Source organism: Lepidochelys kempii, chromosome 15, assembly GCF_965140265.1.
Source record: "Lepidochelys kempii isolate rLepKem1 chromosome 15, rLepKem1.hap2, whole genome shotgun sequence".
Taxonomy (NCBI): domain Eukaryota; kingdom Metazoa; phylum Chordata; order Testudines; family Cheloniidae; genus Lepidochelys; species Lepidochelys kempii.
Genome location: NC_133270.1, coordinates 19,817,308 through 19,947,736, shown reverse-complemented (window position 1 = coordinate 19,947,736; position 130,429 = coordinate 19,817,308). Strand labels below are relative to the sequence as shown.

The window sequence follows — 130,429 nt, the reverse complement described above, 5'->3', positions numbered from 1 at the left end:
TACAGTCTCAGCCACATTTCTACCCATCACGAAGCTCCACTCTCATTCACGTGATCTTCAGACGTGACCACAGGATTATTGAAGGTTACTGGGGACTGGTAATGGGATACTTCTTGGTCACTGGTTCAAATTCAGACAGGGTCAGTGGGGACTGGAAACGGTTACCAGCTGACAGCTGTTCAGTAGCTGATGTGAAAGGAGCTAGGCCAGTTCTTCGTGAGCAGATGGCCACAGCACAAAAGTACCATAATTAGCACCCTTATTGGCCAGCGGAGGAAAAGCCAAAATTTCACCCCGAGTGAGCAGGGATACGCACTGAGTGGGGAGCCCTTATGGAGCAGAGCTGGGGCATAGCGATGGGAAATCCGTACTGCCACTTTTCCTGTTACATGCATAAATCGAGAACGTCAGGGCCAGATTCGGGTCCCGCACGCATCCCCTGTATATCACGATAGCGGCCATAAGGAGGGGCTGCAACAGTCCATGGAATTACTCCCCCCGTGCAGGTAATGCTGTCCTGTGCTGCTTTCCCTCACTGTCCTGAGTGTACGGCCATGCTGGGAGGATGGTCGTTCTGGGCTGTAGAACGCAGAGCAGAAAGCTCTTAGGTAGAGGAGCTCTGAGGCTGCCCTATTTATGCCAGGGGCATCCGATGAAGTAAGCTGTAGCTCATGAAAGCTTATGCTCAAATAAATTGGTTGGTCTCTAAGGTGCCACAAGTCCTCCTTTTCCTTTTGCAAATACAGACTAACACGGCTGCTACTCTGAAACCCCTTGACAGACCCAAGACGCCTTTAAGGGATGATGATTCAGCGGGCCAACGCTGCCCTTTGAAGCTGGACCATTATTATTTGTGTGCAAAATTGAAGGAATTGCTGGCACGTAAATAGTGCAATGCCACAATGGTGGGGGAAGGATAGCTTAGTGGTTTGAGCATTGGCCTGCTAAGCCCAGGATTGTGAGTTCAATCCTTGAGGGGGCCATTTAGGGATCTGGGGCAAAAATTGGGGATTGGCCCTGCTTTGAGTAGGGAGGGTGGACTAGATGGCCTTCTGAGGTCCCTTCCAACTCTGATATTCTATGATTCCTATCTAGGACTTTCTATCTATAGATATCAGTGTATTTCACAAAAGGGGGGGGGGGGGGCAAGTATTAGTAACTTCATCCTAGAGACAGGGAAACTGAGGCACTGTTGACTTGCCCTAAGTCACCCAGCAGGCCAGTTTCAGAGTTGGGAATAGAGCCTAGGTCTCCTGAGTCCCAGCCGCGTGCCCTGACCGCTGAACGACACCATCACCCATCCATAAGTTCTCACATTTAACGGTGTCATTTTCAAATGGCAAATACTTCACTTGATTTAAAATGCATGTTAAAAAAAACTCATGCCATTCACAAAAGTGCATGGGAGCCTTAATGAACCATCTGCCACCAGCTGAGAATGGGATAATTACATGCTGCAGTTTTGAGAATATTTGCACATTTTCAGTTTGATGCCCAGGAATTCTGATCATTTCCTGTAGTGCCACGTGGGGGCAGCAGAGACAGAGTGATGCAGTTAATGGCTGTTAAATTACTCTGTAGTGGGGGGGAATCTTTTAACAATACAGAAGTAATGAGCTTAAGGAGTGAGGCACCTAAATAACTTTAAGGCTCTGGGCCTGAATGCAGTGAACCAAAGAAATGTGTGTGTTTGCAAGAGGGAGTTAGGATTTCATAAGGCTTTTTAGCAAGAATTTAACACCGGAAGATGGAGAAAGTATTCATAAATTCTAATTCTGCCCCACTGGATGCTCTACTGCCTGGGGCACCGGGTTGATCCCTGCAAATGAAATCTACCAGTTGGACCTGGAATAAGAATCATGGAATACATTTATATTTCTTTTTTGCTACCATGTCAAAATGTTTTTTTTACTATTAAAAAAAAAAAACAGAGAAACCTACTTATAATTTATTTGTCCCCTTAGTAGTTAGCTGGGTCACAGCCTTGAACTTTGTGATGTTGGAAATATCTAGTTTTGGGGGAGTTACATTATTTTAATAATTTAGTGTCACTGTCCTGCGTTCCCAAGTGATCTAGGAGATAGCTTTGTTCATCCAATTCCCATTCATTTTGAGTGGAAGCTGGAAGTCCCAATCCCTTAAGCAGTTTTCAAAACTCCAGCCTACCACACCCCTCCTGAATACAAGAGCTGCTCATAAGCTTTCATTTCCCATTTTCTTATTTTTCATCCCCAAACATTCTCAGTCCCTCCCCCAAACTCTCTTTACTTTTTTTTTTTTTTTTTTTCATTTTTGCCATTGGAAAAGAGGGCACAGAAAAGGGCAATAAAATAAAAAACCGCCTGCACGCCAAGTCATTGTCAGCTCGAGTCGAACATTGAGGAGCCAATGGGTGGAATAAAAGTGGGACACGGAGGGCTGGGAGGAGACTTTTTTTTAATTTGCTGGTTCAAGTCACGTGACGTGGCTCAGCGGTACAAAAGGCTAATGACCCCACCCTTATGGGGCAGTAACTACTGGTCTCTGCTGCAGAGAGCTGGGGGAGGGCTAGTTATCATGGCAATGTGTTTTAAGAACTTTATTTCACTGAAAACAATTTTTTTTTTGGTCATCTAGTTTAAGAGAACATTCCCTTGCATGGTTCTGAGTCTAAATAGCGACTGCCCTGGACTTTAGCTGAAACCTGGAAGGTGAAAGTGACTAGGCATAATAGCCCTTGCTTAATGGTGGAGGCAGCCAGTCTTTGTCATTGGCTGTGCTGAATGAAATGCAACCATGTAAGCAAACAGCATCAACGCTAGAAACAAGTTAGGCAGTTAAATTACTCCTGGCTCTCTAATCAGAGGTGCCAATGCAACCCAGTGTGGGATGCTGTATACCAGAGCCAGCCGGTTTTGGTCTCAGGAGTTCAGTCACTTGGGGTTTTCTCAGATTTTGGTTGTGCTGAAAAGCTCTTGCCCAGCGTTGCAGACCACCCTGCCCTGTTGAGGTCACAGCTTGCTTGGGCCCCCACCCTGTGTTCTCACAGCTGCCCAGGACCCTCTTTAAAGTCCTCTGGAAGGGAGCAGTCCCCCAGGGGCCTGTACTCTCCCTACCCAGCACACAGGAGCATAGAACCCAGCTTCCAGGCCCAGTGCTGCTATAGGCAGCAGGAAAAGCAGGAGACCCCCTGACTGAGGGTGGCGGAAGGGTGGGAGAGGTTTTCCCCCTCCTAGAAGATTCTTTGTAAACTTGACAGGGACAGAGGGTCTCCTATGCAGCTCCCAGGCGGTGAGTGATTACCTGTGACTCCCTGAAGCTCCTAGGATGGGAAGGAGCTGGCTGTCTCTCAAGGAGGCCAGACTGAATAGAAGCGTGGGGGGATGCCAGGCCACTCAGAAGACATCAAAGGTAAGGGGGTGAGGTGTTGTATGGGGGAAGAGGAGTCACTCTTGGGAAAGGTGGGGGAGGGAGTTGAAGCTGGACAATCCTACTGGTGAACCTAGGCCGAGCTTTGGACTCTCATCAGGGTTTGCTTAGAGTAGACTACACTCTTTGGGGCAGAGCTGTCTCTTCGTTGGCAGAGTGCCTAGTATGATGTTTTTGTAGAGTGCCTAGCACCTCCAGGTGCTACTATTAATGGAGCTGAGCAAAAAATCCCTTATGTCAGCTTCTTTCTTGTTTTCAGACCCCCCAAACTCACTGACCACTTTGCCCTTCTCCATGTAAACAATGAACCCCCAGCCTAGGCAATCGGTTCATTGCAAACATTTTGCCTGGCCCTAATTCCAAACAAGAGAGGCACAGCATTTTGAATCTTGATCGTGTCTCTTTCTCAGCAACGTATGCACTCTTATCTAGTTTTATCAGGGCTCGTGCTCACCTCTGCAAAAATAAGGCTCAGACTCTTAGAAGTAACTGGTTAGTGTGGGTTCAGCAAGAGCAAAAGTGCCGCATGATGAGCCAGCTTTGTTGTAGAGAGGGGAAGAGTTTGCAAACTTTGCCCAGAGTTGCATCAGGGTTCAGGGGTACATACTGCACAACAAGTGGCAGCTTGTGAGCAGCCTTTATGTGGTGAAATGCAAACTCTGGGGAAAGTCCTCTCCACTTTGCATCTGACAAACCAAACATGGCACGATCTCCAGAAAATAGGTGTGTCCAGGGAACTCGAAAATGAAAAGGTCTCCCTCACTTTGATGCACCAAAAGCCTGAAAATCATTTATGCCCAATTCAAAACAAGTGATTTTGGAAGGAAAACAAAAGTTTTGGCAAGTTGTTTGCATGCATGATCCACGCAGAAATGAGTAAAAAGGGAAAGTTCCGTGATGAATTTCAGCTAAGGAGCAGAAATATAACAAACATGTAAATAGCTCTTACAGGTGGTGGCCACACTGTGCTTTCATTCACAGGGAGGAAGGGCCGCGTTAGCATCAAGATACAACTCAGGCAGTGACAGTGTATGTTCACCTCCGCTAACACAGCCAATATGCCCTCACCCTGATCTGGAAGAATTAAAAGGAAGTTCAGGCTTCATGATTCTCTCTCTTGGTCTTCTATCAGAAAATATTAAGCTATGCTAGTCGTAGCACTGGGTTTTTCTGATGTGGACACTTGCTCATCAGGACTTGGGCTGAGGCACCAAACTCATTTCATTCACCATAAACAGAGCTCAGCTGCACTGTGCTGAGCTTGGAAGATTTGGCAGCAGTGCTAGACAACGCAGCTGGCTTTTTCTCTTAAGACACCAGTGTTCAAGGGGACGACCTCCCACCCTTTGTACCCTCCTGTCTTATAGTGGGGGTGGTAGCCAGAGAACAAGTGTTGGCCTGTGGTTAGAGCACAGGACTGGGAGTTAGGACACCTGTGTTCCATTCCTAATTTTACCACTGACTTGCTATGTGGCCTCTCTCCTGTCACTTAACTTCTCTTTACCTCAGTGTGCTCGCCTGTAAAATGGGTTGGGTAGGACTTGCCAACCCATAGGGGGTGCTGTATGCTTTAACGTTTCTGTAGGGGATAAAAGACACTGGGGTCACAGATCCATAGGACCTGCACTATGCCCCAGCTTTTAAATTTGGAGGAACCCCTTCAGTCTGTCAGACCCACCAGAGGTCCGACTATTCCCTAAGGGTCGGTCACGCCTCCAAGACTGAGCCTCTGGGCTCAGGGCTCCTGTTTCGCACCGTGAGCTCTGCCCTGCGAGTCCAGCTAAGAGAGATTCCCAGTCAGAGACGTGTATGCTCTTCAGGGACCAGTGCACTTCAGCCAGTATTGGCAGTGACCTCAAGCAGCCTTTTTCCAGACGGAGTAGGGTTTATTAGTCAACTGGCACATGCCAGTTAGCACAGAGAACTAAAGGTTAAAATACAGTCTGTTCTGGCCACACCAGAGTTCCACCCAGTGACGCTGCTGTGGGCTCCATTCCTGGCCCCCTCCCTCTGTCTCTTTGTTGGTCCAAGGTGAGAGCCCCACCTCTCTCCAAAGGGAAGTCCTTATCCCACCACCTGACTCCTCTCCCCTTTGTCCTCAGGCTGGGGCTTTGGCTTCCCTTCCCCACCAAGAGTCGGGGCAAAATTGCCTTCTTCTTGTTAGTTGGTTGCTAGGTGTGAGTGGCATGACTGTTGGGGTTCCTGTTGTTTTTTTGGACTCCCCATTGATATGGGATCGGTTTTAGTCAGTCCTTTAATGACCCATTCATTCCACCCCAAACAGCTACATAACACCCACCTCATGTCCTTGCTCTGCTCCAATAAACCATTTTGCACTGGGAAGCAAATGCAAAGCACAGGGGGAAACTGAGGCACACATAGATTTTTATAAAAATATTACTGAAAATCCCCACTTCCTCACACAACATGCAAACGCAAAGCACTGGACTTTCAAAGGAACCTAAGGGAGTTGGGTGCCCTAATCATAATGAAATCTGGGCACTTAGATTCCTTTATGAAAATCCTAGATGTTTAGAAGCCCATATGTGGCCCTGGCATGCTAGGTACTGTGATCTCTCACTCCAAGCATTGACGTGCAGGGCTAGGGGCTTCTGTGTGAGTGGCCACTGGGGAGAGAGCCATGAGGAATACCTTTCATTCGTCCACCACAGCACTGGAAAATCATTGCCAAAACTTAAAATCTACACCCCTGCCTCTTCCAGGAGAAACAAATGAGATTTTATTTGGTAATCGTGGGGGGAAGGGAGGGCAAGGTGAGTGGAATTTTGCAAGGCTGTTATGCATCATATACTGAAATATGTAAACACCAATCACTGAAACGTATGGATGATGTTCGGTCCCCAGTGGCCACTCTGACTCCAGGAAACAATATCAGCTGCTAGACTTTCCTTCTAGCAGCTCCCCATTTCCTTCTGCCCCCTCTCCCCCAAAACCTCCCCGGGAAGCAGGCTTGTTGCTGCTCTAGGAAGCCTGCCTCAAAATATTTTCATTCTAGCAGCATGAGGCCCCAAGGCTGGCATGTTGTTCTTAACCCTTGGGTCGAGGAAGGTAGCAGTGATGTAATGGAAGAACTTTGTCATGCTGCAAACCCTTACCGTTTGTCATTGCCAGGTTTGAAATATAGCTCATCTGTCAACTTCCCGGGCGTGAACAGCATGGTCACTTTCAAAACTTTGTTTCCACAAAGGCGAGTGCCAGCAAAGTCTCTGGTCAGCTGATTGGTCGCTGGCATGAGCTGGTTTTCCCTGGCAGCAGAAAGCAACCTTTTCCATCAGTTGCAAAGTCCAGGCTGAATATCCCACACGCAGTCCTGCCAGGAGTCAGCACGGGCTTCTGTACTTCCCATATTACTGTAAGCACACCACTGTGTGCTGCGCCATTCTGCCAGCCACTTTGGTCTGGACAAAATGAAGCGATTGTCGCTGCACTGACTGACATGTTTACTGCTCTCTTATGAGGCCATCCAAGGATAACGTATCTCCTTCCAGGAGAATCTGAAGAGTGACTCTTGGGTGGGGACTGCCTTCACAAGTTTCTGCCAGAAGATGTTCAGTGCTCCTAATCCATTAGTGATTCATGCCTCAGCAGGTTCACCAAGCTGAACTGCCCTGACAAATTTGCGAGATGTCATGATTGCAAAGTGCAGAAGATAATTATGGGAGACAGGTAGCTCGCTGCTCCCATGTCAAGCTTTGTTGAGTTTTTATATAACTCCTATTCCTGCCTGGTTTCCAGAGCCACTAAGGACAGTCAAACAAATACTTCCATATGAATGTCGTGGAAACGTATAGTCAGGTGTTTGTCCACTTGTTCTTGTAACAAATGTGTACATGAACTCTAGCTCAAAGCTGGTTTGGATTAGACTGCAGTGACGCTGTACCATGCAGGTATGTTAGGTTAAGCTGGTGTGGGTGTGAGCTTGATATTGACAGTGCAAAGAAAGGGCTAATGTCATTTTTCTTGTCTGGATTCCTGAAGAACCTCATTTGAACCCAATTTATTCAGCCTGCCAGTGTGGGTGGCTGTAAAGTAGTGCTCCACAAAATGCCTGGAGCAACTGAAACATTGAGATCAAACTGACTTTGACTAGCAAAGATAAAGGAAACCTGACAGCTGTGGTTGCTGTCCTTGTCCACACCAGAAGAAGCTCCAGTATAGTAGAATGTCCATCTTATTTAGCTATCGTATTGGTCTAGAGTTTGATACTATACACATCACCATGGGGTAGAATAGAAAACCCCACCGTCTTTGCTGCTTAGCAGAGAATTGACGTTTTCAGCCACAGGGAATAAGTGTGTTAGACCCAGTGTCCTGACACAATTCCCAATCAGGTCATAAGATTCTGCTAACAGGAATCCCCCCTGCAGGTTCAGCTGGATTCTGTAGAGGTCGTTTTCCGCCTTTAATTCTTCTCCCATATTGATGGGTAGTGTTAAGTACCTGCAGAGGGTGAAATGAGCCCTTCCTCGCATTGTGAGCAAAGGTAATCTTCTCCCAGAGTTAGGATCTAAACCTGGATCCAAACCCAAACTAGTAGGGGAAATAGAGAGTTCCAGTCCAGTGCTCTGGTTTGGGCTCATCTCTAGCTGTATGGCATTTTAGCGAGGTTCTGCTTCTACTGAAGATAAGGGACTGTTGCGATTGACTCCAATGGGATAATGATCAATCAAGTGCTTTGAGATCAAATGGTATGGAGGGCCAAGCTGGTAGTATTTATTAAGGAAATAAATTATACATGTTAGGCTCCACCTCAAAGAAAACTCAATGAGCATGTGGCATCTAAGTAAAGGCAGTGAGTTGGACTGGCATCTGTGTGCTGTTAAATAGTTTTTCTTTCCTTCGAAGCAGCATTTATTTAACTAATAATCTGCAGCACAGAATTACTATTTTTTACAAGTACCCAAGCAAGACCCAAAGTTCACCAGTAAATGAAACAGTGCACCCTGGAGCAGCATGAATCGTAGGATAAAGGATTAGAGCCTGACTCTGTAACCTTGTAATTAATGTAAATCACAATTTACGTAAATCTTATGAGTTCAGGATGCTCTCGTTCTGTCTGGAGTAAAAAGTAATTAAGGGCTCAGACGTGAAATAGGGGAACAGCGTCTCCTTTTCATCAGCAGCTAAATTCAGCAACACAAACAGAAGAGCAGAGTGGCAGCTGGCTGAGAGAGAAAACTACACGCTTTAAAGTTCCCCAGCAGAGTCCCGTTTTCCCCTAATGTACATGGGAAAAACCTATGTAGGGGAGAGGGAACTGTGAATTTTAACGCAGGGGATTTCCTTTGAATCCTTCCCTGTGGTGGGGCTTACCGGCTTGTGGAAGAAGCCAGACATTCCCGCTCCTCTACCCTTGGGTGTCCTGCAAGCCACAGTCACATTTTTCATGGGCTTTTTTTATTGCCACAAGCTGCCACTAATGGGACCCAAATAACATGAGATCAGGTCTTATGATGTTATCTTAATTCCTGAGTGGTGGGAAAGGCCAGCTCTCACATTGTGTTTTGTGGACAAGGATTGTCTCCTCCTTGTGTTTGTACAGTGCCTGACACAATGGAGTCCCAGTCCTGACTGCAGCCTTTAGGGGTCATCCTAATGAAACTGTTTGATGATAATGCGTATGTCTATACTGCAATAAAACATCCTGACTGACCCATGTCCTCTGACTTGGGCTTGAGCTGCGGGGCTACAAAACTGCAGTGTAAAGGTTTGGGCTCGGTCTGGAGCCCAAGTTCACGGACTTTACAAGGGGGGAGCACCCCAGAGCCCAGGCTCCAGCCCACACCTCGACACCATTGGTGGGGAACCTTTTTTTCTATCATAGGTCATTGATCCACAGAAAAAATCAGTTGTGGGCCACACACAAGTAAAAAGCAACTTAATTTAGGGTTTTTTTTGTTTTTTTTTCTTAGAGAGAGAAATATAAAATGTTCAATTCACCTGGCCCGAGGAGGCTCGGGGCTCTTCGCCGCAGCGGGGCAAGTCGGCGCTCGCAGCTCCAGCCCTGTCAGGGATGCGCCAAGACTTGCCACAGGCTGGATGAAATTAAGCTATGGATCAGATCCAGTCCATGGGCCATAGATTCCCCACCCCTGCTCTATACTGCAATTTTATAACCCTGCAGCTTGAGTCCTGTGAGTCCAAGTCAGCCAACACAGTCCAGCAGCTGGCATTTTAATGCAGCGTAGACATACCCTATGTCCGCTCCATAGAAGGCTCCCTGAGACACAAGCCTATGAACAAAGACAGTCAAACACACACCCCAAGGACAGAGCTATTGGAATTCAGGTCCAGTGCCAGCAAATCCCACGCTGAGCTCCAGTAAGTCCAGTCACTCAGCACTGGAGAACTCCACCTTGTGTGATTTGTTTTGTTCTGAACCACACAAAAGGAGTCTCTGATGTCAGAATGGTGGTAAGCCTGTACATTCCTGGAGTAAGACCAGGAGGGCAAAGACTTCAGCTCATTTATTCATGCCAGAGCAATCAGTCAGGGAAGTCAATTGCGGCATCTGGTCAAGCTGCCTGTCACGTACTCTAGCCACTTCACACAGGATGCATTCTGAGCATGCAAGTCATTATATTAGGGATGTCATACGTAGTCCATCGTCCCATGCAAGGTGAGTGCTGCCTGATGATTAGCACAAGGGACAGGGAGTCACAGATCCTGGCTACTATTCTTGGCTCTGCCAGTGACTCACTGTGTGACCTTGGGCAAGTTACTTCACCTCTACATGCCCCAATTTCCCTGTGTGTAAAACGGGGATAACAATACGTCCCCACCTAGAGTTTGTTTAATGCAAGTTAGACGCGGCTCACTGGCTTATGACTAACTGCAAAAGTGTCTTTCAGCTGGATGGGATCACAGTGACCCCTGAATTATGTCAATGTCAGGGGCTTGTTTTAGTTGCTTTCAAGGCAGCAAAACACCCACGAGCTGGGAATTTTATTGGCTAGAGCTTTTCTCCCTTGTGCCATTCTCTGTGATAAATGGTCATCCTTCATCCATGCACTGATAAGCATCTGGGAAGCTCCACTAGTCATGAACCCAGCAACCAGCCCTGGCTCTAATCAATAGGATCCAATCAATCCTCCAGCTCTAATGAAAACAAACACAAAGCACTCACATGTGTACCACAGAAATCCTGCCAGCCATAAAGGGGAGTTTCATATTCTCTTTCCATTCAGGCAATAACAGAGGAGCTTAAACAAAGTCTGCTGGTGCTCAGTGCAGGATTTCAATCACGCTGGTTTTCATTGTACAGTCCCTCTAAGGCAGATGGCCTAGGATTAAGTTAGATTTTAATTGGGGGAAAGCAGGGTTGTTGGAAAACACTGATCAAAGATGGCAACGTTCATTTAGTTTTAAACTATCATAAACAACATCAGAGCAAGAGTCTCGGCTTTAAATCATAGCAGTGTCTCCGCACTGTGCTTAATGTGTAGCTGCATCTCCCTCCTACAACTCACTGCTGTGATTTGCATCAGGCTAACATGTGGAATACAAATTGACAGCCTGGATGAAAATATTTCTGCTATAGGGAAACAAATGCGGACTACTACTCTGGGTTTCCATGGCGCCTTTCAACTGACTGCTTCCTTCGAAAATGAGGACTGTGCCAAGTTCGATGGACTTTGGGCAGCTACCTCTCTGAGAGTCCTTTGAAAATTTTGGCTTCAGTGCTTGACATGAATTAATTACACTTCAAATCACGCTGTGATGATAGCAGTTCTCCTCACTTTACAGCCCAGTAAACGGAGGCACAGAGGGGTGAAAGGTCAGATTGTGAATGCCTTACTCGCATTGGCGAGAAGTTACTCACATGCCTATCCCCACTGAAATCAAGGGGGTGACTCTTGTGAGTCACAAGGACCAAAATCTAGCCCTAACTGATTTGCCTCAGGACATTCAGTGAGTCAGTGACAGGGCCTGACATAGAACCCAGGGGTTCTGACTGCCCCGTACCCTGGCCATGTCTCATAAATCATTTGAACTTGTTTTTAATAGAGCAGGACAAGTACAACAGCAGCCTGGGCAGTGATTCCGATTTTCGTGGCTTTCCCTAGTAAAAATAGCCTGTGAGACTGGCAACATTGAGGAGCACAAGGACCTAGCTGGACTTTGCTTGTTGCAGTCCCTGCTCGGCTGAGATTTTCACCCGATTTACGTACGAGAGCAGCTCTGTGATGTAAGTTAGGTAGCTGTCTGGTATTCTGCTGTCACATGTCAATTAAAGCTGACTGTGGGCAATTAGATATCACAGGTTTCAGAGTAACAGCCGTGTTAGTCTGTATTCGCAAAAGAAAAGGAGTACTTGTGGCACCTTAGAGACTAACCAATTTATTTGAGCATAAGCTTTCATGAGCTACAGCTCACTTCATCAGATAGGGCACCTGACAGTCTGTATTGTTTCCCTATAGCCATAGCTAACGCAGCCCACATTCAGATTCTGCTCTATCACACCACTGTCACTGAGAGTGCACTCTGGCCCAGGGATTTCGTACATGAGGAGGGACTTGCTTTTCTTTAAAAGAAAACAAAAAAAATGCTCCAAATTAAATACCAGTAATGGCGAGTGATCTCATCCCCTCCATGATGAGAGGAGATGACTGGGCTTTAGAGGGTCCAGCTTGGGAGCATGGAACCTTCTTGGCACTATTTTCCCTTCCTGACGAGAGAGCACGAAAGGTCTGGGAGTGAGGCCATGTGGTCAGTGGAAGAGGCGCTGCTGAATCCCCATAACACTCCTGGCCTTCTGTCAGCGTTAACATGTCGACTTTTCCCCTACACGGTTAGCCCTTGGGAGGAAATGGCTTGCTGGGCGCTCCTGGCAACATGGCTACTGCAAAAGCCAGGATGATGGGGTGCTAGACAGAGAGGAACCAGGGGAACAAGGAGCCAGGGCAGCAGCAGCTCTAACGGGAATCCATGGGTTGAAGGTCTGTAAACTCTGCCCAGTTCCATAGGGATGGTAGGGAGCAAACCCCCTCTCCAATGGAAGAATCCAAAGTAGGGCTGGCAGGAATGGGATTTGCCATTTTGCGGGAATTTCTGTGATTTACAATAATAATATATCCTGAAACAGAACAAAGCCAGGCGTTTTAGAAATTTCCTGCAAAATAAAATTTTGGGGGGGAAATATAATTGAAACATTTCAGGCTGATTTTGACCTTTCTTTTTTACATTTTAAAAAGGTTTTATGTATATATGTACATTTTTTTAAAAGAAGAATTGCCTTTCAAATAGTCACTTTTTTCAAAAAGAAATTTTATCAGAATGCACATTTTTGAAACACCTAGATTTCAACAAAAACAACATTGTCCAAAAAAAATCCACCTGTTTTGATGAAAAATTTCTGACCAGCTCTAATCCCTAAGAAACACTGAAAATTTGGACGTGGGACGTTTCCTTACCAAGAGACAACAATAATTTGCCTAGGGGAACAATAGGACCTGGTGTTGCTTCATGTGAAGAACCAGATGGCTGTGGGAATTGTTGGCGGCTTTGTCCACTCTCGGTCACTATTCATGCTCAGCCTCGGTCAGCAGTGACTGAAAGGTGTTACTGGCTGAGGGCAGTTCAGTCCGGTTCTGAGTGGATAGGTGTTCGCTTCAGTGTGGCAGATTGGCTGTTGTGGCTGAGAAGCCAACCAAGGAATACACACAAAGACTCGGATAAGTTTAGCAATGATCCCTCTAGGTCAAGACATATTGGTGAGGTGAGGAAGCTTTCACAGTGTGGAGAATGTGTCACAAACAAGCTAGAGTCTTTCACAAGCCCAATCATTTCTTTACAAATAAATAAATCTTAAGGTTAAAGCAAATCCATTATTACACAGGTTAGATTTATTAAGTCTCTTTAAAAAGAGCCAGTCAGTAACAGCTCTTGCAATCAGCATGAGGAGTAGTTAGAAACTTTCTGGAAAACTGTATGTACAAAGCAAACCCATTACAATGAGCTTCCTGATAAGCCGCATTATGCTTTAATTATGTTCGTGTGTAAACATCAAAGAGGGCTCAGTATCATGGATAACAGTAAATATAACCAGGTGCACGACAAGTATGCAAAATAATCCCAGCCCTGGACTTTGCACAGATTCAAAATTAGTATTACATTGTTTAATGTAATCGTTGCAGGTGGTGGACTTTGAGAGTTTGTCTACATTAGCTTTATTCACCTAAAATTCTCTCTCATTGTTGCACCAGTGATCGATCTAGTGTACAACTGGCATTTTAACTATCATGTTGTCTCTTATCTAAATTTGCTACCACCAATGGAGGTGGGAAATTTAAGCAAAAGAAGTTTAGAGCAAACAAAGCCTGAGGCCAAAAGAACTGGCAGGGACCTGATGGAGAAATGTAAGGAGGTAGAAGCCCACCCACCAAATATTGTACAGAACCTTGTGTGTCTTGGCGGGAATTCTAAATAATTGGCAACCACTACAGTGCTTAGTAATGGACTTGCCTGTAAATAGATGATGTCATGCTGGTTACTCGAGAGGCTGATATGTTTCCGGTGTGATGCAGAAAGCATGGGTGCATTTTGTGTCATAGAGGAATATGTACTTGGGATGACTAAATTATATTGTGTTACATAATGTATTGAAATTCCTTTCCCATAAAGTAGATGCAGCTAGGGCCTGATCCAAAGCCCACTGAAGCCAATGGTCACAGAAAATGTGTAAAATCTAGCTTACAACTCTCCCATATACACTATGCTGTGTATGGAAATAGTGACTTAACTGTACTCTGATTCACATAAACATTAGCCAAGACGGTCAGGAATGTAACCCCATGCTTGGGGCAACCCGAAACCTCTGACGGCCAGAAGCCAAGAGAGAAAGATGGGGGTAGATCTCTCAAAAACTGCTCTGTTCTGTTCGCACCCCCTGAAGCTCTGGCATCGGCCACTGTCACAGACAGGATACAGGGCTAGATGGACCATTGGTCTGACCCAGAATGGCAGTTCCTATGCACACTTCCATTATTATCAATCAGTACAATTTGTTCAAGTCTCTGTGTGCACATTCTTCCTAACAAGTTAGTATTAAATCACTTCTACAGGCCCAATCACACTGTTAAATTAGACAAATTTGATTGACGCTTCTGGGGGTGTGCAGCAGCTGTCATTTTTAGTAACATCTGCCTTTAAATTATTATTTTATTATTTGCATTTTGATTGTGTCATGTCAATTATAAATATATTTCCTATGTCTGGGTTTATTTAGAGCCAGGAAGGGAAAATATGCCTCTACTGGATACACGACATTGAGTTATGTAACGTATAGATATTCTATTCCTATGAAATATATGGAGTAATTCTCTGTAAAGACTGAATTAATTAAATAAAAAGTAAATATGTTAAATGTGCAAAGATATAATCATCCTCTCTCTTCGCCATATATAATTATATGCATAAGAGCTACGGGCATGAGAGACTGAGGGAAAATGAGCATGTGTTTTTGAAAGAACATTTGTCCTACTCATGTATAATGACATACTCCATGTAAGTTTCAAAGGAATAAAATTTCTGTCCAGGATGTAACAATATATGTTAACCAGCACATGTAGATTTTTTCCCATCATGGCATTATCAAATCTGTCTGTGAAATATGATGCATGAAATACACATGTAATCACGGTGACATAATCAATTTAAAGTCAGATGTGATACTAAGCACCACAGTGGTCATCACACCGATCCTATTCTGGTGTAAACTGATATCCATTTAGCTGTGGATCTGGCCTAATATTCAAACTAGGCCCAGCATTCCTCACACGCTTTCCCAACCTGATTTCTGGTTTCCTGTACTTTCCACTTATATCTGCCTGTTGTGCAGAAAAAGCAAACGGGGATTGCACAGCAGGGCACCTGAACTCTCCAGCTTTCTAGCACCCTTCCAAAGTGGCAAATACCAGCACACATGAATGCCGCTAGACGCTTCATGTCTAGAGACCGGGGAGGCGGTGAGAGGCGTGGGGGTAGGGGTGGGGCTGGCTAGGGGGAGCACAGCTCAGGAGTGAGAGGGACCAAAATAGTAGCACAGAAGGATACGCTCTCCACAGGGATGTCCCAATATCAATGAGATTGCTGCATAGCTCATATAAGACCCCATCCTTCCTGAAGAGGAGATCAGTTGGAAACTCTTGTAATAATTGGGCCTATGAATTTACCCTAATTGTGAGCTCTATTGCAGGACAGTGAATATAAGTTGTAGACTGGACAGTGGGATGGATCACTTAATAATTGCCCTGTTCTGTTCGTTCCCTCTGACACGTCTGGCACTGGCCACTGTGGGAAGACAGGGTCCTGGGCCAGATGGACCACTGGTGTGACATAGCACAGCCATTCGTATGTTCTTAAAATGTTCCGATCGCTTATACTTATAAATGTTAATGGGGAAACGTGTAAAAGGGAGACAAAAAGACTAAATTAGTCCAAACAAAAAGGCCTACTGATATAACCCAAGGACTCTGTTAAAATCATGTCTCATAAACAAGAGAAACCATGAGACCAGAAATCTCTGATGCAAAATTGTGTCGGAAGTTAGGCCTAACTGGTGGACAAACGAATAAGAGATTGGGCTATTCTGCCCATCGCTCCCTTTGGGGGTCCTTAAAAAAAAAAAGAAACTTGGGGAATAAGGAGGGTATGTTGTTGGCTGACTAAAAGAAGAGAAAGGAACAAGCTTTATGATGATAGCTGCCACCCCCTTTGCCTTTTGGAACCCCAGGATCCACCCTGACATCATTGGGCCTTTGTTGTCATGATCTGAAAAATGTCTTGCCAAGAGAGGGACCCATGATTTGTCACTTCCACTCACTTTGGCTAAATCCCAATTACCAAACAATCACCTGGGATGTGAGACTTTGTCACCCCATCCTCTTCATGTGTCGTTTTCCTTCCCATCTTATTTTTTCTCTTTCCTATCCCTCTCCTTTTTCCTTCTGTCCAATAAAAGTCTGGCTCAGCTGACCAAGACTGCATCTTTTGCAACACTGCGGTGAGCCTGTGACCAGAAAGCCAGTTAAAAGCAATGCCTTAAACAACTGGATGCTGGTACAAGTGTGGCAAGTCTCGCAGTGGCTGACAAGATGCTGTGCTGTGCCTGTTTTTCCCAGCAGTCAGGCTGCCAGTGAAAGTCGGCACCAAAAAACAGAAGCAAGGGCTGCATGTTCTATCTTTGCTGTTCTTTTCTCTCCCCTTTTGCGAGCGTTTCTTGTTCTGTCTTCCAGGCAACAGGACTGGACATTAGCAGCAGCTCCAGCCCATCTCAGCTAACTTTTTCTCTTTCCCCCCAAAAGGATGGTTATTGCCATCTTTAATAAGAGAATGCGGGTGTGGGGAAGGTTTCTTTCTAAAAACTCTCTCCAGCAAAAGGGCACAAGGGATGTTGGTAAAATAAAAGCATTGCTTTATACTTTACATTTCAAAGGCTTTAACCTTCCCTACCCCCTGCCACTTTTCTGTATCTTTAATAAAAGATTAAAAGAATGTTTAATGGTGTGTTTCCCGTGGTACTAAGCAAGCTGAGGTCTGTTGACCAAACCCTGTTTAAAGTGTGGAATGTTGGACAGGGACCTTTAACAATTTGGGCCCATCTATTCCATCTAAAAGAACTCCAGCAAATAAACCTTGCAGAGTTTTCTGGGCTCTCTAGCTCTGTGGGGTTTTTCACAGTACGCTAGGACACCCCTTCCCCTTTCCACCCCCTTTTTTTTTAAATGAAGGAGCAAGTCCATCAGTTAAAGCTGAGGAATGAGAAGCAGGACTCCTAGCTCTTTCTTTGACTTACTGTGTGATCTTAGGCAAATCACCTAACCGAGACCTGAAGAAGTGCTCTGTATAAGCTTGAAAGCTTGTCTCTCACACCAACAGAAGTTGGTCCACCCACCTTTGTGTCTCTAACCCCTGTGTCTCAATTTACCTACCAGCAAAGTAGGGACAATAATGCCTACCTCACAAGGCTGTCGTAATGATTAATTTTAATTTGAGAAGCTGTACAGTCTTGGAGTGTTTAAATCAAGAGTAGATGTCTTTCTAAAAAACAAGCTCTAATTTAATCATGAGTTATTGGGATCATTTAGGTACTACTGGATGAAATTCTCTGGCCTGTGCTATGCAGGAGATCAGACTAGATGATCAGAATTGTCCTGTCTGAGCTTAAAATCTAACAGGTGTCTGTAAAGTCCTTGGAGTTCATTGGATGAAAGATGCTCTATTATTTTTAAACATATTAAGCTTATTAATAAGAATACTTTTCTAACATAAACCATGAGATCTGCAGGAAGTTATACCAGAGAATCCCATTCTTATGAACTACTGATGAATTTTATCGTTTAAAACCAAAAAAACCTCATGAAATAAGCTATTTCAGCTTTTACCCACCAGTTTGTTATAGTTTTAACCATATCCTCCCCCAAACAGCCATCACCCCCCAGCTTCCTGGAACGGAAACTCCCTAATAGTTTGCCATCCGTTTGTGAACAGAGTGTTTGTGATCACTTAACCAGAAATGTCTACAATATTTTAAATGGGAGATGTCTCGTGCATCTGTTGTTTGCACGTAGCTCATTGTCACTTTATGTACAAGAGCATTCAAGCAAGGAGCTGGAACACCTGAAATACTGAGGGCCAGACTGGGGCTGGGTACTACAAGAAAAGAATCAAGGAGCCTCCTTATCCCCCTGAAGTTCCTCCATGGTGTTGGGGGGAAAATTTGCCACAACTGAACTTCTTGTGCTCAACTGATATCAAGGGCTGTTCAGGACTGTCTCCTAGGTGCTTATCTGGCCACCATTTTATCTGAATGTCTCACAATCTTTATTGTATTTATCCTCACCACACCCCTGAGGTAGGGCAGTGCTATTCTCTCCATTTTCGAGATGGAGCACAGAGAGACTAAAGGCTTGTCTACATGGGGAAATTTACTGGCATAATTATACTGCTCTTCTATTCTATTCTCTTCTACATAGGTTTTTATATCACGTTCATCACTGTAGTATCCAGCAGGACAGTGGGGTGGGAGGAGGTATTGTTTCATGATTTCTGTGTGTATATAAAGTCTGCTGCAGTTTCCACGGTAAACATCTGATGAAGTGAGCTGTAGCTCACGAAAGCTCATGCTCAAATAAATTGGTTAGTCTCTAAGGTGCCACAAGTACTCCTTTTCTTTTTGCGAATACAGACTAACACGGCTGTTCCTCTGAAACCTGTAGTATCCGATTGCCTTCCGGTATTGCATTAAGCAATGTTATTATATTCTGCTATCGCTATCCCTGTATAACTCTTCACATGGACACTTGTATTCCACAGGAAGGGTGTCCGTATGAAGAGGTACACCAAAGTTTGTAGGTGATTTTTGGATTCTCTGGCATGAAAAATAGTACTACATTAAAAAACGAAAAAGCTGTTATTGATAGAATTGAGTCTTTGCTCTCATTTTATTTTTCTACTTTTGGTTATATAGATATATATTGCAATTAAGCTTTGAAGTTAGGAAAAAAAGGCTCCAGTATTAATCACATCACCTCAGCAAACGGCGACGGAGTAAGGTAATAGACAAATCAGGCAAAACTCTTCTACGGGAATTCCTCAACAATAAGGATGAGGATGCTTAAATTTTACATAACATACCGTGTTCATTTTAAACAGGTCCCTGTGCTCTGACATCAACCCAGTGGGTTTATTTTCTGGCCTTTGTTAGCTTAATTCATGAGTCACAGACCATCTGGCTAATGTTTAAAAGTGACTCATGGAAAGCATCCACAATCTGCGCCGTTCTGAATGATCTTCCAAACCAGTTTTGCCAGTCCCCACAGTCTTCCAATTGTCGAGAAATACATTAACTTAATTGCATCAAACAACATTTTGCAGTGTCAATTAAAAACAAAGTCCTCTGTTGGGAAACAGGAGGGTTAACTTGCCCAATTAGCAGGGCAAAAAGTGCAGTGTGTACTGCCACTTGGGAGTGTCAGGACTGGCAGTAGCTCTCACAGCACTGTGGGTATGTCTACACTTAAAACGCTACAGTGGCACAGCTGTGCTTCTGTAGCATTGAGTGTAGACACCACCTCTGCAGACAGGAGAGATTCTCACACTGGCGAAGGTAATCCACCTCGCCGGGAGGCAGTAGCTAGGTTGATGGAAGAATTCTTCCGTCAGCCTAGTGCTGTTTACACCAGGGGGTTAGGTCAGTAGCTACATATCTCAGCGGAGTGGATTTTTCACCCTCCCCCCCGAGAGACGTAGCTATAGTGACGTAAATTCCTCATGTAGGCCAGGCCAGAGCGAAGAACTCTTTCCAGATACTGTATTAAATGGATATAGCCTCTCTTTTGGTTTGCAATCAGAAAATGATTTTCTTAAATGTATTAGCGATTGGAAAGTGTTGGCCACATAAATCTCGGTGTGTAGCTTGTTGCATTTGAAACGGAAGCTATTTGGATGGGACATATAGGTCATGTGCTGTTTTTCCAATGCCTGCTTGGATGAATGTGACTCATAGGGCTTGTCTACACTTCCCCGCAGTTTGGACTATGGGGATGTGAATAGCAGTGTGCCCCAAAGTGCTATGCTGTAACTATCCCATGTGGCTGCTGCTTTAAGAGGATTACTAAAATACGAACAAGGAACCTTGTAGTTCGCACCTGCAGCGTCCACAAGGGAGAGTTACAGCAGAGCACTTTGATGCATGCTGCTATTCAGACCCCGTAGTCCAAACTCCAGGGCAGTGTAGTCGAGCCCTTAAAATCAAGTTTATTTATGTTACAGTGACATCTTGAGATCCCAGTCAAGTTCAGAGCCTCACAGCGTGAGGCACTGTCCATACACAAGTGAGAGAGAGTCCCTGCCCTAAGAACTTGCCATCTAAATGGACAGGACAAATGATAGGGAGTATTATTATCTCCATTTTACAGATTAGGAATGGAGGCACAAAGAGATTAATTGACTTGCCCAAGATCACACAGGAAATCAGTAGCAGAGCAGGGCATTGAACCAGATCTCCCGAGTGCCAGGCCAGTGCTTTAGCCAGCTTTCATTTCTGGGCACTGCCACAATAACAAATTCAAACATTCACCTTCCAGGAATATTCTCCAAAAGCCACGTAAAATGTGCAGTTTCTGCCAGCAAACTTGTTAACTAGAATATTCATGGGGGAGTGAACAAATATGGGGAATTCATTCAAAAATTCAAACTGAACCTCATGGGCTTTTTTTTCTACTTGTTCCTTGCATGAGAACGGCGTGTACATGTGACCCCCAGCCTGTGGGGAACACAGTGTTTTAGCTGCCCCGAGTGGACTATCATGAGGTAGGTCTGCAATCTCAGATATGCCAAGTGGCCACTGCTCCCCTTAAGAATCTGTTCTACAACTTAATGGATCCAATAGTCAGCAGACTTTTCATGATATTCAACCTAAATATTCAGTTTCTTAATTGTAGGCGTTATTTCCTTGTTTAATGCTAGAAATTCTCTTCCTCCTTGCTGTTTTATATTCTTCATAGCCATTTACCTATGCAGAAACTAGGGATGGAAAAGATTTATTGGCTCACTGAATGCCCCAGAGGAACATGGTGAGGGATTGCCTTGCGACACTCAAAATACTACAGTATTTTGCAGTAATCATCCAAAACACAGCAATATTGCTATGTAAACAACAGTGTCTGGGACAATTACTAAAGAATGCTGCTGTGCTTTCTTACGTTTAAAAAATAACTTTATATTTAGGCAAAGTTACAATGAATCGTTCACCTACTACATTGTACACTACTTATTCAGGGGTTGGTTAATATTCAGCGAACCTGGCTAAAGATTCTGGCTTGCTGGCTGCGGAGCCCCCCTTCTCTGAGTACAGGAGAAAGGGTGATCACATTTCTAATGACCTATCCTTGTTTTGGTGCTTCTCTTGTGAACATACTTGGTGTGCAAGGTTTTCCATTACATTTCTATGAGGAATCTGGTTCTTTATAGTTGGAAAGATAATTGCTGTGACCAAGTGTCCAGAATGAGATAATGGAGACCTGATTTTCAGAAGTGCTGAACACCTACAGAATCCACTATTTTCAGTGAGAGCTGTGGGGGATCAGTATTTCTTAAAATCAGGCCCTAAGGAGAGATGGGGATCCTCTGACTTCTGTACAGGATCCTGAGGAAACCCTAGGGACCACAAGAACATCAGGACCACTGTGGCTTATTTATTGTCTGATCAATTGGTCTGGTGTTGAAAGGCGGGGCGGAGGGGTTAGCAATAACCCTGCAGCCTAACCACACGAGGGAATCACCAGCCTTTGGACTTGTGAAGTAAGGCTGGACTCCACATGACTGGATTATGAACTCCTTATTCCATTGACTTGAATGGGGTTACTCACTTGAGTAACTCCTCACCAGTGGGGAAGAAGAGGGTCCCAATCCTGTACTTAAATAAATAAGTTTAAGACAAAATGTGGAAGCCTGTGAATAACTTAGCCACAGTGGAGGGGGAAGCGCTTGGATTTACTAGCACTTGTTTTGTATCCCCCCTCTTTCTCTGTTAAACCGAAGGGAGAAGACAAACCCAAAGCCTGCTAAGTAGGTGGATGATCTTGAAAGCTGACAAGAAAGGTAACTGTTACTATGCTCATATGCACTGACAGTCGGCTGTGTGCACAGCTATCCCTGTCTCCTTCCAGGGATGGAACAGAAGTACTGCATTCATAACGTTCAGAGTGAGCTTATCTGCTTAGAACATCTGTCACAGGGATGTGATAGTCCCCTCTTTAAAAAACCAGGTGTCTTGGCACTGAGTCTCCCAGCAGAAAGGAAGAGGTGGGGGTTGTTTTTAAAAGTTTGGTCCCTCCTGTGGCTTTCTTCTGAAAGTGGGTTGGTGGAAATTAGAGAGATGAGGTGGGTGAGGTAATACATTTTATTGGCCCAACTTCTGGAGGTGAGAGAGGCAAGCCTTCCTACACAGAGCTCTTCCTCAGGTCTGGGAAATGACACACTTCTCGCTGTTGATTTATAGCAGCAGGTGTCTGATTGAAAGCAAAGCCAGTGCAGACTGCCCTCAGCAGCCTCTCCTGTTTAGAATATCTTCCAGCCTCCATGCAATGTTTTGCGGTCACAAGGCCCCATTTCAGCAGACATTGGACATGGAAGGAGATAGTTGTGGTTTCAAGGCCCTCCCAAGCTCCTCTGCAGAACATTCTCGTGGGCTGACAAACTGTTTGTCCCCATGTTCTGCAACCATCTCATGAGGAAGGAGACAACCACTAGTCATAGAAGCTTTGTTTAAATGAGTCACCCCACCTCCCACTAGGCAGCCAGGTCTGACATTATCTGGAGCGAAAGAGAAGCCCAGGTCAAACATTGACTAGCCCTCCTATGAGCTCAAATACATGACCTGAAGAGCTGAAGCATGACGGTCACTATGGCACTTGCCACCCTGCCATGAGGCAATCAGTTTTATTTTTAAGCTGGCTGCAGCCTGTAACAACACAGGTCAGCGATGGGGATAGAGCCTGGGACCTTCAGCACAAAAGGGCCTGATCTAAAGCTCCCTGAAGTCAACAGAAAGACTCCAACTGACTTCGATGGGCTTTGGATCAGGCCTCCAAAACCCAGGCCTCAATCACTTGGGCTTAAGGAGTGCCATTAGCTCTTCCTCACATCTCTGAGATCCCCCATGGGCTTTGCATGGGGATGGGAGGAGATAGTGATTGGCCCCTAAGGATGAAATGGACTCTACTGTATTTATTACCAAGCAGTTCTGAGCAGCCCTGTAATGAAGACAGGCTGGTGACAGACAGGTCTGTTCTCCTCAGAAACATATACTGCACCCTTCCATCAGGAACCTCACAACAAGAACCTCAGAGCAGAGGAGAAACGGTGTTTATTTCTGCAACATTTAGTCCCAAATTAGCCAGAAAGTTCACTGCTTAAAGTCAAAGCTTTTCACTGTCTCTCTTATTTATCTGCAGACCTTATGGTAACAATTGGCTGTTTGAGGACAGGTTAGATAATGTGCATGTTAAGAGTTTTGAACACCAAGCAAAGCCTAGTGCCTGGAGCCCTTAGACAGCAGTTGAAAAGCATCTGACACTGAAATGCAAAAGGAACACAGGAAACCCTCTGCTGGGACACCTCACTGACTACATAAAAACACTGCCTTCAATAATTCATAAAGCCTAATTGTGTTCCCTGAAGGGGAGGGGGAAATTATACAGCTCAGACCTACCCGAGCCGGCTCATTGATTCGCTATTTAAATCTGTCCACAGAATTGATCAATAAAGGGGTCCACGTCATAAGTAAATCCAGGGTGTATGATATGACGGTGCTGTGGAGGAATACAGGGAGCATAAGCCTCTCTTTTATGTGTAAATAACACTTCGTACCATAACCCTCTAACCACTGTTAAAGTAATCAGTACCTGAGAGTAATCAATACCCAAGTTGCTGCAGGCGTAAGTTCACATACTCTGTTCTCTGCTACTGTTATCCCACATTTAAATCAAGATATTTCAGGAAAAAAACAAAACCTCATTTAGCTGTAGTATAGGGGCCTAATTCTCTACTCGGTTATGCCATTGAAGGCCCTCAAGTTTAGGGGCCAAAAACTGGTGTACCAGAGTCTCGACTCAGGCCCTGTGTGTTTAAGATAATGGCATTTTGCAGGTGTTATGAAATGTTATTTTTTCAAGTCTCAAGAAGGCCATGAACAAACACTGTAGAGACAGCATGCACCACTAAAGCAAGCATACAATGGTACCCTGTTCCCAAAGTTCCAGATGAGTTTGCTAATTCAAAACTCTCCAGGAATAACATATGAGATCAGAGAGCTGTGATACGATCTTGTGTACTCTGGTGTGCAATTCTACTGAAGTCTGGGCTTCAGCCTGATGTATGAGGGGGAGGGATAGCTCAATGGTTTGAGCATTGGCCTGCTAAACCCAGGGTTGTGAGTTCAGCCCTTGAGGGGGCCATTTAGGGATCTGGGGCAGAAATTGGGGATTGGTCCTGCTTTGAGCAGGGGATTGGACTAGATGACCTCCTGAGGTCCCTTCCAACCCTGATATTCTATGATCCTAACTAGGATCAGAATCTAGCTTTATCATTGACACCTGAGATAGACAAAACTCATAAATTTCACTTTCAGGAAGTTATTAATGAAATTCAACATAAAATTGGCTTTCATTCCATTAGTTTTAGCTACCCTCCCTTCTACCATTCATTCCTCTTCCTCTTTGGTGTTTACAGACTCCAGATATTGTAGGCTTATCTCCCTTCCCTCTGCTAAATTGATGCTCAGCCAAGCTCTGCATATTCAGCTTTTTTACTCCTTTCTTCTAAATCTGGCAAATGTTGCAGCCTTCAGACTTAATACTGGCTTTGTTAAAATTTAAATTAGGATTAAAATGAAAATTTGTATTAGGAAGAGACAATAATTTGAGTTCCGATAGTTTCAGGGATGGTAAATCCCCCTGACAGTTCGCTTACTACTGTTCCTAAGGTCAGCCTTCAATTTCTTAAGTTTTGAAGACATGCTGGTCATTTAATTTTGATAGATGTTAAGCTCTTAGGGTAGGGTCTGTGGCTTGATTTGTGTGCATACAGTGGTTGAGTGCTAACACAATTTAAATAATAATACACTGAAACTGTTATCAGGTAGGAAACAACTTAATGATTCCCAAAGCTTGTTTTAAAATTAAATCCCCTGTTGCTGAGAATCTACAAAAAAAATCAATGTTGTTGGTTTCTCTCTCTGGGCTGCATTAAGAAAGCTTGTTCTTAAAGGATTTATCAAACCCAGAGTGAGAACAGAGGCCAATTAAAGTTTAAACCTATTTCAAGAGCACCAGCAAAGAAAGATACAAGCGGACACACACAGTACAGATTTACTCTAGCTATTATAACATTTCTTGTCTCCTTTTATGTAGCAATTGTATTAGGTTCTTAATTTTCTTTGTAGTGTAACTGTATGAGTCTTTTCAATGTGCCATAAAACTAAAGACCTAACCACCTGTGGTAATTAGAGATCCTACCATATTTTTTTTGCACCAGCAGACATGTTAATTGTGATGTGATGTGCTGACTAATTTCCAGTTTGGGTAATGTAAAAATTCTCTATGTAGTTTCAGAGTAACAGCCATGTTAGTCTGTATTCGCAAAAAGAAAAGGAGTACTTGTGGCACCTTAGAGACTAACCAATTTATTTGAGCATAAGCTTTTGTGAGCTACAGCTCACTTCATCGGATGCTCACGAAAGCTTATGCTCAAATAAATTGGTTAGTCTCTAAGGTGCCACAAGTACTCCTTTTCTTTCTATGTAGTTTCAAATTGATAAAGAATTCTCCACTTCCTGACTGAAACTTTTGCATAGTGCTTCTGTGCATTGTTAAACTGCTGTTATGTTCTACAACAGAGATGGTTTCATTTTAGTGGTGAATGAAGAAATTCCTATCTATACTGTCTGTAAATCACATTGTTGCCAACTCCCATAATTTTATTGGGCATCTTATGATATATGTTTTCTCTTAAAGCCTTAGCTGCTGGAATCAAGCAATTGGATAAGAATCTCAGTGTGCTTGGTTGCTTGCTTGCTTTCAAGTAAGTTTCTCATGGTGGCAGAGGAGAGCTTAAAAATGTGAACCCAGTGCACTCTCCAGATTCAGAAACTAGAAAGCAAATAAAAAGATTCCCAAATGTATTATTATTAAGTAGGGCTGTCAGGCGATTAAAAAAATTAATCGCAATTAATCTCACTGTTAATAATAAAATACCATTGATTTAAATATTTTTGGATGTTTTCTACATTTTCAAATATATTGATTTCAATTACAACACAGAATACAAAGCGTACAGGGCTCACTTTATATTTATTTTTGATTACAGGTATTTGCACTGTAAGAAAACAAAAGAAACAGTTCACTGTTTCAATTCACCTGATACGAGTACTATAGTGCAATCTCTTTATCATTAAAGTTGAACTTACAAATGTAGAATTATGTACAAAAAACTGCATTCAAAAATAAAACAATGTAAAATGTTAGAGCCTGCAAGTCCACTCAGTCCTACTTCTTGTTCAGCCAATCACTCAGACAAACAAGTTTGTTTACATTTGCAGGAGATAATGCTGCCCACTTCTTGTGTACGTCACCTGAAAGTGAGAACAGGCGTTCTCATGGCACTGTTGTAGCTGGCGTCGCAAGATATTTACGTGCCAGATGTGCTAAAGATTTATATGTCCCTTCATGCTTCAATCACCATTCCAGGGGACATGTGTCCATGCTGATGGACTGGTTCTGCTCGATAACAGTCCAAAGCCATGCGGCTCGACGCATGTTCATTTTCATTATCTGAGTCAAATGCCACCAGCAGAAGGTTGATTTTTTCTTTTGGTGGTTTGGGTTCTGTGGTTTTCGCATCGGAGTGTTGCTCTTTTAAGACTTTTGAAAGCACACTCCACACCTCGTCCCCCTAAGATTTTGGAAAACACTTCAGATTCTTAAACCTTGGGTCAAGTGCTGAAGCTATCTTTAGAAATCTCACATTGGTACCTTCTTTGTGTTTTGTCAAATCTGCAGTGAAAGTGTTCTTAAAATGAACAACATGCTGGGTCATCATCCAAGACATGCTATAACATGAAATATATGGCAGAATGCAGGTAAAACAGAGCAGGGTACATATAATTCTCTCCCAAGGACTTAAGTTACAAATTTAATTAACGCATTATTTTTTTAACGAGTGTCATCAGGATGGAAGCATGTCCTCTCGAATGGTGGCCGAAGCATGAAAGGGCATACGAATGTTTAGCATATCTGGCATGTAAATAACGTGCAATGCCAGCTACAAAAGTGCCATGCAAGTGCCTGTTCTCACTTTCTGGTGACATCGTAAATAAGAAGAGGGCAGCATTATCACCTGCAAATGTAAACAAACTTGTTTGTCTTAGCGATTGGCTGAACAAGAAGTAGGACTGAGTGGACTTGTAGGCTCTGAAGTTTAACATTGTTTTGTTTTTGAGTGAAGTTATGTAACAAAAAAAATCTACATTTCTAAATTGCACTTTCATGATAAAGTGATTGCACTAGTGATTGTATGAGGTGAACTTAAAAATACTATTTTTTTGTTTATCATTTTTACAGTGCAAATATTTATAATGAAAAAAATATACACTTTGATTTCAGTTACAACACAGAATATGGTATATACGAAAATGTAGAAAAACATCCAAATATTTAATTAATTTCAATTGGTATTCTATTGTTTAACAGTGCAGTTAAAACTGTGATTAATCGCGATTAATTTTTTTGAGTTAATCGCGTGAGTTAACTGCGATAAATCGACAGCCCTATTATTAAGCCAATTTCCTGATTTTGGGGCCTGACTCATGATTTTGAATGCTTGGGTTTGGCAAATCACTATGTAACACACATTCTGGCTTAAAGACTGTATCAGTGCAAATAATTACCGAGATTACACTTTAAAAGAATATTATTATTCTTGTAATCCTCATTAAACATTTAATAACATTCATGGATGTCCAGAAACACAAGTTATAAACTATAACCTGGGCTTAGCATATGCTTTCATTTTCCCTGTGATTTATATACAACAAAACACCTGAACTGTTTAGCAGCAGTCGAATTCAGTAGAAAGAATGCCTTTGAATCATATATAGGGCCTGGTGCGCCAGGGTACTGAGTGTTCTCAACTTCCACTGACTACATTGGCAGTTGAAGGTGCTCAAGGACATGACTGCATGTTGACACAGGATTCTGAGAGCAGTGTTTACATAATATCACAAATCTACCCTCAGGAGCAATGAAACCATCATGTTATCAGCTTGTGTCGTGACAGAATGAAATACCAACAGGACCAATGACCTTTTCATGCACCATCCTTAAAACAGTTACGTATGGTACATTTCTGCATCCCTGAAAGGCCTTGGAACAACACTGCATCCCCTTTCACAATCAAAATTGAAAGAAGTGTTTGTGGGGTATAATCATGGGATATTATTATTGTGTTTGGAATATGTGCATGATTGTTATTGAGGTTCCGATTATTATTATATAGCACCCTAAGTGTGCTGAGTGTTTTATAGACAACTAAGAGCTGATATCCTGTAACTGATACTGTAGAGAGAGACCCATATGCCTTGCCACAGTGAGTAGACACAGCTGGCTGAAACTTTTAGGAGGGGGTGTGAATTTTCAAAACTTTTCTGCAGTTAATCCATTTTGAATGATTGGTTAAAATAGCAAAAAATCACTGGGGGGGGAGGGGGGGAGATCTCATCTGTGTTTTGACCGTTGCAAGCAGTAAAACTTGGAGCCGCTGATGGAATATCCTGTGACAAGGGGATCACTGTAGTGTACAGCCTGTAACCAGGCGAAGGTGTGCTCTAGTAGGGGCTTTATTGTCTGGTTCCAGGGAATCGCTGTTCACATGTCTCCTCAGGTGATGAGCTGCTAACTCCCAGAACCGAGTGGGCCAGCGTGTGCCTTGCCTGGGCAGGGTGACTCACGGGTGGCGGCGGCTGCTGCAGGCTGTGGCTTTAAATGTGTCAGCTCAGCCCCTCCGCCTTAGGTTGCTGCCGCCGTCTCCGGTCTATCTGCCTCTACCTCCCCCACCGTGCTCACCGCGCCTGCGCCGCGGCTGCCGGAGCCAGGACTCTCCTCTCCTGCGCTCCGGAGTCCGCAGATCTTTTGTCTGAGGCTGGGCAGCGGCGGCTGCGGCCCGGATCGCTCCCGGCCCGCGAAGAAGGAGCCGGGGAGCCCGTGCGGAGCATCGGATCCCAGGCGCCGGGCCATTCTAGGGGTGACCCTAGCACCGCTGGCTCCTGTATACAAACAAATGGGGGGAGGAAGGCAACTCTTAAGGTGGACTTGCTCTTAAGGTGGAATTTTTTTTTAAGGTGGACTTGCTCTTAAGGTGGATTTTTTAAAGTGGAATTATTTTTGTTGTTTTTTAAAGCGGACTTGCTCTTGCATCAGCGGCTTTGGGGTGGGAAGGGCTGGGATTTCATCCTGGGTAGAGGTTCTTAGCACAAAGTCGGCGGGACAACTCCTCTTGATATCACTAGGCTGCTAGCAGGGGATGGGAAAGGCCCTGTTGTTAGGGAACAGACGTCTCTCCAGACTCTAACAATGACTAAACCCCAACCCTTCTCCAGGAAAAGGCAGCCCATGGAAGAAGAAGAGGTGGGAGTGAAAAGCCAGATGTTTAGCTGCCGAGAGGTTGATAGAAGAGAGACTTTACTTTTCCAACAAGTCTCCAGCTCCTGATTGTTCTTAAGGAGGGGGGTGGGTGGGTTGTTTTTGTTTGTCGTTAATTTTGGTTTTAAAACTATCAACTATTATTATTATTTACTGCCAACCCCCTCTCTCGGACACATACTGGAAATCCAAAAGGATAAAGACATGGAGACAATAGGAAAGTTTGAGTTCAGCAGGAAAGATCTGATCGGACATGGAGCTTTTGCTGTTGTTTTCAAAGGGAGACACAAAGAGGTAAATAGGTTTTGCTCTTTTGTTTGTCTTTTCCACGACTTAAGTGGGGAGGGTTTACCCCTCTTTGTCTGTGGTTGTCCCTATGGCTCTGTACTGTTGTCTCGAATCTCATAGTCTGTGTTTTGTTTGGTTTATTACAAAGCTCCCCAGTCACGTTTGTAGCTAGGTGCCATATAAATACATATGCATTATTATATGTTGTTGAGGTGCATGTAAATGAGCAGAAGCCTTGAAAAAGTCTTTGTGGTTGGCCAGAATAAATAAAGAGTTTAAAAGTCAACAAGATATACGCAGCAGTGAACTACAGTATCAATATTGGGTCGTGCTCTGGTGTCCCGTAGAAACATAATAGATCAAAATAACCTTCCCTCAAACCAGTTCAGTTTCTGAAGTGTATTTGCATTTATTAAATGTGTGGCTTTTAGAGGAGGGCTGTTGTGGGTTTTGTTGTGGTGGGTTTTTTTTTTTTTTGGATCAGTTAGGGTTAAATAAGAGGATACAATCAATCTGGATTTTTCATCATTAAAGCTCAGGATAAGCCCTGGTTCCTACAATCCATTTATTTGCATTGCTTAAATAAGAGGATAACTGTAGTATAAAGTAATAAGAAAAATCCAAACCTTCAACTTTTCTTTTTTGTGCTGACCAGGCTAATTCAGCAAAGGGCAAGTCTGAACAAGTACAGGGTATGTACTGGGATACTGAATTAGGGCCCTTTACCAATGCTCTGTAACCCCTTTGTCAGATATAATTGTAATCTGGGAGAGACCCTTGTTTCTTAATGTTATTTAATACTGAAATTGACATTTATCTTTTAAACTATACATACACATTTAACTTTCAGAAACCTGGGCTGGAGGTAGCTGTGAAGTGTATTAACAAGAAAAACCTTGCAAAATCTCAAACTCTGCTGGGGAAGGAAATCAAAATACTTAAGGTAAAGGCAGAAATTACTTTTTCTCTCTGAATATCTGTTATATATGCTCTGTTATTCCTAGTTTAGCATTCCTGTCTTGTTTTTTCTAGGAACTGAAACATGAAAATATCGTTGCCTTGTATGACTTCCAGGTAATACGTCTGATTACATTGAAGTATTTGAGGGTGGGGGGAAGTTGGGTAAAAAGTGTAGATCTTAGAATGTTTGGACAGATGGTCCACTTAGAGCCTACTTATATAATGAAAAATCTCCCCTTTGTAAGACAGGGAAATATACTAACATGTCCGAACAGATCACTTCTATTTAATTGTATTCCAGACCATGATTGCTTGAGATGGGGAGGGGGAGAACTATTTTGCTAATGTCCTTAGATGTTGTGCGGTGAAGTTTAATGCATGGTGTATATGTTAATGTCTCATTGTGGCATTATAAACACAAAAATACAGTCATTCTTTTTGGCACAAGTTCCTTTTTTTCTGAGGGTGCACATACATTTCCTGTTATTCAATAATTTGAACTTATCTAGGGTATTGAAGAGGGGTGAGGTTGACTTTGTGGCCTACGTTTTGTTTCCAGGTAGTGGATAGTTTCATTAAAATTTTTCATTTGTCCTTATGGCATTCAGTGGCTCCTATAAATTGCAGTAGACTTATTTTTAGAAGGTTGCTGCTTCCTGTAAAGTTGCTTTTTCCCCTCAGATGTCAGCTCTGAGGATCGCTTCTAACAGGCAAGCCCTGATCCTAAGAGACCATTCTGAGGTACTCTGATTATAAAAACCAACTCTACTAGGCAGCCCTCCCTTCTTACTGTTCTTTGGGACAGGTTTTATTGCACACATGATGATTTTGTTTTTAGTGACTCTAGATTCTCAGTAGACTGGAATCCTGTTGTGTACATATGCAGTCCTAGCATGGGAGAAGTCGGAGGGTGTATTTCCAGCCTAACCTCTCTCGTTTGGGAATGACAGCTTTAGTTGCTGCAATGAGACCATGCAGCACCAGGGTTGCTGTTTTTGTTGCTTATCTGTGGTTCACTGCTCTAAGTGATGTCACGTGGCCTGCAGGCCTCCGTGTTTGTTGACATTCGTCCTGCCCTCCTCCATTGGTGCAGCCAGCCCTTTGCATCACTGTGCAACGAGATCCCCAGCTGGGTGGTAGAGGCTGCCAGCAATGCCTTCTGGGAGCTGTAGTCTGCATTCCTCACTTGGTATTAGAGTAACAGCCGTGTTAGTCTGTATTCGCAAAAAGAAAAGGAGGACTTGTGGCACCTTAGAGACTAACCAATTTATTAGAGCATAAGCTTTCGTGAGCTGTAGCTCACGAAAGCTTATGCTCTAATAAATTGGTTAGTCTCTAAGGTGCCACAAGTCCTCCTTTTCTTTTCACTTGGTATTAGTGTTCTTTTAGATAGGACTACATTACCCACCATGCATCTCTCTCTGCTGGGAGATGGGGTAGATGCTGCCTAGGGGAGGTTATTTTGGGTCAGGTATAGTACTCGGGAAGGGTTTAATGCTTCTTTTTTTTTTTTTAAAGGCAGATGAGGATGGATTTTTCAAACCCTTTTTTTGTGGGGGTGCGGTGGGGGAGTTGGGAATAGGATTAGTTCATGGCAGCATGTCTTGTGCCAAGAGCCCCACTGTTCTGAAAAGAATCATAAAATATCAGGGTTGGAAGGGATCTCAGGAGGTCATCTAGTCCACCCCCCTGCTCAAAGCAGGACCAATCTCCAGTTTTTTCCCCAGATCCCTAAATGGCCCCCTCAAGGATTGAGCTCACAACCCTGGGTTTAGCAGGCCAATGCTCAAACCACTGAGCTATCCCTCCCTCCGCCCTGCCTGTTTCTTAAACCTGTACAGGATGTGGAGACGGTTGCAAAAAAGTCGTGCACAGTCATGGGTTATGTGAGCTCTTTCAGTCTGTAAAGCTGCAGATTTGGAGATGCAGAGATAATAAAGGAGGTAGAATTTGTGGTAGGGGAGAGGTTCCTATGGGGAAGTGGGATCACCGATTTTGTGTGTGTGCAGTTCTCCATTTGCACTCCCTGCACCCCAATTACTGGTCCTGCCTCTAAATGTTCATTGCTGCAGTTCTCATTTCCATAAATTGTTACGTTGCAGGGCTGACCTCTGTCAGCATATTCAAAACTTTTTTGTTTAGCTCCTGCTCCCCCTAACTCCCTGGTGTGATGGAAGGGTGTGTGTGTGGAGGGTTCCCTAAATAAATGTCTTTGAAAGGAGTCATTGGAGTGTGGTGGTTCTATACCCCACCTTGTTTTGTGGAATGGGAACATTTCTGACTGGTTGTATTTCTCTGAAAGCAAACTTGATCGCTTCATTTTTATTTCCCCATGAAAACAGCCAACTGCAATTACTTACACTTTTATTTCCCTGAATCATAAAACTGAAGAGACTTTTCCCTCACTTTAGTGTTTTTGGCCTTCGCAACTGTGAAGCTATGAATAGATTTGCTAATCTTCCTGTTGTTCTGTGGCTTTTGTTTCTGTTGCATTGTTGTAGTATTGGGTTGGTTTTTTTAATTATTCCTCTCCACCACCCCTGTCACCAGTGACTTCTTTAATTCTGACTCCTGTACACTCAAGGAAATGGTTGGGAAAATCACAGAGGGTGTAGGTTAGTGATTGCGGATATTTTTGGTGGTTTTTTTGCATGTGAAAATAAAGCCTGATGTAATACTAGATTTCTTATACAAGAACATTGAGTAACTCCATCAGGCTTGCAGCAGCAGTTCCACTTACCCCTATTTACCCCACCACCACCTTCACCCAGAAACCTGCTGCATTCAGTCCTTTTTGCACAGAGCTTTATGATACTGGATCATGAATAATAATAAAATAAGAGCTTTACTGGCATGACATTTGACATAGGTGAATATTTAATGATGCATAAGGAAACCGTATCTGGCCTTTTAGGAGCTGTGAAGGGGAGTGTTTAACCGTAGCATCATTAAATTGGAATGGGCTCATAAAATGAAAAATATGTTCCAATTATTATATGCTCAACTATCACTGATGTGCTCAGCTTGGTCCAGGGATCCCAATGAGACAGTCTCTGCACAAGGAGGGGGATGGAATCAGGTTTTTTTGAGTTTTGCCTTAAAAATACTCATTTGTGAGCACATGCAGAATAGATCTGAGCTGCAAACCTGTCCTTGGAGCAATAAACAGTTGGAGAAGTTGAATTTTGGGTTTGCCCTATATCAAAGTGTATTACTGCCACTGAATGATCACAGATTCTTAGCCCGTCTTTTGGAGAGAGGTGTTTAGGGCACTAGCTCTTGGGAGACCTGGATTCAAGTCCCAGCCTGTCACAAACTTCCTGTGTGACCTTGGGCAAGTTGCTTAGCATCTCAGTGCTCCAGCTCCCTACATGTAAAATGGGGATAACAGATCTTCCTGTCCTCCCAAGAGTGCTGAGGATAAATGCCTTCAAGGTGTTGAGGCCCTCAGAAAGTACTCTAATGAGTGAAATATAAATACGTGGATGGGGAGAGACAGAGAGAGCTTTTACAGTGGAGAAAGTACTGTAGTTTGTCTCAATGATCTTTCAAGACACACAGATTTTTTTTCCTCCTGTTTAAAACCACTAGGGGTGAGCATCCCTTTCATTATCTTTCCTCTCTTTTCAAAAAAACACTCATTTTATTAACCACCATTTCCAGCTGCTTTCAGAAAACTTAGCTTGTGTCTCTGTGCTTAAGCCATGGATAGACCTTTTGGGTTGTTACCCTTTTACCTTTGTCCAATGCAATTCAAACAGAGAGGCCTACTGGCACAGCTGGTTTATAGTATATGGTGCCAGTCTGCTGATATTTCCTATCTGGTGAGGCTTCTAGGATACATAGAAAATAGAGGACTTCAGGCTCTTTTTAAAGAGGGTGGAACCGGGTGTCTAAAGAGACAAGGATTTGGAGATAATGATGCCGTGGCAGCATAAGGATCAGGGTTGGAAATAACTAGGCTCCTTAGAACCAGGGGTTCGACACCCGTGTGTGGATGAACTCAACTTCATTTTAGAGACTTTAGAAACCGGGGGGATGAATATTCAGCTGTGATGAAGGATCAGTTGAGAGGAGTGGGAATGGTAAGGTGCCTCTGAGTCTGCCTGATGTTGGGAATGCTCTGTTCTGGGCTGCTTACTGCCAGCACTAGTTTAAAGGTGCCTGCAGGCTGTTGTTGGTGGCTCGGGTCACTAGGACATAGGGAAGCATGGGTTGTGCCTTGTTTCTCACGGTTGTGTCCCCTGTGCCAGCTGCTCGGAGCGGTGGTGATGTAGGTGTTGTACCACCTGAAGATTTCACAGCGCTGGGGTGATTTCCTGGTGAGCACCTCTGCTGGCTTCAGGGCAGCTTATGCCGGTAACACAGTGCAAAGTTGCCCTAACACAGCTACCCCAATGTCCTTTTCCCGTCCGGTCTGTGTAGATGCTAATGATCACGTTAAGTATCAGAGAGGTAGCCGTGTTAGTCTGTATCCACAAAAACAACAAGGAGTCCGGTGACACCTTAAAGACGAACAGATTTATTTGGGCATAAACTTTCCTGGGTAAAAAACCCACTTCTTCAGATGATCTTGTCCTTTTTTGCAAAAAGAAGGGTTTGCTATATAGATGCTATATAGAATGTAATTCAGGACATACACCTAATCGTGCTGTTACTCCCACAGGGGACCTACTTAAGTAAGGGGGTTATTAATATTGTCAGTAATTCGGTATGTCCATCACTGCAGCATCAGGCATATCACAGGGAAAGCAAATGTAACCCACACACCTCCTGGGTGTGGTGTTCTGTCCTATCCAGTGGCACTGGGACCACTTAGAGAGAGAGATTAATGAGTTTGCTCTACAGCCTTATCTAACAGCTGGTTGGCTTTTAGCTCATGCGGTACAGGCTCATGTACTAAGCTCCAGAGGTCCCAGGTTTGATCCCACTCGCCGATGACTGGGGTCTCTCAGTCGTCGGCGTTAAACAGACATCACTCACTAACTAGGAACCGGAAAAGAGACCCCACCTTAGTTCCCCCCATGCTACCGCAAAGGCTTGGCTGAAAAATTGCACCTCGCTTTCGTTTCTGGAAAAGCCAGGAGATTCCACCCCCTGGATTGAATGAAAAGGAGACGAAGAGCAGAGCGGCATCAGCCATACTGATGGCCATCCAGGACCAATCCTCCTTGCAGGACTCATGCACATTGAACAGATCACAGGACAACCGGAAGAAAGGCTGCATGAGAGAAGGCCGTTGGGCTTGATGATCAGCTATCCAATGCCAGTCTCGGAAAGGAACAAAGCCAGCAAAGAATGACCTCGTTCTCTCCTGGGGCCTGCTTGTCAGGCAGCAGTGCCTCATAGTCAGTGGGATCAAAGGCTAAAATTAGCATGGGTGCCTGAATGATGGCCTTTGCTGGAAGGAGATTGGCCAAATGTGCGGTTTTCCCACGTCTTGTACGTGTTTCCCCCGTGCCCCCATATAGGCTCTATCCTTTGACTTGAAATTGGTTTTGTGTGATCTTGTTATCCTGGGGCTTATCCTCATGCACTGCAGGTACCTGCTGCATTGCTCTGGCATCCTTTGTGGTGTTGGCCGATTCCTGTATCACCGGCGGCAAAGCCACTGCTGTGCCTGGCAGCCTCAGATGCCAGCTAATACTGGGTCTCTTGCTCTTGAGGAATGACTTTTTGACGTTTGTGTCTCAGGACACAGGACTCCCGTATGCCATTTGAAATCCCTAAGAAAACATGCTTTGTCTGAGAGGTTGCACTTCTGAGGTCATTCAGGCCCATCTAAAGCCTTCTCTTGTTCTGTCCCGAAGTGAAGTTGGCAAATCGCCTTGAGAGTTGGGTGTCACATGCAGGCATATCAGGATGGCCAATCTTCTCTGTGCCTCAGTTGTGGATGGTAATGGTGGGAATCCCTGCTATGCATGGTCACCCTCAACTTCCACACATGGGAAATACCCTGTAGACTGAAGATGGGGTTGGGCTTCATTGCGAAAACCTGGTGAAGATTCCATAGTCTTCCGGAGGAAGGTCTGAGAGTCTAGTGAATCATCATTTCTGTGTTCAGAGGGGCTTAACTGGTACGCAGGTAACTGTTTTTTATAATCTTGTGGAACCAACAAAAAATAAATGAATTAAAAGGTCTCCTAAATGTCCACACTCTTCTAAAGGCCAAGGAAACCGCTGGCAAATGTTTAGTTTCCACTAATTATAACCCTCTGAATAGTGAGGTGATATTTTTAGAGGGAGTGGCCTTGTTGCAATTTTGAAATCATGATCACTGTTTTACTCACCATGTTCTTATATGGCTGGGCCTTCTACCTGTGTTTTCCTCTCATGATGCCATGTCCCACACGAGCTGGTGATAGGGAGAGTTAATAGTCTCTGTAGCTTCCTTCTAGAAAAGGCAGCATTACTCAGCCTGTAACGAGAGAGGTTAAGGGATGTCTCCAAAGAGTAATTGGAAACTGGAGTGTGGTTGTGTTTTGAATTGAACAGTGACGCTCCAGTTACTGTTACTGTTGAGGTGCCGTTTGTGCTGCTGATGTTTAGGCTGTGTCAGCATTTCCATGATGACAACTTTCACTATGAAATCTTTGTGATTGGACTGTAAAAACATTTAGTCTGAATAGGAAGAGCAGGGCGATTTGGAGTTTGGAGGGCAGCCAGTAGCCTATATAGTATTAGGGTCCCAGGGGTGGAGACATGAGGGGAGGGAAGAGACACCCTCCCCCTCCCCCTCCCCCCGGCTTGTCTACGGTGCCACCTAATGGTGGTGGGGTAAACTCCCCGCACCCAAGAGGAAGGGTTTGGAAAAGGAAGCTGTGGTCTGTGGAGAGGAAAGTGCTTGTTACTCCCTGGAGAAGGGAGAAGACGGACAGCCCTTGAGGGAGAAATGGGACCCTGTAAAAAGGCTGGGTAGAGACAGATTTTGTGTCTCATTTATCTTTGTTTGGGTCTTCTGAGGAGATTTTGCCAGAAGGCCAAGTGTCCAGCTCACAGATTAACCAAGCAAGTCAAAACATTATCCTTATTTTACAGATGGGAGAAACTGAGTCACAGAGTGGGGAGGTCACATGCCCACAGTCACCCAGCAGGCTAGTGTTGGAGCTGGAAAAAGAACCCAGGTCTCCTGAATCCCAGTCCATGCATTATCCTCTAGGGCACTCATGCTTGAAATGTTGTGTCTGGACAGTTTGAGCATCTAGCTGCCTTGTAGCCAGTAAAGAAGTTAACATCAGGACAACAGGAGGGATTACGTCATCTGAGCTAGCATCTTAGTAATCAGCTAGACATTAAGTATCACTTGTAGGGAATGAAAGATGCTGAAGTTAAAGCCTTTATTGATCCTATTTAGCGAAGCATCTTACATCTAAAGAAAGGAAAACCTTCCTGCCTGTTCCAGTCCATCTTTGTATTCCCAGATGGTGGTGAGTGGGAGCTGCTGGTGAGATGAGAAATCACACTGCAGGTGTTGAGAGGTGAAGCGGCACGTACACAGAGACAAAAAGAGAGAGTGCCAATTTGTAGTTGTGTAACCAATAGAGTCTCTAATCCCTTCTTAATGTACACGTCGCCAACAAGTGGGGAATCGTACTGGCTGGAGGATTTTTCAGGCTGGTCCAAATGTGTTTTCCTGTGAAAATCTAGTCGGCACATGGTGTATCTTGTAATGCAGCAGCCAGCAAAGGAACATTGAGATGAGTTATTTCTTCTCTCCCGTTCCTTGCTGTTAAACTACTGGACATTTAAGGCTCTGGTACTCTCTATCTTCTGACTCTGTCAGTTTTCTCGTATACAAAGGCCCAGACTTGTTCTAAGGGAGAATCTTGTTTTTCTGTTATCAGTATTTCACAGTGACGTGAAGTACATTTGATTTCCAGAAACAGACACTTGAAAACTAGGGATATAGTAAAGAGTCATAAAAAGGGAAATTTACAAAGGCCAGGTAGTCATTGATAGTCTCTCATCAACTCTCATTGATAGTCCGGTAGGAGTTGGGTGGTTGGACTCAGGTCTGCACAGTGCAGTGTAGTTGCTGGAGCCCCAGCTTGGGAGCAGGGTTGCAAATGAGTGTAGACTCTCAAGTCCTATGTTAACAAATCCAGGGTTTGGGTTTGTTGGGTTAACTTGGGTTCTAGTAACCCTGGGCCTACATTGCAGGGTCGATGTACTCTTACAGGCTACTAGGGCCTGGAGAAGGAGAGACTCTTGTTTGAAGGGAAGGCTACATTTTGGAAGACTTGTCAGTCAGAAGGTGATGGATGGTCTCCTTCAGGTGAGCTGAGGTTTCACCTGGTTGGGGGCCACCAGGAAAGCAGAAAGGTGTTGCTTTCATTTGGCTAAACTGGTCATTATGTCGTCTTGCAAATAATAATTAAATGGACATTAGACTATTTATCTTGAAGGGTTTTCAACCAACATGCAACCAGACACTGAGGACAGCTGCCTAGGGAATTATTTATATGTGGAGCACTTTCCTTCTTTTCATGAAATCCACTTAGAAACTTGAGAATTGTTTTTCCTATTGACTTCGGGTCACGTTGTCCCATCCATTTCATAAGCAGAAGGTACATGGTATGTGGAAGGGACACTGCTACTTTATACTTCTGCTGATCCCACAGAAGCCCATCTACAAGGGTTCCCTGAGATCTGTAGGGGCAAAGGGAGGTGGCACTGTTCCTTTTTCTGATCACCTCCATGTGTCAGCACCTTCCTTCCCCCAAGAGGTGTTCTGGATCCAGCTGTCACTGAGGGAGATGGGAGTGTGTGGACAAAGTGTGACCAAGAGTCAGAGAGGAAGTATAACGCCGACAGACCCTGGTCATCGTCGGGTGGGATCGAACCAGGGACCTCTGGAGCTTAGCGCCCAAGCCTCTAGTGCATGACATAAAAGTCAGCTGGTTATTAGCTAAGGCTGTAGAGCAGACTCATTTAACTCTCTCTAAGTGGTCTTGGTGCCCCTCGATGGGACAGAACACCACACCCAGAAGGTGTGTGGGTTACAGACGCACAAACCCTCTGTGTGGGTGGTTGCAGGTCTCTCACAACCCAGTAAGATCTGGCACTGAGGTATCTGAACTCTTGTGCCTTCGTCGGGAGAAGGTTTTTCTAGTTGGCTAGTGTAGGTCTTAATTAGGGCTGAATTTGAAGTATGCTGGGCCTGGATCCACCAAAATCTTGGAAAATGTGCCCCAGGAGGGTGAGTGGAATCTATGATGTGACCCCCAGCTGCTCTCTGCTTTCCACCCCCCCCACATAAGCTCTTTTGTTTCCTGGAGTATATGAGGTGATATGGGTGTGTCTCCTCTTCCCGGTGTAGGACTTCTGCCAGAAGCAGGTGGCAGCCATACTGCCTGTTGCCCGCTTGGTGGTGCCTTGCTGGTCCACTCCAGCTGCAGGGCCTGGATCACAAAGGTCCTTCCTGAAACTTGGCCCTGTTGATATGTCTTTAAAGCTGTGTGCGGGGGCCAGTGGCATTGCCGTGTTACCATGTATCCATGCAGAGAGAGTGTTATGTTCTAGTAAACCAGCTAATATTAACTTAGTGATTTCTCCACTTCATCTCTCTTCCCCCCCCCCCGCCTCCCACGTTTGTTTCTTTTGCGTCTAAATGAATGTTTGCCTTTCCAATAGCTTGTCTAAAAATATTCCTCAATTCTTTACTGCCAGGGAAAGGAAGGAGGTGAACGGTAGGAGCAAGGTGCCGGTGGCAGCCATGTGGATGAACAGGGTAGCATGGGGACACGCTCCAGGGTGTTGCTGCATGTTAGGCCAAAAGTCATGTGAATGTTTTCCAGCCATGTTTATTTAGAGAAAGGTGGTTATTGATAAGTGCTCCTGCTATTCAGATCAAAGTGGCTATTGTCTCTTTTCTTGCTTCAGTCCTAATGCTTGCATCAAGACAGAGCACTCCTTCCATAACACCAACCTTCCCTCCTCTTTTTAGAGAGTAGCCTATTCAGTCCGAGCTCAGAGGGTGGGAGGAGCGAGGTTTAACCGTTCCCTCCTGTCTAAGGATGTAGGTTCCATCACCCCAGTCCATCCAGCTAGTAACAGGGACCTACACAGTAGCTGCAGGCTTTTCAGGCAGCAAAAGGACAGGACCTGCTAAGTGGAGTTCCTTGCTCTATCCACAGATGATCTAGAATTCACTCCCACAATCTTTCTAACACTGAGCCAGCGGATGAGTAGGAGAGAGATGAAAAGGCTATGGGTTTGTCTACGCTACAGTTAAACCCCTGCGGCTGGCCCATGTCAGCTGACTGGGCTCGTGGGGCTGCGGGGCTATAATGCTGGAGCCTGAGCTCTGGGACCCTGTCCCCTTTGCATCTGCACTGCACTTCCATGGCCTGACACGCCAGCCGTGGGTGTTTATCTGCGGTGTAGACATACCCACCGTGTTCCAGAGGCAGCCAGGGCACCAGAGTCCACTGATTACACCAACAAAAGAAAAGGGTGCGGTATGATGCAGGGCCTGTCCATAGGGTCCCTGCAGAGAGTCGAGGAGGTAAGGTTAGGTCGGGTGGCCAGCCTGAGCCTGAGAAGGGGCCAGAATTTACCAGTGTACATTGCCAAAGAGCCACAGCAATACGTCAGCAGCCCCCCATCAGCTCCAGACCCCCAGCACCTCCCGCCCCCCAGCAGCCCTGCCAGTCAGCGCTTCCCACCTGCTGCAGTCAGCTGTTTCACATGTGCAGGAAGCTTTGGTGGGGAGGAGTGAGGGCATGGCAGACTCGGGGGAAGGGAGCACGGGCCTTGGGGGAAGGTATGGAGGGGGGGCAGGGCTCGGTCAGAGATGGGGGTTGAGCAGTGGGCACCACCCGGCCCACTGGAAAGTTGGCCCCTGTAGCTCCAGCCCCGGAGTCAGCGCCTATGCAAGGAGCTGCGTATTAACCCCTGAAGAGCTGCACGCGGCTCCGGAGCCACAGGTTGGCCACCCCTGCGTTAGGTGGTGATATTTTGTTTTTAAGTTCAGCTTGTATCAAACGTTCTTTCCCCGCACCCATTTAGTAACCCTTAGGCTGTGCTCTGAACTATACTGTAGGCTTCTCCTTTTGTTGGTGCAATCAGTGGGCCCTCATGAGAATCTCATTCACAACAGATGGCCTCTGTATCCCTGGCTATCTTTCCTCAGCAGCTGTCTCCAGATAGTTTGGGAGGCTGTAGACCGCAGTGCATTCTGCATCTGTCGTAAGAAGCAGGAGCCTTCGCAGCCAGAGGAAAAGCTCCCAAGCCAGGAGATCCTTTGCATTTGCGTTTGTCTGTGGGAGCTGATGGGGTGTTGACTGCATGATCTATCTCCATAAGATTCCTTTGCACACATGAGTGGAAGTATTCCTATTAGCAAGGCTATCTTCAGCCCTCTGGGGTGACTACGGAACTGTATTTGTCCTGTAAAAGAAACTTTACCAGCAAGAAAAGTTTTCAGAAACTATACTTCATGGCCAATAAAGTGACAACCTCTCAGTGATGTTTTATTAGCTAGAAGGTTTTTGGTGTGGACAGTGCTTTTTCATTCATTGATTTCTAGGCCTGGCCTATGGGAACTGCTTTGTTGAACGTTTGGTTATGTACAGTAATTGTAGCTGTTCTGCCTGTGTGATCTTTTCTAGACAGAAGTGCGTGGTTCAGGTAATTTCCAGGATAGGTTGTGTCTCCATTTGTTACTGATTCCATCCCGAATAGACTATCTCTGTAAATGTAGATCCCGATTCAAGCCCATTGAAGTCAATGGAAAGCCACTCTTTGACTTACTTCAGTGGCAGTTGGATTAGGTACTTACTGCTTTTGTGAGGTACCTGATTGACAGCTCTGGAGGCTGAAGTCTTCTAGGTTATCTCCACCAGCCTACATAAATGACTTGCCTAGAGGCTTTGTTGTTTTGTAGTGTGAAGTTAGTTTACACTGGAGTCATGTCATATAAGGTTGTTTTGAACGTGAGGGCCTTTGTAGTCCACATTTAGTGACACCATTCATCTGTGAATTTTACATATTGGGGTTGGTTATGAGATTTGGTCACTACTAGTCTGGGCCAGACTGGTGTAGAGTTCTGTAAGTTGTTACTATTTTGGTGGTCTCAGTGGAATGATTTTAGAGTCTGTGCACATCTGAGTTGACTGTTGTCCACATTGTCAAACCATCCTCACAATGGGCCACTCGTGCGTGTGTGTTACCGGTCCCTGCTCTGTGCCTGATCCACAGAGGATGCGAGTCTCTTATGGCTCCAGCTGCCAGCCGGGACACCTTGGCTGTCTAGCTCAAACTGTAGCATCTCCTGCTATTAGCTCTGGAGGTCCTGAGTTCAGTCCCTGCTGTGTGAACCAAGATGGCGGCCATCATGCTGGGCATCTCTGAGGAGAGACCAAGGATATCCTTGGCATCAGTCTGGCCTAACCCTTCCTTTCCCCGGAGTGGTCTGTTCAGGTCAGTGCTGAGACCCGTTAATGGCAGATTTTTCTCTCCCTTGATGTCTAGTTTGTGTCTGAGAATGAGGAATTTTAAGGATAGGCCCCATACAGCAATCCCTGGTGACTTTCAAGTTCTGGATTTTGTAGCTGTCAAATGTTTTAAATTCCTGATGGCAAACTTTTAATACAGGATTAAAAAGCCATTTACACAAAGGCAGTGTGAGAGTGAACTTCCTTGTCCATGCTGCTGCTATGTATTTCTTTTCTACTCTGTTCAAACTTACTAGGAAAGGTGGGCTGTATATTTTTTTTCTGGTCTCCTGTTGTCCCCAGTCCCATACAGACCAGTGTAAATAGTGCATTTATTGAATGGGGTTGTCATAGTTGCAAGAAAAATGACACCTCTACCTTTTGTCTCCTAACCATTGTGTTAAATTTGGCTGTAGGCCAGGCTCCAGGATAGATACAGGAGAATGATGGCATTGTGAGAGCAAACATCCTTGATGGATGTGTTTTTTTAAAGCAGTGGTATGAGGATGACAAACTAGGTCAGGAAAAACTAATTTTGATATGTCTGCTTCACTTTTGATATGCCACCTTCCAATCTGTCTGGAAGGGGAATGTAAAGGGTCACACTATTGTTAGGCCTTAGATGGTGTAACAAACTGAACCATCCTTGATAGCTTTCCACAATTGGACAACATTAAGGAGTCCAGCACAGTGCTGGTCTACAGCAACTTCTGCTGCACTGCTAAATTAAAATCATGTTTCCTTAACTATTGGTTTGTCTCTCCCAGTGCATGCGTGTTGGTTTGTAGATAGTAAATTGTCAGTAACTATTTCCCTCCCCTTTCCTTATTTTTAACACTCAATTAAAGAGAAACTTCACTGCTAGAGTCTCCAATAGCAGAACAACAATCCAGGGTGATTCATAGTCCTGCTGAACGCCTCTGGCGGTGTCCCTGAGACGCTATACCTATATGTGTATTCCATGTAAGCGGATTGCAGTCAGTGGGCTGCTGTTGCCTGAGAAGGGGCCGAAGTGAAGGTGTTGTCTCCATGTATTTTTTCCCTCAACTAGTCGCAAAATTAGCTGCTGCTACAGAAACTGACAAACACGAGCAAGAGGCCCTAAGTAGAGCATTTTGTACACTAACTCTGCAATGGAATAAAGAACTGGAATAGTATTCTCAGGATTAACGTGCAAGTGAATGTTCTGGGCACTTCAGTTTGCCTCAAAGAGCCCAAAGAGGTTGGTAGGCCCAAAGTCTGGCCTGCCGTATTTTTCCTTGTTTTGTTCCTTAATGAACAAAACCCAGCTGCACTGGAGGGATGACAAGTGAAAAGAAACAGGTTTCGGTTCTGAACTTCCAAGGGTTTTTGTAAATGATCTTTAAAAGAGAGAATATTCGGAGTCTTCTTAAACTACTCCATCTATTACAATCCTAGTGACAGTGAGTTTTCCCCAAGCAAAGTGTATGACCGTAGTTTGTCTTTGGGGATCTTCAGCATGATACCCCAGACCCGCCTGATGACGTAAACAATGCTGGCTAAGATGGCTAAAAGTATGGAAAGCCTCCTGGCGTGTACTTGTAAACCCCCTCTAGATAACTACATTTCAAATGCAACCCTGCCTCAAGCCCCATTCAGTTTGTTCCCTGACTCCAGACACAGCCCGGCTACAGAGAAGCTGTGAGCTATGCTCATGTGAAATGTTTGCGTCATAAATGGAAGAGTGACACACACAACACATTTTGGATTATGAATCTGTAGCTTTTTAAAAAATGGAAACGAGGGGAGACCATTGCACTTTCCATTGGAAATGATGGATGATTGTGCACAATCTTAGCATGAATTTGCATCAAACCTGATCTATAGCAGAAATGTCATACTGCTTCCTAGCGAGGTTTGAAACACACCAACAATGCTGTCGCTGGAGGAGGGACACTGTATCTCTTAATTAGAGCAGCTAGAAGCTTGCTGTCTGATGAGTGACTTTCAGGTATTTCTTTGCTTCTTCTGCCTCCTAGGCTGGAATGGTAGAACCTGAAGCACACTCTGTTGCTAGGCAAGTTGAATGGAGTGTCGTGTATGCACACTAACTACCGAACCAAGTCCTCTTCTGTTACATTTCCACTGACTTCAAGACAAATTACGAAGGTGGAAGACCAAATTATACAATAACCTAACAGATCTGTTCCATCCATACTCGCTCTTGTGCCATCAATGATAAGAGGGTTTTGCAAGCATGTATGGTGCTTAACTTGCATAAGCTAGAATATGCCTCCATCAGTAATGAATTAATCCTCCCAACACCCTTGCTAGTTAAGTAAGTAGTGTTGTTTTACAGGCAGAGAGATTAAGGCACAAAGAGGTTAAAGGGCCTTGATTCTTTTTTTCAGATGTTCTGATCTCTCACGGGTTTCAGCTGAAGTTCATGCCTGTTGATGGGTGTTCAGCATTTCTGAAAATTGGGTGCCAAGTGACTGTCTCTGGCTATACATCTGGGAATAATCCGCAGACTCTCCGACTCCTGATCAGTGCTGGAAGCACAGACCGTTTTGAATAGAATGTGAAAGCAGGTTGGGTCGAAGCTTGCATTTCTTTTCAATGCAGGGGCTGGAATCCAGGCCCTGTCTCATGCAGTTGTTGTCCTAGACAGAAATGCAATAGAGACACTCTCGAAAGTATCGCAGTAAATTGCTCATTGGCCGAACGCAAGAGACCTTTTAAAATTCAGCTTGGCCTGGTAACTGGAACAGCTGTGAAAGCTGCAAACTGCCAGCCCTTTGCTCTGGTGAGCACTTTGAACCTGGGGAACCGTTGGAACACACGCTGCCAGGCTGCTGATCATTTGCATCCCCTCTTAAAATGCATTGTTGGGGGAAGGCCGCTTACTTTGCATGTTTCTGTTTCTTGGCTTCTATGCAGGTAGTTAGAGATCAACTAAAATATATTTAACTCTTGCTTGCAACCCTTGAAACTCTAAATGTCATTTCCACCATGCATCTGAAGCTGAACTACTAAGAGGTGGGCGAGGCCCTGACAAAAGGAGCTGTTATGACAGACTTGACAGACTGCAGAATCCTTTGAGCAGGCAGGGATGAAAGGAGCAATGGGGAGGGGTTGGGGGCTGCTTTTAAAGCTCACATTTTTGAGGTGGGGGTGAAGATTGATGCTTTTTGAAGCCCTGCAAAATGAGGAGAACAGTGTGGCAAATGCTGAATGATTTGGTAGCTAAGGCTTTGGACTGGGATAAGGTAGAGAGGGGCTCAGTTCCTTGCTCTGCCCCAGATGTCAAAGCACCTCCACATAAATAAGTTGTTGCAACCTTTGTTTTCCAGTGCCAGGTCTTACTTGAGCTGAGAGTGGCTTTTAGGATGTGGACAGGTATGTCCTCAGATTGATTTAAGAGAGACACAGCAAGACCCATTTAAGGAGTCTGTAAATAGACAGAGGTGGGGACCTTGAGGCAGGGAGGGTGAAGGAGAGCCTCTGGCTGATGATTATTTAGGGTAACATTTTCAGAACTGACTTCGGTGCCTAAGGCTAAATGAAAGTCAATGGGTCTTATGCACCTACGTTAGGTACTTCTGAAAAATGTTATCCTTAAATTAATAACATTTTTGGGTGTGTTCTTGTACAGGTGCCCAGAGCTTAGAATAGGCATGTTTTTAGCAACTGAATGCCACTGACTACTGAGTTTTGCAAATGCTCTCACAGTTAGTTACCTTGTCCTGTCCCCACCCGGTGCTGCGTCTTGTCATAGTCCTAGACTGTGAGCTCTCAGGGGCAGGGACAGTCTGTGTTTTACTTGTTTGTACAGTTTCTAGCACAATGGAGTTCTGAGGGGGGTCCAGAGGCAGTACCTCAATAATAATATGTTAAAGGAGACACAGGAGTGACAAGGAAAAACTAGGGCCATTATTAAAGAATGGATGTCACATTTTCCTTGATAATTGTCCCATTTTTGAAGACCATATTGCTCGTTCCATAGAGGGCCTGAGCAGGATTTGAACTCCTCTGGGAATTTGGAAGAGCTTGTATCATTGGTTAAGTCTAGGTTGCCCTACTCTGATAGAAAATACTAGCATAGCTACTATTATCATGGTTCTACTGAATCTGTTACTTCCTTCATAACGTCTGTCTGGCTTTTGCTGGGGCAAGGAGGTTGAGAATAACCCATTCATCAGGGGGTAGTAAGGATAACACCTCTGGCCTACCTTCTCATGGCAATTCCATGTAGTTAGGAGTGAGAAGCTGCTAGCATTGAACTACTGTGTAAATAGATGCTCCCTTCAATGTATTATTCTAAACAGCCTTCTCCATTCTGAACACTGCTCCATCAGGCCCCATACTTGTATGCAGTGTACAAAGCCAAGACTGGGGACCGATAGAGAGGGCATTTAAGGTGGGAGAGAGCATTCCAAGGCAGTGCACATAACAAACTCTCGAAGAACAACTGTCCATTTGGGATTTGATGCCAGACTTGGCTCTCACAAAGTTCCACATTTGGAGAGAACCTTAGCTGCATGCTGACATCAAGCCCTTTCATGTGTTGGTGTCTTTAAATATTGCTCTATGTTCGTGTTTATTTAGAAATAAGGCAAAAAAGCTACACTGCTCAACCAAGACTTCAATTTGAATTTACAATCTGTGTGAACACAGCATGATGTGATAAGGTGCACAGTTGCACTAGGATTCCCTGGTGCCTTGCTTACATTCTAAGGCCTCAGAGGAAAGGTCAAACGCCACCAGCAGGCTGGGAAGGGCTTGTTTTCTGTATGTCCTTGATTACTGAGTCATGTTATTGTTAGAATGAAATGTGTCCCAGAGTCATGCCTGCATCTTGGCTACTGGTTCAGGGGCTGATTCTTTAGTAGCTCCTGGAATCCTTAATTATTCTTTTTTTTCCCCCTTAACAACTCCTTTAAGATAAATTTTAATTAGAAATGTCTCCAACCAAAAGCCCAAGATTTGAACACTTTGAACTTGATAGGAGTTTAGATCAACATTTGTGTTCTGCCCTCCAACCTCCACAATGGGCAAAACCAAGACTTTTCCTCCAAACAAACCTGAGCTAGAGGGGTTGAAATGCAGATCCCAATTCTGTGTTTCAGCAGCACCTCCAGTTCTGAGCTAAGTTGCACGTTTCCTTTCCCCTTCCCTCACATAGGTGCTCCTTGTATGGAAATAATGCTGGTAATCTCTGGGAGCCCTAAAGGAATACCAAGACCAAAGCCGGAAGAAGAGACTTGCATTGTTAAAGGGATATGCTCTCAGAAATGAATAACTTGCTCAACTCTGTGTGAAAAATGGGTTACCTAGGGAGGTGGTGGAATCTCCAGCCTTAGAGGTTTTTAAGGCCTGGCTTGACAAAGCCTTGGCTGGGATGATTTAGTTGGTGTTGGCCCTGCTTTGAGCAGGGGATTGGACTAGATGACGTCCTGAGGTCTCTTCCAACCCTAATATTCTGTGAAATACTTGGCGCTTATATAGCATTTTAATCGGCACACTTTGTCTTCATTAATTAATCCTCGTAATGCCCATTGCAAGGAAGATCTGTGATAGTTTCCCATCCCCAGTTTGGGGATCATGAGGCAGAGAGGAGGTTTTACCCCCCAAAACTACTAACTTATTTTTTTCCTTCAGGTGCACAATAGCGCTAACTTTTCTGACCTTCAAATGCTTAAATCTTTTGTTTTTTTTCCTTTTCCCCAGGAACTGGCAAACTCTGTCTACTTGGTTATGGAGGTGAGTTATTCTGATACCCTTACAAAGCGGATAGACCTTTTATTTGGATAGGGCTTCTCTGTTGCATGGTCTAGTTGGAGCTCCTCTTGCTATCGAATCTGCAGGTGCACGTCCGTGAAGCTGAAGGGGGTGAAGAGCACTAAGTTCAAGCATAACAGAGCTCAAGCCCTAGGCTGTTTTTAATCTCTCTATTGCCGGAATGCCTGTTTAGCATTTAGGCTTGACTGGGAAGACTTTTTATCTTGAAGGGGAATATACATTACCACCTACTATTCACTAATGAGCAATTTCATAGAAAGAACAACTTCTCCACACGTTATATTTGTAGAGCTGCCAAACCTCATATATACTCTATGTTCTCTTCTGAGATCTCATTGGACGCTTCCTTACTGGCGAGGGAGCATAATTGAGTGAGCTTTGAACACTTACTCGTAGTCACTCCCAGGTTCCTTTCCTGATCCCATGATATAAACATCATTATGGAGTTCCCATTTTACTTAATTTTGCTTCCTCTGTTCTTTAAATCTTTGCCAACCTGCCCAATGCTAACTAAACTTCTGTTGTTCTCTTCTGTTTCCAGTACTGCAATGGTGGTGACCTGGCTGATTACCTGCACAGTAAGTAGACCAAAGGGGAGGACATCCTTTATGTTCCAAAGGAAACATTTTGAATTTTTATTTGTTAGAGTTGTTGGAACATAAGAATGACCATACCGGGTCAGACCAATGGTCCATCTAGTCCAGTATCCTGTCTTCCAATGGTGCCCAATGCAGACACTTCAAAGCAAAGGAACAGAACAGGGCAATCATCAAGTGATCCATCCGCTGTCGTCCAGTCCCAGCATCTGGCACCCAGAGAATGGTTTTGCATCCCTGACCATTTTGGCTAATAGCCATTGATGGACCTATCTTCCATGAACTTATCTAATTCTTTTTTGAATCCAGTTATAGTTTTGGCCTTTACAACATCCCCTGGCAATGAGTTCCACAGGTTGACTGTGCACTGTGTGAAGAAAGACTTCCTTATGTTTTTTGTTTTAAACCTGCTGCATATTAATTTCATTGGGTGACCCCAGGTTCTTGTATGAAGCCTGTGGATCTGATCCTTTCCCCTATGAAACAAATACAGCATCATAGCTCTTCTTTTCCCTTTGCCAAGTGCTTCTTCATTGGTGAACGTACATATGCTTTGCAAATAGTAAGTCCATGGAAGCCAACTAGGATTGCTTGCAAGCTCTGCAATGTAGGTCAATGATGACTATTGGGAATGGGCTGCTGTCCGCAGTTGTCCTGTTTAATCTATAAGGTCATTGTAATTAGACTGTTTGAATTCCACCAGTGGCTACAAGCGGCTTTAGGCACAACTGGCATCTTGCTCATCAGCTGAAAAAAAAAATTGCGAACTTGTTTATACTGATGCCTTGCATTGGCATAGTGTTTCATCTTCAAGGATTCCAAAGAAAGTTGGGTGTTTCTTTTTTAAACAAACGTAGGCGAAATGCAGTCGCCTCTGGGATGTAACACCACGTGTATTTAACAGCACACGGAACTACTGCCCAACAGTACAGGGTCGGACGTTAAGAACAGCATGCGTCCAATTGAAACGCCAGGGGAAATTTAGAGCCTGCACCGTGTAGAGTAGTGATAAGTACAAACATTCAGAAACTGTTGTACAGTGCAATGTAGTTGTCAGATGGTTTTGACCTGTATGTGTTCATTAGCTTCAGGGTATTGGTATTGCCTGTGTGTCCTCTTCTTTCATTAGTTTGAGCTGAAAGTAATCACCTGAAGGTTACTTGTGATGCAGGGACTAAGACGCTGATCCTACAAGCTGCTCTGCCAGTCCAGAGACCCACTGAGCAGCTTGCAGGATCATGGCCTAAATGAACAACACCTAGAACTCAAGGCTTCTATTGAAAGACAGACATTTGCCACCTTAGAATGGAGAAAAGAGAGCCCGTTTCCTGGATGCTTAACTAATAGCTTTGCTGGAGCTACACTGGATTTAAAACTCATTGTTCTTTTTGAAGTATTTTATTTTTGTCTTGCAGGCTGACTAAAATATTAAAGCTGTGTCTTAGTATTTATTAATCTCTCTTTCTGTGTGGCTTTTGGGTCATGTTTAAACAAACAAACAGTGCCAATCCAGGGTGTCTTCTGCATTTGTTGTTAACATTATGAGACAGTATTAAAATAATAGTAATAATGATTTTATTGGATGTTACTTGACACTTTTTATTTAAATTAGATGATGACTGGACACGGTGGAAATTGAAGGATTAAAAGCTAAGTTAAGATTTGCCTTAGAGCTAACGTCAGTGTCTCATGAATGATGAATTCAGGACTCATGCTAATGTGCTCCAACCCGTTCATATGGAATAGTAAATGACATTTAACTGTTGATTTTAGTCTGTGGAAGGGTATTGGTAGCTGAAGAAATGTGAAGAATCAATTTACTCTTCACAGAATTTTTGTAGAGATGAGTCAGGGGACCTAGACTTGCATTTTAATTCCGAGTTTTGCATGCTGGACATTAGTTCTGTTGTGATGCTTTTACATCCATTAGGTAATGGTGTGCAGAAATGGAACACCCTTTCCTGGAGCACGGACAGTTTCATGAGTGCCAAATTAATGTGTTTGTACTCTGGAGCTTTTTTGCTGACTATAATTGGAATTTTTAATAATGGAGCACTTTAAAAATAGCTAAACCTTAGTTGATTTACTATGGCATTAAAATTGTTCAACTAGACTAACTACGATCTGTGATCTGTAGCAATGAAATGGGGGTGCAGCTGGGGAGACAAGAGGTAAGGAATATCATAAAATTTAGGAGTCCATGGTTTCAAGCGGTCTCCTGAGCTATGTGCACAAAGCTTTCCTTGTATGCGCAATTGCAAAGTGCTGTGCACACAGGTGGCTGCTTCTGCCCATTTTGAAAATGTGAGTTGTAGGGTGGGATTTTTGCAGCAACTGGGGTGAGTTAGGAGCACAAGTCCCACTGTAAGCCAGTGGGATTTGTGCTTCTTCATCAGTCGGCAAATTGCACGCATGGTATCTCACTTTTTTCAGCCTAGCTGACCTGAGCTCTAGAGCTCAGGACCCCAGTTGTAAACCTTGATGGCCTGTTGCAACTTAGTAAATGGCTTTAGCACAAAAAACATCTGGCTTATTAAATATTTCTTACCCATGATGCATAATATACACTTGTGCATACCATTGTGTCAGCTTCTGCAGTTCCAATCCCACAAGGCTTCCTGGGCTCGGCTCAGCTCCCTGCACCGAGAATTGCAACCTGGTGTATGGGTTTGCAGTGCCACTCACTCAGATTTGGCCCAGCCATGCTCCTTCCCTTGCCCCTCCGGGCCTGCCACACAACCCTTTGACACGTTCTGGTGACCCAATTTTGGGTCACGACCCATGGATTGAGAAACCCTGCTCTAGAGGGTAAACCACTGAGCTATGCATCTATGACTCAGAACCGCGCACGTGTATACAAACACAGACGCACACGCACACACACCCTATTTGAATGTTAAGCTTCCAGCAGCAGCTCATAGAAAAATGCACCGGCTGGTATTGCCACTCGCACGTGCACGCCTGGCAGCACAAAAGTGGAGCACCCTATGCTATTAGGTTAGGCTGCTAATTAAACTCATTTGCTTGCTATCATGACTTGCATTCTTTGCATCCAAAACTGACTATTATAAGGAGCTTGGTAGTTACTTCTAGAAGGTGACGTTTAATTTTAGTTGCCATCCAACCTCTTTGTTTTTGGAGCTTTAATGTCCAGTGGGCTACTGGTTGCTGCTTTGATCCCTGGGTTATTCAAAGGTGGTTATGTTGGGCTTTTTCCTTCCCTAAACTAATTTACTTTTTACAATGATGAGGCACAGCTACCAGGTAAGAATAAATTGAAGGACATGTGTAGTCTTGCTTCTCTGACTCTTTACATCTAGGGGACAATTATGAATAACAGTGGCTAATAAAACCTAAGTGAGCTATACGCACCAAAGGGCAAACCTCATCAGATGAACTCCATAGATTAAAAAAACCCCACTGATCCTATTTTTAGAGAAATTTTTACCAGCAGATCCCATCTCCAAATCACATAGGAGACATCTTTTAGGGATGTATCCAAGCAATGAGGTGCTCGTATGTCTGGAGTAGCAGCAAACAGGAGTTTCAGATTAGTAACTTTGCTTTTAAGATTATTCAGGCTGCTTTAGCGTTTTGTTTTTTGTTTTTGTTTTTTTTTTGTTTTTTTGGAAAAAGCCTCTCTACCTCCTGCCACCTTCTCCCAAGCTCCTCTGCTTGGTTTGGCATCCAGCCTTCAATGAACTTCCAGAATGAGTTTGCAAACGAGGCATGGAATGTTCATATCTGTTCCTTCAGCAACATCCGTCCTATTTCCTGCTGGTTTGCCTGTTCCCCGCACGGCTGTTTGTGTTTTCGTTTGACTGGGTGTTCTCTTATTGCCCGGGTACGGTCCTTGTCATTGTGTGCAGGCCCTTCGGTGCCCTTCTTAGATTTAGAATTTTTTTTTTAAAGCTCGTCCTCCTGTTAAACATTTCTGAAAGCTCATGTTTCTTCCAGTGCATTTCACTGAAGTGCAAAAACCCAAGCAAACTTTTGCTCTGTAGCCTGAATTCCCTGCTATGAGGAGCTGCTACTTGACTGCTCTGCTTATTTTAATAGCTGCATCATGCTCTTTAATTGTGGCATCTCTTTTTCCCATCCATTCATGGAGTATTTCTGCAGGTAATTCTTGTTAATGCTAATGTGAGCTACACATGCAAATCCCCTTATCATTGGAAGAATAGGCTCTTAAGCCTACTGATCCATTTTGCCCTCTAATTAAAAATGTTAGGCGATATTTTAATTCTTTTTTGCACCCAAAGCAACTCTAATTTTCCATCCCATCATAAAGCAAAAGGGGTGTGTGTGTGTGTGCTTCAGTGTGAAATGCATTGGTTTTGGTTTCCCCCTCATCTTCAGTCCTATCCCTTGGATATGTGGCTTGCTGCGATTGCACTGCTTCCAGGGAACAGGAATTTGATTTCACTGTGCGACGTGTCTTTCCTTTTGGCAGCTCTGTTTACTTTGTCTTCAGTTGTAGCTCATCAGGTGTCATGTATTGAAGTGAGAGAGTACAGTACAGCTCTGCGTTGCCCTGTAGGTTATCGGAGCAGTGGAAAGTGTCACCCAAGTGGTTGATCTCAACACAGGAGTAACACAGGCCATAAAATTTCATCCAGTTATGCGGAACGTCAGACTAGGTGAACTAATGGTCTCTTTTGGCCTCCAGCTCTGGGCATCTATTGGTAGTGAGGCAGATAGATGGAGTAGCCATCTTTGTGAGGAGAATTTCTCACCAGAGCAACATCTGTCTTTTTTTTAAGATAGACCATGAGAACATGTGTTTTGAAAGGGGCGTGTAATAACTACTGTAGGTTGAATTCTAATGAGTTAGGAAAGCTGCAAGAAGGACGCCCTGAGCTCTTGGGCACCCCTTTGCATTTCTCACCCGGGACTGAGAGCGGGGCCCCCACTAACGGCCACCCAGGGCTCCCACTGTCAAAATTGCGGTGGAAGCAATTTCTGCAATATCGCAAGTTAAATCGGGCCTTACTTATAGGGCCTGACCCAAAGCCCGCTCATTGACTTTAATGGCCTTTGGATCAGGCCCGTATTGAGGGCAGACTCAGATGACCCTCGTGGGTAAGATAAGATGTTACTCTTCCCTCCCCTCCCCCAATCCTAAATATCCTGTCCATAAAGTTGTCATGTCTAGTTCAAAAAGAACAGGAGGACTTGTGGCACCTTAGAGACTAACAAATTTATTTGAGCATGAGCTTTCGTGAGCTACAGCTCACTTCATCGGATGCATCCGATGAAGTGAGCTGTAGCTCACGAAAGCTTATGCTCAAATAAATTTGTTAGTCTCTAAGGTACCACAAGTCCTCCTTTTCTTTTTGCGAATACAGACTAACACGGCTGCTACTCTGAAACATGTCAGTATGTCTGTGCTAGAGTCATCTGATACAGGCCCCCTGTGTTTGCTCTAGGTCACTTTGCAGCCTCCTGGCAGGTGAAGCACTCCTTCCCTGTCGACAGAATGCTGACCAGGGTGCTTTCAGGTGATTTCAGCTTTTTTCAGACTCTGAGCTTGGAGCCATGCAGGCCTGTGACTGATCTGCTGTAAATATTTGCTCTGTTCTACTGACCTGTCTCTAGCAGTCCCTGAGACAGTCAGCTGAAAGCCTTATTGCTTGTCGAGCCCACAAAAATAAACGCATGAATATTGTTACTTCTTAGGTATGGCAGAGCAAGGCTCGTGAAACAGTAACATGGCCTTGCAGAGAACGCAGGCTGAGGACGCTCAGGTTGGGGAGTGCCCAATCCCCATTGCATGTTTTAATACCTTGCCAGCTATGCTATGGTTAGGGCCCTACCAAATTCAGGGCCATGAAAAACGGGTCACGGACCATGAAATCTGGTCTCCCACTGGGAAATCTGGCCTCCCACTGGGAAATCTGGCCTTTTGTGTGCTTTTACCCTATGCTATGCGGATTTCACAGAGGAGACCAGCATTTCTCAAATTGGGGGCCCTGACCCAAAAGGGAGTTGCAAGGGGGGGTCACAAGGATATTTTAGGGGAGTTGCAGCATTGCCACCCTTACTTCTGCACTGACTTCAGAGCTGGGCAGCCGGAGAGCGGCAGCCGCTGGCCAGCCGCCCAGCTCTGAAGGCGGCAGCCCACCAGCAGCAGAGAAGTAAAGGTGGCAATACCCTACCATGCCGTCCTTACTTCTGCACTGCTACTGATGGCAGCCCTGGCTTCAGAGCTGGGCTCCTGGCCAGCAGCCGCTGCTCTCCGGCTGCCCAGCTCTGAAGGCAACGCCGCCGCCACCAGCAGCAGCGAAGAAGTAAGGGTAGCAATACCGCGACCCCCCCTCCCTTGTGCCCACCCCACAACTTCTTTTTGGATCAGGACCCCTACAATTACAACACCGTGACATTTCAGATTTAAATAGCTGAAATCATAACATTTATTCTTTTTAAAATCCTGCGGCCGTGAAATTGACCAAAATGGACTGTGAATTTGGTAGGGCCCTAGCAATGGTGAAGATGAGCAAATGCTCCCTCTTTTTATAGGGACATTGGCACAAGTTCCTTGCTCAGGATGAAGCTGTAACAGCAGAGAAATGTTAAATTGGATCATGCTCTACTTTGCTTGAATGGCCCAGGAATTGGACAGGTCTGCTCTGCTGTATCTTCTCTCTCCCTCTCTCTGCTTATGGGATACTGCCCTGGAGATCAGCCACGGGCAAACCTCAGCACATTACTGCCCTTCAGAAACCTTTCTGGTGGAATAGCGACAGTCCCCCTTTCCCCGATCTCTTAGCCCAGTAGGGCAAGAAAATCTTGCTAGACAGCTAGTGTGGGGACTAAACCAGCTAGCCGGAAGGTAAATAGGGAAGTTACAACTGGGAAAGCTACCAATGAGATCCAGGGGCTGTGCGCTTGCATCAAGCATAGCTGCTGGGAGGTGGGAAGGTGCCAGGACTTAGGCCATGTATTGTTTCTGCCTCCGGCTCGTGGGGTTCTGGAGACCCTGGCTGTAAGGGAAAAGGAGCTCTCTCTTCCCCGCTGTCCAGCGACTCCTGAGAGCAGAGTGGAGGAAGCAATGCAGCAAAAAGACCCTTTGCCATTCTACCCCTCCACAGCTTCCCAGCTGCTGTGGGGCAGGATGGGGGTGAGAGGTAAACGAGAGCTAGGAAAACTGTTTTTCTTTTCTCTCATTGTTTTTTGCAGTGAGGAAAGGGGTTTCCTTCCCAGCACTCCCCAGATTGCAACACGTGTCCGTCCGTCCGTCCCCCCGTCCCCGCCCCGCAGAGCAGCAGCATGAAACTGACTTGACCCTTTTATTTTGTTGCTGCCCACAGGCTTCTGAGTAGCAGCGTCTGTGCAACGGACCTCAGTCTTGTATCAGTTTTATTCTGTTGCTGCTTCGTCGCTTCGCAGAGAGGCAGCAGATGTACTGGAGCAGTCTGTCTGCCAGTTCAAGGCCGCAGCCAGGCATTGGTTTGCATACTACTCATGTTTGGGAGCTTATGTCTTCACACGCTTAAGAACGTGGCACTTAACTTTTGTTTAAGTGGAAGCTTAAATTCTCCACTGTTTTCTCCAAAATGAGTGGATTTTTGTAAATCCCCCTATTAATCTATTTTTGCAGTGTAAAGCAGTAGAAGACTAGCTCCAGGTTATGTACTCTTAACATGGGCGGGGAGATGGCTTATCATGCATTTAACTCTCTTAGCTGGTAAATTATATGGAAACGGCTCAGAGAGGGTAATGCCTTGAAAACATTGTGGCTTGCTGGCAGCACTGCAGGTCAGAACAAGACTTTTGCAAGACTGTTTCACTGCTAGAGGCAAAGGGTGTTAAGCTAAAGGAATCTAGAATAGCCTGGTAGCTTGACAGCATACGTACTGCTGAGTTTAGAGTTGTACTTTTTTGTTAGGCAGATAGTGAGACAGTGGGGCCCATTAGATTTGTGGGTCCACAATAAATCTTGAAAGAGATTATTTGTGGAGGGGGAGGGGCTGTCGTACTCTTTTAGTGATGATGGTCCCTGTTCCAAAGGTTCTGTAGCAGATTTTTTGAGTCAGTGTTGCCTGTTCAGAAGACCTGATGCTGTGGTTGTAGACAGGTGAATCATGACTTCTAATCAGCTAAGGTGTTGGGAGGAAGGATGATCCAGCGATTAGGACGCTAACCTGGCACTTGGGAGACCTGGGTTCAACTCTTAGCTCCACCACAGAAGTTCTAGGGCAAGTCACCTAGTTTCTTTGGGTCTCTGTTCCCTCATCTGTTAAACTGAGGTAATAGCACAGGATGTTGAGTACATTAAAGATTGTGAGGTGAGCAGATACTGTGGTGATGGGAGCCATATAAAAGTACCACAGATGGATGGATGGATAGATATCATGAGGAACAGTCTATTCAAGAGAAACTGGCATGGAGGAGAATGTAACCAGTCTTGCTGGACATACTAGACTTGTCTTTTCGCTGGTGTAAATCAACATGGCTCCATTGAAATGAATGGAGTATTCCCTAATGTACACCAGGTGCGGATCTCCCCCTTCATGCTCCTGAGAGTATGTAGTGTTAAAGATGAGACCATGCTTTTCATATAAGATACTGTCAGGATTAGTCGGACTAAAATTTCAAGATGCCTTTGTAACAATTAGTATATTCCATTCACCAAGACTCCACTTGAAGAGTAGGTGTCTTGTAAATTCCAGTAGCGTGCTGGCTCATGAGAACAGAGTCCAGTGGGGGAAGAGAAGCTCTGCATACCTGTACATTGGTGTCACATGTATGAAGCAATGATCAGCTGGTTGACTGAGTGACATTTTAGGTCTGCTAGTCGTGAGTCTCCCTGCGAAGATTTGGAAGTTGGGATGGGAGTTTTTCTATTCTAATGAGGTTCAGTCAGCCCACGTCTCTTGCTGTTTTGCATGCACGTGTTTTAAAGTAAAATATTTAATTTCCTGTGTTGGGCTAAAACTGCTTGTGCCCTGCTCTGTGTTGTCTTAAGGTTTTCTCCACTTTAGCTGAGATGGTAGAATAGTGTTTTGATGCTCTTGCCAGGATGGTTTAAGGCCTTACCAGAGAACAGCTGGTGCCCCCAATTAATGGACCCCCCAATAATTACTGGGGCATTTACGAGAGAGATGGTTTTATTCAAGTGAAATGTATGTCTTTGAACCTTATTTGTTCTTGAATATTAGCATCCATCCAGGAAGGCGTGTCACAGTATTGCTATTGAGGCTTGTTCTGTGTTCAGTGGGCCGGATCCCGTCTCTGGTAGGCGTGTCTTACAGATGTCTTGTAGAGGTGGGGGGAAAGATGATTCATAAAATAGCTGGAGTTAATTTTGGATCAACCTCATTAGATGTGGGATCCTGTTTAGCTTCTTGATCCTTTCTGTATTTCTTTGTTTTTAAAATCAAAAGGTCCTAGAAGGCCTGCCTCCGAGGAGAATGCAGTTAGCTGCGTGCACATTTATAGAACTTTATTAATTTAAAAAAAAAAACGTTGTTTACTAGAGCGATGTATATTCAGTCTTGTCCCTGTTGGTGCGTACCGTTACAGGGCCAGATACACCAATGTACACCAGGGGAGGATCTTCACCATAGTCAATGGAGCTGCCACTGAAGTCAGTGATGCTATGCTGATTTATAGCAGCTGAGGATCTGGCTCACGGTTCTTTGCATCGTTTCAGATCTGGAGGAGAATGCAGTCTAGTCACCAATACTTCAAGGGATGCTCTTCAAGAACCAGTTTAATAAAAGCCACGTGTAGTTACTTTCTCACTGAGTAGCTTGAGGGAGCGTTGGAAGTGCTGGATCCAGAGTTATCCTTGTTCATCTCTGTGGGGAAGCTGCCTTCTGCTTTGCTTCGTGATGGCTGGTGTTACAATCGTTCTGTCTGTTTTTCCTTCCAGCTATGCGGACGCTTAGCGAAGATACCATCAGGCTCTTTCTCCAGCAGATAGCAGGTGCCATGAAAATGCTACACAGCAAAGGTATCATCCATCGGGATTTGAAACCACAGAATATCCTCCTTTCTTACGCTGGAGGCAAGAAGTCAAATCCTAACAACATTCGTATAAAGATTGGTAAGAACCTTTCTTTATATCCTGCTTTAAGAAACACTTTCCCAAGAACCATCAACATGGTTTTGGAAATGGCTAACTAGCCAATCCAGACTGCTGCAACTGGATAAGAAACAAGTGAACTGATCAGAGGGGAATTAGGATTAGTGTTTCACCATTGCAGTGGAATGTCCTGAAAGCTCTCCAGGCCAGATCCTCAGCTGGTGTGCAGCAGTGTAATGCTGGTGAAATCAGTAGAGCTATGCTAGCTCACACCAACTGAATGTCTGTCCCCCCCGGTATCCATTTGTTTTGTTTCTTACACTTGTTCCAAAAGAAGTGGATGCCGATCAGCACTGCTCTGCTGGATAACTATTGTGGTTAAGTCTTAAATTCTAGTGCATCAGCTGTATCCACCCAAGCTCCCCGTGATGTTTAAATGAAATCATGGGTAATCATGTGGATTATATATAGTTTGACTTCCTAGCCTAAGGATGAGTATTCAGATATGGAGCCTTTCATCTCTCGGGCTCTGTCTAGACTAGGAAAATAGCTAGCACATTTTAAACATAACCTAACCTGTTTTAATTAGCAAGTCTTTCGTTTTTAAACATGACCTGTTTTGCTAATCTAGTGATTGTCTGGATCGTTCGTTCCAGACCATCCCTGGTAGTTAGTGAGTGACAGAGTTCTTATGCTCTGGCTGTTCTGTGACATATGCAAAATGAATTGGGTGGACTCAGTCCAGTTACAAGTTGAGAGGTGTCTTTCTCAGAAAAACCAGTCATTCATTTTCCCCTGGGCAACAGTGGTCTAGGCAGTGATATTGATTGATTTGTCCTGGCCTTTTAAATGAGAGGTGGGGCATGCTGGCAGAGTGCAGTAGGAGAATTAGGGAATTTTGGTGTCCCAAGACTGCAATCCCTACATACTTTGTGAATGCTGAGCTCTGATTTAAAAAACAGCACATAATGGCTGCCATCTTGGTTGACACCAGGGATTGACTCAGAAACCTCCAGAGCTAAAAATGTCCGTTTACAGCTCAAGCTTAAGAACCAGGTTGGATGTGATGGACCCACATCCCCTGTGGATCAAGCACAGAGGGGTCCATGTATCATATGCTGATCAACGGGCTACACAAACACACACCAGAAACCCAGTTATTGAACCCAAGGTCTCTTAAAGGAGAGCTGTGTAGTCTCTTCTTGATTCATGGACACTTGTTGGACTATACTGCATGTTGACTGACACCAGTTAAATTACACCACGCTCTGTTTCAACTCTGTCTTGAGGAGAAAGCATGAGTGCCTTTTGGCTGAGAAATCAGGTCTGCCGGAGAAGACTGTGTGAAATTTTGCAGCCGTTCAGCTGTAGCTGAAGCGTTCTCCAGAATTCAAGCATGGATGGAAAGTAGAAGTGTTTAATAACCCACAGGCACATAAAAATGGAGGGCCATCTAAACAGCAGTCCTAGCTAATGTGTGCTGCATTAGTCTCGGTTCGTCGTACCCTTCACGCACATTGCTGTTTAACCATCCCTTTTCCTTAAGAAGGACAGTGTGTGGTCCAGGAGTGGGACTAGTCAGACATAATATCATTCTAATGACAGATGGCAATATAAACAGCAGTGTCAAATACTGCTTCAACCGAGCATGTTCCAAAGATACAGATGGTGGTGGGTCCCTGCTGATGTTTGTTACATTGTGGTCCAACCCTGCTTCCTGCCCTATGTCATGCAGTGTAATGATCAGTTCCCCAAATCTGAAGTAGTAGCAAGTAATGAGGGAAAGCTATCAAGCTATGCTGGACCTTCGCTGCATTCATAAATCTCGGACGAGATGCTCAGCTAGTGTAAAGAGGCATAGCTCCATAGCAGTCAACAGAGGCTTCCCAGTGTCCACCAGCTGAGAATCTGGCCACTGGAGTCCACCTGAAAACAACAAATATTGAACAACAGACACAGGAAAAATAGTGACTGGGGGCACCTTTAAGTGAATTGGGATTCCTTCCTTTTCATATAGAATGCTTTTTATAGCTGCATTGTCTCAACCCTTTCTGTTGTATGGAACGTGTAATAATGAGTGAGAGAAACTTGGGTTAGCTCGGGGGGAGAGTACAAGTTCTGTATTCAAAATGGGGGACGTCCCTTCTATTGAGGGACCATGGAGACACAGGAGGGCCCACGCTGGGGATTGAGGCAACTGAAGAAAGGTTGGGCTTCTCTAGAACAAGTGTATGAACTTTTTTTCTTTGTGTTTGCAGCTGATTTTGGATTTGCCCGGTACCTGCAAAGCAACATGATGGCAGCAACACTGTGTGGTTCACCTATGTACATGGTAAGTGCTCTCTGTTTATGTACCTTTTTGTGGTCAAACTGCGGTATTGTATGGGCTAGCAAAAAGCAGGCCCTACCTGACATGTGGAACCTGCAGTGGTTATTTAGGTTATTCCAGTCAAAGCGCTGTGCAACCGTTAAGCCTAGTTCTTCCTTTCCTCCCCCCAAGACCTGGATTTTGGGTTCTTAAAGCTGTTGCTGTAAAGTGAAACCCTAGTGGGAGACCTGATAAAGATTCTCTGAGCGGCAAGATGGCAAACATCTATGTTGCTGTGCTGGCATCTGCCTTTCAGGCAACCACTGGTAAATAATAATAGACTATTGATTGACCCCATTCAGAAATTGCCTCTTCCAGATAGGAAGCAGGGCCCTTCAGTTAAGGCTTTGGGATCTAAAATCAGTGCTATCCCTTTACTGCAGGCTGAGTAGCAAAGATGCAAACTAGGAATAGGAATGACATTGCAGCCATAAGGCTTTTTCCAAGGTGCTGCCTTGATAAAGGGCCTTCCGGACAAAGCGTCCTCTCTTCCGTTGCTCTCTGTTCCCAGTGTTGAGAGACAGTGGCCCTCTGTTTGTCCTTCAGCCAGCCCGTGGTGTACCTGCTGTATATATTGATTGGGCTAGATGATAGCAAGCTGGATACATTTTTTTTCTGGTGTGATATGTGAGCACAGAATCATAGAAATGCAGGGCTGGAAGGGTCCTTGAGAAATCATCAAGTCCAGCCCTCTGCACTGTGGCAGGACCAAGTAAACCTAGACCTTCCCTGACAGGCGTTCATCCAACCTGTTTTTAAAAACCTCTGATGATGGGGATTCCACAACCTTGGTAGCCTATTCCAGTGGTTAGCTACTCTTACCATTAGAAAGCTTTTCCTCATATCTAACTTAAATCTCCCTTGCTGCAGATTAAGCCCTTTATTTCTTGTCCTACCTTCACTGGACATTGGGAACAATAGATCACAGTCCTCTTTATAACAGCCCTTAACATATTGGAAGACTCTTATCAGGTCCCCCATCAATCTTCTTTTCTGACGATTAAACACACCCAGTTTTTTAACCTTTTCTCAGAAGTCAAGTTTTTTAAACCTTTTATATTTATGTTGCTCTCCTCTGGACTCTCTCCAATTTGTCCAGATCTTTCCTAAAGTCTTGTGCCCAGAACTGGACACAGTTCTTCAGCAGTGAATAGAGCAAGACGACAGTTACCTCCTGTGTCTTACATATGACATTCTTGTTAATACATCCCAGAATTATATTATTACCCATTTTTCTCAGCTGCATCACATTGTTCCATTTGTGATCCTCTATAACCCCCCAATCCTTTTCACCAGTACTACCAGCTAGCCCGTTATTCCCCATTTTGTAGCGGTACATTTGATTTTGAATTCCTAAGTGAAGTACTTTGCACTTGTCTTTATTGAATTTAATCTTATTAAATTCAGACCAATTCTCCAATTTGTCAAGGTCATTTTAAATTCTAATCCTGACCTCCAAAATGCTTGCAACCATCACAGCAGCTTGATCCCATCTGCAGATTTTCTAACCATACTCGCCACTCCATTGTCCAAGTCATTAATGAAAATACTGAATAATACCAGACCTGCGATAGATCTCTGTGATCACTAGATATGTCCCCTGAGTTTGATAATGAACCATTGATAACTAGTCTTTGAGTACATTTTTCCAGACAGTTGTGCACTCACCATATAGTAATTTCATCTAGACCACATTTTCTTACTTTGCAAATGAGAATGTCATGGGGGACTGTGTACATCACTAGGCCAGTAACTGTCAAAGAAAGAATTAGGCTCGCTTGGCGTAATTTGTTCTTGACAAATCCATCCTGGCTACTCTATATAACACTATTACTTTCCAGGTGCTCACAAACTGATTAAATAATCATTTGTTTCAGTATCTTTCCAGGTATCGAAGTTAGGCTGATTGGTCTATAAGTTCATGTGTCCTCTTTGCTCCCCCTTTTTAAAGACAGGTATGTTTGCCCTTCCCCAGTCTTCTGGGACCTCACCAATCCTTCATGAGTTCCCAAAGATAATTGCTAATAGTTCTGAGATTGCTTCAGCTAGGTCCTTAAATACCTTAGGATGAATTTCATCAGGCCCTGCCAACTTGACTATATCTAACTTATCTAAATATTCTTTAACCTGTTCTTTCCCTCTTTTGGCTTGGGTTCCTTCCCCCTTGTTGTTAATATTAATTGTGCTGAGTATCTGTTACCATTAACCTTTTTAGAGACGACTGTAGCAAAATAGGCATTAAACACCTCAGGATTCTTGATGTCATCAGCTATTAGCTCTGCTTCTCCCCCTAAGTAGAGGCCCTACACTTTCCTTCATCTTTCTCTGGCTCCTGATGTATTTGAAGAACCTTTTCTTACTGCCTTTTATGTCCCTTGCTAGTTGTAATTCATTTTGCACCTTAGTCTGTCTGATTTTGTTCCTACATGCTTGTGCTATTCGTTTGTGTCTTCTTAGGAATTTGTCCATGTTTTCACTTTTTTGTAGGATTCCTTTTTGATGTTTCAGGTCATTAAAGATCTACTGATGGAGCCATATTACCTCTTACTATTCTTTCTATCTTTCCTTCGTTACAGGATAGTTTGCAGTTGTGCCTTTAATATTGTCTACTTGAGAAACTGCCAGCGCTCCTGAATTCCTTTTTCTTTCAGATGTTCTTCCCACAGGATGTTTCCCACCAGTTTTCTGAGTTTGTCAAAGTCTGCTTTGTCCTTTATTCTGCCACTCTCACTCCTTCCTTTCCTTAGAATTGTGAAATCTATCATTTCATAATCACTTTCACCCAAATTGCCTTCAACCTGCATACATGTTACCAATTCCTCCCTGTTAGTCAGAATCAAGTCTAAAATGGCTGTTTCCCTGATTACTTCCCTATTTTCCAGAACAACAAATTGAGGCCAATACATTCCAAGAACTTATTGGAAATTTTGTGATTTGTCGTATTACTTTTCCAACAGATGACTAGGTAGTTAAGTCTCCCATTACTACCAGATCTTGTGTTTTGGATATTTGTGGTGTTCTAGAAATGCCTCATCCGTCTCCTTCTCCTGATTTGGTAGTTCATAGCAGATCCATACTGTGACGGCACTACTGTCTTTTACCCTTGTTGTCTTTACCAAGAGACTCTCAAATGGTCTGCCTCTCACCTCTTTCTGGGCCTCAGAACAAGTGTATATATTCTTGATGTATAATGAAACACCGCCTCCCTTTTTATACCCTGCCTGCCCTTCCTGATCAAATATCTCCCCCTATACAAGCATTCCAGTCGTGAGACTTATTCCCACCAAGTCCTGTGATGCCAGTTAAGTCATAACTGGACTTACGTACTAATATTTCCAGTTCTTCCTGTTTATTCCCTATACATTTGTGTATAGACATCTCCTCGCTGTCGGTAAGAGTTGTGCCCCATTAGTAGAGGGATAAAGTGGGACTGATGGAAGAATTGTAGCCTCCAAATCTTGATTAGAAACCTGTCCTGCATCAGGCTGAGCTTCAGAGCAAGCTACTGAGATACAAGGTGACACCTACTTTCAAACAAAGGAGACCATGCTTTTATGTGTTTAAAGCATGCTCCAGAGAAGGTTGTAGGATAGCAGAGAGGATTGTGACTAGTCAAGAATGTAGGGCTATGTTAGGAAGCTGGCATAGTGCCTGCACCTCACTGCTTTCCAAATCACCCTCTCTGTTGTCACAAGCACTAAAATTAAACTCCAAACGAGAGAGATTTCGGGTTATAAATATCTGGGTATCTGCTCTCATGACCCGTCTCTCAAGGAGAGAGGTGAATTCTCAGCTTTCCGTAGGTAACCTGGAGAATCTACCCCTACAGTCTTTAAACCTGCTGCTAAATATTATTTCACAGCCTAACCTAATTCTAAAACAATGACTGTAAGTGAAGTTCGCCTGGCTTCTATTGCGATCCACATCAGCTTTGTGCCTTGGTCGAGCCAGTTGCCTGCAGGATATTTGCTTAGATTGCAAACAGACATACTAAAATAAAAACCACCCCACCCACAACCCTTAGGGATGAAATGTAATGTGATAATTGCTTGTTCGTGTGCATGGAGTCAACTGGTATAAAATAACCTCGGTGTATCACTCACACAAAGGCAGCAAAATTAAAAATGACCAAACCAGGCCTTCGATGTGGTCCGTGCGACTGCTCTGCTTGATTCATTGGAAAGTCGATGCTCTCCCATTAATTCAGGCTGGGGTTTTCAAAGGTGATATGGGGAATTAGACCTGGTCTGCCCTATAAAGGTAGATTAGCTTAACTAAGTCGCTCAGGGCTGTGCAATGTAGTGAAGCTGACCTAAGCCCCATTGTTGACCGTGCTAGGTCGAGGGAAGAATTCTTCTGCTGACCTAGTTACTGCCTCTGGGAGAGGTGGATTTACTACAGGGATAGAAAAGCCCCTTCGGTCACTGTAGTGTCTACGGTGCAGCTGGGCCACTGCTGTGTTTTTATTATAGACATTGCCTGAGATGGCCAACTCTCATTGAATTTCAATGTGGTTTAAATGCCTACTTTCCTTAAGCTCCTTTTAAAACCCCCAGCCTGAGCCTTCATCCTGGCACAGGTCTTGGCTGCATTACACAGTGGCCTATAGCTCCACTGTGTTTAAAACTGTGTCTGTCGGTGCAAACCAAAGCAAGCCTGACTTCCTCTCGCTTTATTGTTGAAGCCAGTTGTTTGTTGACGTGCTGTATATAAGGGTGATGTAACCTCTTGAGAAACTTCCCTGAACTGTCTATTTTTAGTGACGCTTTTTCTTTTACGTTCTCTTGCAAGTAGATCAGATATCTGGTTCACGTTTAAAGTGAGAGAAGACCATTTTTTTTTTTTTGGAAGTACTCTGGGAATTCCTTTTGGGTTTAAAATGTTCTATGTTCTTGGTTCAAAGGTGATTTTTTTGGGGATGTGCGGGGGTGCTAAGTTCTGAGTAAAATGTGTTCTGAGTTCTGGGGGGCATTAAGGGGTTTACTCTGCTGCTGTCATGGGTCCCTGTGTGTGCATGCTGAGCAACAGATGGGTGGGGTGGCCTCTGCATTCCCTATCTGCGTGTCCTCATGCATGCTCATCATCAGCCCTACTTTCTTGCCTGGCCACAGTAAGAGGAATGCTATGTCAGTGTGAGGATGCAGCAAAGGGGGCTGTGTCTGACCCCTACGGAAATCTGGGTCCTCACCCAGAATGGTCCTGAGCATCCACATCTTCCACTGACAACCGTTTCCTTGACTCTGTTCATTTGGTGTTGAGGCAGGCAGGCAGGACTTCCTGTCTGTGCGTTGTTCAGAGTGGGGTGTTTTTGTTTTGTCCCCTCTCCTCCCAACACCACCGCCAGTCCAAAGGGAACAAATCTTTTCTTGTCCTTTGCTTGTGGCAGAGCTAGAAAACTGATCCCCTTCCAGTCCTGTCTTCTGTGAGCGTTAGAGGAAGTCTCTTTTATAAATATAGGTTTTAAGCTAGCCTGTCCTTCTCCCACCTTCACCTCTGCACAGATCAAGAGGCACATTGCATTCTGAGCTATTGATCACTCTGAATCCATGCTATCTTTAGCTTCTGGAGCAAACCTGCCGTGAGGAGTGGTGTGCATTTTGTGGAAGGTTACAGACCACAGAGATTGTGGGGACTGACCTCTTTTGGATAAACACATGGGCCTGCTTTTGAACTCCAGTCACGTCCACTGGCATGACTGCTGCCACACGTCACAGCTGCCTGCTTGGGTTAGCCTCTTAAGAAATCCATGGAGTAGGAAGGGCTGAGTTACCTGTACCAACTTGATCCCTTGTTTGTCATGGCTGTAATTGGTAAAGTTGGGACTTGAACTGGAGTGTGTGTGTGCATTTGCTTTGTTTTAGAAGGGATGCCTGTGCTGTTCTAAAGGGACTCCTTTGTTTGCAAGTTGATTCAATAGAGATTGTCATGCCTGACAAGGGGAAGCACTGTTTTTTGCCTACAGTGCATCAGGCAAAAGTAAAGTGGGCAGTGCCTAAAGTAACACCATGCCTCAAGTAACCAGATTAGTGTTATGAAACTGCCTCCTTGCTAATATGAATGCAGCACTTTAAAGCAGGGGGAAAAGTTTTTAATCTCTTTTCTTTTGTGGAATCTTGGCCCAGTGCTTTTTTTAAAAATTAGGGGCTTCTGTTTCTCTGGCAGCTGCCAAGAAAAGAGCCAAGTCTTTGTAAACAGAACGCTGTGTTCTCTCTCCACGCAGGCCCCAGAAGTCATTATGTCCCAACACTATGATGCTAAAGCTGACCTTTGGAGTATAGGAACCATCATTTACCAGTGTCTGACAGGAAAGGCTCCCTTCCAGGTGAGTGGCTCTATGGCTATTAATGCTTGATGAGTTTCTTGCTGTTTTTCATCTGTTTCACCCACACCAGGGGTCACATACAATACTGAGCATGAGGAACCCAGTCTCCAGGCAAATCAGCCTGTCTGTCTGTCCATCCCACTGAGCGAGATAGGCTCATTAATTCTCAAATCAATGGGATGCTCCATCTTTTTTCAGTGCTGCAAATATTGGTAGAGGCCGATGCTTCTTCTCCAGAGTCTGCCTCAGGGCAGCAGCGGAAATATATCCCCATGTGCGTGTGTTCTTGTGAAAGGCCAGCTTTTCAGAAGATTATCTTGGACCCTTAAAGCAATGGTGTCCCCAGCAGCTTGCTTTAAAATCAGTTTCCCTTTACGACTGTGCACAGGGAATATATATATTCTGTTACGCTTGAGGGTGTAGGGCAGGGGCGGGCAAATGTTTTGGCCTGAGGGCCACATCGGGTTTCTGAAATTGTATGGAGGGACAGTTAGGGGAGGCTGTGCCTCCCAAAACAGCCAGGCATGGCTCAGCCCCTGCCCCCATTCAACCCCCCCGCTTCTCGCCCCCTGACGGTCCCCCCGGGACTCCTGCCTCATCAAACCCCCTTGATCCCTGACAGCCCTGCGGGAACCGCTGCCCCATCCACCTCCCCTGCTCTCGGTCCCCTGACTGCCCCCGGACCGCCCACCCTAACTGCCCCCCGCTGCCCCATCCAACCCCCCCCTTATTTCCTGACTGCCCCCCGGGACCCCTGTCCCATCCAACCACCCTTTCTCCCTGACCACCCCCGGACCCATCGCCCCTAACTGCCCCCCACTACTCTATTCAACTCCCTTCTCCTTCCTGACTGCCGACCCCTGGAACCCTTGCCTCCTCAACCCCCCTGCTCCCTGTCCCCTGACTGCCCCCCGCCGTCCCATCCAACCCCTCCTCTCCTTCCTGACTGTCCGTCCCGTGCCCCCATTCAACCCCCGTTCCCTGCCCTCTGACTGCCCAGACCCCTATCCACGCCCCTGCCCACCCCCTGAAGTCCCCTGTCCTCTATACAACCCCCCCACCCACCCACTCCCTGCCCCCTTACCGCGCTGCCTGGAGCACTGGTGGCTGGCAGTGTGGCTGCACCAGGACAGGCAGCCACGCAGCACAGAGCACTAGGTCGGGCTGTGCTCTGCAGCCCTGCCACCCAGAGCATTTTGCGGCGTGGCTGCGGGGGAGTGGGGACAGCCTCCTGGGCCAGGAGCTCAGGGGCCGGGCAGGACGGTCCCGTGGGCTGGATGTGGCCCACGGGCCGTAGTTTGCCCACCTCTGGTGTAGGAACTATGAGGAAGATCAACTAATCGGAAGGGAAATATTATGGCTGATTGGTATGACTCTGCTTTGAAATGGTGCATTGTAGCTGAAATAGCCTGGCTTCTGGAGTAGATTAGGAAGGTCTTATTGAAGAAGTCTTCTGTGTAAATATTGGTTTTTTTTCAAGACCAGAAAGGGACCATTATGATCATCTAGCATCTAACCCAGGCCTTAGAATTCCACCTAACGTGCCCATAACTTCTGGTTAAACTCAAGCCTGTCTTTAAGAAAGACACCCATACTTGATTTAAAGATGCCAAGCGATGAAGAATCTAGCACATCCCTCGGTGAATTGTTCCAGTAGTGAATTACCCACACTGTTCACCTTGTTTCCATCTAGCTTCAGCTTCCAGTTTTCTCCTCCCAAGCACCAGTTGCTCACATATGGTTATACTCATCTTGCTTTGTTCCTCTTATGCCAAGCAACGGGGGGTCCATGGTTTCCTCCACCTACCTGTTGAACTCCCCAAATCCTCCCATTCCATACCCCTTTCCAGGACATTCATACAGACTTAAAACCTTTCCCTAGCATGATCGCCTCCTTTCTAGCCAGGGGAGCACTATCAAGGGACTTCCTTTTGGAGCCTATCCATCCGCGTCGATGGGTGCATTGCAGAGTGATGTGCAATTTGCTTCCTACTTTTCAGAAGCTATTTCTACACTGCAGCCGCGAGGTGAGATTGCCGTATGTGTAGGCATAGCCCCAGAGTGCACAGGAACCTCAGTCCATACCTCTGTGGTTAGACGGCTATTTTTAGCAAGGTCTGCCTATACGTGCAGAAATGGCACCCCCCAACTGCAGCGTAGACCTACCCAGAGTCTCAGTGTGTGGGCTCCTGTCTCTTGTTTAGCCCAGGAAGCAAGAGACCAAGAATCAAACCAGGGTTTTCTGCGTATCAGTGCAGAGCGACATGGGGACAACGGCCATGAAAACGTCAGTTCTTCTCATCCGATATGAATTGATCTCAGGTCGCTCTTTTTGGGGGGGCTGAATTTTGAAACCCTGATCACTGTTGCAGCGGCCACTGAAACCTGATTTTCCCCGCCATCCCCCAATCCATCCGAATGACTGACTCACTGAAAATGAAGATAACTAAAAGAAAACTCTCCAGTGACATAAGCCCCGTTTTACAAGCTGCTGGATTTTCTCTGCTTTAGATTCAGAACTTTCGTAACTTAAAGTGAGATCTTGAATGTTTATGAAGTTATGTAACCGGGAGGGATAAGGTGATTTACAAGCCTGTTAGAAATCTTACAGGAAGGAATGGTTGAGTGTGGCCGTAAACTGAGGCTTTTATTTTGGTGTGGTCTCAGTGCTGAGGGCATGTTTTCCTTTCTAGATGCCAGGGTTATTTTTTCATCTCCGTTTTGGGATCTTCTCTGACAATGCTTTCTGGTTTGCCCACCTCGCTCTGTAACAAAAGTGAGCCTTCATCTTCCCTGCATGTGTAATTTTTGGTTTTACAGTATCTCCTATGGTTGGCATGGAAATTTTGACCATTTCATAGTGGCTGGTTACATTTTCTTGTTCTCAGTCTCAACAGCTTTGTTTAATGGGGAAGGGGGAAGAAATAACTGTTAGGAGAAAACAAAATAAATATTGTGTTTGCTTAAAATAAAGCTGTGTGTGTATACACACAAAGCTTTGACTCACACATATAAATGAGATCCTTGCCCACTATTAAAGTATCTCAAAGCTCCACACAAACTACTGATGGAAATTTCCCTGACATTGTTGGCCAAAGCTGGCATTGTAGGCATGCTGCACTCACAGGCAACCCTGGGGTGGCTGACTTCTTTGAAAAGCCTTACGTATGTCCATTATTATTATTCAGTGACAAATGCCTTTGTAACTACATGGAAATTTTCCTGTGACAATATTCTTTTTAGAAAATTGTCATAGCAAATATGTTACCCAGCCTGCTGTACTCAACTCTGCCAGCCTGGGGCTGGGGCTGAGGCTCCAGTGAAGGGGAAGGGCAGAGTCCAAGCTCTTTCTATTGTTCTGCCCACTTACTTATGCGGCGATGAGGCAACCCTACAGTGCTGTCAGATCAGCGATCTGGGTAGCTTGCATAGGGAAATAAGGGGTCACCTAACTCCTTGGCATGAGAAGAGTGATGATGCAGCGTGCATGGGTTGGAATGAGTGTTTTTCTTTAGTGGGTACATGTTGCACATCTGTCTTGATTTCCTTGCCTCTATTTTTTGGGGGTTGTGCTTTGGCAACAAAATACTGAGCCCTGTTTTGTTCCTACAGTAACCGTTATGAATCTGTTTGATCAGGGAGAAAGCAAAGCCCAGTCCAGATGGTCCTCTGAGTATGTGTGTGTGTTGAGATCGTGTGTTTACACTTAAGACAGAGGTTACCAACCGCTTTTCCCAGATTGTAAGTTCTAGGCAAATGAAGCCGGCCTGTGGCAGATGTTGCGAGAGCTAGTTAAATGTTAAAGGACTTTATTCCCTCATTTGCACCATTGGAGGCTTTGCAAGAGGTGCTGCAACAGCTGAAGGTCTTGGAGTCGATAATAATCAATTGTGCAAAGAGGTGGGGAGAGCATGGAGTGCAATTGTTGGTAGGTGCGGACTGGATAAAGCAGGGTTCGGTTTTGACATTTCTGAGCGGATTGCAGAGCAGCAAAATTAGCACAGAGTGGGGAGGTGGCTAGGGTGCCCAGACCCGCCTGGACAGATCAGCCAAGGAAAGAAGGTAAAGAGGCAGCTGCATCCCTCCAACACTCATAAAGGTGCCTGTTTTCTACTGTCCAACTGAGACCGCTTGGAGTGTGTCTTGAGCCTGAAATAACCCAAATGCAGAACAAAGAAACTCTGGCTGGACGAGCCTGTTAGTCCAGTGTCCTTCCCCTGGCAATGGCCAGTGCCTGATGTTTCAGAGGAATGCAACCCCCTCTTCCTGTCCCAAACCTGGCTGGGTCTAGCGGGAGATGGTGGCTGCCCCTCAGCAGTGATCTGTTTCCTGTAGATTTTGCTGTCTCAGAGAGCAAGGTCCCCTTGAGTTTCACCCTTCTGGGTGGAAGTTTGTTCGTCGGCCAAGGTAGCTTATTTAGCCCGTGCCTGGGGAGGACACTTGCACGTCTGGTTAAGATTTTGTTAGATTCCTCAAGCCGAGCCAGAGAACGGCTGACTGCCGTTTCCCCTAGTGCAATGGAATATGGGATCCAGCCCCTCCGACATCTGCCTGCGTTTCACCTGTCATGAGCATCCATTGCTACATCTGGAGAGGCTCACAGGTGTGCTGTACATGCAAAAGGTTGTCCTCAGCAAGAAGATGAGTCTTTAAACGTACAATAGACTTCAAGGGACTTGGGTAGATGGATAAGGAGCTAGCACGTGTGGAAAGGCTGGGTCCAACTGTCTTGCTTTTCTACTGGGGAAATGTAACCTCCCAAATCAAGGCAGAAGAGGGTGGGTGGGTTTTCTTCTTCTTTATAGCTGTTTGTAGAAATGAAAATGAACAGCAGCCAGGTCACCCGAGCCAACTTCCCTGACTTCACCATTCCTCTCCTCACCCAACAAACACACCATGTCTGATTGTCAGACCTGGACAGTTGGTAGCGTGACTGTCCAGGCTGTCCAAAGGAGCTTTGTATCTTAAACATGTCCATCAACAAAACAAAGAGCCTGCCAGGGGGGTAAGATTAATAGGATGCATAATCCCTATTGACAGATTTGCTGAGCTTTGTATTAATGTTGAATTGTTAATATGCCTGGCCTAACGAATGAGGTGGTGGTCCAGAGTTGTGGCTTTTCTGCCTTATATGACTGAGGGCTCGCACGGTGTTTTCCCTTCTCTTGCTGTTTTATTTGTTTGTGTTATGGTAACATCTAGAAACTCCAACAGAGATCAGAGCCCTTTTGTGCTGCGCCCTGGACAAATACATAGACACAGTCTCTCCCTAAAGACCTTACCAATAAAATAGGCAAGGCAGACGGGAAGGAGGGGGGAACAGCCACAGAGAGGGGAAGAGATTTGCCTAGGGACACAGCAGGTCACTGGCAGAGCTAAGAATAGAATCCCAAACTCCTGAGTCCCAGTCCAGTGGCCTGTCTCTTAGCCTGGGGACAGAGCTCGAACCAGGCACAAGAGTTAAAAATTAACTTGTTTCAGAGTAGCAGCCGTGTTAGTCTGTATTCACAAAAAGAAAAGGAGTACTTGTGGCACCTTAGAGACTAAACAATTTGATTCCTTATGGTCTTGATTTATTTGTAAGACTTGGCCAGGTTGTACAGTCTTGATTTAATTTTTCAGAGGAGCAAGTACCACTGATGTTCCTGAGAGTTCCCGGTGCAGGGCGCCTCTAAAAATCAGGGTGCAATTTTGTGGGGTGGGGTGGGGTTTAAGGCTTGTGTTGCAACTTTCTATGCCTATGAGAGAGAGAGAGACAAATGAGAATGGCAATAGTTCAAACACTTAAAAGTGCTGGTCTGCCAGCTCTGAAAAAGTTAAGCTGTCTGTGTGTGTTCTCATCCCAGCTAGCTGCTAGATGAAAAATTAATTTCCAAGCCTGATGCACTGAGCCTGCTGCGCTATTCTTTCCCAGTTCATTCTGCCTAGATAAGTACTAGGATTATGTGCCATTTATAACAACCATAAGGAATTTACACTCTGAAATGAGCCTCCAGTGCAACTGATGAAGGAAGGTTTTTATACCTGGAACTTAAACAAACCTTTTGTTTGGAAAGCAGGCTGGTTTTATAGCCCCAAACTGAGTTAACCAGAGCCAGTCCTGTGTTGTTAGGGATGAGAAATTCCGTTTCTAGAATTGCTGCTGGTTTTTGCAGGATTTGGGGAAACTGTGCTGATTTAAACACACACCAGAAGCAGATAGTGGCTAGGTGACAACAAGTTAGTCAGCTAGGGGAAGAGAGTGAGAATGACACTATAGGCTGGTGCTTAGCATGCTCACCTAGGATTTGGGAGATCCAGATTCAAGTACCTGCTCCAGTGACTAATTATTTATACGCAGTAGAACAGGAGAGATTGAGAGAGACCTGCTGAAATGTAGGAGATCCAAGTTCAGATCTCTTCTCCACATTAGGCAGAGATGGGAATTGAACCTGGGTGTGTCTCGTCCCAGAAGAGTACCCTAACCACTGGGCTGAAGGTGATCTGCCTACTTCCCTCCCGCAGTGTTTTGTGAATCTAGTCATCCCTGGTTTTTGTCAAAGCAAACAAAGTGGGTTGGTTGAAATGAAAGGTTCAGATTCTTATTTTTTTAACTTGAGTTCATTGCAACTTTTTGTTTTTGATTTGACCTGAAACAAAATTTATTTTCAATTTTTCAGAATTGCCAGCAAATGGAAACGGCCATTATTTGCCCAGCTGTACCTGTGAATTTCTATTCTGGGGGGGCAGTATATTACCCCCCAAAAGCATGGAATAGTTAGTGCAGTCAATAGATCATTGACGTCTGAGCTCTCCCAACAGTGCGCAGCCTTGAGCAGCACTGCCTGTATAGTGAGATGGTTATTGTAGGTCTAGTCTTAACTTATTCCTAGACGTGGAGCCGGATGGCTCAGCTGATTAGTCACACGGTTACACTATGATGCAGGCTTGTCTGGGCCATTGGTGATCAGAAGTGTCATCTGAGGGGGTTTGGTGGCCAATGTGAACTGGGTTTGGTAGTGTCAGTCCATTTCCCAGCAGACACATGATTACATTGTAGTTACCAATGCTGCAGAAAGGACCCTCTTGGGCAGCGCCAGCTAAGAGACCAAAGTTTAGTTGGGCAGGGATTAAACCACCCTACCACTGCTAGATGTGTTGCCTCCAGAACAGGTGAGAAGCTAATCGCTAAGCCAGTGTGGGGGAAAATTGCAATAAAACCTGTTCAGAAAATAAATGCAAGACTCCCTTCTCCAAACCTGTGCGTCCAAACTTTCCATAGTCCCTAAATTGCCTTTTTATTAAATTTTAAAAGGGGGAGTTTTGTTAAAGGGTTTTATTTGTGCTCAAAAAACATGCTCCCAATTAACTTTCACTTTAAAGACGTGCTCCTTTGATATACTGCAGCTGTTACTTCTAGGAAGCTTCTGACAAAATGTTTGAAATAGATCAGAGATTCATTGCATGTCTAAAACAATTGAGCTGTTGACCCAGGGAGTGAATAAAGAAGACAGACAATCCTTCTGTCTCTTGCTGACATGAATGAATACTTAACCTGATCGTCGTGGAACTGTATTCCCACTTGTAGGGTTCTGTGTGTGTGTGTGTCCATAGCCTTGCTGTCAAGCTCTTCTGTGCCATGTGTGTCCAGGCTTGTTTGAAATTGGACGAACAATGAGATGCGAATCACAGAGCAGGATCCATGTGGGGGAAGGGTACCAAAAAAAAAGGCAGATCTGTACTGAAATAAATCAGGTTAGACTGCCAGGCTTGGAAACGCCGTCCCATGGATTGTCTTCGGTGACGCGGCCACCTCTGCTGCACAGGGGGTCACTTAACATTTTTGTGAATCTGGAAAACGGAGCATATCGCTGTGTCCCAGTTTTGTCCCAGCTCTTTCCATATGATAACGAGGGATCGGTTGCCGCAGAAAGGAAATCTGGGACAGCTTTCTTGTTCCACTGAAAGAGAAGCTCCGCTTCCTTGTAGGAAGGGGTGTGTGTGCGTGCGTGGGGGTGTGCGTGCATGAGCACACGTGCGAGCTTAGAAACAATAGCTTTGTCACAAACTCTGATCAGCCGAAGTTTTGCAGCTCACGAAGGGCCTGATCCAAAACATACAGAAGTCAACTGATCTCCCATTGGCTTCGCTCGGCTTCCGATTTGTCCCAGTAGCTGTCGTTAGCTGAGTTTTCACCTTCAGGCCTGCAGGTGCTGTTGAAGACGGGCAGCATGCTGTGAAGTGCTGGCTAAACACCAATGGCAAAACAACCATGTGACTGCTTGTCCAGCCTCTAAGCATGCTGCAGCCGTGACAGCTCACACCTGTCCACGGCCCAGTTTGTCTGCATGGCCCCTGCTGGCTCCTTAAGCAGGTTAGTTGACCTGAAATGCTTCCAATTCCGAAATGGTCTTTTGAGGTCTTTTGGTAAATCTGCCTGGTTCTCTGCTGATCCCTAGGGTCAGGACAAACTGCCTGTGACCTCCCAGTGCCTCCCACCTTTTGCAAACAGTGCATCCTGCAGCAGTGATCGGGCCAGAGCGTGACTCTTTCCCTTCTCTCTTCCCCATTCCCACTTGCCTCCATGTCTGTGGTTTGCATGCCAGCCAGTCCACACTGCGTTGCATTAGAGACCATTGGTCTAGGCTGAAAGCTTCTGGACACGAAGAACACTCTCGGGGAAATTTACAGGTTCTGTATTATTTAGTTCATAAAAAACAAACAAAAGAGGAACAGCATGAGGAGGCTGTATGGGACTTTGCTTATTTCCTGGAGACTTTATTTTTAACTCTGGAGGCTAACCTCTCATAGTGGGTAGCATTATTTTTTTTAACTCTTGTCTCTCCCAGAATTTGATTTCTTTATGTTCATGACCAAAAACACTTTCTCATCCGTGATAACACCTGTAGCTTGAGAATTGCTGGCAAAAGACGCTAGGGTCTGGTTGTCTTGATTTTTCAGTTTCTCAGGAGAACTGGTGTTCTCAACTGATGCCTTTCACGTCAACAACCTCCCTGCTCCCTTTCTTAAGACCCTGAAGCACTAATCCATGTTCTCTGCAGGAGCTGCCATTCATCATTTGGAACTCCTCACGTCTGCAATTATTTAGCCTCCTGGGAGAAGGTTATTCGGGCAGCTTAGAACTGAGCTGCAGAACTCATGGAAATGAAGCTGAGCCTTCAGAAAAGGAGAGGAAAATAGAATCAGGTCAGGGACAAAAATACAGGAGGCTGAAATACTGTATTTTCAGTTCACACCGCAGTCTGGGTATTGCAGTCTGTAGGGTCTCCTGAAATAGAAGCTGCTCTCCCTGCTAGTCCAGCAGCAGGAAAGCAACCACAGTACACTTCAAAGCAATTGTGAAATAGGTTAAAATAATAATAATTCCTCTCCCTGCGTTATTGCAAGCTGCTCTAGACACGTTTTCTTTCTTCTCCATAGGCCAGCAGCCCTCAAGATCTTCGTCTCTTCTATGAGAAAAACAAGATGCTGATGCCCAAGTAAGCATTCTTCCAGCATTACTATTTTTTCCTACTTGCTTACTCTGTCTGTATTTACACCTGTCCTCTTGTGCCATCAGCTCATCATGTTGGGGATATGACTTAACTATTTGGCCACCTGCCTCTACATTCCTTAAGCAGCAGCAGTGTGGTCCAGAGAGTGTCAAGCTGCTTGTAGATTTCCCGAATTGGCTCTGTCTCCTCCCACAAACACCCATTTCGCTGCTGCATGCACCCTAGAACATGCTTTGTATGGAAGCTGCCCTGCTGAATAGAGACTTTTTGCAAGCGATTTCCAAAGGCCTTGTTCCCCATGTGCAAGTTGGCCTTCCTGTGTCGGGTACTACCTACTGGGTTCAAGAGCAGCCATGATTTTCCCCATTGCAAGCATCCCAAGGTAGCATCCAATACTGCAGGCCTTCCTAGCAGCACCAATCCTGTAGCACTTATTCACTGCATGTAGGTCACATACCCAGTTTCCCATGTGCCAGGAAAGCCACTTCCTGAGCCTGTAACCCTTTCAGAGGGAAATACAGAGCTGAGTGCGTGCCCTTGGCATGTGGAAATTGTTTCAGTTCCCAGGGTGTGTCAGGAGAGCAGCGTTCTCATCCCAGAGTGGTATGAACTCACTGCTGGAATAATGAAATAGCTGACGTAGAGTGCTTTTTTGTTAAATGGGTGGGAGCTTTTATTTTGATGCTATGCTCTTAAATGAGAGCCACGCTGTCTCCTTTAGAAACCTCCCTCTGACTCTCTAGAGATGGACTTAAACCCACACTCCAGATCCTCTGAACCTTGGGAAAAATTGGATCCCAACTTGGGAAGCTCAAACCCAGCATGACATTTACCTGAGGTGGGGGACGAAAGAAAAGTGAACTGCACATAAACTGTCTTGTCGGACCTGACGTCCTATCCCGACCTGCTAGGCGGAATTGGCGTAGAGGGTGTATAGCTTAATAGTGTGTATAACTTTGTAGGGTGTGAGTTCATTGTGTCAGAGGGTATATAGTTAATTTATCCACTAAAGCAGCCACCAAAGGGGAGTCAAGAAATCAAAGCTTTATAAATCCATAACGATGCACAACGTGCGTGAATTTTTTTCTTTTCTTGTGACGAAAATGATGGTTTTGATCAAAGTGTTGAACGTTGTGAGCCCTGCCCCCTCCCTGTGCTTGTAGCCCAAGGGATCATGGGAGTCAGAACAGCCTTATGGTGGGAGGAGCCCGTGGCAGAAAGTGAAGCAGATGCACCTGCCCCGCTCATCCCTAAAAATAAATTCATGTTCCCTTATGAATCTGTACATTTTTAATGCCTGGGAAATATAATCATTTCCAGGAAAAGCCTTTTTCCACCAGTAGGAGCGTTCTGCCCTGTCAGCATTGTGAATTGCTGAGCGCTCGGGAGGAGGCATTCAGTGGTTAAAAATGAAACGGGGCAATGATAAAGTGAGAGACCTCCTTATTTATCAGCGCTGCATCTGAATTAGCAAGGCCCTGCTAAAAAAGCAGACCCCCAGCCTTCCTTGTGTTACCATTTTTCTTCCAACGCCTGGATTTTGGAGAGTGTCTTTATAATGTGTGCAACGCTCTGTGCCATTTCTTGAGTAAACCTGGATAAAACAGCCTCCTCAGCCTGGCTAGTGAAACCCAAAACCACCCAAGAGCCCTCGCCCTCATCTGCCTGGGCAGTGCCAGGCTCTTGTTACATTCTCCTCGGGGCTAATCAGCAGGGCACACCTGTTTCCCCACCCACTGGTACAGTCACTAGAGAAGAAATGTAGTTTGGTTGGGGGGGAAGGGAGAGAAGGCTCTTTAAACTCTCAGTAGAAATCTCTGTTCCTCGTGAACTGACATGACTGTGGATGGATAAAATGTCACTCTGGGGTGGAAAGCTCGCACTGGGAGCAGCAAGCCAGACGGCCTCATTATTTTATGGTAATTTAGTACCAGTCAAAATAACGAACATTCATCGTCTGGATTTGCACAGCAAGTTAACATGCTCTGGGTGGGGTGTGGAGGAGGAACTGCTTTTATTGTTCATGTTAAATTGCTTGGCCTAGGCCTTGGAAAAACAATGCTGAAGGGTGGCCAAGCTTGTCACTTCTGAGAGGCAGCGTATAAGGTGGCAGAGGGGATATCGACACCTGGAGCTGGGGGGGGAGGGGGTGATTCCCAAGGTGAGGAGACATGCCCACGCTGGCTCTGATCTAGCTAGCATGCTGAGAACGGAGTGTAGCCGCAGCAAGGCAAGTGGGGCACGTACCTAGCATCTCAAACCGGTATGTACTCGGGGCAGCTAGCCCTCCATGGCACTGCAGCGACAGTCTATTTTTAGCCCACTAACTATCAGAGCTAGCGTGGGCATGTCTCCTCCAGCTGGTGGTTATACTTTCAGCTCAAAGTGTGCGCGTCCTCTGCCATGTGACCTTACGCATTGCACTTGACCTGCTTGATTTTTGGCTGTAAAACTGCATAAAAGCTGAACCTTGCTAGGAAAAGGAAGCTGTGTCTTAGATGAGCTATTTAGGTTACCCATCGCCTGTGTGCAATGGATAAATAAATTACCACCACAGGACTCGGGGACTGGAGTCCATAAGCACTGGCATATTGGTCAGGATAGCTTGCAAAGCTGTGGTCTTGGACTACTTCTATAGTGTGTTTCTAGGGGTTCCGCTTTCTGACAACTACCTTGAACTACCTGTCCTCTTGGCTGTGACCACATGTAGCCTCAGTTTAATATTGGGGTCGGTCTACACTGCAGTTGTGGGCTGTGATTGTGGCTCGTGTAGATGTACCTGAGCTAGCTTAATATAGCTACTTTGGGTCAAGGAGCAGTGAAGTCACGGCAGCATGGGCTTTACTGTGGGCTTTGCAAGCCTTCCCAGGGTAACTACTCATGTGGCTAGCCTGTGCTGAAGTTCTCTCTGCTGGAGCTTCGCTGGTCCGGGACCTGTGCTGGCTACCTTAAAATTAGATCAGCTATGCCTACACCTTATGCAATCATACCCCGTGATTGCAACATAAACACATCCTTAGATGCATCCTCTCTGGGGGGGTCTAGATACCCTGCCCTGGGCAGCCATTTGTTAATGTTTTGTGCCTGGGAGAGATTGCAAAACACCTCATTCTGCACAAACAAGGCTGGTGTGATGCTTGCAAAGACTGTTCTAGGAATTGCTGGGTCCGAATTCCTCTGAGAGAGAGGCCCAGGGCTTCGCAGAAAAAATAACTGACTAGTTTCAAAGCCTTCCAATATAGATCGTGCCTAATGGCTTCTGTTTCGCTCGTGACTGAGCAAGACAGTGTTAATGCTCGCCAGCACTCTCCCCTCTGGCCCCAGCCGCTCTCCTTTCGCTTTGTTTTCATTCATATCTCTGCTGGGGAGGGGGAAGGTGGAAGCAGAGCAGAATTGGCAGGCAGGGGTAAATAGGTATCTGCTCCCCTTCTCAAAGTTAAGTTTGTTGCCCGCCTGTCCTGGGGTGGGGTTAACCCGGCTCCGCGGAGGTGGGCCCGAGCAGGCTGTGTGTTCCACAACAACGGTTGGCTGGAGGCTCTGTGTAGTTATAATTCCTGTGCAGATGGTGCAGGGCATTACCTTAGCTGACCCCCAGGATGGGAGGGGAGGCAGGGGAGGCTGTTCGACTGCAGGGATGGTGCTGTGCCCAGCCGTGATAAACGGAGCTAATGCTGACAGAGCCTGGATCTGGCTCCATCTCATTTGAAGAGCTCTGCTGTCTCTGGGGGCAGGTCTCAGACATTATTCCCCGGCGCAGTCCTTCCTAGTTGCCGAGGGAAATCAACAAAGCTCTCTCCACTCATGCAAAAGCTGAATTATCTTTTCCCGTCCCTAACATATACAGTGATTCTCCGCTCCTCGCTGTGTGCCTGTGTATCAAGAACTTGGCCCCAGGACTGGACATAACACACCTTTTTCCCCCAAGGCATATGCCTTTATCCCACTTTTCTTTTTACTTACCGTGGGGAAATATGGCATTCATGTTAACTTCTTGTAGGTGGCAAAGGCCCAGATTTTGGGGCACCTACTGTAAATACTATTGAACACGTCATTTTTTTGAAGGGCGGGTGCTGGTCTTATGTAAACTGTCTGTGTCTTTTAACATAAACATCTAATGAAATCAGTTGTAAATTGGTAAAGCTGATCTTCAGGACCCATTGTGGGGTTTAACAAGAAGCTTCTATTGAATAAAGGGCTCCATCTTGGTGATCTGTTTTATTTACTCTGTGCTATATGTTGTACGTGAAATAGACACTACTGAGAACCCAACCAGATTGCTATAAAATCATTCTCAAAAGCAAGGCTCTGCCGATGTTCGTGGAAGAGGTCTTTACACTTAGAGGAGCCAGAGCTTTAACACTAGCAAAACAGGGATTTGGGTGTGAGCACCACTGGGACAAAAATAAAGTGGTTTCCTCTTTCAGCTCCTCTGCAGTGAGCGTGGATTCTGTTTCTAGCCCAACAGGTGTGAGGTGGGGCTTTTAGTTTGCATTAACTCATATTTAAGAGCTGTTCAAGGTGTCTGTAAGTTTAACTTTTGTTTTCAACGGTCTAAAAATCCTAGCATCCCCAGAGAGACATCCAGCCACCTGAGGCAGCTGCTACTGGGTCTTCTGCAGCGCAATCATAAGGACCGCATGGACTTTGGTAAGAGAGTCACCTGTTCTAATGATTAAGACAAAACGAATGAAAATGGTGTCTGTGTTGGCTCTACCTCTTTAGTGTCATGACACTCCAGGTTTCTGAGGGCTTGCTGATGCTACATCGTGCGGTGGATAGAATTCCAGGCAGTTCCAGCTGCCCAAGGGTCAGCATGATCCTTGAATTTTATTCCAGCTGGATGTGCCAACTGCAATCAGTGTTGACCCCAGTTGGCTTTGAACTTTTGCATCAGAATTTCATTCCCGTTTTTGGTGCTGAATGCCACCTGCCCTCCCTCGTGGACACCCACTCCCGGCAGTCTGGCCTTCAACTTTTGCAACCTGCTTTGTGTGTGCCAAAATGACATGACAGATGAACATCTATCTGTGTCCTTATCACTAGTCTGCATGCACCACCTCACCTCCGGTTCCTCTCCTGTGTCCGTTGCTACTCGCACACCATACACAATATGTATGATAGGTGATCCATTGTACATTCTCCCCTCCACCCGGGAAGCCAGCACAAGAAACCTCAACCTGTTTATCAGTTCCTTCCCTTGCCAGTAGGGTTTTCACAGAACCATCCATGTTCCCTTCCCAGGGCTCATATGGCCCTTCCAGCCCTCACCCTCAGAGGGTCGCCTGGCACTTCTTATTCCCTGCAGATATCTCACCCAGGCTTTGTGCCTGGCTGGCTTGGAGAGCCTGCATCTAGGTCCTTCATCACAGGTGCCACTTCCAGCCAATCCTACTCCTGTGGCCTGTGATGCTTACTCTGGTCAGGGCTCCACACAGGGCTCCTCAATCCCATGTTTCAGGGGAAAACAAGGCACAGGTACCCAAAGTCCCTGAAAGGAGCCAGCTCCCCTTTTGACAGTTCTGTTTGATCTGTTTCCACCCACAGCACAGCCGGCAGCTAAACCCTTTTCGACGGGGTAGAAGACAGAAGAAGACGACCATACATCAGAGAGGGTTTTGGGCATTATAGAATGCATTCATACACAGGGGAGCAAATAATAAAGAAAATTAAAAGCTATGTTTTCATTGTCACAATGCCAGTAGCCAAATAGATCCGTTTCATCTACCAGCCTCTTAGTCCTGGCCCTGTGCAGGGCTCTTTAAGTGGCTTCCCTGAAACTAATCTCCTGGAATAGAAGCCATGTTTCATCTTTGTGCTAAATATTAATGTAGTGTGATGCAAAGTGAATGGCTACATATGCCTTTACCTAGCTAGCAGCAGTTGCCCTCAGAATGAAGTGGAACAGGGGAGGGATAGCTCAGTGGTTTGAGCATTGACCTGCTAAACCCAGGGTTGTGAGTTCAATCCTTGAGGGGGCCATTTAGGGATTTGGGGCAAAAACTGGGGATTGGTCCTGCTTTGAGCAGGGGAGGGGGTTGGACTAGATGACCTCCTGAGGTCCCTTCCAACCCTGATATTCTATGATTCTATGCGTGGCTAGCCACGTGGGTGTGGCTGCGTGTCTGAAATGTTGTTGCTCTTTGTCTAGGCTTCAGATAGAAGTGCTTGATTTTAGAATTGGCTATCTGGGTTTCCCTGATGCTGTCAGTCCTGGTTAATGCAAATTGGTTTGCTCTCTCGGTTGTTCTTTCAGAGTGGAACCTTTTCTTGAATCCCCTAATATCTAGATAAAATGTGTGCATGGATTAACCAGGACTGAACGTAATTACATCACCCTGGTTATGGAAGTTTGGATGTGGAGCAGGACGCATGGATTAGAGGAAATGTGCATTTTCAAAGGAGTGCTAGCCAATTCAACAGATACACAGACAGGCCAGAGCCTGTTCAATGGTTGCGTATAGGTCTTCTGTTGAGAGTGGTATTCACCTAGTGCTGTGGGTTTCAATCTTTTCCAGTGACCTCATGTTACAAAAGAAAATAATTGGGAGGTCCCCTTCCCATCTAGTGATGAGCTGAATGTCCATAGCCGCCTGCCCCGGACTGGTTCATGATCCGCTGGGGGTAGTGACCTTAGATTGCATTGGGAATAACAGTCATGACACTTGCAGTAGATTCTACTGGTTTATGGCTGCTGCCTGGTTCTTATTACTGTGTGTGTTGGGGTGGGGGGGGACGTTCCTTAAGTGACACTCGTATACGATTCACCCCTTTCTGTGGTGGAGTCGCCTATATTCTGTCCATAAACTTCAGCCAAGCCACTCCTTTATCAGATGCTTTGCTGTGATTATAATTCACACATCTTGATGCTACTGGCCATGCCAGAGTGCTGCCAATCAGTCAGGAGAGAGCCAGGCCATGATTTATTGAGAACCGTGTATGCCTCAGCACCCTGGTCTGATTCTTTCTTCCTCTCCTCGCGGGGCTAAGTCTTCCCTCCCGCAGAGAGCGTTTGAGCTCCCTCCCTACTTGTGACGAAACTACCCAACCGTCTTCTCTTTCCAGGCTCTCCTTTCCAATGTCAAGCCTTGGACTATTCTGTGGGTCTGGAGGCTGTTTTCTATTGAACACACACAGGCTGAATGGGTCTATTGGCCCCTCCCTTTGCCTCTCCAATTTTTGGTATTTAAAAAAAAAAATCCCTGTTGCTTTCACAGCAAGTGGATACAAAAGTATATATTTTATAAGGGGAGGACTTACATCTTCTAGTGCTCAGAGAATTATAATATATATATATATATATATATATATATATATATATATATATATAAAATATAATAAATGGGTGACCAGATGTCCTGATTTGATAGAGACAGTCCCAATATTTGGGGATTTTTCTTATATAGGTGCCTATTATCCCCCACACTTTATCCCGATTTTTCATATTTGCTATCTGGTCACCATATATATTCTGTGTATGGCCAGGATTAAGTAGTGAGGAGCTCTTCTGTGAGGACTCAGGTATATTGTTTCCCCTTTCTCCCTGGAGCTCTCAGTGAGGATCAGTTTGCTGACCCTGGTTTCTGTTAATCCCCCTTGAGGTGCGTGGATGGCCTTGTGAGCATATAGCCCCCCTGCGCTACAGCAGGTTCATGTAACAGCATTATGTGATATTCTGAATGTCATTTAATTGGCAAGGAGAACAGCAGCCGGGAGGCTTAGAACCTGGTCTCCATGGTTTGGTGCCTCTCTTAATTCCACCATCATTTAAAGGAAAACCACACGAGTCCCAAGTTTGTACGTTTCCTGTTGTTGATTTGGCAGCTGTTTACATTGCACTTAACATTTATAAAATCGTGGATGTTGCAACAGGAAATCCTCACTGGGAAAACAAGCTGAACCCCCTGGGTTAGCCGGATGATCATTCGTGGGCAGTGACTCACGCTGCTGAACCCTGAAAGACTAATACAGGAGGGTGACAGTGTGGGGGCAGAAGGTGAGAGATGGGGTGAGTCTCGGAGGGAGGGTTGGGAGTGAGGGATGAAAAAGGTTCGGAAAGTCTCTGCAGTGAGCTAGAACAGGAGCACTGTGGGAGGTAAGAAGGGGTTCTACTGCCATCAGTCAAGAGTGGCTGCCTGCAGCTGGCATTTAGGAAAGCCCAGGGCTCTCTGCTTGTGACCCGAGTGCTGGATGGACAGCCTTGGAAAAGGAAGTTCCTGCCTATCGCGGCAGGACTGGTTAGACTTTCCAGGCAGTGGGGCCCCCGAGACTGCAGGTTTGACTGCAAGTCATGGAGGCTCTAGCTCCCTTATGGACGGGTTATAATTTAGTGTGATAAGTATATAGGCTCCTCTGCTGTGTAGTGCAGAGGAGAAAAAGCTCTGAGTTGATTTGTTGCTCCTTAATGATACCCCGATTACCCAGAGATCTCAAGTTATCGCCCTCTTAATTGTTGGGCTACGTTAGGTTTTCTCCTTCTCTTGTGTAACAGAAACCTCCTTCACTTATCCCCTAAATCCTATCTGCACCCACCCCAGTTTTCGACATGTTCCCTATTCTTCTCCGTGGCTTCTTGCAATGGGAGTGATTCCCCATCCCTGGCTGGCATGGCATGGCATAGGAGTTCAGTGCTGGTGGGAAGACCATCTTGAACCTAACATTTGTCAAGCCTCCATCATTTTGGTACCCAGAAAAACCTCTCCTTCCATTTCTAATGCAGTTAATAGACTCTGAACATGTGCTAGAGTGCATGCCAGGGTTGAAGCTTGCAGTGGAATTTGTCTTACTCTTTACTGTCATGTGCAGACAGGAGAAAGAGCGACTAGAACAGGCTGACTGTCTACTCCTTCTCCAGTGCCATGCAGAAAGAGTTGCTCTGTGGTGACCTCTTGAGCCCCCCATAGGAATCAGGATAATTCTCCTTTTATCGTGTTTTGGCAAGGGGCATTTTCTCCCCCTTATCATCTGCAATCTCCCTTACTTCCTTCACAAAAGCATCCAATCCAGACATGTCTAATCGTGCCTTCACCCCTCTGATTCTCCAGCAATGTACACGCTCTTGTGACTTCCAAGGACACAACAGGCTTCCTTGAACTGGCCCTCCGTCCAGTCCCCAGCCTGTCTCCTTAGAACAATGCTAAGTATAACTGCAGTGTATGGATAGTCTAACTGGGACAAGCAGACTGTAGATCACAGAATGGAAAAATACCAAATAACTTTCCCAGCTTTGTAAACTGTTTGGACACACAGCATTTTACTTACATTGAACCGTTATTCCTCTATTTTCAGATGAGTTTTTCCATCACCCTTTCTTGGATGCAAGTGCCTCTATGAAAAAATGTAAGTGTTAATATTTTTCTTAAAACTTTAACAAGCCATGATTTACCTTCCCCTAACCACTAAGCCCCAAAAGAGAGAGCTGTCTCCAAGTCCTTTTGGTTATTTGAGCATTGACTTGGGCTTCACCACTGGGTTGAGTTCAAGATCTCTGGATATTGCAGCTGAAATTTATTTGAATCTGCTGAATTATCTTCAAAAGCTGGATTTCCTTGGTCTGTTTAAGGACCTAAAGTGGAGTAAATCTAGCTTGTGTGTGTGTGTGTGGGGATGGCTTTCTTCTTGGAAATGACTGACCTTACAGTCTTATAGGTACTTGTGGGTAAACAGCATTATGCTGCTTATATCTCCCTCTCACCTGCGTGTATAAGACAATTAATAACAGTGGATGGTGGCCAGGTTGTAAACTAATGATCTAATTGTGAAAATGCCCCAAGCCATGTATCCATTACCCATTTGTTGGGTTGCACTGAATAGCAGATACTGGAGAGCAGTGCAGTCTTTTGGACCAAATCCAGGTTTTAACTCCAGGTTCTTCCAAGTTCTCTTGCTTTAGAGGGGTTTATTTTGGATACTTGTGACTGAAGCCAGTTGAAAAATTGAAAAATGTTTTCCACTGGCAATTCCTCCCCCTCTTCTTTTTTTTTTTTTTTTTTTATCAAAATGTTTTGTATCTGTTGCAATTTTCCAACCAGCTTTATCATCTCCTTTTAAATTAAAAGTGGAATTCAGTGGCCAACCCAGAATCACTATCACAGTACTGGGTAATTTTCCCCCTGACCAAGATGGCCCCCCCCTTATAAGAGCTCTATCGAGAGTGCACGACCATTGCTTTTACAGAAGGACTCTCATTAGACCTCTTCTTAAGCTTCTGTTTAAATACTGGAGCCAAGATTTTCAGCAGTGGCTGGCGATTTTTGGAGGCCAACCTTGAACTATCTCAAAAGGGCCTCATTTTCAGAGGGTGAGTGCCCGGCACTTTCTGAACATCAGGCCTCTTTAATGGGTCTCAAAGTGGATGCCAAAAAAACGAGGTGTTGCTTGTCGCTCTTGACAGTCTTGCTGTAGGAACACATGGCTCCGAGGCAGGAGTTCTGGTTTATCCCTGATACGCATTGTAAACACTCCCCCACCTTAACTGTGTGCTTAGGTGACCATACCACGGGCAGGAAAAGATTCTTCTGGTTTAGGGCCACTTACAAGCCAGCCCGGCCCCTACCGCCAGCTGCACCATCGCCATGTGGGGTGAGCCCTGCAAAGCGGGGTTGTCCTGCAGGCGGGAAAGGACTCTGCTTGCTTAAGGAAACTCCCAAGCCAGCCTGGCCCCCAGCACCAGCCACGCCGCCACTGTGCAGGACAAGCCCTTCAAAGCCTGACCGCCCTGCAGACAAGGAAGGACTCTGCCTGCCTCGGGAAGCTCCAAAGCCAGCTCGCCCCTCATCTCTCGCCACACCACCACTCTGGGGGATGAGACCCTCAGTCTCTGACCTACCTGCAGGCAGGCAACGATTCTCGCAACCCTGGCTTGCTCACCCACCGGCCCAGCTCTCATGTCCAGCTGCACTGTCACCATGGAGGGCCAGCCCTGTACCACAGGGAACCCCAAGCAAGCAGGAAAGGATTCTCCTGACTTGCCCTCCATTTCCAGCATCACCCACACCCTCGGAGTGCGGAAAGCAAGCGCACCACCACAGCCAGGGGAGGGTTCTCCTGTCTCGGCCTTCGCCTCCAAGTGCACCTAGGCTACTGGTGCGGGGCACTGGCCCTGTACAACGGCCACCCCTGCGGGCAGGTAAGGACCTTCCTTATCTGAAGCTGCCCACCAGCCTTCCCCGTCCCCACCACTAGACATATGTGTAAAGCCTGGGACAGGGAAAGACTGATATTTCTTTAAACAAGGAGAGGGAAGAAGTTCCTGTCGTTGACCTCAGAGGTCTTGGACTGTGGTCTTTTGTGGGGAGGCCTGTTGTTTGGGTCGATGGCTCTTGCGGCCTGCCCTGGTCTGTACTCTGACAATTGGCTGTAGTGGATGCACCCAATGGATGGAGGCCTTCAGGAGATTGAGAGAGTTCCTGGGGTGTGTGGCTTGGACTGCTAAGAGGTGAGATGACGGGGGTTAACTTGGGTCCTTTTGATCCCTGCATAGGGGAGATAAGGCAGGAAGAGCCAACTTGAGAGAGGTAAGCCAGGGGCATGGGGTATAATATCGCTGTCACTTGAAGTCTCGTCTGAGGCATGCAGGACATCATCTGACAAGGGTCTCCCTTGTGATTGATGCAGTTTAATGCGAGGTCCATGCCTAGCAGTTACACTTTGACTTGCTCAGGGATGAAGCCCCCTGACTTCGGACGCAGAACATGGACCTGGCTGGGTGCTGCTATAGCCCTCCTGTTAGTCCATCTAGCCATTCCACTCGACATGGGAGTAGGGAGGATGGCGGAGGTGGTGAGGTCTGGGTAGCTGCATCTGACCTTAGATGGAGAGTATGTCACTCCCAGAATGGATTCATTTGTGAGAATCCCCGTGCCAGGATCATAATGGGAATAATTTTAGAGGTTGCCTCATTGCTTCTCTGATATCCTCTTCACACTGGAACTGATAAGAAAACTGCCACTGACTTCATCAGAAGCAGGACTGGGTCTCTAGCATTTCTGTCTAAGAGATTAGGACACCTGTAGCCCATTACCTGCTCTGGCTTCCAGTTTGTTTCCAAGTAACAATTATTATGAAATATTTGTATTTGGGGATCAGGTAGAAGCATCAACTAAGCTCAAGGCCCTATTGTGGGAGGCGCAGCACTTAGAGACATACACTTCAAGACAGTTCCTGCGCTAAAGGGCTCACAGATTACACAGTGAAGACAGACAGAGGGTGGGAGAGGAAACAGGCCTGTGTAGGCGAGGTGATTTGCTCCAGGCCACATGGCAGTCTGCAGCAGAGCTAGGAATGCAACCCAGGCCTCCTGAAGCCATCTAATGGCCTGTTCTGAGGTGTATTTCCCTCCCACATCCATCCTCCTCCATGGTGAGACAAGGGCCTCAAGTCTGTTGGCCTTCAGGGCATGCTGCAAGAGTGATCTGCTTGCCACTGGCTTTAGCCTGAGTGGTGGGTTTGGGGCCTTGGGTTTTGTTAACTTGTGTTGTCTGTCTTTGTTATTTATTTAACTTGTGGGTTTTGTACCTGCGATGAGAGATGTATCTTAGAAGTGTAAAAATATCAATAAAATCCTAAAATACACCCTTCTAGTAAGAATGTCATTTGTCTGTAGATAGATGCTGTAGGACCTTGGATAGGCGCGTGATATTGGTTACAGTGCATTATCGGAACCGAGCACGAGGAAGCATAATTAAGGCTGTTGTGACCAGTAAATACAATTGCATTAGCTGGGGTGTATACTGATCACCATATTGGGGGTTGGGAAGGAATTTTCCCCCAGGTCAGATTAGCAGAGACCCTGGAGGTTTTTTGCCTTCTTCTGCAGCATGGGACATGGGTCACTTGCAGATTTAAACTAACATAAATGGTGAATTCTCTATAACTTGAAGTCTTTAAACCATGATTTCAGGACTTCAGTAACTTGGTCAGAGGTTAAGGGTCTAATCAGGAGTGGGGTGGGTGAGGTTCTGTGGCCTGCAGTGTGATAGAGGTCAAACTAGATGATCATGATGGTCCTTTATGACCTTAAAGTCTATGAGTCTATATTGTCCTCTCTTTTTCCCCCTATTTATGACTAATGTATCACTTGATGTCTCTTTGAACCTGGCTTGCAAGAGAGATGCCAGGTAGCATGAGCAAATATTATGCATTAATGTGATACATAATACTGGTGAGATGGTTCAGTGTCTGGAACAATATGTTCAGTTTGGTGCACTTGACCTATAGCTCTGATGCCAACTTTCTGATCTTACTGTGCGTACTCACAAAGCAAAGACCAGCAAAATCATCTGTAAATCTAACTACCTGCACATGGTACAATAGCTACATTTCAAATATGGTATTTTCTGAAACTCAAAGGTTTAAAGGGGAATTTTTACTTAATTCATCTTTTGCTTCTGTACCTTGCAACCTCCAAAATACTGCCTCATCAGGAATTGATGCTGAGGCTTCAGTGGTTAAACATCAACAAAACAAGAGAGCTACAGAGATTTACCAAATTCTATCCAGCTGGTTTATATGACAAGTGGATGCCAGATGGAGACTTTTTACACCACGTTTCAGCCCCAAATCACTTTTCAAGACAAAAGCCCCTGGCGAAATAAAGTTTCTGCTGGAAATCATGGCACCCTATTGGTTGCAACTGCTTTTGCGTAGGCCTCAGTCCTGCACTAAGAATCGTTCAGGGCTGCGCCTACTTGCTTCTCAGAGCAAAACTGCCCCTTTGGGCAGTGCTCTGTTTTGAATTCTGTTGGCATGAGACTACTGATGTTGCTACCAGCTGGATGATAACTCCATTGTTGGGACAAGCTGGAGAAGATAATTATGAGAGCTAATGCCTTTGTTACCATGATGCCTGGCAATTTTAGGATTTGGGGTGCGGAACATAATTCATGTTACTGTCTCTCTGTCCAGTTTCCAGGTGAAAACATCATGTTCCAAAAAGTTTATTCCTTTAAAATTTTAAACTGAAAGTGAATGCCTTGCGGGCAGAAAACAGGACTGAGTGCATTTCTTTCAAGCGGTTGTGTATTGCTGTCATTACCTGATTGTGCCTTTTTTGGGTAAAGGGGGAATCAAACATATAATTACAGTGGAATCTGACTAATTCACAGAGACTGAAAGCCCCTGCTGTAAATGACCAGATCTTGTGAGCTAGCCTTCTGATCCTGCAATGAAGTCAATGGGGGCCCAGGGAAGAAATAATAAAATAACAATCAAGGAGGCTGCATCCAAAGATGCGTTTAGTTCATTTACTTTAGCAGCTGTCATTTAGTTTGAATTCAGCTACATCGTGGAAAAGTCTTTCTTCCTGCCCTTAGATTTATGGAGCACCTTTCCAGTGCAAATAGACAAAAATAGAAGGAAAAGCTCCAAATTCAGCCGAGTTCCCAAATAGTAAAAATGATCGTCCAAGGGAAAAATAAACATTAAAGCAGATATGGCAGTTAGTGTACAGTACATGGTGCAGTTTATTTTGTAAAAACAATAAAATCTTGGTAGTGGGAGACCTCACTACAGTACTCATCTGTGAGGCCTCCGCTAAGAGTTGAGGAGGGTTCCTAGTTTCTTTGTGCAGATTTGGCAGCTGCAGTTGTTTGTACTTCCTGTCACAGTTTGCAGGCTAAAACTGGGGAGATTCTTTCAGGCTTCTTGTTTTCCAAGACATTGAGAAGGCGGTTGGGACTGACCTGCAAGCTGTCTACATGTAGGAATCCCAGTGATTTCAAAGAAGTGCTGCATGGAATTGGGCTCTCCACCTACATGTGAGTTCACCCAGACTTTCTGGTTTGTTCCTCAAGCATAGGGCGTGAGAGCCGGCCATGCTGTTAGACATGGGAGCTGAAAATGCATTCTGGGTATTTAATATTTAACTGAGCACCCTGAGCCTCTGATCTTCCTTCCAGAATTCCCATTTTGGGGATACTTTTCTTTCTCGGCAGGGCAGCGTGTTATAACAACATGACTTACTGAGATTGCAGTCAAACCCACCCTCGGTATAGGCATGGGAGTTACAGAAAAGGAAGCTTTCCTCTCACAGAGATGTCCTTGTCTATGGGCTTAACCCTTAGAACCCTGAGGATAAATAGACGACATCCTTGGGGTTCCAATACAAGGGACGGGAGACCCATCTCTCTCCTCTTCTCTGGCCCTTGTCAATGATTCTGCTTTCTTTGTAGTATCCTCCCTTTATCTCTGGCTACTGAGGAAGCCCTCCTACCTTCTCTTGGGACACCTCCTTCAGCTCTTGCTCCCTCACTCTGATCCTCACTCCCAGCCTGTGATCATGGAGCCACTTTTTACTGGTATAAGCTGGGGCAGGGGAAGTGTAAGGCAAGGTCCACAGGCAGGCCAGAATAAAAGGAGACTTGTATGATGGGAACAGTTTTAATTTCTGCCCTGTCAAGAGCCCAAAGGATCCCAGCTCTTCTTGCCAGTAGACCATCTCTTCCCCTACCACCCATGCACACACACCATCACTGAACATTGCCCTAAGGGTTAAAGAAATGAATGTATCTCCATGTAGTTACCTGGCTGTTAAAATAAACATAAGCCTTTCATTGTAATATTTTAACATTGTTCACCATGAAGCAGTTTTACATGGAGAAGAAAGCTTTCCTCTTCATAATTACCCTATCGGGATAGTCAATTATTTTTTATCAAGGTCCAGATTTCTTAGTCAAGGTATAGTCAAGGTCCAGACTCCAGAGAAAATAATTTTAAAAAACCATAACAGTAATGATGATAATAAGTAAATAAAAAGATTTTGGGGTCCATTCAAAAGTGTCTGGTGGTATGGATTTGACCCACGGTCTGCCTGTTGACTACCCCTGCTCTATACCGTGTACATGGAGTAAGTATGCCCAATCCTGTGGGTTAATAAAACTAAGGCAAGGCTGTAATTTTCTGACAATGCAGGTAGGAGAGAAGAGAAGTGAAATGACTATCTTCTGGATCCACGTAAACCATTAAAATACCAAAACATCTCCCAGGTTACTGGGAATGGGCTGCCTTAGAGCTGACCAGTAAGCACATTCACAGCTAAGGTGGCCATGTGTCCTGCAGGAGTACCATAATAAAGATAACAGATGTCAAATGGCCGTGTGGGGGAGGCAAGTTTTTTCTCATTTAAACTGGACCAAATGTTGGTTTTCCCTCCATTAAATGGCACCAACTGGTATATGAGATAAACCTGATGGGAAAGAAGACTAGAAAATCCTTTTTAATCATTGCATTGTTGGCCGGTCAGAACGTTTAATGATTTCTTTCTGTTCCCAGCTGCTTCTGTGCCAATGCCTTCTTATCCAAGCTCAGGCTCTGGTAGTTCCTCCAGCAGCTCTTCCACTTCCCACCTGGCCTCACCTCCTGTAAGTACAACCCACAGATATCTGGGGGGGGTTGTTAACATTCCTGATGGTGCCTTGGCTGCTGTCCCTTTCTGCTTCGCCATCTTGTTGGATCATTTGAAATAGGTCCTTTGCTGTCACTGTCTGAAGTTGCTGAAGATTGTAATACCTTAGTAATTCAGGCTGTGCCTGTTGCAAGCTCCTATGCAGTATGATGTGGGTTGGGGTCCTAAAGTGACTTTCTGTCTCCACAAGGAGTGCTTCAGTTTGTCTTTATCTATTATGCAAAGAGCCTGCAGTGAGCGAGGCTTGCATTAATGACACCAGCTGGTGTCAGTAGAGCTGTAAGACTCCTAAGAACCAGAACAAGTCATTAATTCAGCATCTAACGCTGGCTGCCAGCTCTCTGCCCTCGAGCCAAGTTTGACAGCACAATCCACCTTCTTTTGCAAGGTGAACCTGCCCAGACGCACGTTCGCCAAAGCTGTCTGCTCAGGCCCAGACCTGCCACAGTGTGGTAGGCTTAGGAGAGTGGATCTGAACGGACGTCTGTCCCCCTTCATTACTTAACCACTAAAACTTTCCTCTGAAGGGCTGAATGTTAACCTGCCAGCAAAGTGACATCCCCCCAGCTCACCGAGTGGATTTCAGAGACTGTCGGTGAAAGTTGCCTTTTGAACTTCTTTGTGCAGAGGAATATTGATGTGATGGGGATAAGGGAAGAGGGAAATGGTTATGAATTTTCTTGTTCCTCCTTTGCAAGATTGCTTTCCTATTAGGCATTTTGTTCTTCCTAATGTCCCTAGACCAGGGGCTCTGAATTTGCAGGTTACACGCCTCAAGCGGTGTCGTGAGTAGGTGTTACGAGGTTCTGAGGAGAAGAGAGTCTGGGGGTGGGTGGGGTGCGCATTCCTGGTATGGGAAAGGTTGGAACCCCTGCCCTAAGCTAACCCAGGAGCTCTGATGTTCAGGGTGATCTGGAAGAGGGGCTCTTTGCTCTTCATATCCTTTGGACTTCACCGAGTTGGGTCACTGGGGGCAAGAGTTTTGTTCATTTCTCTTCCTCCTGCAATTATCATCTCTCTTCTCTGGAGAGGAGGGGCTGGCCTAGGTCGTGAGATCTCTAGCACTCACGTCACACTTGATTAGAGAACATTGTGGCCGTCTCTCCTGTCCCTGAGCATCAAGAACGCCTAGCCTGCTCTCTGGCTTGAGCAGCACATGAGAGGTACAAACTCCCTGTCAAGCCACTGAGTTAGCAAGAGGTTTCATATACTGACCTTGCTCTAGGGACCCAAATGAAAGTTGCTTTAATTCAACCCCTTGGAGATCTCTCCCAGCCCCAAACAGCACTTGGTTGAGGAATGGCTAAGGCCTATATAGCAGACATGGTCGATATGCTTCCTGCCTAAGGGATGGCAGAAGGGATCCTTCTGAACCACTCACGTTTCCCCATTCCCATCCTTAAAGTGTCGATGTCGTGGCACTCGTCCCTTCTGGCTGAGGGGAAGGTATAATGCAGCTCTCCCTGGAGCCTGTCCTGCCACTGAAAGGACCATTTGGTATTGACTGACCACTCTGAGCTGCTCTTGATTCCCACAAGCCCTGCTCCCCAGGCTTCACTCCCCACTTATTGCGTCCCAGCCCCAGTGAAATATATTTGCACAGGTCAGTGCCTCGCTGATGACCCTACGTTCTGTAAACGTACCCAAAATCCAGCTACTGCCGTGGAGTGAGTGGATAGCAGCCGCGTGCCAGCAACAAAACTAACCCCCCTCCCTTCCCATCTCTTCCTAGTTCTCCTTGTATTCCTTCTGTGGTGAGCTGGTGGTCTATCCATCAGGAAAGTCTAAGCAAAGCGTGGTGCCTACCTCGGAGAAACTATTCTTATCTGGGGTGCATTTGATGTACCAGGGCCATGTTTTGGTGATCAAAAGAGGCATTGTTCTGACTTGGGTTTAGCTTTGAAAGATACGGTTCTTTTGCACTCAGTAAAGGAAGCATCTGTTTGTGGCGAGTTGGCAGCCCCCGTTTATCAGCAGAATTTTGGCTCTGGCTTTGCACAATTTAATTTAGAGAATCTAGCAGAATGATGCATAGCTGTATTAAACTCCGTGTTTGTTTTCTTTGCTTCAAGCAGTCCATAGGAGAGATGCAGCAGCTGCGGGAGAAGGCTCTGGTGTCTCCTGCCCAGGATTCCCCTGGTTTTCTGCATGGGTCTAAGGACTCCGCTGAAAGCAGCAGCAAGAATTCCTCCTGTGACACTGACGACTTTGTTATGGTCCCAGCACAGTTCGCAAGTAAGGCACGCTGTTTGTAGTGTGTTTAGAGACCGTGCAGAAGTGAGGCTGTTTGTACACTGAAGACCGCTTCTGGAAAGCCAAAACACTGATAGATCTGTGCGTTTTGACTGTAAAGTGGGAATGTTTTGGTTTCCCAGACTGAGGAAACATCTGGCACGGTGATTGCATTGTAGTACATTCTGTAACTAAATAGCTTCAAAGAAAGGATTTGAGAATAAGGAATCTTTCAGGACATGGACCTGAATTGAGCATAAGAACTGAAAACCCCAGTGGGGGAGAAGCAATGTAGGCTTACATAGATCATAGAACCTCAGGATTGGAAGACACCTCAGGAGGTCATCTAGTCCAACCCCCTGCTCAAAGCAGGACCAATACCCAATTTTTGCCCCAGATCGCTAAATGGCCCCCTCAGGGTTTGAACTCAGAAGCCTGGGTTTAGTGGGCCAATGCTCAAACCACTGAGCTATGCCTCCCCCCTGTATGTAGCAGTAAGTGTGTTCATATAAACACATGTACACAAAGAAGAGGACCCCCATTCAGCAATGCACCTAGGCATGTGCTTAAGTCTGTGCCTGTTCAGCAGAGCACTGAAGAACATTCTTCCAGTTAAGCATGTGCTTATGGTGCTTTGCTGAACTGGGGATGAGGCCCTCCCTTCCTCATCTCTCTTGCAAACATTTGAACTTTCCTGTAGGCTTGGAAGGGAGAATGGGCTCTGCAGTGTGTGTCGGTGCGTGTAATTAGAGTGTGAGAGAAGAACTCAGCGTTGCTTTTACTCTCCCCAGTAACAGCAGTGGGAGCCGGGTACTAACGTCTGACACTGTTCACATTTCCAGCATTTTGAGCATTTGGCAGGGGTGAGCTCTTCTGTGTATCCAGCTGCCACCTCACGGGGTCAGATTGGAATCTTGCCACATGGGGCATAGATGTGTTTGAGCCCTACGTGCAAAACATGCCACTGCATTTGCAAAGCAGCTAACGGCTTGCAACAAGGGACGCGTGTCTATGCTCCGAAACATCTCTGTCAAGTCTCTGCCCCTTTCCAAAAATACCTCCTTTCAAACCAAATCCGTCAAAGCCTGAGGCCGTGGGGATCAGAATGAAACCAGCTGCTGGCTGCACTGGTTCAGCGAAACAGAGATCTTAAAGGCTGCTTAGGATCCACGTTCCCCCTGGTCTTGGAGAAGCAGGAGATTAAAATCAGTCACTCTGAACATATAAAAGCTTTTAAGGACATGACCCAAACCTAATCCATTTCTTCACTTTCTTGACACACAGGTGATCTAACTGCTGAGGCAGCAGGAGGGAAACCCGTCCAGGACAGCCTGATGTACAGCGAGTAAGAGCGTTAGCCTCTTAAGAATTAGAATGGTTAGCCTCTGGCACGGACACTGCATTAAACGCTGCTGGGCTTGAGGGGATGGAGAAGGGATTTTGCTCACTTAACTCTATATGAGGCCCTCTCTTTGCTTCAGAGATGACTCTCTCAGTGACCTAGTTGCAAATTGCTTCCTGTTTGCACCATAGAGTCTCCTTAAGGTCCTGCCTATACAGCAGCCTGGAGATGTATTGTAATGGGCCCCCCAGACATGGGCTGTATTTTTAGCATAGAGAAACCTTTACAATTTTCTAGGCCTTTGGGATGGGGAAATTTAGTGACTCGTAGAGAGAAAGCAGGGACACCGGGGAACTGCAATGCTCTCTGATTCCATTCCCAGCAGTATGCCAGCATTCACTGGAAGAGATTTGGGTTGGAACCCAGCCCAGCTTGCTGGCTAGCCGCTTTTCCATCTGCCAGGCAAAGTTCCCAAGCCCTTTTCTCCTGCCCGTATGCAGAGCCTTGCTGCAGACTTGCGGCAGGACTAGACTTTACGATGAGGTCAGTAATAGGAAGAACTCCGACTCTTCCCTTCTGTACCCCTCTGCCAGGGAGCATTTTTTTTCTAGAGAAACTGGGGAGGGAGAGAAAAGTCTGTCCTAAGAAAACTGAGGGTGACTTGTCCACAGTCCCTCAGCCTTGTCTTGAGGAGGGGGTGTTGTGTCCTATCCACTCCGCGGGCCTGGGAATCGGGAGACCTGTGTTGGCTTCTAGACTTTGCCACTGACTCACTGCATGACCGTGAGCAAGTCTTTACCTCCTGATGGCTCGGTTATATCAGCTGTAAAATGGTGGGGGGTTGGTAACCGTACACCTTTGCAAAGCCTTTTGAGATCCTTGTATGAAAGGAGCTGCACAAGGGATAAAGGCTGACAATTTATTACTAGACTGATGAATAGTGCAGTGGGTTTGGAGCAGATGCTGCTGTTACTATCTTTCTATTATTGATTTAATCTAACCTCAGCCTACTCTCAGCCAAATTCACAGCCTTCCTGATAATTGAGTTGCCGTTCCATTGGGTTTCTTGGGACAGAGCTGAGGGACAAGGAAGAGTGGTTAAAACTAGCCTCCAATTCCTCTTTAAAAAAAAAACCAAAAAACTCTGAGGACCTGATTCTCATTTACACTGAGGCCCTTTTAAACAGGGCAGAAATTACATGTACACCCCCATTGAGGCCCCCTGGCAAGGGCAAAGGAGAGGAGAGGGGAATGGATTGCTTCCCACAGCGTGTGCCGGGGCACAGTTAACTTACATTCCGACACATGTGAAAAGGACACGAAGCCTTGGGGGGCAAAGCTGGGGGGAGCGGTAAGGAGCGGGGAAGTGCTGTTGCCCCCTGGGCTCTAACAGAACTCTCTCTCTCCCTTTCCAGGAGTTCTCTGGTGACTTCAGCCGGAGTGGAGAGCCAGGCAAGGACCCCATCCCCTTCGCCCCCGTACAGCACTTCTCCCAGCCCGGCAGGGTAAGAGGGAAGCTGGTGAGATTGTTCACCCCAAAAAAACAAGTTTTAGGTCTTGATCTAACTCCTGCTGAAATCAAGGTGTCTTTCCACCAATGTCAATTTGGGGGTGGGGTCAGAACCTCACAGTGAGGCTTGGCCTTGAGTCCTCGAGTCAAAGGGCAGCAGCTACAATAAAAAAAACTAACCAGAAAAACTCAGCAGCTTCAGGCTCAGCCCAGTCCTGGATGTGGAGCCTGAACTCCTCAAAGGCATTCCCTCCCCCCAAGAAAGGCAAAGGGAGAAGGAATCTGAGCTGGAGTTAACCCCCTGTGCTCTGGAGACCAGGGAGCGCCCTCAGCCCCCATCCAGAACTTTACTAATACTACACAGACGTGAGACTGAGCTGAGTGCAACCCATTGGTGGAGTCCCCCTCTGTGCCCAGTCCACGGAGAATACGAGTGTTACAGCTAGAGAACTTGGCTCTTTAGCTCAAGCTGTAGCCACTCTCACTTTTAGCACTGCAGAGTCCAAGTTCAATCCCCAGTGTGCCAGCCACAGTGGCGACCGTCACAGGAGCCCAAAGGCACTGCTTTGGCTGGGGCTTTTCCAATACCACCATGTTTTTCGTAGGGCGGCTCCTCGCTTGCATCACGTGTCTGTGAGGCTTATTTGGGAGCGATTTTTGTTTGTCTTTGTGGAGCAGGAAAGAAAGAACATTGTATTTAACTAGGGGAAAGGACCTCGCTGCTCACTGCAGTGCTGGAACCCACCACAGATATAGCCGCCTTGCTGCGAAGAGGCTGCGAGATGGAGTTTCTTATCTTCTGAGGCCACAATAGTACTGCGGCTGTGAGTGGCTGGTCTGGTGGGTAGGCGGCTGAATCTGTGGGAAGGTTGTCTCCCCATTTGTTCCTGCTGTCGAAGGAGGTGGTTCGGCCAGCTCAGATATTTTGAGTCTGCGTAAGACCCCAAGCAGCTCTCTGCTCCATACCTGAGACGGGTCGGTCCTGCTGCCAGATAGAGCTGTTTGGTTTGTAGTGATGAACTGTCGTGGGTATTGGTATAACTGGCTCGGCTGACGGGAACAGCAGTGGTCAAGAACCTTCCTCCTTTTGGTCACAGGTTCAAATCTAGCTAGGCCAGTGCTGACAACGGCCCATGTGAAATGAGTTTACAGTCCAGCTGGCCACACACCGAAATCCAGCTCCACCAGTGACTCTCCTTGTCTCTATTTGCTCGTAAAGATTGAATGCACATGGAGACTGATTTGATTGACTCCCACCCTTCAAGGTGGTCCATTGGCATAAGAAAGCTTGCACTGCCTCTGCTCTCTGAATAACAGGGAGGACTTGCGTGTCTTAACCTGTCGACCGGGCACCACTTACAAGTGGGGAAATTCACCCTGAAAAAACTTAAAATGCTAAAGAAGTCCCAGCCTTGCGTTGTGAAAACACTCCTCACCCAGAGAGAGCCCATAATTACGTGCCATTGCTTAAACCCATATAAACATAGGGAAGAAATAGAGCTCAAAGCCTTGCTGACATGATCGGACTAATTGGCTGGCACGTACCACGGCTCAGAGTTTAACTGCATGAGGCTTCTCATGCCGTCACCTGCTAAGCTTTTTAACAGCTTGTTCTTTAACTGATTCGTGTACAGCCATGGGATCAGTGTTCATTAGAGGATTCGGGCTTGTCCTAAAGAGCGGTGGGTGGAAACGCACGGAAGGTCATTGCAAATGCTAGCTCGCTTTTCACCATGCCCTCTCTCCACCAAATCAGGATGCCTGCGTCCCATTGGCGTGGAAGGTGGAAAATCACTGCTAGTTACATGAGGGTCTAGCGTGCCACTACCCCACTCCCACTCACTCATTCCCAGTAGCCTGTGTGGAACGGACCTCAAACCCTGCGTCTACAGAGACCCCAAAGAGAAACTATCTACCCTTCCAGGAAGGGGAAGAGACCACGGTAATGTAGGACTGGACCCACCACTCCACCCCAACAAAACGGAGTATGTGGGGACCTCAGCCACCCTGCGGGTGCTTCTGAGCTGGTCCCAGCAAGGTGTCTTCACCGTACTTGAGCATGGGCTCTGCTGCCCTTTGACTGCGTGATGTCGCTCAGGCCTTCAGCGCTTCACTGCATGCCATTGGCAGCAGGAGGCAACACTGGCTTTTCACTCTCCCTTTGGCACCACTTCTTAGCAGGCTGGAGCTCTCCCTTTGTTTGTACCTTTTGTCTTGCAATCAGCATTTTACCTCCCTCTCCCGCCCCTCCCTGCAGCGCTGGAGGCAGCCCAAATGGGACAGATAGCAAAGGCTGTTTGAGATTGGCTGGTAGAGAAGTGTTTGCCTCCAGATGTCAGTGTGCTTTCTGGAACTACGCTCCTGAATGTTAACTAGAATGTCACCTGACCAGGATTAACCCATATTAACTGCTAGGCTTTTTTTCAATCACTTCCCCATTGAAGATGTCTCATAAAATTGTGTCTATGTACTACTTTTGCTGTGTCTCAGATTGATGGGTTTAATGCCACTCTCTCCGAGCACTTTTAGTTACAACTAATTAGCTGAACTCTCTTTCCTTCTTGATCTGTTGGGCTCTGAGAACTTCTGGACCGCTGTGGTTTGAAAGACCTCCAGATATTTCCAATGTCTAATACGTACTAGGTTCAGGTTTAGTTACCAGCTATTTGTTGTCTGAATCAATTGGTAAGTTCCCTGCATGTCATCTAAATTTGACCTCCTCGTTTACAGCATACATGCAGTATGGAAGGTTGGCCCGTAGTGGGACTTGATATACAGTAGCTCTTATATGAGGCCACTCTTTGACTCAGTAACTTCTCTTCTTTGAAAGATGCAGGCCTGGGTTAGAAGTTCAGTCAGTCAGGCAACCTGCAAGGTGAAGAGTCAATCCTTTATCCCTTAAAACTTCAGCTGTTGCCCCCACAGACGGCTCTACGTTAGCTCCCAGATATCTCAGCCAAATCACCGTTCAATTTATATCTTATTGCACCCGTGTATCCATCCGTATGATGTGTCCTGTAAATTCCCCTTACCAAAGTGTCGCTGTTCTGCTGACAAACGCTTCAATAGCCTGGACCTTAAATCTACATCATCATTCCTGGTTTTTCCCCACTCCTTTTGCATGCACACGCACTAGCTTGTTGTTGTGGGGCTGAGCTTATGGGACATTCCTAGCCTGATTATTCTGAGGTGCGAAGCAGCAGTAGTTCACATAGACTTGATTGGGAAGTGTGGGTGCTCAGCATCCTGAAAACCAGGCTCTTGATCCTGTAGTTGCTGTTTCTGGAGCACTTGTGCTGACATCCCTGGGAGTTTGGAGAAAATATGAATATACAGAACAGAAACTAGAACTGCATAGAATTAGCAAACGGTAGATGTTAAGGAGGAAAAGAGGAAAAGTGGGTCACTTCTATGTCTTCCTGCTGTGCGAGAGGGTCTTTTTCAGCCCACTGGTGCTGCTCCAGTGGTGAGTGACTTCTTCATGGGCTATGGACAATGTCCTGGAAATCTGCCAGTAAGCTACAGCATATAGGCATGGCCAAACATTGTCACCAGCAACTGTGGAGGCCTTTGCAAAAACGTGCTTTTTGGTCTTTAACTTCTTTTGGCAGCTGTATAAGACAGCAGTGGTAGTCTCTTTACTTTACTTTACTTTTCTTGTTTCCTCTTCTGCTTGTGTGAAGCATTTCTGGTGTGGGTTATGTACCAGTAGAACTGTTGGCCGTGTAGCCTCTACAAGGTGAACCCAGATTTCCTAAGGGCAGTGATTTCTGTGTCCCAGATTGACCAAGAGAAGATTACAAGAACCTCCATCGCTGATAAGATCTTCCTGTAGCCGTGCAACAGCTACCTATTTGGGGTTGGCTGCCGTGAGTGACACTGCCATGGCAATTAATCCTGGAATTCCCTGAAGACCTAAGGATTTGGGAAAGGATTTTAGGAAGCTACTTAGTTTAATCATACAGGGGTGCGTTTTCTTCGTTTTGTGCAGTATAGTATACAGGCAAAGAATAATGGAGAAAACTGCTAGCTGAAGGGGATAAGTATTGGAGCCTGAACTGAGTACCCTATTCAGACTTAACTGGAGAGCAATCTGTAGTTTGCAGGATGAGTCTAAAACACTCAACTCCTCTTGACCTCAATGGGAATTCTGCACACACTGTATAGCGACTTTCCTCTCCAGTAGGTCGCCCGCCCCACACTTGGTTCACTTGCAGACGTGCTCATGTTCCCAGGGTTGTGTGTCTGCCTAGGAATGCTGAGACTCGTGGAGATGCCGTCTCTTTGGCGATGCTGCTGCATGAGTCGCAAGTAGCTTTGGGCAACAAGTGACTCTTGGCCAGTGTCCTTTGTAAGCAGCTGCGGTTTAGCCTTTGTTCAGTGATGTGCTCCTTGGCTGTGGTTCTGAGGCTGCTGGAAAGTAGGCTGGATGCAGCTTGAAATAGCTGAGGTCTAGTTTTCCTGGCGGGTGTGGTGCATCATGTTTCTAACACAATCAGTGGGCGGGAATCGCCCTGAGGAAGGAGAGGTGAGTGGTTTTTGGAGGTGTGCGGTGGCCCTTCCTTTAATGGCTCTTCTAATACAAACTCGCAACCTGAGGAGAGGAGCGAGGTGGATGCTGCCCTGCAGACAGTCGCTTAAGCAAGTTAATACATTAGATTGTGTCATTAAACACTATCTCCTCACAAGAGTCTTTATTTCTCTTTGAATTCCACAGCCGGCAAGGCCAGTTTTCCAGCAGCAAGTACGAACACTCTGTCCCCATCCCGGTCCCAACGCAAATCCACAACTACCGGCGGATCGAACAGAACCTACAGTCTCCCATTCAACATGCTTTGCCACAGTAAGTGCCAAGGTGCTGGCAGGAGGTAATGCCACCTCCTGCTCCTTGCAGGAGCCTCCAGATCTGCACTGACTATATCATAAGAAGGTTTTACAGTGTGATCCATCTCCATCCCTGTGCACAATTTCCTGTACTGCGGGCCCTCTCCCTGGCAGTAGGTGGGCAGCCCAGCATGCCGTGTGCTAACATTGTTTGTGGCATTTTGACACCAGTAATAGAATCTATTTGTGACTGAGCGCTGTAAGAGTGTGTGTGTGTAAGATTTTCAAAGGCACACTTAGTTACTTAGCTCCCCTCAAGTTTCAATAGGAGTTGGGCACCGTATGTCCCTTCCCCACTGTCAGATCAATCTCTCTGATGGAACATCCAAGGGAAAATGGTCTTTTATTTGGCAAATGGCTAAAACTTAGACATTTTTGGTCAAACTACTGAAAATGATTGAAACTCATTTTTATAAAAATCTGTTCACACGCTTAGTCACACCACAAAACGATGTGTCCTATGTGACACTTCCATGTTAATGTGATGATGCAACACAATTAGTGCATGAGCAATTCATGCCTGCGAGGTAGAGCGCACATTGGGGAACCAATCAGGATGAACCGGATATTAGTCTTGGACCATGGGAGTGACGCTTTGCGTACTGCATAGATGGATCACACCTCTGAGGAGCACTTGACTTCTTTCTATTGAGATTGCCACACACACGCTAGTCTTACAGACTTGTCCTGTGGCTTAACCATGGCACTCCCAGTTAAAAACGAATTGAAAGGAGAGGCATACGAGAAGCACGAGACCTTAAAGAAAGTCCACGTACCAAAGGTGGAATATGTTCAAATTATTGACAAGTTGCGGCGTGTAAGCAGCAAGCAAAGAACCAAGTCTCAGCAGAAGTATGACTTCTTGCCAAGGTGAGTTTCTTTTATGTTTACATTCATTAGGGTTAGCTTTCAGCGGGGGTTTGATATTCCTGTCAGACTGGTCTGCCGAGAGGCCTCAACCCGTTTTGCAAAGGCTGATAACACCTAAGATGTGATGGGTCAGTCTGACCTAACCGGGAGTCAGCAAACAGATCATGGTGTGCCAGTTTTTTTAACACATTCTTACATTCTGGCTAAACGCCTTTCTGCTCTTAGATGCCCCCTATTTCCTGGAGCCGAGCTCGCTGCAGCTGCTGGGAGTTAAGCATGAGAAAAGAATTGACTATCCCCCTTAATAATCCTTGCTGTCTGCAAAGTCAAGGATCTGGAAAATTTGCAGATATAGAGTGTACCTGTGATGTGGATACCAGGGCCTGGAATTGCTGGTTCAGATTCACAAACTATAGCCTACCAGTCGGATTAAAGTATTGTGTTAGGCTGCTTTATTTAGCATGGGTGCAATGATGAGACTAACATAATCTCTGCAATCTAAAGAAAACCCACTGTATCTTCTAAAAATTATCAGGCTCATGCAGAGCAGCATCCTTGTGTCCAGGAGCCTTGTGCTCAGTAAATTGGTTTCTTCCTCCATGCAGCAGGTGCAGTGCACATCCTCCAAGAACAGAGGGAAAACCTTATCAAGCATACTTAGAAGGACAGTGACCATAATGGCTGGTCTTCCTTATCAGTCATTTGACCAAACGTTTTAAAGTTTTAGACCCAAATTTGGCTCTCGGCTACTAGCTCACAGCTCCCACAGAAGTCAGGGAAAGTTGAATGCCAGGTATCTGGGGGGCAAACTTTGACCATTTTACCAAATGACCTAGGACCACGTGATGCAAACAGACTAAAAGTTTTATCAGTTAATGAGATAATTTGGCAGTGTGACTGGAAGGTATGTACCTGGTGGGCGGAGTTTGTCTGTGTCCAGATGTGACATGTGGTAGTGATAACCATGTGGTAATTTGCATTTATCTGTGGCCACCTCACCTGCTCTCTGCTTGCTAATTCCATCTCTCTCACAGGACTGCTTCTAATGTTCCATGTCTCCACGCAGTTTCAAGCCGCTGTCATTTTTAAACTCTTCTCTTTTTATGGTCCAAAGATGGACTAGCCCCTTTAAAGTTATGCTGAAGCAAGTTCAGGGCAGACGGCGTTCAGTCTTGAATCAATGATATTATTGAGATCTGATACCTAGTAAACCATATGGAGTACAAATGCTTTCTGGATCCCATTGAAGGGTCTAAAAATCTTTTCTCTGTGCCAGGCTTCTCTTTCATGTTTGTGTGCCACAAATAATTTTTTTTGGGGGGAGAGTGTAATCCATAATTTTATTTCAAGGCCAGGTCAGTTGGACGATACCAGAGCTATAAATATGGAACATCTTCACTTACAGAAAAGCTTTTTTAGAGTATTTTTATATGCAGTATGACATGCAGGAAAGTACCAGTAAATATTTTAAATCTTGTTCCACTTAAGGCATTGTTCCTGTAAAGCAGGTGGCATAATGAAACATATAATGGTGTTTCTTAAAGAATGTAATGGCATTTATTTGATATGACCTCTTGGCTTCATCATTCACGAGTAAAGTGTATATTCACACCAGTAGAATCTTTATGCCATCAGATTACATATGCCTGCATACCTGCACCTTAATCTTACAAAGGAGAGAAAGTATAGTGTGTATTCATGACGGTATGATGCATTGAGTTGAGTAGTTCTTTCAAATCACTCACCGATCCCTTTCCAAAAAAGCCACCTGTGGCTTGCGACCACCACGTATTTTTGGAAATGATTGAAAATGAATTTTTTTTTTTTTGCAAGAGATGACTGAGAGTGAAAATAGGGATTCCATGTGAGAAAAGGGTTTTTTTGGTTATTCGTGGAGTCTGAGTGCCATGCCCAATGACTGCAGAAGGGAATCTTGGTGAAGGAGGTTACCCTGGTAAAAAGACATTCTGTTCTTTGACGTGCGCGTGTGTGTAATTATTTTTTCCTGTAAAGAAAAAAATAGAGTGAGATACCAAAACCAGTATTCCTGTCTCTTTAAAGGATCAAGGTTTTGATGGATCCACTGTACTCTGTTTCCCCTTCTATTTGTTTGCAGGATCTGGGGAATACTTTAGGAGGATAGATAAGTGTAATTTTTACTCCTTAAGGCTGAGGTTTTTCAAGGGAGCTTAAGGGAGTTAGTAGCTCGGACTCTCTCTTGAAAATCTGAGCCTAAAAAAATTCCTGTGTAGCACTCAGTCATTCCAGTTGTATTGGCCACACACCACTCTGTGTTGCTTTGTACCCATTCCTGACATGACTCAAAGCTCTCTGAGGCAGTAACTCATTTGGCACAGCTCATCTATTGTACAATGCCACGCGTGCCTATGAAGCTATCTAATTAAAAGTCTGCTCTAACCAGCAGCCCAACATTGATAGGCAACAACTAGGATAACTAATCACTGGACGTTTTTGATGGTTATTAAAACAAACTAGTAACATGAAAGATCTGAGTCTCTGGCTTCCAAGAGGGTGCTGTAAATATGTGTGTGTGTGTGTGAGAGAGAGAGAGAGAGAGAGAGACTAAAAACGATGAGAACCCCCTGATTTCCCTTTTATAGCTAAGCTAATTGTATTCTTTTTTTTCAGCTTACATTGTAAGCTCCTTGTTCTGTGTTTTGTATGGCACATAGCACAGTGGGGCCTGGTCCTCGGTACTACTGCAATACAAATCATAAACAATGAAGATTTGGCTTGGTGGAAAGTAGCTGGGTGAGCTCAAATGTGTGGTGATGTTGTTTTCGTTGCCCTTCTTTAGTGGCATCTTGAATAACCTGTGCATTATTGCTGTTTCCAATAAGGTCTGGCACAGTCCGAAGATCAAGCAGTACAAGCCCTCTTGGGTTTGCTAAAATCGGTGCTTCCCCTCCTTTCTCTGGAGAGCATGGAGCTGTGCCATCCCCCAGACGGTTCTCCTTCGGCGGTGCTAAGCCTTACACACCATCCCCGCAAGGTAAGGTGCCAGCCAGGTAAGGGCACCCCATTTCACTAGAAAAAAGGAAGATGGCCTAATGGTTACAGTACGGGTTGGGATTGCTGGGTTGTATCCCTGGTCCTGGCGCTGATTTGCCTGACAAGTGTGTGTACCTCAATTTTCCCATCTGTAATACGCGGATAATAATACCCATCTGCTGCATGAGACATGAGGTTTGCTTAGTGCTTGGGGAAACACCTTGCAGTCCTCTGGTGAAAGGCTCCATGCAAATCAGAATGTTCATGTTACATTTGAAAGCAAGGCAGACGAGTTCGGAATGAAAGGCTTCAACTGCTTCCTTGGGCCCTGCCCATCAGCCTTTCCCATGGTGAAGTAACCAGTGGATCTTCGCTTGGGGCCTGCTGATGAAAGGAACCGATGTTCAGCTGCTGCACTGAGCCCTTGTTTGATCTGTTGTCCTGCAGCAGCCTTGTCCCGAATGAGGGGCAAGGGCAGAGAAACGCAAGAAAGAAGGGCCAGATTTTCAAAAGAACTCATCAGCACCCAGCAGCTCCCATTGCTATCTGTGGAGGGCGAGGGTGGATTCCCCCTTGTTCTCAAAGGGACCTGCTGGCTTTTGAGCTCTTTAGAAAATCTGGCCCCAGTTGTGTGTCTTGGGAATCCAGAATCTTTTCCAGTGCTGATTTCAGTTAAAATGAATTTTACCTCAGAGAGTTGGGTCCACATCCCAATCATTATACATTCGGTCTTATCAGGGTTTGGTGTCGTTACTGATTAACAAACAGGGGGTGACATTCTGGTCTCACTCAAATCAATGGCAAAACTCTTGCTGACTTCAGTGGGGCCAGTATTTTGGCAAGGTCAGTGGAATCCCCAGGGGTAGCCTTCTCGGTATCAGACAATCTGACCCAGACGCTACAGAGCAATTCAAGGGCAGGGCATTTGGGGATAAGATTAGCCCTGTTCTGCATGTGTTGTGATATGGAGAACTAGCTAAAGGGACGGACTTGGATTTTACTAGATCCTTTACATCTCTGAAGTCTCCAATCCCATGTTTACAGGACTCATATAGGTGGGGAGCCAATGTTTTTCCTATTTGATTTCTCTAATTAGACCCCAGTCTGTTATGATGAGCTTCTGATCAAGCTTCCTAAAGCTCTCAAACTCCTTTCTCTGGAGCTTTTCAGTCCTTTATTCCTACACTGAGGGAGGAGAAGGGGAGAGGTAGCTGTGTAAGTGCGTCTTGCGCTCAGATGGGTCTGCGGTGAAACTTATTTATCTAAAGTGGTTGTGGCATCGTCTGGGAAAACCTAATACTGTATAAACCTTTTGATTGTGTCCCTCTTAAAGTTGGAACAATTCCAGAGCAGCCCGGCCAGACTGTTTTCTTCTCCCCACCTGGAGCAGAAATGAGAAGCAGGATCCCCATGCCTGGTATGTCCATATTGTGTTTATCTTCCTCTTCTCTTTCTGCCTGCCTCACATGAATAAGGGGCTAGACACAACAGAAATTTGCTCTCCAAAGGGCCTTGGGTACAGTATTATCCTTCTCTGATGCTTGGCTCAGACAGGAAATGCTTTGTGATGAGAAGAGAATCCTTACCCATTGGCTCCTCCCCCGCCGCTTCCCAGCTGTCCTTATACCACAGGGCCGTGAAATTAACATGTTTTAATGGTGCTTGTGGATTGCACATGATAGAAACTCTGGCTTGTGTCTTGGAAGTTACTGGTTTGTGCGGTGTGGAATCCCAGTGGAAGTCCTGATTCCTCCTCCTCCTCCCTACCCCCATGTTCTCCTAAGCCCTCCTTGCTAATTTGCTGGGCCAGAGAGCTCTGACAATGTGCAGGGTCCCAGCAGATGAACTTGAGCAATGATGCCCCCTCATTTCATGAGCCCCTGGAGTTCATGCACCCACAGGTCAAAGCCTAAATCAGGCCTGAAGTTTGGTGGCATGTTGCTGAGAACAGAGTCTGGACTTGACCATGTATTGAAGGATTTGATCTGTAGGTGCCAAGGACAAACTTGCCTCCTCTGCTTTCTTAAGGCTTCCCTGTAGGTCCTGAGAGCAAACCAGCTCCCATTGTTAGAACCGGAGAATGACTGTGTGTGTGTGGGGTGGGGGGTGTTCGGATTCTCTAGGTGCCTCAGTGCCTGACCACTCTTCCCGAGGGATGGGCTGCCGGCTTCACAGCGCTCCCAACCTGTCAGACTTGCATTCCTGCAGGCAGAAGATTACCAAGCAGCACTCTGACCCTCTAGTTGCTCACTTTGGCCACGCTCCGGTCAGTCAGCCCCTGCAGGTTCATGGCTTGCAGCCCTGCCGACAGCTGAGGTCCTCACCAAAGCTGTCTGAATTCATGCAGAGAAGTCCCTTGCCAACTATCTTGGGCTCCCCTACAAAGGTATTCTGTGGACTGTGTCTTGCAGCTCAGTCTGGTGGGTTATTCTGGAGTAACTAACTGTGTTTAGATAAAACTGGTTTGGATTTGCCGTGGCTGGTTAGTTGTTCCTCAAGGGCTATTTAGTCATCTGTGTGCAATGAGTCAATGCTCCTATTCCTAGTGGACAGATCTCGCTTGGCATCAGCATCTGAGCAGTGAGTTCAAGGGTCTGAGAGGGCCCTGCAAATGAGCTGCCCTATCCCTACAGATTAGGACTGAGGCATAGCAGTGGGCTTCTGTGTGGGGCTGAGTTCCACAGTGCGGCTGGACTTGTAACACAAGGTTTTGCCCTGCAGGCATCCTGAGGGTGGTAGCAGTAGAGATGGGATACCTGATTTCTGCCTGTGAAGCGGATGCTATGGTTACCTTTGGTCTCCACTTATATCCGAGAGCTCACAGAGTTTAAGGCGAGAAGGGATCACCAGATCCTCCAGGCTGCCTTCCTGTCTATCATAGGCCACAACACGTCACCAACATGCTCAGCCCAAGAAGTTGGATTAGGCTAGAGCATTTCAGACTTCAGGAGACTACGTTGGTCCTGAGCCAAAGACAGAGAACAGGAGAGGTTGAATTGCCCCCAGTGTCCGAGGCCCCTGCAGTGGAGAGAACTGAGTCAGTCAGGCACAGCTCTGAAGCGGCACTTAAAATTCAAAAATGTGTGCGACAGCTGCCTTTCCTCTGGGGCGGGGGGAGGGCCGAGATGGTTTCAGTCACAGTTTTGTATAGACAGCTTCATGTAGAAAAACCCAAACCAGCTTGATGAGAATATTTACAAATAACTCAGCGAGAAACCCCAACTCTCTCCTTTCTAGGCTATGTCCCCTTTTGAGTTCCCCAAAACCCCCAGCTCCCAGAACCTGCTCACACTCTTGGCCCAGCAGGGAGTCATGATGACCCCGACACGGAACAAGACTCTGCCAGACCTGAAGGAGATGGGGCACTTCCATTGCCAACAGGCTGGCCTGGGCTTGAGGCCTGTGGAAGAGATTAAGGGCAGGTGAGATATCGGCGTGTTCTGTCATAAAGTACGTCATATCGTGCACACTCACGGCTACAGTGCGTTTTACAGTCATCAGCTAATATTCACAATACGCCTGTGTTGCAGGCTCATACTACCCTGACTTCTATAGGCTTCGCAGGCAGAGGCAGACCATGACCTAAATTAGTGACTTTGGGCATCCTAATTTTTGGCTGTATAAAGGGGCCTGATCTTCAATCGGTGATGAAGACCCACTCTCTGCAAATCAGGCTCCTTTAAGGTGTTTCAGGTTGGGTGCCCCAAAACTGAAGCAACCACAATCACCAGGCACTCCTGAAAATTTAGACCAGGAGAATGGCCCACCCAGCAGATTGGTGGTAGAGCTGGGATTAGGACCCCAGCCCTTCACCCAGCTGGGATCCAGGCTCAGTCAGTTAGACCAGACTGCCATCAGTTGCACGAACACACCGATTGCTCCATTTGGAAATGGTTCCTGCAGTGTCCTACCATTGAGGCCATTTCAGGGCCTAACCCTACTGTGCTGTCATTAGTCTTCTCTAATTATCCTCCTGAAGCAGCATGGCATTTGTGGTGCAAGCTCAGCTCTCTCCTGGGTTCATCCTGAATAGCCCCATATCGAGTGTTGCAGTTCTGCCTGTCTATCGGGGGGAGGCGGCAGGGTTTGTTGCAGAGGACGGAGTGAGGTCTGAAGGAAACCGTTTCTGTGGCAGAGCTCCATTGGTGAATGCTGAGGGAAGGAGAGATCCACGAAAGGAAGGTGTTGATGCAGGTAGCTGCGCTGCTAACTGTTCCCTGTTCCAGCAGGAGATGCCCCTACGGTTCTGATATAGCGGAGTAAAGAGCCTCACAGGCCAACAGCTGCTTCAGCGTTAAGCCCTTTGCCGTGCAATGTGCAGAACGGGCAGGGAGGCAGAATGGTGCAGATTAGGGAGTGGAAGTTCACTGAAACCTCAGCCCCTCCTGAAACTGTCTTTGTCTTCCTGCTTCACCTTTAATTTTCTCTCTAGATCTCTGAGCACCGGCCGCCTCACTGACCTGCTTCTCAAGGCTGCCTTTGGGGCTCAGATCTCAGAAGCTGGCAGCAACGACAGCCTGAACAATGAGAAGCCAATGGAGATCACAGGTATGAGGGGAGGCCATGCGGCCTTGCCTGGTTCTTGCTTTCCAGGGCTTTGTGTGAGTGGGAGGTCTCTGGTCTCCTAGCCTGGGAGCAGGAACTGACTGCTGTATCTGAAATGGGGATAATGCTTCTTCCTTTGTAAAGCACTTGGAGACCTAGGGATGAAAAGCGCTGTGGAAGAGCTGGGTATCCTTATTACTTATTATCTCTGAGGTCTTTTTTATGATGGATATTTTAACGGGGACAATTGAATAAGCATCGGATGCTTTTCAAAGTGCAGCTCAAACGTGCCTTCACCCTCACCGTGTCCCTTTGAGATAGGGGGACATATGATCTCCATTTCCCAACTGGGAAGTAGCGTGTGGAAGGGGTCCTCCTCTGAAGAGCTGCAGGAGTCGGCAATCTAGTTGGCAGTGAGGCCATGTAACGCTGCCGGTGCTCCTTGGTTGCGCCCTGTTTGTATGCAAGCCTGTGTCATTTCCTTTGTCAGCGGGATGCTTGGAAAGGAAGCAGTGGAATCTAAAAAGAACGGGTGGGAACAGCTTGAGGTTGTGGGGAGAGGAATCCTGTCCTCTGAGTAATAATCCTGGTAAAAGCTGCTCCTTTTCACTCTTCCTCTGTAGCTCTGCCTGCTGCTTATGGAGGAAACCTATACTGTGGGGCTAGAGCTGGGGGCTCTGTGAGCCCTTCCCCAGTGATCTTCACGGTTGGATCCCCTCCAAGTGGGACAACACCACCACAAACCACTAGGACCAGGATGTTTTCAGGTAATGGCCCTGCCCTTCTGCTGTGATGGGTCTGTCTGGAAGACGGTGGCCACAGGCCTTCATGCCACAGACTTTGCTTTCTGTTGTGGGAGCACTGGCAGCTCTGAAAGGTTTAGCAGAATGCATTTGTTCCTGGCCTGAACGCCATTGAGATTATAACCCTAGCAAATACTAAAACAAGTTATCACTGAAAGCTCTTTCCGTTGCTTCGAGGAGGATTGTGGATGATCAAGAGAGGTGCAAATATTTGTTACTTGATATCTCTCTCTACTTCAGGAATAGCCCGTTTTTAGTGCTTTCCTATCAGAACAAGTGTCCGTGTCGGTCAGTTCACCCCCTCTAAATAATGCTGTTCAATAGGAAATGACTGTGTGCTTAATAGTTAACTTGGGGAACACTTATGCTCACCATTATGACTCTGCATTGTTCAGTCAAGATGTAGAGTTTAATTAAAGGACTGGCTTTAACACCTGATTAAGGAGACCATGCTGAGAGCCCTCTTTCTTTCTCCCTCAGTCCCTGTCCTAAATGTGGGCTTTTTGGCATTGAGCAGAAAATCCCCAGGATAGCATGAAAATTGATTATAGAGACCAGAGGGTATGAAGATGAATCATTCCCTAACCTGCTGAGAGCGTCCTGTACATCATACGTAGGCTCCATTTTCTTCAGAGTCCTCTGGAAAAGATGCCAAGCCACCCCTAAGCCTTTCCAATGCAAGCCGTGCAGTGTATATTATGACAAGTTCGCTAAATGTTGCAACTGGATAAGAGTTGAGCTTGAAGAGCTGTGACTGGTCCTTATTACCCCTATTCCATTAAGTACTTCATGTTTTCTAGTTCATGTACAGAAATGGGATAGCAGGCTATCATTATTGGGAGGGAGGGGGCTCGGAGGCAGTGTGACGTAAGCTGAAGCTATACACGGCCTCAACGCATGACAAGTTTGGAGTGACCATAAATAGGGTCATTAGACAAGTATAACAACAGAGCAATTGTACAGGCCAGATTAAAGCTTCTGAAAACGGTGGCCTGCAGATTCAGGGACACCCTAAACCTGAGATTCCTACAGCTTTGCCTGTTCCATTCGTCTCTCCTCAAAGAACTGGAAATACTCAGACCTTCTTTGCGGGCTTTGAGGTGTAGTTCTCAAGCAAGGTGGCCTTAAGGGAAAGAAAGCCGCATACAACTCTGTACATGAGTAACTCAGCAGCAAATTATGTGGCTGAGCCTTTTGAAGGCTGTATAAAGCAGCAGATGGAATCCAGAGGGGAAAGGCTGTGTCTTTTCCAACTGCGATGTTCAGTGACCGTAGGGAATCCCATCTTAGCAGAATTTGCATAGCTGGATTAGATAGATATGCATTACAGCCAGGATTGGAATCCTCTGTGTCTCAAAGAGAATGTTCCCCATCGACAACATATGCTTCAATGCGGGTGATGGTGAATATATTTAATTCTCTTATTATAACTGCGTGACTTTGGAGAGTCCTTTTGCTATTGATAAATCTTATAGTAAACAATGTGTCTGTGGTGCTCTCTGGGCTTGAGTATGATTGGCCCAAGGGGACGTGGATGGTGGTGGTCTAGTTGATGGGACACTGGACTAGGACTCAAGAGACCTGGGTTCAGTTTCTGGCCCAGCCACAGTGTGGAACCTTGGACAGCTTAATCTGTTTTGTACCTCACTTCCCCATCTGTAAAATGGGGGAGGAGAACAGTTCCACCCAAATGAACCAGGAGCCCGGGTAGTGACATGCTGTTGTCCATAGGGTCATAACTACTAGAGATGGCAAATAACGGGCTCCAAGATTGTGGCATACACAGTTACGTTGCCTGGGATCTACTGCTTTCTTTGTTAGGCATCTAATCAAGAAACCCAATACTCTATTTCCTAGCAGGGTGTCTATGTGGTGGAGGGGATTGTACATCGTCTAAGCAATGGCTATGCTGCAGTTCTGCCTGGTATTAATGTCTAAGTCATTGCCATGTGTACTTTTCTTCTCAGTGGGTTCTTCAAGTTCTCTGAGTTCAGGAGGCTCATTCAGTGGCAGACCCTTGCTAGTGGGAGCTGGTGGGGATGCCATGGAAGCTCTGTCTAGTCTCCGGTACACTCTTGTGGATCCCATTGCGGCTAATCTGGAAGGGGCAGTTACATTTGAGGCACCAGAACTGCCTGAGGAGACGCTCATGGAGGTGGGTACATCCTATGGACTTAAAACAGAAAAGGAGGGGTGGGGGTGGAGGGGTGAATCACCAAAAGCAAGTCCAAAAAGCTAAAATATTGGATATTTGCAGCTGAGGGGATCAGACCCTCTGCAAGGGAGCAAGGCCAGTTTACACCAGATCTGGCCCATAAAGTTCAATAAGTAAAAAATGCTTTCAGCATATTGGTCCTGCTTGTCTGGGAGGGAACAAAGTTACTGAGCTTTTTAGTCCTTGTGGCTGGTTACTGGTGTGACAGGGGGTATAATTTTGCCATTTCTAAAGCTGAAATTGAAGGTTGGAAACCGCACTCAATATTGCATGTTCTTCTTTGACTGAAAATCAGCTGGTTGTGAAGAAAGTCTGGGTTGTTTCTTTTTAAAAGGAAAAAAAACACAAAAAGTGCTCCTGATGTCTAGCCAGAATGCAGCCAGCGAGCTATTTAATATCTCCCATTATTATCTTCTGCATGCACTGGGGATTCCGTTAGCGTTACAATCTCCGATGAAAGGACCTAAAAGAAAATAAACTTGAGGCTTGTATTGATAGCAGGGGGAGAGAGAGAGACTCTGAACCAACAAAATAGGCTGTTGAACCATCTTTGTCAAGTTGAAAGGCAGCCAGACACCGCCTTTTCCCCAAAGTGAATGGAGCGGAAAACATAGCAAACGCTCCCTCTGCCCAAGTCCATTTGAGATGTAAGTCAGGTTATCCATTTGCAGTGGAGCTGGGGAGAGAGGGGAAGAACTAAGGCATGGTTTCATCTTTATTCATAATCTTGCGGTAGCTCATGTAGGACTATGGAAGGTTCTTTACAACCAAGCCTCGAGTCCAATATCAAAAAATCATCCTCTGGATACATGCAGAGACCTGTGCACTTTGGTTTAAGAATTAAGGTTTGATTGTTCCTTTTAAAAACAAATTTTTTTACAAAATCAGGTTAGGGAAATGAGACTTGAGTTGTCAGGTATGCACTGAGTTGGTTTCATCTGCTACGGTTTCTGCAGAGCCATAGGGCTGAGATTTTAACATGGATGTGATCCATGTTGTGTGGGGGTTAACTAAATTTCCTGCCGCCTTAAGAGTCCCAGAAGCATGGGAATGTGGCAGCCACACCTGCTCTGTGGGCCTGAACAGAATCTTCCGAAGGAAATGTCAGCTTGATCTTGTTAATGCTGTGCAGTTCTGCTTCAGATGTCTGCAATGAGTCATTCTGGTTTGGTCCTCATTTCTGCTGAACGCAGGCTTTAATAATCCATTCACATGTTGCAAAACCTTCCTGGCACCCAGATTTTTTTGGCTTATTTGTAACCCCTTTTGTGCCCTGCGGATCTGTCCGGAATGCCAACCTGACAAATTTTCCACCCAGATGCTTTCTGCTGACGTTTTTACAGCACGCTGAAATGTTGGCATTTTGAAACCTATTATTTATCTCAGGTTCAGTTGTAAAAAGTAAGTAGATGTTTTTTCTTTGAAAAAGTTCCTTTAGGGGAAAACACAACAAATTCAGGACTGTATTTAAAAGTTTGATGTGCAGTGCTAAAACAAAGTACATATTGGGGACTGGGGCAGGAGAGGTTCTGAATGATTACTGATGGCAGGACTGGAAAGTACCATGGGCTCTTTATGGGTAGAGAGAAAGGAAGGTCCACTGAGTTGGGTGCTAACCTGGCAGTTGGGAGACTCGGGTTCAATTCCTGTTCCATCATATGTGACCTTGGGCAAGTCACTTAATCTCTCTGTGCCACAGTTCCCCATCTGTAAAATTGAGATAATACTAATTCCCTATTTCACAGGGGTATTGTGAGGGTAAAGATACTAGAGATTTTGAGGTGCAATGGAGGCCAGGTACATATGAAACCCATGAACCAAGAAGCTGAACTGATGAATGAATGAAGAAACCTATATGATTGGTTGCTCAATGTGAGGGATGTATTTCTCCCATAACTCCTAGACTAAAGGGCATTAACCTGTCGCTTTGAGAGGAGGACTGACCCACTGTATGAATAGAGAGCCAAGGTGGGTGAGGTAATGTCTTTTATAGCCCCCCCTCCTCCCCAATGTCTCTCTAATATCCTGGGATCCACACAACTATGACACTGCATGCATCCATTGAATGCATGATAGACCTGCTAGCTCTTCCGATCATTTTGATAGAAAATACCAAAAAGGGAATTCCACAAGAAGTTCCAGCGATAAGTTCTAACAGGTTTTATAGTCAGCTCAAAGAGCTGATAGTTACTGTAGGTCCTATGAGTAGTTAGCCCGCAGGCTATACTGGGTGGGGTTTATTCAGTAAAACTCCGCGTGAAATGGGGAAGTGCCCCTTTGAGCTGAGCCCACTGCTGAGGGGTTTCTTCCCCCTATTAAATGAAGGTGCTCGTAGCTCAAGGTGCTGGATTGAGAGCCAGGAGGCCAAAGGCCATGGTTCACCCATAGAACAGATGCTCAGGTAGCTGCGGGACAAGCTTGCCCACCACGCCCTGTCAGCGTGCCTCACTCCTGACCTGAAACAGGAAGCAACTCTGGAGAAGTCAGTTCCGTGACCATGTCAACTCAGCTCCTGTGAGGCACTGCTTGTAAACTGGTGGCCTGAAGCTGTGCTCTGTTAATCTGTGAAGGAGGAGGATTGGTGTCTGGGCTTGGGTCCGAGTCCGGGGATTTCATGCCCAGACACAATAACAACTCCTTGTTAGAATTACATCCTCAGCTTCTGCTTTCATAACCCAGGGATGAGTCCTCTATGCACTGGCGCTGTTGCCAGTGTGCCCTGCCTCCCTCACATGCTGCATCCTGCACGTAACCTCTGTGTTGGTGTTTCCTTCTCCAGCAAGAGCACACGGACACCCTGCGCAGCTTGCGCTTCATGCTTGCCTTCGTCCACTACGTGCTGGAAATCGCCACCATCAAAGGGAGCACCAGCGAGATGAGCAGCTCGGTGGCCTCCGAGTACCAGCTTCAGGAGAGTGTGGTGGCTGACCAGATCAGCCTTCTCAGCAGGGAATGGAGGTAAGGCCCAGGGAGAAGCCAGGTTACCTTGGTCTGTTCTGAAAACCACCCTAGCTGCTGTGCATTGCTTCTCTCTGCCATGTGCCTGTGGTGTGCATTTGGAAAGCACTCTGGGACACTTTTATTGTAGCGGTCGTGCTGTAAATACACTGACCAGCCCATTGACCTGCGTGCAGTGAAATGTGCTTCCTTTGCAGCTATGCAGAGCAGCTGGTACTGTACCTGAAAGTAGCAGAGCTGCTGTCCTCGGGCCTGCAGACAGCCATAGAACAGATCAAGGCAGGCAAGCTGTGCCTCTCCTCCACTGTCAAACAAGGTAAGGGCCCCTGAGCGCAAGTACAAGGGATGCGTCTGGAATGCTGGAGCTGTGGAAAGGAGCTTGGAATGAGGCTGCTGTACCCACAAAGGCCACCCACCCCCCACTGCGTTGCCCTGAGACTTCAGCAGTAAGAGCAGAGTGAGAAGCTGAGTTCATCCTGCTAGCTAGTGCTGACCCTCTCTATTATATACTGAGTGCCCTGGATGAACACAGCGCAGGCTGTCTGGGATCATTTGCGTGGATAACCAGCTGCCTCCCTCTTCTCTTTGGAGCTCCTGGAGGAGCAGCTTTTACACATGCGTGCACACGCATGCCCCTTCCCCCATCCACATATATGAGCCATCGCCACTGAACTCGGCTAGTGGCCTCACACTCAATAGTGAGCGCCACTGATGCATGTAGTCAGCCTTCCTCACACTCCTCTGCCCCTCTCCACCCACCTGTGCTGGCAGTTTCCTTACACGCTGCCATCCTCTGCCAGCGCACACACGCACCCCCACTCTGTGCCAGCAGCCTGCCTTGTCTCTCCCCGACCTTCTCCCAAGTATTACGGTCTGTTTGCAAAGTTATCCGCCCTCTGCCCGGTGGCGTGGAAGAGGAGCACATGAACCTCCTGGCATTGCTGGCCTCCTCAGGGATGCTTTTCATACACCTCAAAGGACCTGCTCCTCGCGTGACATTCAGTTTATGCAGGAACCCAGGTTCTTGCTTGTACCACTGTATGAATCCTCACAGCCAGTTAGAAAGAAAGCATCTGATCTGAATATCTCAGCATGTCTCTGTACACAGGTGCTTAATTATACATGATGGGGGTGCAACTTAATTACGTGCTGTGTGTATTCGTAATGTGTGCTTACTTGGCAAGTTGAGTCATTTCTTGGCAGTCATGACTTTCAAGTGAAAGAAACAAAAAAACAGGAAGTAACAATACCCAATGGCAACGCAGGAAGCCATTTATTTATCAGCCTGTTATGCCCTTCCATTGGTTCTGACATGTTATGCGTCTCTGTCATCGCACAAGGTGGCCACGGTTCAGTACCCAGCTAGTGGCTGGGTTTTTGTCTTAGCACTGGGACGCTATTGGGGAGCCTTTCAAAGGCACCAAGGGCAATTAGAGGCCCATCTCCCGCTGGCTGCCGTCTAACTGTGCTTTGTGCCTTTGAAAATCACCTCTCTGCATTAGGGGGATTGGTGTCAATAACTGCACACCCTCTCTTTCTGCAGTGGCCAGTGCAGGGGCTTAGCTACACAATTTCCACTCATGTCAATGGAAAGTCATGACGCTACATCTCCTCCTTGCCACTGAGAAAACCTTCTCCTGTTCAGTGGCTGAAAGGTTAGCCTTTGCAGAGCAGTTTGCCCGCAGAGGCCGTAACGCTCAGCTCTCCCCGCTCAGTGACTCTAGCTGCACTGTGTTTTGTTCAGGCATGAGGCAGTGGCCAAAGGAAATACTGCACCAGTAAATCCCGGTGGCTGGAATTTTACTCCACTCCGTGGGTTTTCTGTAACTGACTCTAACTTCCCCATTGAAAGAGAAGATGGCAGAGGCTGAAACTTTCCAAGTCCCAAATCCGCTGTACGTTACTGTACACTGGCTGGTGCCACTCAGTTTACCCACCGGGCTCTCTAAGAACCGGGATGAGCTTCTGAGACTAGTCTCCGAACTCTGAAGTAGAGCATATTCAGGGAGAATGGGAATGAGTTTGCAGAAGCTGTGGCCAGCCAAAGCTATGGCTGTCCTTTGTAGCCTGAATAACAAATTGTTCTGAGCATTTATAGAGAAGTCTGAACCTCTTTTCCCAGATGCTTGTTGTGTACCTTGTGGATTGTAGCCTCTAGATCTACAGCTGCGCTTTCACCAAAATGCACTGGGGATTAGGCAAGCTATTCCATTCTTCCTTCTCTCCCCATGAAGCACTGCTTAGAATTCAGGGTCTCAAAAGTAAATGAGGAAGTGAGAGCAGTTTGAAAGGCACTGACGGTACTTTGTGATGAACGCTCCCTTTTTAACATGTAAAGTTGAATGCATTAGAGGGAGACCTTCAAAGGCACCAAGTCCCATTAGCTCTGTAGGTTAGACCTGTGTGCCTTCGAAAAATCTCCTGGTTCAGTAGTGTATCCGAGCTACTAAAAGTGGCTCAGTCTCTTGCTTTGTTGAACACCCTTTTGGATTGTTGTTGCTGGCCACGTACAGTAACGTTTACATAAATTCTTCTTGCTCTTCTCCATCACGCAGTCCTGGAGCCTTAAAATCCTAGCTGCCCTGCAGGAAGGGAGGTCAGGTGTCCTCGTACGTTCACCTGGCAGGGCAGCAAAGTGCTGCTCAGCAAATAATTGATCTATCCCTGCTCCGCTCCATTGCTTCGCCCACTCTTGGCATTGTAGGCTCCATCAGCTACCATAGGTGAGGCAAGTTGGCATCACGCCTCCAGCCATCGGATCAGAGAGGCTCCGTTTCTGGAGTGTTTGCTGTTCCCAGTGGTGTGTGTGGCAAAGTGCACACACTGAATTGCCTAAACCTTGTTTCAGCTAAAAGAAACAAAACTAGATCTGGTGGCAGGGGAAGTAGAAGCATCTGTGGGTATCTCCATATCCGAGCCTTAAAGCTACTGCACAAGGCTAAGTCAAAGCCCATGATAGTGACAGGTATGTCACAGTCTGTATGCTACTGAACGGCTGAAGCTTTTCCTTAAACAAAGCACCTTTGAGACACTCCTCCAAGGTCTGGAGCGTGGGGAGTAGGTGAAAGAGGCAAAGCGGGAAGATGAGATGAACATTTTGTTTCTTTTGCTCTAGTTGTGAAGAAGCTGAACGAACTTTATAAATCCAGCGTGTCAGCCTGCCACTCTCTGAACATGAGACTCCAGAGATTCTTCTTGGATAAACAGAAGCTCATGGATCGGATCAACAGCATCACAGCAGAGAAGCTCATTTTCAGCTATGCCGTGCAGATGGTAAAGATCTCACAGCCCTGTAGGAGCAGTGTCCAGCGTGCATCGTGGCTTAGCATGATTGGTCACAGCTCACATACAGGGTGCGGGCAGGTTGTTTTCACGCCTGGCTCGTTGCACGTTGGAGGGCTGGGAAGGGACGTACGTAGCACTGGGTGAATAATGGATTTTTCAGTTGCTGGCAATTCAGAAAAATCTGACAAATGTTTCATTTTGGGGTAAACCAAAAACAAATGTTTAGCGAATTGAAAAGTCAGAAAACATTTAGAGTTGAGTTGACTGAAACATTTCGTTTGACCCTGACTTGAAATTCTTCGTTTTGATCTGGGACATTTTAACAAAAGCAAAGGAGGACTAGGCACAGAGTGGAGATGGTGCCCTGCTTTTAGCCCAGTGGTGAGGACACTCGCCTGGGATGTGGGAAGACCGAGGATCAATTCCCCTCTCTGCCTGATGTGGAGAAGGGATCTGAACTTGCCTCTCCCCCATTCCAGGGGGAGTATCCAAGCCACTGGGCTATGGGGTATTCTGAGGCAGGCATCTCTCTCTCTCCTGGTAAAGCTGTTCCACTTTTTATAAAAAACATTAAATAGTTCTTGCAGCAGGAACTTGAATGTGGGTCTCGCACATCCTAGGTGGGTGCTGTAACCACGGGACTATAGAGTCATTTTTACTCTTCTTTCGCTGGCCCAGTGGCTGTTCATTGTGGCTCTGAATTGCCACCGTGGTCTGTGCTGTCCCCACCATTTCCTCCTCCTCCTTTTCCGGCCGTTTTGTAGCTCCGGCCCGAAATGTGTTGGTAACATTGAAACAAAACGTTGCCTTTCGACGCCATCGAGCCGTTTCGATTTTTCAGTCCCCTCGAAACTATTTGGCAAACTCTGCACAAATTCGTGGATGGTTTTGGATTGACCGAAACGGCGTTTTAGGGCGAATAAACAATTATTAAATGGTGCCCGGCTCTCGGTGGGCGTGCTGCTGAGCGTGGCTTGACGGTGCAGCCTCCATGGCAATAGTACCCCTGTACCTGCTGCATGGAGTAACTGGGCGGGGTTTGCACACAGGTGCAGTCTGCAGCCCTGGACGAGATGTTCCATCACAGGGAGGACTGCGCACAGAGGTACCAGAAGGCTCTGCTGCTGATGGAGGGGCTCTTGAACATCATAACGGAGCAGGGGGACATCGAGAACATCAATAAATGTGAGCAGCTGGGCACGGAGTTTCTTACTAGAGCCTCAAGTATTTTTCCACCTGTGGATCCAGGGTCTGTCTCCAGGGTTCCTTCCACCAGGGCTAAGTTCTTATGGATGCACCAAAGATGTCTTTGTTTGGAATAACTCCTTCAGTGCTCAGCTACCTGCCTCCTGCTTACAGAGCGGCAGGACGCTGCCGTAAGGACCTGCTCCTGTGGGAGCCGCCCCGGCAGAGAGATTGCTAGGGCTGTAATGCAGCCTTGTGCTGCGTGAAGGAGCTGGCTCAGGGCAGTGGGTTTGGCAGAAGTGAAGGTGTGGGTTTGGTTCCCAGCTGGGACTGTTAGTCTGGTCACTCGGGCAAGCAAAGCAGCAGTCGCTGTGGTGTGAAGGGCACTGCATGAGACAATCAGGGCTGCGGCAGCTCTTCCGAATGCACGTCTAAGGGTACGTCCCCCCTGCAGGCAGAGGTGTGATTGCAGCTCATGTAGGTTATACCCAAGCTAGCTTTGATCATGCTAGCGCCGCTAAAAGCATCAGTAATGACGCAGCACTCATCCTGCGATCAGACCTCCGGCTGCAGTGTAGACATACCCTGTGTCAGCTTGCGAACCCTTTACCAAATCCTCCCTCCCCTCCGTTAACCAAAGAGCCCAAAATGGCTGAGACCGTGGCAGGCAGGTTTTGTTCATCAGCAGTCAGTGCTGAAACCTGAACTTCTACCTCCTTGCAACCCCTCCTGATGCACCTCCCCCCCCCCCCGTCTCTTTGTACCCTTCAGAGAACAAACCAGCCCTCTTTTAGTTTTCCCACCCCAAGACAAACAGATCCCTCCCAGTTAGCACCCATCCTCTGTCCTTGTGAGTGGACACTCTGTCCCGCTGCTCCGACCCCATGCTGTCACGAGTGTTGGGTGTCATTCTGAGAGCACTGAGCTAGCGTGGACCCAGAGCCCGTGCTCTCTGCCCTTGGTCAGTATGGCTCAGTTACAGAACCTGCCTGCGCACGCTGGGGCAGCGGGAAAAGTCTAATTAGCATCATGTCAAAAAGCAGGAGAGTGGGTTAAATGCAACTCTGGCTAAGCTAAATCTGGCAACGTAACTGCAATGGCAAAACCATTATTGCTGTCTAACTGGCTGGCTTCCCGGCGGGGGAATTACACGGCCACCAACTACACTCTTCCCCTGGAGGCACAAAAATTGCCAGTTAGATTGCACCTGTTCCTCAGCAGGGGCGGGGCCGTTGTCCTAATCCGCACCTAGGTGTTCAGTGACACTGGGTACCTTATGAAAGAAGAGAATTCCAGCCCGCAATCAGTTAAATAATACAGTATGTATAATACTTATTAATAAGTCAGTTAAATAATACCAAGAATGATCAAACTTTAACAGCTGATCTGAAGTGTTACTAAAGGCGGGGGGTGGGGGGAGCTGCTGCTTTAACAGTGCCTGGTAGGCACTGACTGGATTATTAAGGAATGCTGTGTGGTTTCTATTGCAGACACTTCTCATCAGTCTCAGGCATGTCTCTTATTCAGAGAGAGAGCTCTCTGGCTAATCCACCTGAAAGACACCTCTCCCCAGCAGAGATCTAGTCACTGACTTTTTAACTGAGGCTTTGTCTACGCTACGTCAGTTACAGAGGCACAGCTGCACCGATGCCGCTGCGCCACTGTCATGCTCCTGACGAAGGCGCCCTCAACCGGTGGGAGAGGCGGTAGCTGAAGCTGTCGGCGGGAGACGCTCTCCCGCCGACGTAACCCTGTCGACTTTGGATGGTGTAAGTTACGTTGCTCAGGGGAGTGGATTATTCGCACCCCTGAGCAATGTGTGTTATGCCGAAGTAATTTGTGAGGTAGACGTAGTCCCAGAAAGCTTGTCTCTCTCTCTCTCTCTCTCTCTCACCAACAAAAATAGGTCCAATAAAAAATATTACCTCACCCACCTTGTCTCTCTTATATCCTGGGACCAACACAGCTATAACAACACAGCATACGGTCTTTAATCCAGTTTATTTCACAGCTTCCTGAATGAGACAATCTCTCTTGCGTGTCTCTTGTTATAGTGCGACAGGCTGTATTTTAGATCCCAGTGTACATCCCAGCTACACACACCTACTGGTATTAATTATTTACATCAGGAATTCCGAATCTTGAGCCTGAAGCTTTAGGAATTAATCCCACATTACTTTGAACTTCCTGCCTCCGTAAGAGTCTGATCAGACCCTGATTTCTTTGTGTCCCAGACTGGCAAATATTATTGAGATCTTGAGCCATCTTCACTACTGGCGTAAACCACTTCCTTGGTTTAAATAGCTACAACCCCACTGATTTTAGAGGCGAATTAGGGCCCTTTCTTGCTGAGAACTCGAAGTCCCAATGAGGAACAGTGTCCAAAGTACTGTTCTCTGACGTCTCTAATGATTCCCACTTCTCATGCTCCTCTATGCATGAGGACGTTTTGAGGCAGGTACTCAGCTGGTGTAAATGGATGTAACTCCATTGAATTAACAGAGCTGCATCCATTAACATCGGCTGAGGAGCTGATCCTGTATGTCTCCTGCTTATTCTGTTAGCTTTAATATTGCTGGAGGGCAAGAGACTGATTTCCTGTGTCCTTTCTCTCTGACAGGTAAGATGTGTATCGAACGCCGGTTGTCGGCTCTGTTATCGGGGATCTGTGCGTGATTTTAAAAGTGCTGCTTGCCACGAATCTCACGCCAGCCAATCGCCTTCGGTTTCCGATCGCCTGCTGCAGTGGTGGAGAAGGAGCCTGGCTGTGGGAAACCTGCAAGACACACTGCTTGATCTTATTTGTAGTAGTCAGGAAGGTTTTCCGCAGTAGGGATTTGGATTCTCTTTTGGGGGACATATGACAGCAGCGATTGCAAGCACTTCCCCACCGTATAGACCGGGGGAAGACGTAGGAGAGATGCAGGGTTTTTCCCTCTCTTGGTGGAGGGGGCAAAGGAGAGAATTCCCTTCCTCCCACTTCCACTTCAAAGGACAAGGCTGCTGCCTTGCCCTCCTGCTCAGAGCTGGAGTATTTTAGTGCTGCATCCATTGCTGGCAGTGGATGTGCTGAAACCGTTAGCAGGAACTTTCAGGTGGACTGTTCAGTGAATTGAGAAGGGTAGAATTCAAGGCCAGTTGCATACTTTCCCCGTCCCCACTGATAGCCAAGCACTCAGGAACTTGCTGTTGACCTGCAGCTGCTCCTTTCCCCTGCCCCATCTCCATTCTCGCCCTTCTTGTATATGTCATGCCACAGAGCACTTCCTGTGTGGGGGAGAGGAGTACCGTGGGGAAGCTGGATCTCTTTTCCTGGAGCGTTGCTGAAGACAGCTGCAACCTTCTGAAAGACTTCCTGAGCAATGCTGGAACAGCATTGCCACTGAGGAGGCTCCCTTGTATCAAGCATGAGGAGGCAGGTCACATCCCTACCTGGACGGGGAGCAACAAAGGACAAGAAAGTTGTGTATATATATTTAAAAACAACTCTAGCGTTACAAGAAGCCCCGATGGTTTTTCCCCCATTGGGGTCAGTATCCTAAACCCTTGACTGCACAGCTTGGCCCATCAGTACATATCCACGCCCATGCTGTCCTACTTTCAGCTGTTGGTTAGATAACCCTTTCCCCCACTGCCCCCCAAAAACACTAACTTTGTGAATCAAAGAAGCACTTTACACACTATGGGAACTTTGACAAGTTGCCTTTGCATCACACGGTGGCCCCGGAACTTCACGACTGCTGGGAATGCTGTTCTTTTGTTCCTCGTTGTTCTTTTGCACTACGTTTGTGTGTCTATATTAATACATATTCCTCAAGGAGAATATGTATCGATATATCGAGTGTGTCACTGTGTGTATTTAACTGTACTGTATCTTGTGCATGAGCAGCAAACAGCAGCCCCCGGTCCATGTGCTGTTCCCCTCCGTGCCAGGCAAAGCTGACTTGAAATCCAGCAGTACCAAGAGGCTTTTTTTATTTAAATGTTCTTTTTAAGGACCGTCCGTACAAAGCTCCATGGTTTTTAAGAGCTCAAGAACAGACATTGAGATCTTACATATTTACAACCGAAAATGCATTTTTTATTGTTTTGCTGCTTAATTTTTATAAAACCAACCAACCAGCCCGTTTAGTGTTCAGTTACCTTCAGCATTTCTTTTTCAGAGACTGTGTAGCCAGACCAGGCCTGTGGGTGTGGGCGGTTGAAGACTTGTTGAGGCTTGGATGCTGTGAGTGTGTGGGGCGGGAAACTGGCTGCCTGTGTGTGTGTGTGTGTGTGTTTTAACTTATCAGTGTCATGGCAGTATTTTCTTAGCGCTGAGTGGAAAAAGTAACCTCCATGGGCGAAATGCGAACCTGGGGCTTAGCTTTTGGGATCCAATAACATTTTGCGTATGGTGGTTAAATCTTCATTACTTCTCTCTCTCTCTCTCTCTCTCTCTCTCCCTCCCACTGTAATTTTTTGCACGTTTTTGTATGACACTCTTTGGACAAAATATTATGCAAGGAACAACTCTGACGTGTGAACCAGCTTCATCTGTGGCAAGATGGACGCTTCTGGTGGCAGAACACAAAAGCAAAGAAACCCCCGTCCCTCTCCAGGGGAGTTTGATTACATAATGTGTCGCTTCAGTATCAGGCCTTCATTGCTTCATTCATTCACAGCTTGCTGTTGCTGTGGCTCCGTGTGCCTACGCCTAAAATAAAAACAAACCTGCGGTTGGAGATGTTAAGCAAGAAGCAGACCACTTCGGAAAGGATCGCCACCAGTCCTGCCATAGGCAATTCTACAAGTGCAATACGTTAACCTGGATGCAGCATGGAAACAGCAAGCCAGAACAAACTTCCCAGCAGACACCTGCTTTTCACACTGAATGCCAACCCCCCCAAACTTAATAGCTTATTGCCAAGTATTAGTCAGTTGCATCCCAGGATTTGTGTTTATGCCACAGGTGTACCGATCCGTGGACACGGCAAGCTCAGCACTAACCTTCCAGCTGTACTTAATTACTTGAATGTATCAATTTTTGTCCACATTCAACGTATATAAATATATATTGCTCCAAAAAAAAGTGGTTTACAGATCTTCAACCAATATATAAATAAATATATATATGTATGTGAGTGTGTGTGTACATATTATATATATTTTCTCAATACTTGAAACTTAGCCACTGTGCTTGGATTTAAAAAATAAACAAACAACAAGAGAAAGACAAAACAAAGAAGACAGATGATTTCTTTTGCCATCACTTTGGTGACTCTGTTATCTAAATGCATGTAGCGTGAAACCAACTTTTTTTGGGGTAAAAATAGTATTTATTGCTTTGTAGACAATAAGGAATGCAAAAAAGAAGAAAATTTGAAGTTACTAGTGTAGTCTATTCACTATCGTTATGGGTTTGTTACTTGTTGCAGCGTTTGTATGTAGTGTCTTAACTAGATTTCAAGAAACCTCAATCTAATAACATGTATCTTCAGGTTTGTGAGAAAGTGTATGATGATCTTCTTTATAAGGTAATGCTTGATTGTCAACTTTTTTTTTAATTTGTGTTTTGTGTGACTTTTTTTTTGGCTTTAAATTGTAAAACACTGATTTAAGAAAATAAAACTGATTTGAAATTGTCCGTGATTGTGTCTCCATTCTCCAGTGTCACTTAGTTGGTAGCATTAAGGCTAATGATACCTCGCTGTTGTTGAACGCTTCTCATCAGTAGAACTCAAAGTGGAGGTCAGTATCAGTTTGCAACTGAGGAATCCCTGTGATAAGCAGATAACTAGATCCCACCAGTCCTGCAAGCACTTAAGCCTGGGCTTAAATTTATGTATATGAGTAGTCCTGGTGGACTAAAGCTTCCTCTCATGCTTAAGTATTTTCAGCATTGGGGTGCTGGAGCGATTTGCTGCACTGTCAGGCTAACATTACATGTCGTGGTTCAGAGGCCTGAGGGCAGGTTAGAAGCACATAGTCAGATGATGTCCCAAATACTAGGGTTGTGTGTAGTGTTTTACGTTTTGAACGTTTTTATAAGAAATGTGGTTTTTGGTAGTTTAAAAAACTTCTGTTTTATTGATATGGTAACAAATTCCCTTGATCTACCAGCTTTTCTAATCCAAGTGTCTGCCTTAGGCTGGAGGTTTTGTTGTTGTTTTGCGGGGGGGTAGAGGAAATTTCAGCCAAAAAGTTTCTGAGAAAAATTCATTGACTTGCCCATATTAAAACCAACTCTGGCGACTTTTCCTTTGAGAAGCTCTAGTGCCCCCATCCTTTGGAGCAGGGTCTTGAAATTTGGCAGGGGGTAGCCTTTGTGCCAGGGATGTGCCTCTTGCCTTTCCCATGAAAATCTGCCCACATTTGGCCAAGCTATAAACTTCTGAAAAATTGCAGCTTGCACATGCTCAGTAGAGACTTGCTAGAGCTTTGCAGCTAAATTCACGGAAGGTTCCATCTATACTGGGGCCTGTTCCAGCCCAGGGCTGAGCAGAACTTCCCTGTAGTTGGAGCTCTGAGCTGCTGCAAAGCCAAGCATCAGAACTGAGAGCAAGGAGCCTGTCTCTCCTGTGTTCTAAATGAACACATGGAGGAGGAGGATGCCTCGTTTGAATGCAGGGGGAATAGATTGGGACAAGGAGTCTGGTGGGAGGAGATGCAAACTGGAGGCTGGCAGAGTGGGTGGGAGAGAAACTGGAGTTGGAGTGTGGGAGACTGGAACTGGCTGGGCAAGGAGATTGGGAACGGGGGAGAATGAGAGGAAATTGGGAGGGGGAGTCCTGAGGGGTGACCTTGCCATGTAAAGAGTTGGGGACTGGGATGAGAATCTTGAGGAGTAGAGATTGGGATGAGCTACTTGAGAATTGGAGTGGGATGAGGAGCCAGGGGTGTGGAACTGAGACAAGACAGGTTGGAGGGGATGGGATAGTAGGGGTCACACTTGGAAGGAATGGGTTAGAAAAGTCTGTGCCCGCTGGAGCACACTCCCATCCAGACCCCAGAGCACAATCCAAGATTCCTGAATCTCCCCATTCCTCTGCCGTCGGCAAGTCTCTGTGAACCCCAGGGGCACAGTGTGTTCTCCATCCCCTTCTCATGCCGGCTCTCATCGGGGATGACAACATCCTGCGGCTATCAGTTACTCGGTTAGCTCCAGTGACAGAGTTCTGTGTGGTCGATCTAAAGCTTCCACCCCTGCTGATGACCCATGTGGGTGTCACTCGGAGGCCACGTCAAGGAATTTCTCGGTTTTTTCCAGTTTGCTTTTTTTAAAAAGTTGGAAAATGACACACAACGTTCTATTAAAAGAACCT

At 45.9% G+C, this 130,429-nt stretch overlaps 1 protein-coding gene across 8 annotated transcripts; it reads left to right on the top strand.

The window, feature by feature from the left end:
• Positions 1–28,955: 28,955 nt before the first annotated feature.
• On the top strand, positions 28,956–128,751 carry ULK1 (unc-51 like autophagy activating kinase 1). Of its 8 annotated transcripts, none has more exons than XM_073313036.1 (30): positions 29,002–29,291; positions 29,823–29,921; positions 30,766–30,858; positions 30,948–30,989; positions 49,004–49,036; positions 49,617–49,653; positions 59,549–59,722; positions 61,960–62,033; positions 68,290–68,391; positions 77,812–77,870; positions 82,450–82,532; positions 87,171–87,221; positions 94,152–94,240; positions 96,360–96,519; positions 97,801–97,861; positions 99,274–99,363; positions 104,086–104,211; positions 107,772–107,894; positions 107,984–108,135; positions 109,468–109,551; positions 110,258–110,520; positions 111,372–111,556; positions 112,567–112,682; positions 113,303–113,446; positions 115,450–115,637; positions 118,477–118,655; positions 118,853–118,971; positions 121,771–121,928; positions 122,990–123,125; positions 125,746–128,751. In XM_073313036.1, the coding sequence occupies exons 2-30, from the start codon at positions 29,832–29,834 to the stop codon at positions 125,799–125,801; spliced, it is 3,267 nt and encodes a 1,088-aa protein (XP_073169137.1). In that variant the 5' UTR covers positions 29,002–29,291; positions 29,823–29,831; the 3' UTR covers positions 125,802–128,751. The 8 variants fall into 8 exon arrangements, with proteins under 8 accessions (XP_073169141.1, XP_073169140.1, XP_073169137.1 ...); XM_073313037.1 differs by having other exon boundaries at positions 96,357–96,519; positions 126,385–128,751; XM_073313035.1 differs by having other exon boundaries at positions 96,357–96,519.
• The last annotated feature ends 1,678 nt before the right edge of the window (positions 128,752–130,429 follow it).

Bases quoted from the DNA above. Each gene is read 5' to 3' on its own strand.
- ULK1 (XM_073313040.1), top strand. From the start codon at position 28,971: ATGTGTCAGCTCAGCCCCTCCGCCTTAGGTTGCTGCCGCCGTCTCCGG. The intron at 87,222-94,151 runs GTAAGTGTTAAT...TTCTGTTCCCAG, and splicing joins AAGTGCCTCTATGAAAAAAT to CTGCTTCTGTGCCAATGCCT. The intron at 111,557-112,566 runs GTGAGATATCGG...TTTTCTCTCTAG, and splicing joins GTGGAAGAGATTAAGGGCAG to ATCTCTGAGCACCGGCCGCC.